Genomic DNA, 106,387 nt, shown 5'->3' with positions numbered 1-106,387 from the left:
TATTTTGTTACAGGACCAGTGTGCTCAACATTACAATACAAATACTTAAAAAGTGGAAAAGAGTTAACAATTAAAGATAAAATGAAAATGAAAAATAGTATATCAAATATAAACAATATACACAATTCTGGATAATTAAAATGTTCTTTAAAAAAAGGTCAAAAATACCGCAGTAGCAGACTTTAGGTGGATATTTCTTTTCCAATTTTAATGTGGAAAATAAAGAGGAGTGCGGTTTGTAACTTGACCTCTGACTGGCGAGCGATTAAAACTCGGCAGAAACATTGTAGCTGATAATATAGAGTCAGCCTTTGTTTTATGAGCTTTGCTCTTACTGCCGGAGTGCTTTAGCTGAAAGATATTTCTGTCAGTGACTCAGCCCAACTTGCTCTCACTGGGTCAGAGCGACCCTGCGGTGAAGACAGGGAAGATGAGGGAAAATGTCCGGCCTGCGCTTCACACATGGACCATTTATTTGAGTTTGAGTTACTCTACAGAGCTGTCTTATTACTCTACAATCGCCAATCTATTGCATCTTGACACCCACTTTCACAATAGGTGCCATGATTGTCATTACTCCCTTTTTAACATTGATTGCTCATCTTGATTTGCCGTCATGAATGTTGAGTATGAAAAGTAACAGCCAGGTGTGACTCTTTAACCCTCCTTTGTGTCGAAGCTGTGCTCGGATAATGAGCAAATCAGAATGTAGAAAGCGGAACAGGAAAAAGGAGGAAGGGACGTCACGCAGGACAAAGGTGGTGTAACCGAGAACAGAGGGTGAGATAAGGGATGGCGCATAAAAAACGGGAGAGATACCAGCGAGGTCTGGAGTGCCTCGAGAGCGAGTAGGTGTGAGAACGAGAGTCAAGAATCTTGAAGATGTGTGAGGAAGTATGTGAGGTGCGATGCTGCGTGACTAACACCGGTCTATGGAGCAGACAGTGAGGAGCTGAACTCTGCTGATGACTTTCTGCCGCCCTGCGGAGAGGGAGACCCACTCGGCTCATTAAAACTTGCAACATGTGGCTAATGCTCAGCAGTGTGTGTGTGTGTGTGTGTGTGGGCGGGTGTTTGTGTGGCTTCTTGCTACTGTATACTTGTGGGGTACTTTATTTTGTCTGGAGGTATGTGTACGTGTTGCTGTGTACGTGATCCACACCTGAATGCTCTGATACATATTTCCTCTGCTGTCAAAGGCTGATATATGTTCGCTCTGCCTTATGCGGTACATCTTTGCTATCAGAATGGGTGTGTGATGTATTTGGTTTAGAGAGCAGGCGACGTGCAAATCCATCAGTTTGCGAGATCTTTGCTGCCTGACACACTTTTCCAGGCATTTTTTTTCTGAAAGATTGTTGATCTGACATTAAATCATTTTCCTGCATTTGAGCAGTTTCAGTCAAAGATGGCTGAGAGATTCACAGCATCACACGTACACGATAATCTATGCGCCTTAAGTGCCACACTGTGTTCTCACCAAAGCAAACCTGCTTTTTTCCCTCCTGCTTCTACTGTACTTGTCCAACATTTGAGTCAGACGTTTTCTGTAAAGCGGCCTTCTGAAGAGATCAGCCCCGCCATTTTGACAAAGTTTAGATGCTGACCAACAGCTCTCCTAGTCTGTGGCTGCATTCCCAAAAACAGTAGGGAGCTCCTGGTTACAGGAAGCTGATTATTTTATAGTCACTGTTTTGGCATATATCCTAGCCTAAAACCTCTGCAAGTCATTAGAAGGCTATTTAAATAAACGTGAACCTCCAGCAAGCAGAGGGATAAGCCTTGAGGGTAGCTGTGAGTAGTAATCCCCATGCATCACCTAGCAGGCTTAGTGCAAACTCTTTCTTTCCATTCACACACGCACATAGGCAAAAAAAATGGTCCATACACACTCGCTGAGATACTGGGGCACACAACACCACTGGATATATGTTTGCTTTACAGTCATACACTGAAACTCAGGGATTTTGTGCAAGGAATGAATAAGACCTTTCAAGCAGCAACAGCAATAGCAATGAGGATGACTCTCTCACTCCAAATGCAGATTGTGATGTCCAGGGTCAAAAAGTGAAGCGTCGCACACGACACATGGCGGCTGTCGTGTCGTCAAAGCTTCGGGTGGGGACTGAAATAGCAGAGCAGAGGGGATCAACAGCTGAACAGCCGCTCTGCAGCATCCTGAGAAACAATGTCTGTATCTCCCTTTTAAACATGCATGTATGGGTGATGATGATATTAAAGTGTCTGGAGTTGATGAGAGAAGGCACTACATTTGAACTGAACTGATGTTACCCTAACATTACTTCTGTATAGCAGTAAGACTCCATTATTTCTAGGGTTAGACACACATTTTGTCCCCTTTTTACCTCTGAGGAGTGTGCACATTTTCGTTTTATTCACTTTTCAGTTAATCAAATTCAATAAAACTCAACAACGGTATATACTGTAGTTTTGTTTTAACCACAGTAATGGGATTTTTTCCCTTTTTGAGCTATTAAAAAGGGCTTAAAAATCAAATTAAACATACAATAAGCCGATACCACGCTCTATGATCTGTATATCCTCGCACTTTTCTTCCACTTCTTCTCTTCCCTGACCCTCAAACTCACACAAACACTCCATCACACATCTCCAGGTTACTCTCCAGATGCATGCACACTCTTTTGTGCACGTCTACACCCCCCCTGCCCTCACTTGCTGGCACTATAAAACTCCACCCGGCTTTTCTGCCCTGAGCCGTTCCCGTTCTGGAGCGGAATTGCAGCCTCCCCTCTAAATCCCACAGTGGCAGACAGTATAAATGAAGTTTGTTTCCCAGCCTACAGCGCTGAATAACACCCTCATAACTTCTGTTTGCGTTGCCTGAATTAGCTGCGATAGCTTGCCCGCGTCTCGTCGGTGGGTGAGTGCCAGCCGCGCAGGGCTAATGACGGCTAATGACTGTTTACGGTGACAGGATCGTTGTTATCCGCCCGCCACCCCCACCCCAGTCTCCAGCTGTTATTATTGTTATCATCATCACTGTACTGCTTTTGATAAGTCCCCACACACACCCGTTTACAGTAAGTGTTTGCTTGATGAAAGGCCCTCATGGTTCCAAGCAGTTATGCCAAGTGTGGTGTGATGGTTGGATTTTCTCAGGGAGTTTTGCCTCCCATTGTTTAACGGAGATAGAAGTCAGGAGCGTGTGTGTTCTTGTGTCCTCGCATGCTGGCCAGCCTCTCATATGTGTGTGTGAACAGGCCTCATGATGGAGAACAAATTGAAAATGAGATGGCTTGCACATCCTTTTTTTTTTTTTCTCCCTCTGTGTGTGTGTGTGTGTGTGTTTTGTGTGGGTCTAGCTAATTTATTCAGGTTATTTTCTCTTCCCCAGACCCATGCAAATGAGATTGAATGGGAAAGGATGACAAGCATTCAGGCACAAACAGACAGCCTCATCTCTCTCTCTCCAACACGACTCTGCTAACTGCTTTCTCCTTTTCTGTGTCACCCTTTTCTTCACTTCTCTCATCTCATTTTCCACGCTCCTCTCTCTCCCTCTAAACACACACCTGGCTTCACTCAGCGATACAGAAACACACAGCAACACATGCACGTGTTCCCTTAAAAGCCAGTGAACAGAGAGGGAGCTTAACTACAATGCACTGACCCTGAGAGGGTGGTTCTAGCAAAACAGCGCGCTCTCCCTCGTGGATTTTGCCGTGACAGTTTGCTCCCAAACGATAAGCTCTGCTAACCATGTTCCACTGAAGTAAAGGGGGTTTCTCTCCATTGTGTTTGGTAATAAGAGAACCAGCTCTGTGTTAGCGATGGCTGCTAATACCTCACTGTGATAGCATTGCCATCCTTTTGATGTATGTGCCTTTTTTTAATATATTCCACCGCCTGTTTTTTGTAGGTGTAAATGTGTTAGTCTGTGATGTTGATGAGTGTGTGTTCAAAAGAGCATTTTCCAGTATGAGAAATTGCATTTTTGTCGTTGCACATTTGCCTCCATGTGTTTGTTTCCCAAAAAACAGGCTGTTGGTGACAGTGGAGACAAAGGCTAATAGTTCTGGTGTAATTAGTTTCAGATTTAGCGTGAAGATGCCATGTGTTGTTCTTCAGGGGGAATTATCATAATGAAACATGCCCTGTCTCTGTTTATTTACACCCTTTGTCCTCTCTTTTTTTCCTTCCCTTTTTCCTCTTTGCTCCAGCGCTTCCTCTCTACCAATTTCCCCTCAGCCTCTTTTGTAACCTGTCATGTCCATTTCTTAATATGCTTCTTTCTCCCCTCCCCTCTCCTCCCTCCAGAGGTGCCGGTGTCATCGGTGCTTTGTCTCTCCTCCGTCAGAGAGCTTCCTGTTCAGGTCAGGGAGCTCTACGCTCAGGGTTTTGTCCTGGTCGCCGTCCACCCGTTTGTCCATCCCTGCGGACCTCGTAACGCACACATCCAGCGCCAGCTCCACCGGGCCGTGCTGGTCCGAGAGACGCCAAGGTACACAAACTAAACACACACTGTTTTTCAGCATGAGGGCCACCTTTTTATAGATGGATTTCTGTCACAAATTGATTAAGATAGATGATTTACAGCCACTTTACACAACGGTAAGAACAGCTTTTGCAACTTCATTGTTTTGACAAGGAAGCCAATTGAGACCCATTACCACGAGCTCAATTCTGCGCCTCACCTCGTTCCCTTGATGCAAAATTAATTGCAGATGAGTCAGCCACAAAAACCGGCTAACTTTAGCTCCTTGTCCCAATTCTTTCTCTTTTGACTATACATGATAATATACTGTACTGTGCGTCTGTGTTTGGTTTCTATAACCCAGTTATTTTCTGGAGAAAACATCAATATTCACGTCATATTTGAGCAGAGCATTATGTTCATACATCCCTGCTATCAGCTCTAGTACAGCATGCAAGCTGAGCTTTATTCTCTGCATCACGTCGTGGAAGTGAGTGACAGATTTGCTCAAAACAAAATCTATATTCGTTCATGCAGAGTTTCTGTTGTTGGATTTGTAGCTATGTTTCAATTTGAGTCCAAAATTATGGATCTTTTTTCCTGCTAATGGCTTTGGCAATGGCAACGTCTTTGGATGGCAATTTTGGGACATTTTTTGGGTCCAGGCGTAAAAATCTCAACAACTATTGGATGGATTTCCACATTCGTGTGTCCCTCAGGATGAATCCTAATTACTTTGGTGATCCCCTGACTTTTCATCTAGTGCCTCCAGGAGGTCAGAGTTTTCACTTATCCTGTGAACTATCTTGACATCTTCCAGATGGATTGTTACAAAATGTGCTACAGACATCCATTTTCCCCTCAGGATGAATTATAAAAACTTTAATGACCTTTTAAAACCTTTAACTTCTCTCATCTAGTGCCATCATCTGTTAAACATTTCAAATTGTCCAATTATTTTGGTATATGACCCAATACATCTTCCTAATGTGCCCCCAAACCTCAGCTTTACTTTTGATTTTAAAGGTCAGCATACTAACATGCTAATATTAAGTGGTAAAAACGATAAACGTACGTTTATGAGAGAGAATATAGATATTTGCAATTAATACTATTTGGCTACTCCCAGGCCTGGGAGTATGCTTATCCGGTCTACATGTGTTTTGTAGACTTGGAGAAGGCGTATGACCGAGTTACTGTGGGAGGTGCTGCAGGAGTATGGGGTGAGGGGGTCTCTACTCAGGTCCATCCTATCTCTGTACTCCCAAAGCGAGAGCTGTGTCCGGGTCCTCGGCAGTAAGGACCCATTTCCGGTGAGGGTTGGCCTCCGCCAGGGCTGCGCTTTGTCACCAATCCTGTTTGTAATATACATGGATAGGATTTTGAGGCGTAGTCGTGGGGGAGGGGGTCTGCAGTTCGGTGGACTAAGGATTGCACCACTGCTTTTTGCAGATGATGTGGTTCTAATGGCTTCATCGGTCTGCGACCTTCAGCATTCACTGGATCGGTTCGCAACCGAGTGTGAAGCGGCAGGGATGAGGATCAGCACCTCCAAATCTGAGGCCATGGTTCTCAGCAGGAAACCGATGGACTGTCCACTCCAAGTAGGGAATGAGTCCTTACCCCAAGTGAAGGAGTTCAAGTATCTCGGGGTCTTGTTCTCGAGTGAGGGAACAATGGAGCGTGAGATGGGCCGGAGAATCGGAGCAGCGGGAGCGGTACAGCAGTCGCTTTACCGCACCGTTGTGACGAAAAGAGAGCTGAGCCAGAAGGCAAAGCTCTCTGTCTTCCCGGCCATTTTCGTTCCTACCCTCACCTATGGTCATGAAGGATGGGTCATGACCGAAAGAACGAGATCGCGGATACAAGCGGCCGAGATGGGTTTTTTTCCGCAGGGTGGTTGGCGTCTCCCTCAGGGATAAGGTGAGAAGTTCAGTCATCCGGGAGGGACTCTGAGTTGAACCGCTCCTCCTTCGCGTCGAAAGGAGCCAGTTGAGGTGGTTCGGGCACCTAGTAAGGATGCCACCTGGGCGCCTCCCTAGGGAGGTGTTCCAGGCACGTCCAGCTGGGAGGAGACCGAGGGGTAGACCTAGGACCAGGTGGAGGGATTATATCTCTTCGCTGGCCTGGGAGCGCCTTGGGATCCCCCAGTCAGAGCTGGTTGATGTGGCCAGGGAAAGGAACGTTTGGGGCTCTCTGCTGGAACTGCTACCCCCGCGACCCGACCACGGATAAGCGGGAGAAGATGGATGGATGGATGGACTATTTGGCTAGTAACGTTTCTATAAATAACTAACAAAGATAATGTTCCATATAAATCATAGGTATCTTATACCCTAGTATTTATGTAGCAATTTCAATAGAATTTCCTAAAACAGACATTTCCGAAACATACCGTGTGCAAGTAATCTACATTACTTTAAATGATGCTATAGAGTGCCAGATTTAGCTTTGATACAAAAACTTTTCAATACAAAAGTGCCCCCCTGTGGATCAGTCTGTGGGTTTTCACAAAGAGAAACATAGTTACATATGTTCCCTCCATATGATATCAATTTATTTTCTTCGACTTCTTCGCAATTAAAGGAATTATTTAGCTAAGTATACAGTTTTTGGCACCCTCCTGTGTGCCTTTTATAATGTGAATCTAAGGAATAGCATATTGTAGACACACTCATTCACACACACACACACACACACACACACACACACACACACACGCACACGCACACGCACACGCACACGCACACGCACGCACACACAGGTGCCAGGCTGCTCCTTTGATGCCCCTCCTGCCAAGTGGTCCTGCTGCTTCCTGGCACCTGTCACCGTGGAGACGGCTGATTGCATCATCAGCACTCGCCAGAGGGGAACGGCGCGCTGAAAGAGAGAAACCATCTCTCCATCCTTTCATCTGCTTCCTTTAGCGATGGCTGATCCCCCTTTTCTTTTGTCCTCCTCGCCCCCCTCCGTCGCCTTTTAACTCCGCCTTTTATCTCCCCATCACCGCCATCCCCTTTCATCAAAAACCCTAAAAATGAAAGGAAAAAAATCTGACAGAAGTACTGTTTCAAATCTAGCTGCGAGTGTCACTCACGCCTGAGAGCACAAGATATTACCACGGCCTTCCCACTGACCTCAATCCAAATGTGAAGAGGCGTATCTGAATGCTGCTTTTATGATGGTCTCTTGCAGTGGGAGAAGAAGGAAATTAAGTCCCTTTTTCTATCTAATAAGTCTATTGTGATCATGGTGAATGTGTGCTCCCGTTTAATGGGAAAGTCAGCCTGTACCAGAATTGCCATTATATTTCTCCTGTGATCATTCTGGGTCAATGAGTAGTCGTGAACATGTGTGCCTGAATCTCATGTAGTCTGTAGGTGGTGGAACTGCTCTGGTGATAATGGACAGCCTGGAAATGTAATATAATAACAGTACAAGGACACTTTTGGTTAATGGGAGCAGAGATGAAGGGAACTAAATTACATATTAATGTTTTATACTGAATATTTGTTTAAATTCTCGAATTTTTCAACCTGTAGTTCAGAGAAGAGCCAACTGAGGTGGTCGAGACAGCGCCTGGAGACAGATGTGTGTGTGGCCAGTCACCAGGCTGCTGACCCAGAAGTCATCCAGAGCTATGTCAAGAGGGTGAGTTCATTATTTAGCATTCAATTAAGTATTTTTACTGTAATTACTAGGGAAGGTCAAATAGGATGTTTGCGCAACATGGTATTAACGATGAGGTAAACAGGGTAAAGGGCCTAACATCGCCACAATTACTTAGAGGAAAGGCCTTTTAGTGAAAACAGGTTTCAGGCAATACATGCTTCCTTTTAAAAGAAAAAAACTAGTTTAGATTCACTTTTGTATGTGAACATACTAGGGATGCTGTTTCCCTCAATATGTATTCCAAAACCTCAACTATGGCTATACCATATTCTCTAACTGCAATTGGAAACTGTTTTATAGTTATATGAGGCCAAATATATCTGTGGCACTAAAAATAGTTGCTGGCTAATGTCCATTGAGTCAGCTTCATTTGGTCATTTGGTCATTTGGTCAAGACAAATGACTGTAGTTATAAAACATGTAGGTAAGCAGAGAGACTTTATGAAGTCTACTCCTGGGTCTAGTTTCTCAATGCTACATTAGCTGCTGCTGCAGTAGTACAACACACTGAGTTTCCACTTGTTGTGTAGTATACGGTTGCAGGAATGTGGGAAGAACAGCCTCTCCTTGTAAACTGTTGTCTGACAATGTTCTTGGAGTACAATACTAAAGAAACAATGGTGAATAATTTGTATTTATTTTGTGTGACTATATGAACAAAATAGAGTTATGAGAGGTTGGGTGGTACACACCATGACATGGATTTGATGTACTGATGTTGCCATGTTTGCAGGAAAGTAAAAAAAACATGTGGAAAAAAACAATCTGTTTACACCCCGGGTCCCCCTTGGATTTTCTCTGTATTTGTTTTCCTGTGTGTCTCTCATGTTGTTGCAACACTGCTGCTGTGACAGTGGAGAAACATTATGGGGCTCAAAGGGCTACAGGCAACTGTCTGTAATTGCCTGTCTGTGCCATATGGTAACCCTGTCTCTAAAAAATAAATGGAGGAGGAAAAGAACAGTGATTTCCTTTCCTTCACATTTTTTTCAAATAATGGATCCCCACTAGTTGCATCTCATGTGACAATGCTCCATATCGTGTAACTAGGGAACAGAAGGAGGACCTTTATAATGAATGGAAGGTCACAGAGCTATGGTTTACTATAATGAGACGTAACCCTAAGATACCCCGCCAACCACAGCGTCATCACTGGCATTTATCAGCTGTAAAACTCAATTTTGGTCTCCATGCTCATGAATTCTCCAACAGTCACAATGGGAAATGAAAATGTGCTCTATTGAATAGATTTGCATCTGAACACCCATAGAGCACAAAGGGAAACCTGATTGGATGGAAATGCACATCACTGAATATAATGTGATAGGCTCCGGCAGCGTGACATGAATAACCAATCGGATCACAAGCTGCCAGAGAGAGTTCGAGATAAGAAACCAGGAGCGGCACCGGGCAGGCAGAGTGACAGGCTGGTGTGTGTGTGTGTGTGTGTGTGTGTGTGTGTGTGTGTGTGTGTGTGTGTGTGTGTGTGTGTGTGTGTGTGTGTGTGTGTGTGTGTGTGTGTGTGTGTGTGTGTGTGTGTGTGTGTGTGTGTGTGTGTGTGTGTGTGTGTGTGTGTGTGTGTGTGTGTGTGTGTGTGTGTGTGTGTGTGTGTGTGTGTGTGTGTGTGTGTGTGTGTGTGTGTGTGTGTGTGTGTGTGTGTGTGTGTGTGTGTGTGTGTGTGTGTGTGTGTTCAGTTTTGAAATTCTATACTTCAATTTCTCAAGCCCTCGCCATCCCACCCACTCTCAATCTGTCTCGGGACGTACTCATCAGATCAAAACTGTGTGACTTTGTGTAATTGCGAGGGTGTCGGCTGGTAATGGAGAGACTGTTAATATATGTGATTGCGTGTGTATGGTTGAGTGAAGTGTCAAGAGCAGTGGGGTAATGGGGGAAGATGTGTTTCGTTATTGTTTGGTGGTAGTTAGCAATTTGATTTCTCTCCCGTCGAGCCTGTCTAAAACTGTCAGCTCAAATATCAACTGACAATTAACCACCAGTGCTCCACGGGAGGGAGTGGCACACACACACACAACCCCCCCCCCACACACACACACACACAGGCAAAGTACGCGTACATACACGGATGCGTTGAGATAATGAGGTCCCTTTGTCATTTGAATATTTGATCTTTGCAGATGATTAGCTAGGTTGTTATTTAGCTGAATATCTACTGTGCGTACGTCAGCCTTTGTTTGTGTGTAAATGAGGCTTTGTTTGTCTGACTATAGAAGAAGAGACAGAGCACATGTATTTGTGCTGCTTTGAAAGACGCCTTTTTATTTAACCGTTTATTTGGCAGGGACAATGCACAGTAATGAACACTTAAAACATTCAAATGTGTCAAGCGTAACAGTGTCAGATTTAGCTTTGAGCTCATTTCCATCCGCAGTCCCTCACATAAAACATTTAAGAAGTTTACATTTTACAAACATAGCAAAAACAAAATACATGATATGCAAAAGGTGCAAAAGAGCAAGAGCAGCATACACGAGTATTTTTACATTTCCACATCTCTAAATGTATTCTAATGTGAGTTAATGTTGTGGTTATGCTAAACCCCTTACAGATCCAGGATGTAGCGGAGCAGGGGGTGATGTTTGTGGGCTTCCTCCAGCAGCCAGGCGGAGGACCCTGCTACTCAGGGAGCTGGGACCCTGAGAATCTGTCCTCCTTACATTCAAGCCCCTCACCTATTCACCGACATCCCTTCAGCGCCAAAAACAGCCCAACAGATCCAACAGAACCACATCATAATGAGCCCGGGTTAGATCATGAAGGTGTAGAAAATTACACACAGGACGACGAGACAAGAGACGTCATTCCTCTGAAACCCATCCAGAGTTTAGAGCTCGACCAAGAGGAGGCCAGTGAGCAAATCTTCAACGAGTCACTAGAATCAAGGAACCAACATCTCAGCGGTGTGGACACAGCTTTTAAGCGTTCAAATCAGAACCCAGCAGAAGCCCAGGTGAAGCCGCTGTGTCCCAGCCCTCCAGAAGCTGCAGGTATAATCAGACAGCAGAGAGGCCGTCTACCAGACCTCCAAGAGTCCACAGAGAAACATTTGGATCTTTCCAATCAGACAGACAGACAGAGCTCGAGCTCCTGCAGCTGGCCCAGCTCTCCTGAACTGGATCGAGGCACGGAGAGAAAGTCCTCCTGCACAGAGGGGCAGAGCAGAGCGACGACGCACAACAACAACCATATCCGGATCAAGGGTTCAGAGAAAGATGAGAATGCAGCTACACCGCCAGCGCAGGGTAGTAAGTTACCAGTTTCCTGTTTGCAGTGAGGGAATGTCACTAAAAATCAGAATCAGAATACCTTTATTAGTCCCATAGAGGGGACATTTGCATTTGTTATAGCAGAAAAAAGCCCAAAACAGCTTCATATTACCCAAAAGCATGCATTAAGAGTAAATGTACTCAAACACTTTTTGCATATATAATATTTCTATTTTAGGCCCCTTTTGAATTATATTCCACTTAATCTCAGCTGCACATAATGATACTTTTTACTCCACTACAATCATTTATATAACTTTGTAGATTTAGAATTATTACACATTTTGAAATCAACTGATAAATAATGAAGGATTATTATTGGTGAGCTCGACCATCACCAGCTTCAATGTAAAAGTGATAAACACATAAATAAATATGTATTCTGAAATTGTAAATCCTGCAGTGCACAATGAGTACTTTTACTTTTGGATTCAGAGTGTAACAGAGTATTTCTACACTGCAGTAATACTAATTTAGATCTTAGTACTTCTGCCACCACTACCTGTTTCTACTGGGGTTATTGAATAAAAAAGCCTCATTATGCAGAGTTAATTTTGGCTTTGTGTTTGTGCGCCTGTAGGGATGCAGCTCTTTGCCTTGTACAACCACACGGAGGAGCTGAACACTTCTCTGAGGTTCTACTCTCTCAGGGTGCCGCTGCAGGTGCAGAAGGAAGCAGGGCTGATCACAGATGTCGACACAAACTGGCTCGACCACATGACTCAGCATTTCACCAGCGGGGCGCACCTCATCGATGGGTTCTTCCAACTTGAAGACAATAACGGTGTGGTTTGTGGCCATAGCAATTAACTACTGCATATGTCGTCCGTTTTGAAGGGCTGTCACTCTAGAGTCATACATGTAGAGCATGAAACATCGAATCAGCAAATGTACCATTAAGTACTCAACTTTAATCTTTAATAGCACTTGATGGAATCTTGGTCATTGGTCTAATTCCCCCACAAAAACTGCTGAAAACAACGTTGATGAGAACAGACAGAAGACTGAACCAAGACAGTAAAGCTGAGGGTCGTATATCCAAAAAGAATACAGGCTTAAAGAAGCTACAAATCCTCCGGGAAGATAAGGTTACCTGCAGAGTTGGGGGACGATTACCTGTGGGTTCTCCAATATGGTGGGACCAATAAGGCGGACACCACATGAATTAAGAATTGTAATGTTTTATTTCCATAGCCCAGGGAAAGAGCTGTTCTGTAGACAATGAATGAGAGACTGATTTCAGTTTCCACAGAGTTTTTTCTTTTTACCCAAAAGAGCCTTTTTCCATTGTAGTATTCCTGGTTCTAAAACTTGAATTGTCCCAATTTAATCAGCATATTCCCCTTGGTATTCTCAGTGCATAACATATAGTACTTCCTGATGTATTATGGAGTCTATGGAGCAGTTTCAGACTCTATATTTAATGACATCACATTTTGAGTTTTAGCACATCTTGTTACGATTTGGGGGGGTAGAAAATAAAACCCTCTCTCTTTTCCTCCGTACCCAAATCTCTAAAAACGGGGGTACAACGGAGCTGATCCAGATTTGCGTCCGATATGACGTAATATCGGAAATGTGGACCCACGGCACTATCAGAAAGTTGCCATCAGAAACAATGCCCGACTGTTTTGGACGTAATATGGTCGGTGTTCACATTAGCATCGCTAACACTCAGAGCTAACCTGTACTGCACAGAGCATGTGTGTGAAGAAGCAGGAAATAAAAAGGAACTCACCTTGTGGTATAACCGGCAAGAGAGAAAGCCTTTGAGCTCCATACTGTTTCAGAAATAATCCTTGATAATCCATGATATGGCGTTTCATCACGGCAGTATCTGCCGGTAGAATCTCCCGCATGAGCTCAGCCCCCTCCTTTTTTTTTGTTATCAATTATTTATTTTTTAAAGCTTTTTACCCCAAATCAGCGCTTTTGAAACAGGAAGTGAAATAGAGCGATATGAGGCTTGGCTAGAATGGGTGATGTGTTTGGTATTTTGAGCAAAACACTTCATAGACATGTTTTTTATATATTTGTATATATCTGAGACCTATGCTATTGCCTAAAAATAGCATGATAGGTGACCTTTAACACATTTTTTTTTGTTGGACTGTCTTAGTCCATGGATGGGTGTAGTTACTCTTAAACACATTCACTTGATCTTATCAAATAAACATATGGATGGTTGCAGCTCAAACGTAACTTTTTCACCACACCGCCTCACCTTTCACAGCATTGACAAGATTAAGGAGCAGCTCGGGCTGTAGCCTCCGCTCCACTGCAGGGTAATGGATGATATCCATGGAGTGACGTGAGTTAAGTCCGCGGCTTATGCCATAAGTCACTGTTCAGTCACCCATGGAATAAGTAGGCTTAAGCCAGAGGGAACAGGGGGATCAATAGTGAGAGATTGGAGAGTGGAGATGAGCTTGTAACTCCTGTCTGACTCGCATACATCCTCCTCTCTTCATCTGACCCTGTCCCGTTTCTCCAGACAATGGCGTTTCATCAGTGGACAGTGTGTTCATCTTCCAGAGCTCCGCGGAGGACGCCACACACACCTCCTACGACGCCATCGTGGTGGAGCAGTGGACCGTTGTTGATGTGGGTCTTTTGAGTTTTTAATACTCTGTGCACTTTGAGGAATCCTTTGTGACTGAAGGCTTAAGCTGCTTTCTGTCAAACATGACTTGAAAGAGTGGAGATGAAGGAATGTAGCAAGTGAGCTTACGGCTGAGTTAAAATAGTGTGTGTGTGTGTGTGTGTGCGCAATGCCTTTTCCTCAGTGTTTTCTGTCTCTCATGTCCAGGGAGTTGTGGTGAAGACAGACTACATCCCCCTGCTCCAGTCTCTGGCTCCCTATGGATGGAGGCTGATGTGTGTGTTACCCACACCCATTGTGAAGACCAACAGGTACAGAACCACACGCCAACGTACCCCTGGTGGAAAGTATTTACTCAAGTACTGTATTTAAGTACACTTTTGAAGCACTGGTACATTTACTGTAAGAGGTAAACATTGTAGTCTCTACTCCTCTACATTTATTTGACAGCTTAGAATTCTAGTCACTTTTAGGATCATGGATAATAATACACATTTGTTGAAGTTCAACACATTCTACGGCACTAAACCAGTGTTTTTCAAACTTTTGAGATTCAGACATCTTACACAAAGCAAAAAGTGTATTTGGGACACATTTCAGATTCAGAGTTACTCCATTAAATATTTATAGTTCCCTCTAAACATTTCAAGAAATGTTCAAAAGCTCCAACTTTTCACCAAAAAGAAAAGACATAAGTCCAAAAAGGTTTTTCTTCTGTCCTCTCCCATTACACATCTCAAGCATGCTGCTTAAACATTTAGCTAATTACTTCATGTCATATATAATGTATCAGTTAGAGGGACCACATTTATATTTGAGCTTTAACTATGTTGTGCTGCTACTACTTACAAACTAGGATTCTTACGTTTATGCTGTATATTTGCATTTACTGAAGAAAGGATCTCTGAAAGATTCCACTTTAACAACCTTAACAACAACCTGTCCTTTCCTTTCTCTATATTCACACAACTAAGGACTAATTAGTGCTTTGTTGATTTTACAGCCTTTTCTCTTATGTCTTAGACTCTGCCTGTCTGGTTGTTTTTGGGATTAGGCCTGACAGCGTAGCTTAGATACACAGAACAGATGGTTTAAGATCTGACAAATAAAGATCATATCCTCGTCTCGACATGAAACCTCTTTTAATATCTGCCGCTGCTGCGAACAAAAGCGCTGTCGCTGACGTGCTGTTGTCTTGTAACCTGTCACTTTCCGAACAGCAGCGAACAGAATCTGGATTTCAAAAGTGACAGATTATAACAAAAACAGGTAAAAGTGCTGTTTCTTTTCTTTCTGCAGTGACGGGAGTTTGTCGACCAAGCAAATCCTCTTCCTTCAGAGACCCGTTCTGCAGCGCAAGAGAAAAGACTTCAAGGTTGGTTCCCCTTTGTCTTCCATCTCCGCCTCAAGTCTGTCACTTGTGTCTGTTTTGCCTTTAGGGTACAGGCTTTATGTCACAGAAGGTGCCATTGAAAAAGTTGTTACTAAATATGAGACATACAGCAAATAAAAACACTCAGTATAAATGTCTAATAATAGGCGAAGATATGACCTCAAACTGTACAGGAAAGAGGCATCAATGAGAAAGGCTTTGTTGTGGTTTGGCAGGTGTCTGGAGAGATGGAAAGAAAGAGAGTCGGCACAAAGAGCAAAACTATCTCAAACACATCTCTCTGGTTTCAGATGCGCAACCTCAGGGGTCGCAGCAAGGCGAAGAAGAAAACTACCGGGGAAACGGAAGAGGAGAGGGAGAACATGTCCCCTCTGATGGAGACGGAGATGGACAGGTTGAGGAGGAACTCAAAGGAGGAGGAAGAAGAAGAAGAAGAGGGGAGAAAGAGCAGGGGCAGCGTAAGGAGCGAAGGTGGAAAGGAGAGTAAAGAGGATACACACCATCAAAGGGGCTTCTGGTTCTTATCGGGGAGCAGGGCTTCTGTCGAGGAACAGGAAGAGGAAACCGACGTGGACGAGATCAAGCTGTCCGAGCTGGAGGAGAGATGGACAGATGTGTGCCGGAGAAGTGACGGGGGGGTCAAGGAGGAGGGGAAGACAGAGGAGAGGATCAAGCAGCAGCTGTTTTCAGGCGTCTGTTGACACATTGGGCACAAAGCAGGCGAGGGGGGGGGGGGGTCGGTGGGAGCTGAAGCCTGTTTAGAGGATCAAAAACAATGCCTTTTAAAATAACTTTTTGTTCATCTGGAGTTTCTTTTTGTTCCCCTGACAACCCAGATGTAGTCATACTGTTCCCGGTCCTGATGTACTGTTGCGAGTCTTTGAGGTTGTAGATCCCAGATTTGGGAAAGTGTTGTGCAGTTCTCTGCTTTGGGTCACTGTTGCTATTTGATGTGTCATTATATGAAATGAATCTGTGCAAGGCTGAGAGAGAACCACCTCCAGTCCACGCCTTAATTCTCTTGTTGTATTTTAATACTTTTCTTGTAATAGGAACGTTAAAAAGGGAGTTTCACTGGGCTCGCTGTATTTTTATATATGGAGTATATAATTAAAGATAGAAACAAGAAAGGGACAAGTCGACAGAGTATGACGTACACGGTTGGAGCACGACTGATACATCAATGATTTAGCTTATTATAGATTTGTATATATCTACCGGCCTAAGTAAATAACTACGAAATTGCAGACAGTTTTTAGGTCATTAAGAAACTTTTTCTTCAAGACACACTGTCGTTTCGTCAACAGTAAGTCTATTCTTCAATTCTAAAATATTTCACTCAATGAAGTATCTTCACCACAACTTTATATTCAAATATTTAAGGGATTTAACAATAAACCAAAAAACGTTGGTCAGAACAATGACATCGACCAACTTCATATTTATCCGACTTTTAAAATTCTCTGTATGTATCGGCCGGACTCTTTTCCAAAATGTAAATGGTGTTTGGTCTAAACAATAACGTTTAGTCAGTTCAAAATAATTATAAAAAAGTATTCTGTCACTGGAGGAATCTAGTTTTCTCTGGCCAGATATTGGGATAACTATCTCTGAGCTTTCATCACCTCAGTACAATGATGTTAAAAGCTTTCTGTGTATGGTGCACTGCTCACCACCTAAATAGAAATCACATCTCTTATCTGAAGCTGTGATCTAATAGTTTACATAACACACAGTTTCTTCTTTAGAAAGCTGTTCCTATGAAGACTGATTAGTTGTTGGTCTGTTTATTATCCAGAGTAACAGGGAAATGGCTTTCCAACTTTTTTAAATGCTGGAAGAGACAGACCATAAATGAGTTTACTTGATTAGACTACAAGATGAAAGGAAAAAAGCCTTTTGTAATTCAAGAAAACTGAACTTTTCCTTCTTTGAAAAACGTGTAAATTAACAATCAACTATTTATTTCTTATTTCCTGGACCACCTGTGTCGTGTCTGAGTAGTGTGACATGTGAGTCTTTATATAAAAGCGGAGGTCAATAAAGTGTTTGAAAACAGATTGACTCAATTTCCTTTATTTCCTCTAAATCTCACGTTACCGGCATAAACTGTTTTCTTCATACGAGGAAAAACAGCAAAAAACAACTCAAAAATGGGCCTCGGCAGCGTAACCCCCACTGAGACGCCGACAAGAAGCTCGCAAACATCTCTGAGGGATGTTCAGTGATCCAAGCCAATCAGAGACCACCTGGAGCTTCTATTACAGTGCACCATGGGAGACGCACTGCACCCTGGGACCAGAACCGTTCATGGCTACGTAGATGTGTGTGATTGAGTTCAAATGTATGTGAGATTGGCACACTGTATGCATGTAAGGGTGTGTGATGGAGTAAAACATGCAGGGACACGTGCCAATACGTGGGAAATTGTTGCTTTTCTTGAAAACTTGGTGTGAAGTTAGCATGCGGGTAAAATGTGAAAAACAACGCTCCAATGCAGTCAAAGTCATCAGCCAAACAACTCTTAAAATCTTCAGCTCTGCAAATAAATAGCTCTGAGTTATATACACACCACAACACTTCTTAAACACATGATAAAATCAGCAGAGGTATTTTGATAGAGGTAAATCAGTCGTTCCAACACGTATGTAACGTGTAAAATAACAGAACAGATTGCTTGCACTAACCCTCTTTACCTTAGAGACTTTGAAGACATCTGTATGGGTATAGCGCTTATTTAATGAATTGCCAAGAGACATAAGATTGTGAAATATGCAGCTCAGTCTGTAGGGTCTTGGCTTGGAAACTGAAGGTCGCCGGTTCAAATCCCGCCCGGTCGGACAGAAAAATTCAAAGTGCATGGACTAGTAGCTGTAGACAGAGTTGCCAGTTTACCTCCTTGGCACTGCCGAGGCATCCTTGAGCAAGGCACCAAACCTGCACAGCAGCCTATTTGCTCTGGCACCTTTATAATGCATGTGTTTGTACATAACTGTGTTCAGATGCAATCTGTATAGGCCCTGAGAGAGAGAGAGAGAGAGAGAGAGAGAGAGAGAGAGAGAGAGAGAGAGAGAGAGAGATGAAGAGGAAGATAGAGAGAGAGAAGGAGATAGAGAGAGAGAGAGAGGAGAGAGAGAGCGAGACTAGAAGAGAGAGGGAGATAGAGAGAGAGAGAGAGAGAGAGAGAGAGAGAGAGAGAGAGAGAGAATGTGTACAATAAGAGAGTGGAAAACTGGATTAGGATTAATAAAGCTTCATCTGTCTTTTTCTTAAATTATTGTTCCATGACAAGCTTGAATAAATAAATTGTTGCCTTAACATTAATGTGAACAATTTGGGTCAGACTAAACATTATAATCTATTCAAGTAGAACCTCAGTCAAGCAATTATAGGCTGGAAATGAGATCAGATATGAAGATGTGTAACAGCTGTGTGACAGTGTGTCTTTGTTGTTAGAATATTCAGCAAAACGGTGAGCTATAAAATGTATTTTCTAGACACCAAAGTAGAGATTTTATTGTCTGTTAGTCAGTCCTCCTTTGTCGATGATATGAAATAAAACTCATTGTGTTTGTGAGTCGGCTTGTAGTTGAAGAGTGGGTGGTCCCAGTGGTATAGCAGATCAGGCACAGGTTGAGGTAGCTCGGGATCCGTGAGTGAATTTCCTCCAGCGCTCATAAATGTTTTCATTCTCGACACACACGGAACATCCTCCCCCTGAAGGGTTCTACCACCACTTCTCAAAGAGGATTCTGTCTTTCGGGAGTCCGAAGTCTAGGAGGGTTTTGGAAAGTGTTTCTATCATGGGCGGGGGTCCACACAGGAAGCACAAAGTCCTCTGCAGGTCCACGTGAGAACGCAGCTCCTCTTCTGTGATTCTCCCACCTGAGGAGACACAAGGGAAGTCAAACAATGAATCGAGGCTCAGCGCGGCGGCGGCACCTATTCCTCCCTCGTCTGCCATGTGGAGCTTTGATAGAGTCGTTCTACATGAAGAACAGATCCATCAACAGAGAGAGAAACGGTGGTAGAACGTGACAGTCAGTAAATCATCCCTGCTAACAAATAAAAGATATGCGTGTAGATATGTGCGGTTCGAGCATTACTTACGGTTGATAAAAGGCTGGAGGTGTGAGTCAACATCTGTGATCTGCTGCGTGACGTGGAGGTCACAGGAGAGCTTGTCGGGGAACTCCAGACACGCAGCGATGATGGAGCTCTGGGACCAACACAGGTCGTAGTTAGGGTAGAGTTTCTCTTATATAATGCATACTGGGCACACCTGCCCACGGATACAAGACAAACGCGTAGACACTGTTGTGTTTGTCTAGCTATATCGAAAGCTTACAAATAAATCCTCAAATTACTCACAAATATATTAGGAATATTAGTAATATAACTAGGAATAGGTAGTATATTGATACAACTGCATATTGTTCTACTTGAGATATAGTTAGTGAGAATATTGCAAACAACACATTTTTAAAGCCGCCGGCACAAAGGTTGCTTTGAGTTTTCTTCTCTAGATCTCTCCCTCACAGACACAAAATATAGATACTAAATAATAAATATAACAAACCATTAAAACAAACAAAATACTGCCTGAAGACTGTATTTCAGATGAAACAGAATATATATATTGTATGAAATCAAACTTAAAAAACTAGCATACTTATATAATAAACAGCTGTGTTCCCCTTTAAATTCAGCTACGTTTAATAGGATGATCCCACTTGTATAACCATATGCATCATAGAGTTAAATTAAACCGTATTTAAATTAAGAGAATACTTTATACATGTATGTTCCTGCATAGGTTAAAATATAATATATTATAATAGCCATGTCACCTAGACTTAATTCCAACAGTGAAAACCAACACACCTTGAAGAGCAGCTCCTGGGTGTTCTTGGCACTGTAGCAGAGGTGGGCGGAGCCTATGTTGAAGTCCCGCCCCCCAGAGGCCTGGTTGCGATGTAGCAGATCTGAGGTGTGCAGCAGGATGGAGTACAAGGGGTTGATCCCCACACCGCCCGCCACCAGCAGCAAATCAACAGAGGGGTCAGAGGGCGAGGGGTCGAAGAAGAAGTCCCCGCCGACACGCATGACAACCTGGGAGCCCACTGTACACTGAGGGGGGGGGGGGGGGGGGGGGGGAGAAGAGAGGCTGATAAGGAGAGAGCAGCAGACTGTGTTGACTGGTTAATTAAGTCCAAATATGTCTCTTTCTCAGCAGCTGAAATATAACTTTTGACTTAAATAAATACAGCATCGCTTCACCTACACTGAACACAAGCCTCAAGAAACAGACACTTTCAGTTCAGCGTGCAAACACACAACAAACCTCAGCTCAGTGTGGGGAAGAGAGATTTCACAAGTTGCGCAGAGAAAGCCCTTTGAAGTCAAAAAGAGCAGTAAATACGCCTTCATCTGCTTTTGTACACATGTGAGCACACACACACACATAATGATAATGCTTGCATTCTTAATCTGCTGCTGTGGTCCCTACACTATCCCTGCTCAGTGAGAGGAGTCAGAGCGCAGTATCAAACAAATGGATCATCAAACGATCCCGGAGCAGAGAGCTGTACGTCTCAGGATGCTCAAACACATCACTTCGCTTTCTGAGACTTATTAACACGAGGCGAAGAAGCTCAAAGCTATTTATTAGTCCCGTCATCAAACACAGAAGCTGCAAACAAACAGGCAGAAAAGTAGGAAAAGGCATTGTTCAAATTCAAACTACCCACTATTACTTTTTGAAGCCCAAATACAGTTAAGCACAAAGGACGTTTCTATATCTGTATTCCTTTTATCTATGTATTCACACAACCTGTATTTACCCTGTTTATTCACCATCTTTCCTAAGTTTGTAGCCACACTATGACTATTATTCTTCTGAACTTCTACGCAGGCAGTTTTCAAATTCGCTGACTCACTTTAAAGTGGACCTATCATGCTATATTTGAATAATATAGTGTAGGACCATACCTATATAAGGCATATTTATACTTTTTTTTTTTTTTCAAAATACCAAACAGATCATGCATTTTAGCCATGCCTCATTTCGCTCAATTTGCACTTTTTTAGCTCTGTTTTTGCAAGGGCTGATTCTGTGAGAACAGCACCACCTACAGGCCTGGCATATGTACTACAGCGTCTCCAGCGCTTTCGAATGGCAATGGCCGTGGCTGTCTCATCCTGATTGGTGGAGTTGGCCCAATAGCCGTAGCTCCACTGTCCTGACGTCAGGACAGTGTTCAAATCTGGATCAGTTTTTATCAGATCCGTTGCAGCCCCTTTTTTAGAGATTTGGGTATGGAGGAAAATAGAGAGGGTTGTGTTTTCTGACACTTGGTGAGTTCCCTGGAACACCGGGGACACATGTTCATGTATAAAAGACGTACAAAAGTGCATTTTGCATGATAGGTCCTCTTTAAGTAACCCTAGACAGCTGTTACGCGTGATGGAAAAACATTAGGGGTGATTTGGCTAACAGCACCTCAACAAAAAGGATGAAGCTGATTATGATTTATGTGAGTAAATGAACAATTGGGAGAGTATTGCAAGTTTTTAATGTAACTTTTTAGAACCGGCAAGGGCCGATTGCTTCTGCACGTCAGTACAATTAAATCATCTGACATTATCCTTTACAAAAATCACATTTCTAGAAATACCAGTGCTGCGAATGTGTGGCTGGAGTCTTCATTTCGCAACTCTATAACATTTTTAGCATTTCCAAACACCCACTCCTTCTCTTCTGCATCTCACTTTGACACTTTGTCCCTCATGCATACACAAAATAATCTTCCAAACCATTAGATAGCAATCTGACCAAATGTACTTTACTGAAATATTTTAACTTATAGGAAGCAATCTTTTCCCTGGAAAATGACCACTTACTCTATTTCTGATACACAATATCATATCCTGCTTTCTGCCCACTCACCATGGTGTGGACCCAGTGTGCGGGGGGGTGTTTTGCGTATTTGATGGCCAGCTCCACGATGCCCTCCCTCTGCAGCAGACCCGGGCCGGAGCACATGGAGAAACCTCCCACCTTCTCCACGCCGGGGATGAAGAGATCCACCCTGCACACACCACCACAAAACACACACATGAACCCACCCATTTGTTCCATAATTGGCTGTTTAAACACATGCTTATCCATGTATAGACTAAAACCATGTATTCTCAGGGGTTAGAAATTTGCTCTTGTTCTTGTAACATGGCAATTCTGAGTCTGACCATGTGTGGTACCTGTAATGCAGTATAGTAGATAGTTATAGCTGTTAAAGTGAAATGTATATACTGTATATTTAACCTTAATACATAAAATATCTGTATACATGTTCATTCAACTGTTCAGATTTTAACTTGTGTCATTTTTATTATTTCTATTCACACTGTTACTACATGTTTAATCTTAATTTGTTTTTTAATATTCATTTTTATATTCTTATTATCCCATGTCTACTATCTGTCCGTCTGTCTTATTCTGTTTCCGACACCTACATTTCCCTACAGGGATCAATAAAGGTCAATCTTATCTTATCTTGGAACATAACATCAATTGTTTTATTTCAGCCATTTTTGTCATTTCTGTGTTCCTAGACAAAGACATTCTTATAGGAAATATAGTTGGCTTTTCAGATTATTACAAAGGTTAATTGAAGAGTAGAAAACAAGTTGGACTGAGGGTCAAAGTGTGAATGAAGTTAAGGTGGTGCCCTTTGACCTCAGTGAAGAGGGCAGCGTGTTTCAGAAACCAAAGCAGAACAAAACCAGACCAGATGCAGAGTTGCCTTTTAGTCTTTTCAAAATGAAACGTCCCAGTCTCTCACACAACGTGGTCGCATCTGTCCGTCAGCGAGCGGTCAGCATTGCTGTTCTCCACTCCCAGAGGAAAACAGCAATGCTTAACAGTCAGGCTAATGTTCCAACAACACAAAGAGCCACTGTTACACATGAGAGAGAGACTCCACAGCCCTCGGAGGCATCATAAATATGGATCTGCCGCACACATATGTTCCACCCACCTCCTTCTCCTCATCCTCCTCCTCTCCCACCTGGAGACGAGCAACTAAACAGTCTCTTTTCCTCAGAAACATTGAAACCCAATTATTTCCATACTTTAACATTCATTGTGAGTTGCTACGGAGCAACTGGCTGCTGGTTTAATGTCTCACCACCGCCCACCTACAGTATGGGTGCATGTACATATACTGCATGTGGAGGGTCCTAATTAACATTGGCAACACTGACTGACAAGACATAGAAAAAAAAGCTATGCCTTCAAGATGAAGTACTTAACTTGCTATTAGGGATAATGAGAGTCAATGAAGATTATCTTGAAAACTAAACCATTTTCAAATGTTTTGCAGAAGTCAAAAACAAGACACTGTGCCTCAAATATCTTTCAAGTGCATAAACTATTACCTACATACAGTATTATTTATGAGCAAACTTGTTAATTAAGTCCCCAACTATATTTGGTTGCTTATTTGAGTTAAAGCTTTAAATAATTCATGAACTTTCATCCTTCCTTTAGCTGATGAAATATATATCCTGAAAACACATTTTTCTTATAGACAGTGACCTAGAACTGGTTTACAGGTATGCTGTCATGTAGAATTGTAAATTCCTATTAACTGTAAAAGTTTTGGAAGGACTAATCCAACACAATGCCGCCACCTTGTGGTTACCATGAGCGCTACAGGCGAAATCCAGAAGGATGTTTCATAACGTTTTTAAAATGTTGGTTTGAATTTAGATTCTGATTTGAAGTGAACAGAGACTCTGATAACAGAGGCTTATGTAGATCATCGAGCATGTGTCGCTTGAAGGTATCATTAATGATATTTTTTTAAATATCAGGTGAAGGTGCATGTGGTATTATGGTACTGTTCTCTGGAAAAATAATAGTCTGATGACCTGATATAACTGTATTTTCTTTTAAAACATAGATTTTCTCTCGAGTCTACTCACCACTGTCCTGCTTTGAAGCTGAAGTCTGGGGGAACAGCTATTCTCAAACGTTTCACCGTCTCCGACTCGTTAATGATGCCACGTACTTCAGCAGGATACATAGCCTAAGTAAGGCAACACACAGAACAGAGCAGAGTTTATAAACCTAGGATGGGATTTCTCATCAAATTCTACTGCTAAAAAGTGGCACAAGTAAAAGATAGTGAATATCAATCGGAAAAAAAATTAAAATATGAACTTACATTTTGTCTGTTGTTGCCCGCTGTTCTCTCTAGATGGTCCATCTTTCTTTTTGAGGACATGTTTCTTTTAAAACAAAGGAAGTAGTTTAAAGTCAAACATTACACAGTGAGTGAAGAGCCACATGACATCACATTCAGAAACTGCAAGTGGAATTTGCCCTTTCTGCCAGAGAGCAACAATAAACCTAAAAGGGCCAGTGCACCTAAATTACAACTCACAACTAGCTGTGTCTAGCCATGGAGATAGTTTTAGTTTCATGTGCTTGAGTTTAGACATGATTCACACTTATGCTGTTTCCCTGATATAACAAAAGCAAATAGCCTTTTGTTTGTGGGGCTCTTAGCATTAAAACATACAATTGATTTTCTTCTAACTATATGGGGTGGAGACAAATGTCTGAGTAGACGATATCTAAAACCTCAACACATAAAATCCAAAAGCAACATACATTGTAATAATTCTATATGTTTAATTACTTATACAATTTTATAAATATACGCTTGCCTCTTTAATTAATATTTTACTCTACTTGTTCTTATTTTTCCATTACACTGTCCCCTTTGCTGTAAGAATGTAAATGTTAGAATAAAGACTTCTGATTCTGATGTTTGACAATATAGTCCTTAAAGTAAGTAACCCTTTAAGTAAAAACACACTTTTACAATAACTAACAAGCATTCTCCTGGATAAAGACGCACTATAGCTACCTTGTTGTCAGTCCCCACAGTGCTTCAGGAGTGAGTAGCCTTAGTAGTAGAACACAATGAAGCCCCAACAAACACAGCTGGTACCTTCCAGAGTAAACTCACCTTGTGGCCTGGCTGGGGCCCAGCAGCCGGCAGCAGAGCGGCCCGGCGGCGGGAAACTGGAGGCTGAAGCTCCGGGCTGCGAAGGACCAGAACCCGGGGACTCGCATCTCTACCTGGGCTGACATAAACGAAGAGAATTTAGCAAAAACTTTTTAATTCGCACTTGGAAAAAACACAATCATTCTCAGTTCATTTTCCTTCCGTATGATCAATAATTAAGTCTTTTTAAGTTACAGCAGCTGTCATCCAACTTAACCCCCGAACAATGCGGTGTGAAAACGTCACCAAACTCACAGAATAATCTAGTATTCAAGTCAGGTAAACGCCCAGAAACCTTTCTCATTATTTCACTTATTTAAGTTACTTGAAAAGACCCTTTCTCTGTTGTAGATTATTGTTGTTGTTTTTTGTAATTTCTATCTTTGTAAACCGTTGATTTTTTCTATACTGTGTATGTGTAGGCCTAGACTATTCAATGTTCAAAAATACTTGCTTTAAATGTTGTACATTGTCAGTACATACAGCTAAACTGACTAATTTAAGATGACTAAAGACTTAAGTGTTACTCATAATTTCATAATCTAAACTGATGTTTTTTTACATGACGAGAATGACAGGAATAAGAAGTCAAAATGGTGACATATTGATAAAAAGCCAAAAGGTATAATAGTGATTTATTTGTGTGTGACTTGACCTCCCTCGTCACTTTGATGGTTAGCTCACATGCTAAACCTGTTAGCATTCCGAAGCCGGTTTGTATTTTCACACAGACACATAACTCTATAGGAAACAACAAGCGGCAGAGAGGCTTTATATCTTACCGAGATAAGACGATGTCAAATGGTATTCATATTTATCTTCGTTATAACCTTGTATAATAAGCTTACTGTTACATGACTATACAGTAGTAACTTCTTCTTCGTCTTCTTCTTTGAGGTTGTACTACAGCTGGCGTCTTCTTCTACTAGATGAGTCGATTTGCATTCAGTTTGTCGCAGTAGCGCCATCTTTTGGAGCATGGACCACCCCACCAGACTGCCCACTCTTTCTTATCATTTGCAATATCTTTCAAATATAAGTGTATTCCTTAAAACCCATTCACAGTATTACACATTAAGTTGAAAGTAGAAACAACTACTAGAATTCCATTAAAACATTTTCAATTCATGCCATTTTAGACATTAATCTAGGATGTCCCCTCTCTTTCATTGATCAACAGTCATTTTTCTTTTGGGGGAATTGTATGCCTTGTTTGTTAAGAGAGATTCAAAGCCACAGAAATCCTCAACATGCTGTAAAATGAGCTGCTAAAACCAAGCCTAGATATGAGGCTCCATAAAGAAATGCAATGTTAGTGTTGATTCTTCCCTATTGACACCAGGATTGACCTAAAAAAGAAACATTAACAGTGTAAGAGAGGCACAGATATAATAACAATAATACATTATATTCTTTCCAAAATTCAATGTCACCTTACAAATAAAATATGAGTGGCAATACAATACACAAATGTGTTGCGTAGGAAACCACAGAGGAAAATAACAGTCAAAGGAGCAATTCAAGTGAGTAAAGCCAGTTAGAACATATTCGTTTAGGCTTGATTTCAAATAACACATTGTCAGACTGTGTGACTATATGTTATATCATTACTTATCATTTTTTAATGAATTTTGTATTCGTGATTATAATATATCAGACACTGAACTGAAGTAATGATATCACATATGATATATCAGACACTGTGTTATTTCAAATCAAGCCTAACAAATAAATAGTTCAAACTGGCTTTACTCACTTGAATTGCTCCTTAGAATGTAATTTTCCTCTGTGGTTTTCTATGCAACCATTTTTTTATTTTAATGCCGCTCGTAATTTATTTATTTGTGTATTGTAAGGTGACATTGAATGTTTTGAAAGGTGCCCTCAAATAAAATGTATTATTGGTACTTAACTGTGCCTCTCTCACACTTAATAGGGAAGATCTGCATGGTTCTCTACAGCCCATGTTCAGCAGAAAAAAAAACCCCCACTATAACTTTGTCCAAGATAGTCGTACTGTCACCAAAATCACACTGGTGTTTGCTGTCCCCCTCTAGTTTGTGCACATTAAAGCATTTTACTCTGGGCCCAGCAGGTGAAAAACTAAAGAGGGGCTTCCACATGTGGCAGACCAGGCGTTGGTGCTGCCGGATTTGGAAACCCCACTATAACTTTGTCCAAGATAGTCGTACTGTCACCAAAATCACACTGGTGTTTGCTGTCCCCCTCTAGGTTGTGCACACAAAAGCATTTTACTCTGGGCTCAGCAGGTTAAGAACTAAAGAGGTTTTTTTTTTTAAAGTGATGTATTTCATTCTTATTTTCATCACTTTTTTTTGGTTTTAGTATAAAAAAATTATCATATTAAATATCATCATATCTTTTTTTTCCAGGTTAGTTTTTAAGATTGTATTACGTATTATGTTATTGTTTTTATTTAATTAATTTTATTATCATTTTATTTTTGTTTTATTTGTATTTTACTTTTTTGGGCCACATCTTTTTTCAAGCCTCGGTAACTTTCCAACTTTACCAAACTTCAATATTTTTTTTCCCGTTTGAAAAAACCCTTTTTCTTGTGTTTATTTATTCCTGTATTTACTTCCACATTTATTTATTTATTTCCACATTTATTTGCACATTTATTTATTCTTGTATTTTTGTATTCCTGTATTTATGCATTTATTTATTTTTTACTTATGTCTTGTTCTGTCCTCCATAAATGTGTGCTCATCGTGTGCATAAAGGTAAAAATTCACTCAAAAATCATAACAAAACCTATAGGGCGTTCATTATTTAAAAACACATTGGTGGTCCAGAGGTCTATGCATTGGTTTTTCATGCAGGTGCTCGAGGTTCAACACCCAGGGGATGGACATATTTTATCTCCTGCTATGCTGATGTTAAATCTGGAAAAATTGTACCCACCACTTTTTCTAACCAAGTGACTGATACCAATACATTCTTGTTAGCTTAAAATATTAGCATGTATGTATAACCCCTCCAAAAAGTGTATTTTATGATACCCTGAAGTGATTATCAAGATGTAATCTGTCTCCATCTGCTGGTCAAATAACAACTTGCTATATTGGGATGAAGATGTGAGAACTCTGCTCAGGATTCTAATGTACTTTGGTGAAGCTGGTAAACAAGTTGTAAAAATGGTCAGATCTTGCACTCAGACCCTCCTAATTTAGCCCAGTTTTTATATCCAGCTTGATATTCTAAATGTTATAGTGAGCACTTTTTTATGTGATAAAAGTTTAGTCATTGATCAAATATTGCTTCACTATTAGTTGTTGGGAAACAGGTTTGTAGATTAGTTCAACGTTTGTAACTTACACCTGGTGTGGCTCTGTAACTATGTGAACATAAATAAGTAAATGTTGCATAAAAAGTTCAAGGTTTCTCACTCTACTAGTTTCAGTTGGAGGGTCAATCAGTAACATTAGGTGGCATGTTTCCAGGTTGCACTAAAATTGGTTAAATAATGTCCTTTTTGAAAAATATTTCACGACAAAGGCTACTTAAGACACTTTAGACAGCATGTATTTATAAAAATCTTCAACTATGTATCGGAACATGATTAGTTGTCATGCTATATATTGGACAATGCTTTATCTAACTTTAAAACGGTTTACAATGTGTTTGTTGTTAAATGTGGGTATTTCGGAAGTACAAAAAAGGTGAGGCCTGAGTACTTGATGCAAGCCTTTGTGCTTGTGTTTCTTAACTTCTGCAGTAACAAGGAAATGTTAGCTTTAAAAAATAGAAGAATCACAATGACAAGCCTCCAACGTTAAGGCGTAACTTACTAGTTTATGTTAGGGGAGTTTTGGTTTAAAGGTAAGTAATATTGGATAATGCAGTTTCACATAAGTCACGCAATTGTGTGGGTCAAGGTTAAGTGTTTATTAATCAATAAGGCTCCTTATAAGAAGAATAGTACACCAAATGCGTGTGTGTGTGTGTGTGTGTGTGTGTGTGTGTGTGTGTGTGTGTGTGTGTGTGTGTGTGAGTGCGTGCGTGAGTGAGTGCGTGCGTGCGTGCGTGAGTGCGTGCGTGCGTGCGTGCGTGCGTGCGTGCGTGTGCGTGTGTGTTTGTGTGTGTGTGTTTGTGTGTGCATAGCTGCATGTTTATGTGCTCTTTAGTTTGTCAGTCTGGTATGAAAATTGTATGAGAGAGACACAAAAACACAAAGGAAATGGCCAGTAAATTGAGATTCCTTTCTGCATTCCTGAAGGTTTCATCTTAAGTGTCTGTGGTTAGGCTCCGGTGAGTTTCAGAGGCTTTACTCACCGTTTAATAACTCAACAAATCAAACCAACACATAACTCGGCCTGCTCCACCCAAATTATTGGGAAGAGACAACAGTCTATTTGTTTAGTAGGTACCATTCCTTCTATCTTTTGACCTCTAAACCATCAGCTTTTGTCTGTAATACATGCATTGTTGACCTGCATGGTAACCAGTGTTTGAAGAGGCCTTTAGTGTTTGTGCTTTGAGAGAAGGCCAGTAAACCAGGTCTGGCCTTATTGTTTTCCTTAGATACAGTAGCCGCTCACTTCCTCTGAGAGGTTTTTGTAAGCTGACTCAACCAGTCCAACTGGCTGCCTTCCTGTCCCTTTTCCCATGGTTAGCACGCCTCGGCTCAACCTGTTGTTCAATGCTGCACAATGACAGATATGTTCAGGTTTATCATGTCCCAAGGACTTAGCCAACTAGTCTCATACGCACATGGCACATGTTTGATGCAAGCACACTAGCGTCATCGCACACCAAATCACGACCGTAGACAGGCGCACGTATTTTGAAGTGTGCGCACCTGACTCAACATACGTTTTTATGCATGGTTCAGTGAGTCATTTTGGGTTTAGCTTGCTTCTAATTTTGTCTCAGCTTAAGAACCTGTAAATAGCAACTGAAATGATGCAGCCATTTTGAGATTTTTAAACAATTATTGACGTCTATTGCATGTTGGTAATAACTGATATCCAGTTACAAACAATGAATAAAAGTGTGCCAGTACCCATCAGGCTCCAGAATCAAGGATTGACCCCTCATTACAACTTTTTGCAACCAGCACCACTGGTACATGACTTGTACCATATGTACCTACTTGGCCTCGCACGTGCACACTTGCACATAGACGTTATCAAGGGTGTAACTTTGGTTTGAGAAGTGGGGGGGACACAAAACAGGGGGTCCTCCGCAATGAAATATTTTCTCAATTTAATTCCATTTCCTGCCTTTCTACAAATATATTAGGGACTATAGTGTTAACAAATCCAAGAAAAATGTGTAGTGTATATAATGAGTGTGCACACTTATCTAGTATCCTATCCATGTGAACCTGTTTTATTTGTGATTACCTGACATCCTCTAGGGGGGTCCGGGGGCATGCACCACGGGAAGATTTGTTTCTTTAAATTGAAGTTGAATGCATCAATCTGGTGCACTTTGAGGGCAACATTAAGAGATTTATGGATACAGTTCTCAACACTCATATGAAACAGAACTGTATATATTTCAATAATCAAAAGCCATTAGAATATGCTCACAACCAATAACAAATCATTGATAAACTCCTCTCTCCTATCTTTATCTTACCTAGTCTGCATTTTTTTCTTTTTATTTATGCATATTTGACTAATCACTCCCCTTTCAAACTGTGTTTTTTATTTGTGTACTGACCTATAGTACACATTGGAAGGATTTCTTAACTTATTTTATATACAACTATATATTACATAGATGGAAATATTTGTTTACATAGATGACCAAACCGTTTGAGACCCACTGAGATAACTAGACTAAAGTTTACAACCTAATCACTCAGAGAGTCCTTTACCTCCCTGAGCTGACGTTATCTCTCTCAGTCCGACAGGAGAGGACTCTCCCTCTCCTTATTGTTGAAACAGCTTCTAATCTCCGTTAGCTCCGAGCTAGCACCAGATGCTAACAACAACCCACGTAACTCTCTCAGTCTCTCTCTCTCTCTCTCTCTCTCTCTCTCTCTCTCTCTCTCTCTCTCTCTCTCTCTCTGTCTCTCTCTCTCTCTCTCTCTCTCTCTCTCTCTCTCTCTCTCTCTCTGTCTCTCTCTCTCTTCTATTTCTCTCTCTCTCTCAGTCTCTCAAAGTCCGACAGGAAAGAGCTCTCCCTCTCCTTATTGTTGAAACAGCTACTAATCTCCATTAGCTCCGAGCTAGCACCAAATGCTAACAACAACCCCCGTAACTCTCTATGTCTCTCTCTCTCTGTCTCTCTCTCTTTCTATCTCTCTCTCACAAGATGCGCTCGTGCCACACACACACACACAGACGCTCCTCCGTGACGATGACCGCTTGCGTAAAAAAAAAAAAAAAAAATGTTTTAAAGTGGGGGGGGGGGACACAAATGGGATTTTGAAAAGTGGGGGGGACATGTCCCCCCTGTCCCCAGTGGAAATTACGCCCATGGACGTTATATATATTTATTATCATATTGATAATTATTCACATCTGTCAATATGTTAACAGAATGGCTCCTAATTATATTGTTGTCATTTTATTTCATGCTGTTACTTGTTTTTTTTAAATATTTTATTATTATTGTCCCTTTGTGTACTCTTACCTGCCCAATCCTGTGTTTTATGATCCTTTGCTGTTGCTATGACACCTGAACTTCTCCACGGGTATCAATAAAGACTTATCTTATCTTATCTTATCTTACAGTTTTGGTTCTTGTATCTACTATTGATGTGATATTATCCTTGACACCTCCAAATGTTTGTTATTGACTCAGTTCATAGCATCTTGAGCACATGAGAGTAACATTGCCTTTGTTTGTTGTGCTGGTTCACCATCAAAGCTGGGAGAACAAACGGTGCAATCAGAAACGGATACAGCTGGAGGGTATCCCCTTATACAACCTCTGCTTCAATATCTCTCTACAACGTCACTTTGCTTTCTACACACATTCTCAACATGCCTCTCAGTCTCACTGGGCAAATGCTCAAATGTCACACTGAGGAAACCCTTGTGTCAAAACTGGAACATGTTCAATGAGAAATATAGTCTTGGGGGTGAAAGGATTGATGTTATTGTAATTGTGCAACTGTATCTGAAAGATCTTTGTATGGATGTTTTTCTCTACCTCGCCTGGTTGAAGTTAATGATCAACTTTCAGTGAGACTACCTGGGGATTGTGGAAGGAGACGCAGATTCGGAGATATGGGACCGAGAGTTAAAGAGGAAATGCAAAAGTGAGACTTGTTATGATAAGATGACATCCTGAGATTGCGATTCTGTTTAGTCCAGAAGAAGTTTTATCCATGTGGGTTGATGGTAAGTGTTAAAGCAGGTTTCACTTTAATTTTGTCTTAATTGTTCTTGGGCTTTGGGAAACACTTTATGGGCATATATTTGCTATTTTTATAACTTTTAGGACCAATATATTGATCCAGATAAAAAATAAATGTAATAATTGACATTGAACATAAACATTAGTTGCAGCCCCATAATGTTAGTATTAAGCATCTTCTGTGTCCTCTCATGTGGAAATGTGTTGAAATGTGTAATTGAGTGTTCATTGCATTCATGCTTACCTGTATGTGTGTAGAGTGAGGAGTGACTCTGCAGAGTTTCGACTGGGATGGGAGATGGAGAGGGTGTCCCCCAGGTATGCAGGCCACCAGATGCTGAAGGAGAAACAGCGCACATTCCTTCATCAACTTTCACTCTAAACTTTAGTGGAGCGAGATAAAAGGCATTCCCTGATTCCTCCCTCCTCTCTCTGTTTCTGTCTTCCTCCGTTTCGATGATGAGACTCAGACCGGGTCTCGTGTTGGCACTGATCCACACAGAAACCACTTGGGATTCCAAAGGCACACCAAGAAAAAGAGCATACTGTCATATAGGAGATACCATTTAAACAAACTCTTTGACACGTGGCTTTTAAAGAATAGAACGTTTCAAAATGAAAGATAGTACTAGTTGTGATGCGTTTTAACACTAATATGAATGTCTGAAAGCCCAAGGCGCATGTACGTATATTGTAAACATGTGATTGTGTTTGAAGGGTGGACTTTGCTTGAGAAAGTTCCTATTTTAAGGAGGTTTGTATTACTGAGACGTTGCAGCTTTCCATTATAGCTATGTGTTGTGTTTTCTTGTTTTTTTATGATAGGGCATGGACAAAGTTCTTTGTTATAACATTTTATATTGTGTTTTATGCAATAGGACTTTTGTTCATTTTAATACAAACACAGACTTAAACTGTTACAATGATTTAACTGGCTTCCGCTTTTTCATAAAGCAACTTTTTGAATATCCATCCATCAAAAGGAATAGTGGAAAGTAAACTGCAGCTTGTCATCACCAGCCTCCAGCATGAGGGATGCTTTGTCTCTATAGCTTTGGAGTTCATCAGAAAGACAGCTCAATAGGCCATGGTGGAAAATAGCTGAAGGGCAGGTGTACAAAAAGTATTTATATAGATGTTGTGGTGGAAGAAATGTTCAAACCGTTTACTTAAGTAAAAGTGTCAATGCACAGTTTCGACAGCTAATTAGCAGAAAATGCTAATAATGGCCCGTAGGATCATATGAAATATTGTTTTATTTCCTAATTAATATTGATGCACTAATGTGAAAGTAGCATTTTAATTAATAAATAATATGGTCTAGGTTGATCTAAGTATAGCACTTTCCACAACTATCATTATTATAATCACCATAGTGAGTAATTAATAGCCTATGACTGTATGCCAGCTTATGAGAGAGTGAGAAACTTATGACCTTCATAATACAGGTCATATGTTTCTCAATCTTGCAAACAGGCTGTATTCATGTAAGGACTATTGCTACTTCAAACATAAAAAGGTACGAAAAAAGGTGAGTAGACGTGTTTTTTCTCAACATTGCAACCCAGAAGTTCTATGTAACATTTGTACATGATCTTTTAACAGTTAATGTGTTAGATAATGGTACTTCATGATGTAAATGTAATATACAACCAGTTCAGCATTTTCAGTCATTAAGGATATTCAAAACTGAGGATTGGCTTCTTTCAAAGATTGAGGCCACAGTATATGTCTATATTTCTGGATGTAACTAAGTATATACTTGGCTGTAGAGGACGCAGCATGTTGAAATGTCCTGGTTATTACTTCTAACAGACAGGAAGTCAGACAGACAGGCATGAGGACTACATACAGTACAGCTGACATGGACTTGAATGAAGGCCGGATGTGCGACCAGCAGAAGCTTCCAGAAGAATCATGCAGGACAAGGAGCCTGGAAGGTGAAACCGGCACCAGGCTAAACTGCTTCCCCTCACTTAACGTGAATTTACAAAAGCAACAATTGCACGTTTGGTGCAGTAATGCAACTTCAAGAAACTCCTGACTTCTTCCTGTTGCACACCCCCTCTATGTCAACACAGGTTCTCATTTAAACCATGTAACCTACCTGCTGCTGAGTAACCTACAACAGTGGTGTTAAGTAACTAAGTACATTTACTTAAGTACTGTACTTAAGTATAATTTTGAGGTACATATTTCTATTTTATGCTACTTTGTACTCCTACTCCACTACAATTCAAAGGGGCATATTATACTTTTATTCCACTACATTTTCGTAGTAGCTACCTTTAGTAACTTTGCAGATATAGATTAATGATAAACATTAGGATCAACAATTGAAAAATACTTAAGATACACCTGGATTCAATTCACATTCTGCCCAGGAGTAAATAAAGTAGATTACATTATTTCCATCAATACATCAATATATAACCAAAACATGATATATATCATTCTGAAAGGGGCCGAATCTGCTTAATGAGTACTTTTGGTACTTTAAGTATATTTAGATGCCAATACATTTGTACTTAAGTAACAGTTTGAATACAAGACTTTTAACAGAGTATTCCTACACTCTTGTACTTCTACTTTGACGTAGAATACACGATCTGAGTTTCTTCCCCTCCTGCATTTAAACCATGTAGTTTACAGCTGCTGAGTAACCTGCAACGTATTTAGATCGGTCGCTATTAATACCATTAATTGAGTGAACATCACTGTCCCATTCCATTCCTTTGTGTGTACAGCGTAGGCCGACACTACACGCCATTGTGGCCTAAACTGCTGGGCGTCCAAAGTTGGAGCATGATTTGGCTCCCTTTCTTGGGTTGGGTTCTGGTGATACAAAGGGCTCTTTTTTTAATCTGTCACTGAAGAAGAGCACGCTCCCATGGGGTATGTTGCCTCGCAACGACAGGCCCCGCCTACCATCGCAGTGTATTCACCTGAGCTGGGTCACACGTGACACAACCTGCAGGCTCATCCAATCAGGAGTGAGGACAGGTGCTCCGCGAGAAGAGTTTCGGAGGCGGAAACCTGCTGGGTCAGTGAAAGAGAGCCTCTCCTTATAAATGTGTCAATTCATGTGTACTATTCTCAAGAAACAGCAGAAGTAGAAGAGTATTTGACGAGAGCAGCTAAAGAAAATGAAATGTTTTGGAGGTGGCGTTGAAATGGATACTGCTGCGACCCCTTGAAGGACTGCTGTCACACAGTTGTTGTCCACCACTGAAAAAGAAGACGACACTGACCTGTCCTGTGGATTTATATCTCAGAACAATCATAAGTGTAACATTTACACTTTGCCTCGGGTCGTTTTGAGTGTCCACACACTTTACTGCACTCCTGTAGCTCAGGTGAGTTTTCATGAGAGCTTTTTTTGCGCATTGTCCATCTGTGAATCACGGCTTGGGTTTGTTTATCTGTCCCTACCACTCATTAAACCAGTTATACAGAGAAGGTGAACATGGTTACACTGGTTATTCTGAGGAGTAGCTGGTGAGAAGTTGTGTCAGCTGTGGAAAATGTTACAAGATAGCAGGTCATATTTAATCATATTCAAATTGAGCAAAGGGCCAAATTATGATGTCCAAACAGATAATATGAGTTTTGTATATCATAGGATCAAGATGTATGATGATGTGTGAGTTATATTTTATAACATCAAAGACATGCCAGTTTTGCGGAGTTTTTAAGTAATAATTAGATATATGGATTGGCAATATGGCCAAGATCTTCTAATACAAAACAGGTATCACAATATATCATGTTTCTCTGGTTATTTGATAAAAAAATTGTCTATTTGAAATAAGCACAGGGTAAAGCTTATTTATGTATACTTCTGTCTGACTAAATACTTGACAAATGAAAAGTACTGAATATTTTCTCATGAGGAGAACTTTAGTGCACAATAAGCAACAACGGTGAAGCTATACCTAGTTGAACCCACAATGGAAACCAAATAGAGAAATATTTACAATACACATATTTGTACAGTTTTGACTATATAAATCGTCATATAGCTCAGTCCTATTTGATGTTTTATGGGAAATTAGGATATTTAGAAGCCAGTTTAGAGCATGAAGATCAAATGACCTCAAAATAAAATGACAGCTCTTAAAATAAAACTGATGCAGAGGAGAAGATCTCAACTAAAATACTGATGGCATCTGTTCCCCATTCCAGCATCCTCCCTCCAGTCCAAGATGACAGAGAGGATCCCATGGTGGAAGGCATTCCTGCCCAAGAAGAAGAGTGGAGGCCCCAAGGACACACCCCACTCCCTTGACCAGGACTTTGACCCCTTTGCACAGCAGCCCGAGAAGCAGAAAGACCCAGCAGCCTCCAAGCCTGCAGGAGACAACCTCCAAGGGTCCAACAAGGGCTCCAGCCTCCTCAGCGATGACACCTACGATGACTCCCACCTGGAGTCGGTCTTCAACGAGCAGACATGTCGCAGGAATATGAATGTGTCACGCTCGGGTCGATTTAAGGAGAAGCGGAGGGTGCGCTCCAGCCTTCCTATACAGGACAATGAGACATAGAAAGTGTCATCAAGGAGAGAGGTGATGGTGAGGAAGGAATCAAAGACTGCTGTATAAAAGATACCTGAAGGAAAGGAGAGGGCTTTGAGTTTCATGAAGATGCTTTCTTCTCTTGAAGCAGCCAACCAAGAGGTCTGCTGTATGTTGGTTACCGGGCGAGGAGCATTCAACTTTTAGCCCCAAACTGCAGAAATGAAGTTATTTGGTATATGACATATTGGAAATGTGGACATTTTCGTCGACTGACTTATGCCAGCAGGCCACAGAAACTATGAAAGGTGACTTGAAGAGGATCATATTTGTGTTTCATGATGGTTATGGAACCATAATAATAATAACCGCCAATAATATTGAATAATCAAAGCCCAAAAAAGGAAATATTATGAAATTGATGTAGGCACTTGTGACCTTAATATGTAGTTTATGTCCCACAGTGTCACATTTCCAGTCATGGACAATGTAATCATTGAAAGAATCTTTAAAAAACCTACAAACTTCTAAGAAAACACATTCCTCAAATCCAATTGTCTGTCAATACTGAAGTGTAAGTGTGATATGCTCAAGAAAAAAAATACTGTTTATAAGATGTTAACATTATTTCTATGATGCAAATAATATATGTTTGATAATGAAGGATAAGTATAATGTTCCTTTTACAAAAAATGTTGATTCAAAAGGGTTAGAAGGATATTTATGAGGGTGTAAAATGATTTTATAATTATGTTTGACACACAATATCACTGTGGAAGAAATTAAACATAAAAAATGTTGAATGAAGGATGAAATCCAGCATGTTGTTTGACATCATGGGTCCAAAACAAACTACAGACTATGAAGTAAGAAGCTAGCGTTGTGATATCCATGTGAATGAGATATATGGCCGTGTAGCTGAAGAAGTATGGTCCAGGTGTAGTTTGCTTTGCAGGATTACTGTATCTTGGACCAACTGTGAAAACTTAAATGAAGGCAAAAATATGAGAAATAAATCTGATAACTGCGTGCATGTGTGCTTCATTATCCTATTCAACCACAATCTAATTAGTAAACTTGGACAGGGCAAATATAGCTTTGTGTTGTGTTGGAAAAGGTGTCTTGATATTGCTGCTAAATCTAAAAAAGGTAACTTATTTTACAGTTTAAGGATAACATAAAAATCACCCAAAAACATGAAATAACCTCAAAGTAAAACAGATTGTAAACAGATTTCGTATCACATCTTGTCAGTCGTGTTAGTGCCACGTCACTATTTGACTTGAGACGAGGAGGGTGGGGGTTAAAGTGTATTTATAACATAGTCTGAAAAATGCAATTGCACAGGATTAGTGCCATTTAAATGTGGCGTCTGCAGTGTGTGTCAAACCAAAGTTCAAAGGGAGCCTGTGTCACTGCATTCCTCTTGAGGTGTGTGTGTGTGTGACCAGGGCATTTATGCAAAATGTTATGACGCATCATGCACCATGCGTCAATCATTTCACATGTAATGCATTAATACCATTTCATTATCATATTTTAATGAATTTGCCTTGAGTGAAAGACATACTTTGATATTAGTTAATGCACACCCTTGAAAGGATGACTTGTAATGTCATATTGTAACACAAGGGGGCAAAAATGTGCAATGAAACAGTCGAAAAATAGAGTTTAGTAGAACTAAAATCTACTTAAATGTCATTTAAAAAAATCCATAAAGGAATACGTTGTTACTGGACAGCCATGTGTTTAGCTTATCAATACAAGCAGTTATCATGATCTTGATAATGCCTACTTAATTTTTATTGGTGTAAAGTAACTAAGTAATGTAGTTAAGTACAATTCTGAGGGATTTGTACTTTACTTAAATATTTCAACGTTTTGCTACTTTGTACTTCTTCACTTCAATTTAGAGGTAAATCCTGTACTTTCACTCCACTTAATTTATTTATTATCTTTAGTTACTTTGCAGGTTTGGATTAATAATGATAATTTAGACAACACTTAAGACTTAGCTTACACCTACAGTAACATTCACAAGTTATCCTGCAGTAAACAAAACCAGATGCACCTTTACTATACATTAGATTAATGCATCAATAATTGTATTCATAAGCTTTATATTATTCTGCATAATGAGTACTTTTGGTATTTTAAGTTTATTTGGATGCTTATACTTTTGTACTTTTACTTGAGTAACCTTTGATTGCAGGACTTTTACTTGTACAGAGTATACCTACACTCTGGTACTTCTACAAGATCTTCTCCCATCTCTATATTTCACACAGGTGTAGGGAAAGTTTCTTGGGAGCATGAATTGAGTCGATGACACGGTCCTCCCTCTGCCTCCTCATTGGTCCCGTGCTGAGTGGGGGGGTCGGTGAGGTGTGGCCGCGCGCTGCTCGCCTCCTGCAGCGCGCTCACAGTTTTTCAAATAGAGCCAGAAAGAGACCATCGTGCACGACCACTTTCACTTGTTTTCTCTCAGTGTGAAGTAAAAATAAAACGTTCTGTTAGTTTTGAAACGCTTCCTCAAGGTTTAGCGCAACGGCCGGATCAGTGGTGTCCTCATTGGACTATAAATAACTGAGGGGGGTGCACTATGAGGACACTGTGCTGTGGTCCACCTCACTGAAGCTGTCCCTGCAAACAGGTGGATTTGGGATATTTCAAGAAGGTAAGACAATCCTGGTGATCTTGTGTCTGACTGTCTGGGGTTTTTTTCTTCTGCAAAACTGTCTGATGACATGTGTAAACGTAGGACATACCATGACATCACAATGAACTGTTTATCTTAACTCCTTGTTTTGTTATTGTCTCTCCAAAGACATGGTTCATCAAGTTCATCTTACTGTCAAGGCATTCTTGTTTTAGTGGAAAGGTATTCAAGCTGCATATCATTCCCACAGTGCAGTTTAAACTATAAAACAATGCTTAATATTTATACACTATTTATTTAGCTATTTTCAAGTTTCAAAAGAAAAAGGTTTTAGAAAGAAAAAAAAGACAAACATGTGCAGGATTGTTTTTGAGACATTGGCTTTTCTCCCTCACTGTTAGTCTTGAAGACCCACTAGTGTATGTGTTTAAAATGTCAAAATCAACTATTCTTACAATTTGCACATTTAGTGAATGGGACACATATAGAAATGAGGTTATGCAGTCCTTCATAGTTTTATTTTCTATGTTTCAATATATTTCCCCTGTTGACAACTGTAAGAAACGCAAATAATACAAATGAAATGTATGTATTTAAATGTGACTGTAATGCAGCATAAAAAAGTACTGACACCAACGCTGATGAAAATCCATCGTATTCACGTTAAGAAAACATGATTTACAGGTGGCCTATCTTAGACCCCAAACAGAAATGTATAGAAACACTCTCCTCATTGATTCATACATAACGATATTTATCCTTTAGTCAATAAAAAAGCCGGTACTGGGGCTTCATGTTCTCAATCTTCTTTGCATAATTACATATAAAAGTGTAGAAATCCCTTGTTAAGTCTGCCACTTCCTGCTGCGTGTGTGTGGTGTGTGTCATCTGACTTCCCTTGCTCCAGGAAGAATGATATGTAATACAGGTCAAAGAGAAACAGCTGGTGAGAGGTGCATTAACACTCAGCGTACCAACTGGTCCTCCATAGAGCCAAACAGTGTCCAGCTTTTCCCCCTTTAAAGACGAGACGTGTCACAGAGGCCGCCTGACACAGATATGGAGATAGAAATAGCAGTGAAGGACAGTCTGATGACACACACGGACACACACACACACACATAGACAAAGACAAGTGGGACTTATACTAAATTCAACAAAAACAGGTTCTGTTCTGTTTGATTAAATTGCTCAGCATGTGCAAATTCCCCAGAGAATTAAATGTTCACAAAACTCAAGCTGTTTTCAGACTTTCACAGCTATGCAAGACAGCTCGTCAAGAATTTATGATGTCAACTAAGTTGTGTGTGGGTCTCAGTGACTGTCGCTGTGGATCATTACCCAACAAAGTCGCCAACGACACAAGAAAATTGAAAGACGGTGATGTAATCCTTAGTTAGTTTATTTTATTTGATATGGACAACACAGTAGCACAAGGGCCAGATGCTATGTGGTAATGGTTTGTTGTGAAATGCAAATGTACACATTGTTTCCTCTTCTTTCAAAAACATATAAAGTCAAAAAAGAAAACACATCCACAAATACATACAAAGATACATCACAAAAACTCAAAATACAGTTGTGTCTATCTGTTCCTGGAAAGTTGCTGTTTGGCCACTTTAGCTTATCACTTTTATTACTGAATCACGAGACATCCTGTAACATGTTCATTTGGAAAAAGAATCAGGAGAAAGTAGAGAACAATGTGTTTGCAGGCTGTAGCGCTTTCCTGTGGAGTTTCCTCAACGTGTTTTCCAATTCTGACTGAAGGGTAGGGGTCTATTACTTTTCACACAACACTCTCCATTGTCCCTCTCCCAAGTCCCGCCACTGGGCATTGTGGGAAGAAGAGGAGGACAGGGGGGTGTTGTGTCTGATTTTTCTAGAGAGGATGGAGCGCTTGCTGTTTCCTGTTTTGCGCTCTACGCTGGTGAAAGCTCTTCCTGTTCAGGGGAGAGGGTCAGAGGTCATCGAGAATCCCCCTTTACACAGGAGCAGCGCATGAATAGGATGGTGACTGTTTTTGCTTTTGCATTGTCTTCTGTAGGTATCTGAGGCCTCAGCATGCCAGTTCCCCCCCCTCCCCCGCCTCCTCCCCTGGCTCCCCCCCCACCACCTCCACCCAGCGCTGCCCTGCCACAGGTAAGAGTCCTTCTTATGCAATTTTGCAAATGCTCGCTAGTGTCCTTCTCAATGACCATCAACCATCACCTGTAGGTTGTTTGCATTATTGATTGAGGTAATACAACACACACACACACACACACACACACACACACACACACACACACACACACACACACACACACACACACACACACACACACACACACACACACACACAGTAGGGCAGACAGCAGTCTCTCAGTAGCAGAGGAGTGTTATGTTTCCGCAGCAGGCGCTCAGTGTCCTCATGTTAAATGAGAAGCCGCTGCCAGCGAACACGAACACACAGCGGAGACACATCAATACACTGAAGTCATCTCATCTCTCTATGAATTTCTCAACATTACTTAAAGAATTCTCCTTCTCCCTGCTTCTCTTCTTCTTCCCTAGCTTTAAATGTGTTTATATTCCCTCTTGTAAAACCCTTAACTGAATAATCTTACTGAATCTTAGTTTCTTTTACGTTTTTTTGGGTTGGCTGTCCGTCTGTTTAGCCATTGTCATGAACACAATATCTCACAAACGCTTTGAGAGAATTTCTTTATATTTGAAACAAATGTCCACTTGAAATCAAAGCTGAACTGATTACAATGTCAGGGTCTACGGTTAATTGTTATATGTGCTATACATGCCATTTCACTTTTTTCTCACCCAACTCTTAATGTCAAATAATTACATCAAATACATCTTGAAAATACACTAAGCAGGGCTGAAAGTCTTTATTTCTGCGGTTGATTTGTTGTGGTTTTTTGGAAACCTTTTAAATATATATCAGAAATGCTTAAAAAGAGAAGAAAAAGTTTAATTTAATTAACTTGAGTCTAAAATTATGTCTTCACACATCCTGCTTTGTCTGCTCCCGATTCCAACATCCAAAAGATATCCAATAATCAAAAATATAAAACAGAAATGCACGATTGGAGCTTGCATGAAGTATAAGTATTAAGAATAAACCTTTGTCGGTTTATTCTTAATACAGTAAATGTCATAAATTATTAATTGATTTTCAAATGGTCTTTTCTTTATTTAGTGTCCTGAAGTCGACCCTCAAGACAGAACAAATATGGGGCAATTCACTGTTAGATGAAAGCTGTTTTCTGTCTCTGTGTGGCAGTGTCCGTCGGAGCCCCCTAAGCTCCAGTGTGCAGGAGCAGGTGGAAGGAATGCCCTGCTGGCCGACATCCAGAACGGAGCCAGACTCAGGAAAGTAGCACAAGTCAACGACCGCAGTGCTCCGGCCGTGGAGAGTAAGAGCAACAACCTAACAGAGCTACTAATGTACACATGGACACACTCACCTAATTCTCACAGTGGAGCTCAAAGGAAGGAGAATGATGTGTGTTTATGTGTTAGGATGCCATAGTGTGAGATATAAATGTAAAACAAGACTTTGGGAAAAGGGAGGGCAGTGTGTGTGGTTGATCTGGAGTGCTGCTTCTCTTTGACCTATATACACACAACAAGTGGACACTTCAGGAAGGAATGCCCTGAAGGAGATAAGGATGCAGGAAGAATAGGAAACAACTACAGTGGCACACACAGTAGACAAGACATACAATGTATCCCCAGTATACAATAAGATTTATAAAATGGTTAAATATGTTGTATAAACAGTATTTTTCAAGTATGTGTGCATTCAACGGTATGTTTTGCCCGGTTGCGAGACACATTTCAAATGTTTTTATGACCATAAAGTAACACTATATGGACAGTGGTGCCATTATTATGATCACTTGTGATGTAATGTATGTGTACACATGTGTTGTTCCACAGATCCCAAGACTAGCCCTGGAGATGTGTCCAGTGTGGGCTCAGCAGGAGGGACACCCGTGGGACCCTCTTTGGGGGGGCTTTTTGCTGGAGGTTTCCCCACCCTCAGGCCTGTAGGACAAACAAGCAAGACCCCAGGTTGGTGAAAACATGTCTTGCTATGAATAAATCTATAAATGATATAGATATGCAGTAGTTGCAATATTTAGTCAACCAATGGACGAGTTGTTCAACAGAAAAATAATCGGCCAACTCTTTTGAGTATCGTAATTTTACATAAAAACATGTCACATAATGATGTTTCAGCATCTCAAATATGGATCATGCTTTTTTGATGTTTCATATGATATTAAACTGAATATCACTTGGTTTTAGGCTGACTGAAGAAATTACCTTGATATTTGACTGGGACGTTTTTCATTGTTTTCTGACATTTTGTAGTCCAAAAAATGCATCGATGAATCTAGAAGTTAATTTGTAGTTTTTCTTGATAATGACAATAATCACTATTATCAGCCCTAACATTGATTATCGAATTGACTCCCTTTCTCAAAGTGTCCCGGTCGAGCTCCTCCGCCTCCCTGAAGCCCCTGTGGAACCCCCCCCCTCCTCCTCCTCCAGCCGACAGCAGCAGCGTCTCGGAGCATCAGAGGACAGCGGAGCACCGTCGCTCCGTCCACCGCCCTCTCCCCCCCCTCGTCCTCCGCTCCCACCTCCCCCTCGCACAGCAGCAGGCACCCACCTTCATTCCCCACTTACTCTCCCCCTCCTCCTCCTCCACCTGCTCCTCCCTCTGCCCCTCCTCCACCGCCTCCTCCACCTCAGGACCGACCCGCCAACAGACACCCTCCCCTCCCCACCTGCCCACCTCCCCCACCTCCATCCCAGGTCACCAAGCCCACCTGGCTCCCCCTCCAGCACTCCCACCACAGCCCCATCTCCCAGCCCTCTACTCCTCCTCCCCCTCCTCCACCTTTCCAGTCTCACTCTGCTGTACCAGGGGATCGCTCCTCAGGGGGCTTCTACCCTCCACCTCTAGTCTCCTCTGAACCCTCGAGGTTCCCCATCCTGCGGGACAGCCCCCTGGGACCTCCTCCCCCACCTCCGCCTCCTCCTCTCCCATCTTCTTACACCCCCACCTGCCCATCCACTCTCCCCCCTCCACCACCCAAGCTGGCCGCAGTACCCTCACCAGCCATGCGCTCTCTGCCCCCCTCGTACCCCTGCAACGCCCCCACCCGACGGCCGCCTGCTGTGCCCAGAAGTGCAGGTGAGTGGACGCCATGATGAGGAAGGGTCTTTTTTTTTCTCACCTGTGATTTCCGGTTAATTTGAAATGCAAAGAAGTTGGACGCTGGATTAAATAATTAACCTTCTGTCTTATTTTTTAGAGTGAGCATCCCAAGGCAGTGGATATTGAGATGTTTTCACTCTACCACTTGTAGAAAAGCAAAGTATAGCCATAACCGACACAGGAAGATGGAGCCGGATATGGAATTATTCATAGGGCTCTTTAGTTTAAGCTCTGATCATTTTAGCTTTTACCTCTCCTGTCATCCTCTCTTTCCAAGCACAGACAAACAGCCTTGGGAGAGCTGTTTCTCCTAATGTGATAAGGCAGGCCCTTTCTTTCCGTTTGGGCTTCAACCACAGCTGTCTCGTAGATATGACCAAAAACAGCTTTTCTTCAGACAATAACAGGACAGTTTGACTCTGCCAGGGACAGGGCTTGCAGAGTCTTTTTGTATAATGTTGATTATATTCTTAGGTGTGGTTAAGTATGAGGGAAGAGAGCTTCAGAGTTGGTTTTGGCAGAGGCTGTGTCACTACTGCGTCCGGCCGTAACTTCCAATAAATCTTCAGTGTCTGATTAATTTGAAGCTCTCCAGTGTACTTCTTGTGTTCTAGTTCTTCGCTCCAAGATCTTATAACACATCCAACCTAAGAAAAGGATGAAGGTGATGTAAAATAGGGCAACAGAAAGTATTAGATGTACAAGACAAAGTTTGTATATTTCAGGGCAATGGTTTTTCTCCCTGACTTTTGCCTTGATTTTGTAAAAATACTGTTGTCTGTATAAACTGATGAAAATAACTCTTTAGAGGAACCGTTTTCACAACTCGTAGATGTAGTGTAACCTGCCATGGGGAAATCACAAATGTTGAAATACAATGTAGGTGTACATCTTACAACAACATGTTTACGGGAGAAAAACAATCCCAGTCGAAGTATTTGTGCTGTCAGTTGTGCGTCTGAAGTATAGTTTGTAAACTGCTGCAGCTGTTGCAAATAGTTATTAAAGTCAACAGGGAACATTTTAGTCTGTTTTTACAAATCAATGATCTTCCCTCGAGTAACCATATGGCCTTGCTGTCTCAGTTATCCCAAATAAACATTTCAGTTTTGGATGTTTTTCCTTTTTTGGTAGATCTTATTGCTTATGTCCGACACCCCACTGACTCCTCTGCTCTTGTCTCCCATGGCGACAGGTGGCGGTCGGCTGGCTCCTCCTCCGGCTCCCCCGGCACGCTCCCCCTCGACCGAGCTGTCCACCCGCATTCCTCCCCCCCCGCCTCCCCCCCTGCCTCCGTCAAGCCTCAGGAATGGACACCTGCACAGCCTGGGTGAGTGTAACTATATATCTGACAGTATTCATCTGACATTTTTATGGAGACGATTAAGGTTTTTAGTGTTTTTAGTGTGAGTTTCTTATGAAGAGTGCTTTCAAATTAGGGAATACGATTTTATTAAATGTAACTTATTTAATGAATTCAAATGTCCTTATCTCTTCTCTACATCCTCATTACAATTATACTGTATCAGAGCTTTTGTGTCTTCCAAAAATAAAAATAAACCTGGTGAGGATGAGAGACATCTCTGCTTGTGGAGAATGTCTGCTGTAATTGTATAGAGGTATTCATTTAACACTTTTTAAAGTACCTCACAGCAGTTTTCATTGCTTGTGGAATATACCTGATTGTTTTTAAAACTACTTATATTACAACTTGTCGTAACATCTGTTTAAAATTATTTTTGATCTGTTCATTTTATGTACCTAGTGATGCAACACAGGGTGTCCGCGGGTCTTAAAAAGTATTAAAAGTTGATCAATTAATTTAGCGAAAATGAAGGCTATTAAAAAGTATTTAACGGCATTTTCCAAGGTATTACATTTTGTAGCTTGTTTTCAATAAGTATATAAATTGTCCAAAGAGGTTGTATTCTACAGTTTGCCTGAATGTAATCATTGCGTAGGTGTGTAGTGTGATTCTGTGTAGTTTATTTATGGCATCCCGTTGGATTTGACGTCATCTGAACAGGACATCGCACGCTCCCTGCTTGATAGCGCGCGAAGGCCCGTTTACGCCGGTTGTTAAACAACATCGTTATGGGGAAATGCAAGTTTGCGTCCAAATGGTTGGAAGATAAGGAGGAAGGACAATCAATACCGTATATAGTAAATGTGAGGTAAAGTGTGTCGCCAATGTAACCGGTTAAAACTCGAAGTGGCGATGAGGTCTTAAAATGTATGGACAGGGTCTTAAAAAAGGTCTTAAAAGGTATTACATTTGACTTCAGGATTCCTGCATATACCCTGAAACAGTATAAAGAAAATAACATAAAAAATATTTGTAAAGACTTGTTTTGCCTTTAATCGATCGAACAGCTGTAGAGAGACCAGTAAACGGAAGACAGCTGGGAATGACATGCAGCATGGAGACCTTGTATTTGAAATTAGCACAACATATCACCCTTTTAATGTTATCTTTACTGTATATGTACTTCCAGCAGATGATTTTGAATCCAAGTTCCAGTTCCACCCCGTAGAGGACTTCCCTCCTCCAGAAGAATTCAAACCTTTCCCTCGGACTTACCCCAGCAAAGAAAACAGAGGTAGAGCCTCCCCAATATTTGTCATCCTAATCCATGACGTCATCATCATCACCTATTGAGTTGTCTTCCTCTTTCCTCTCCATACAGTGAACCCCAACCCCCCTGGGATAAGGACACACCTCAGATGAGTCATAGCCACATCCTGATCTTCATCCCCCCACTCACATATCAGGCAGTTATCCTCCTCTTCCTCCTTCTCGTGACAATTACATAACTGTCATGGACTTATTTGGATGAAAACTGTGTGTGTGTTCATGTTTAGTGTATGTGTGTGTGTGTGTGTATGTTGGTGTCAAACAGGGTCCCGCCTTATTCTGACTATGTGACCTCTGACCTTTTCCAGTGTGGAATGTTTTGAATGTGTGAGGAGGAGGGCGACTCTCCCTCCTCAGACTCACACGTTACATACAGACCGTACACACACAAGAGACAGTGTCTTTCAGCAGCTGAATTTAGTATGACAATTGATACATTTTATAAGCATTTCAAAATCTACGTACAGATTATTATATTTTCATTTCATGTCAGGATCTGTCCCTTTTACAGAAGCACTTGTAAAGTGAGTGGTTAATGCAGAAACAATGTTCAGCACACAGAAAGTAAAGCTCTTTTAAATATACAAACTGTGGTCCAGCAATGACTACTGCCCTAGAATAAGCTCTTTTAAAAAGGTTTAAGCAGAACAATCCATTTAAAATGTCATCTGTTTTTCTTTGTTTTGAGATTGTAATTACCTATATGTCCACCAAAAGCATGTAAGCAGAAAACTTAAAGCGGCCCTACTATGCTTTTTAGAGTTTACCTTTTCATGAAGTGTGTTAAATAGGTTTATATGCATGTAAAGGGTCTGCAAAGGCTTACATCTCAAAGATCATCATCCAGAGGGAGTTTCTCTCTCACACACTCCCCCCCCACCACCCCTGCTTGGACCACCCATATTGTAGTCCTTTGTTTACTTCTGTAACATGACATCACTATGTATCACTTGAGCTTCTATTGGCTAGCTCTCCAATACATTGTACGTGATAGGCTAAGGGGCGGGACATCTCTAAGCGGTTGACCAATCACAACAGAGCCGGCCAGCTAACCAATCAGAGCAGACTGGGCTCTGGTTTCAGACAGAGGGTGAAAGAGGTGCTGCAGCACAGACAGTATGAGCAAAATAAAGAGCTTTTTGAACATTAAAGCATGGAGACATGTCACAGTAGAGGCATAACATACAAATATGAACCTGAAATAGGGCCCCTTTAACCTCAATGAGAACAACAAAATTGCAGGTGACTACTTGGCTATGCAATTTCATCTATCGTTGTACATATGGTGGTGCTCTCCTTTGTGTTTAATTTTAATAAGTAACTAATGCATCGAGACATTTAATAATCATGGGAATGCATCTGGTTTCTCTGTTGTGAATACATAATGAATGAGGTGTAGTGTTACCTTCCTCCCTGTGTTAACCAATACTAACACCTGTGAAGACAGTGCCACCTGCTGGTTCAATGTGTAAAGTGTTACAAGGTGTGAAAACCAAATAAACCACAGTATTTTGTTTTAGAAAGTTCACTTTTATTGATCTCATTGGTTGTAAAAACTGAAAATTGTAATATGCCTTGACTAGAAGATACATTTTCATAATGAGTTTAGTCTTGACATGTTTAAAAAAAAAAAAACTGGACAGTCTAGATTAAAGTCGACACTGTGGAAACATTCGGTGGTTTGAGACGTGTGTGCAATATTGGAAAACAGCCTCCAGCGTGTTGGTAAAAACAACAAAGTACAGTTTATCTCACTTTGTCATTTCAGACGATTTACCTTGGATAGTAGCGTGCAGAGATAATTGTATGTTTCAGAATTTTAAATATTGATTCTTTCAGCATTGACACTGCAGTGTATGCATGTGCACTTTCCCACAGCGACTGTCACCTGTCAAACAGGTGTCTCTTATAACAACAACGATGGCTGCTTTGTGCCAGGACCTGAGTATTGTGTATACTGGCTCGCTGGGAACACGCAGAGAAAATGAAACTGAGCCATTATGTTCTCGGTTACACCTGCTTTTCCTGCTATGTCAAGTCATCACGGTTGCCATGGAAAACTCATGATCATCAGTGCCCTATACACAATACATTTCACTGCTCCTTAGACACAACAAATACCAAAGTTCACATTTTCCTGCCCCTTGAACCTAAACACAATTCAATCAATATCATACGACTGATTTTAATGACATTTACTCCAATTCTTCTATAAAGTGGACGCATTTATTTGCCAAATGTATACAGGTATAAAAACAGTCCCTTTACTTATGAACCCACAAAGGGTGAAATTAAATTGATGTAATTTTTTTTAGGAAAGGAAATAAATACAATTTCTCCCCCAAAATTGAATTTTACAGCCAAATTTAGCAACTGTTATCTACATACTTTGGATACACTGTTAAAGGCATTTACTTCCTGCTTTTCCTCAGATATTTGGTGACACTGATAAGCATATATCATTTGAACACATTCTTAAAAAGTGTGTAATGGACTATTGTAAACACATTAACAAAACATACAAAATAAAAAAGACATCAATTAAACACACCCATTGGCTCACACAACGCTCCTATACATACTTTCATGCTGGAAATAAAGCTCTGCATCAAAGTATTTCAACCACAAATCACTTTAAACTCCATGACACTGAGCGAGTGTGTGAGAATTTAAAGTTCATCGTGTTTGTAAGTAAACTCTCGGGAGGATATAAAGCCGTCTTTGTTCGCATCCTCTTTGTTGAAGATGTCCTTCACCATGTTCTCATGCAGGGTGTCGTTGGGAGGGTAGCCGTGGCGCTCAAACTCTTTCCTCAGATACACGCTCACCTGGTGGATGAAGGTGAGAGCAGGACGATTAGTGAGGATGAGACAGGTTGAGATTTAAAATTAAAATAAAGCCCTTGTGTGGAGTCAGATACATAAATCCAATTCCTTCATTTCTATACGTTTTTGACGCAATAATGCCAATGTTGTATTAGGATGATTCACGGGAGGGCTACTTCCCATAAGCTATGCTTCAGCCCTCCCGCTTCTACTGATTTTGTTTATCTTTGTGTGTATGAATTATACTTTTTTTCTTCTTTGGATGATTTAGTAGAATAAAATACTAATTAAAAAATTTAAAAAAGTTACATCCAAGATTAACAATACACTGTTAAAACAGATACTGCAGTTTATTTTTGACAAACAAATAAAGATATGGAATAATAAAATGGACACTACTTAATAGTCCAAATTGCTTTACCTGCACAGCACTTATGTTTTGGGATATTCATTTTAATGTGCATCCACATCTTAATTATTAGCCATTTCCAATAATTGACACTTGGCCGTGCTGGTCTGTTTCAACTCCAATTAGCAATTGTTTTGGGATATCAACATATATCAGGTCAGTGCTTCCCCTAGGTTTACTGCTTTGGGGGGGTGGGGTGGGTGGCATTGGGATATATTTATTTTAAATCCTCTGGAGCAGAGAGGAGCTGTGGATTATTGTTATTGATTAATGCATCAGTGTTTCTTAGGGTCAAAAACACTAAACTCACAACTTAAAATGAAAGCGTTTAGTTTATTTAATAAAAGAGCACATGTTCAATGTGAAAAGTGACAGTAGATATAGATTAGTTGCAATTTGGTGCTATATATATATATTAAAAAAAAGAAAATTATATATATATATTTTAAACATCTTGAATTTCAGGGGGGGCACGGGGCTCCGTTGGCGGGGCGCAGCGCCCCTCCAAGACAATGGTAGGGGAAACACTGCAGGTAGAAGTAGCACAGTGAATGATTTGTTTATAGCAGTGTTCAAATCTGATAGGTGATTTACTAGTTAGAAAAGAAAAATGAAATAACAGAGAGAATGTCCCCCTTCTGGCCTCTTAAACTGTCAGAAGACCACAATCTGAGAAGGTAACTGCTCATAAATGCTTAGTGTTGTGTCAAATTATCATATAATCATTTAAAACATATAGTCTTATACTCTGATTGTCTTTTACTCTGTTCAATTATATTTTTAGTCTTGTATGTGTTTAACAGAGACATATGTTTAGGATTAACATTTCAGGAGGGCAAAAGGAAATATAAAGGTGGATTTGCAAATGGTTAAGGGTAAGGGGGTTTTATGGTTTAATGATGGGATGTAGGACCAGTTGGCCGTTTCCTTTCATGAATATATAGTGGGACTGTCAGCTGTGTTCGGGGTGCAGAATTATCTTTATCCTCTGAGGATGAAGTTGATCTGTTCCTGCATTTCAGATCGATTTCAATTGTATATTGAATTGATATTTAGTTATATTTAATGTCTTTATTAAATATAACAAAAGACACATTTTGTCCATTCATTATTTATGAGTTTCTCTTAAGAATTTCCTCCACACTTATCTCTTTAGACCATTAGCCGCAAGGGTTTTTTATTAGTATATCATAGGAAGAAAACGCATTTTTATCTACTCCAAGTCAGAGAGTTTTCTGAAGGCAGTGTGCGTTTGTGTATACCTCCTGCATGGAGAGCCTCCAGTCATCGTTGATGTCCATCTCCTGGAAGGACTCGTGAGACCTCGGTCCATTTTTGATGTTAAGCAGCTCGACGACAAAGGTCAGCGTGCTTTCAGGAGGGATCTTACCTGAGCAGAGAACAGCACAGAGCAAGAGGTCAGATAGAACTGAGACTGTATCAACTGGGGTTTATATGAGAGTGCTTCAGTTTAAAGAAAGCATTTGGTCTGGCATCCCTTAAGAATCACAAATATTAGAAAAGTCTTATCAGGAAAGAAATGAGTGATCAAGATTTTTCTTCATCCTTCATCTCAAGAACAATGTTTAAGTTCAACTTTCAGTAAATGAGAAAAGCTAGTTGTTCAGTATAATCTTAACATTACACATTAAAATAATAATCAACAAATCAGATGGAAAAAATGTAACTATATATTTTTTATAATTACTGCTGGCACTAATACTGAAAGTAAAAAAAAAAAAATCTTTCATTTTCCTTTTCGATTTTTTCCCTTTAGTCTGGCCCTAATATTTGTCCTTATAGCAACACATTGTACATTAATTAAAGTAAACATAAGTTCGAAAACATGTTGAAAGTGTTACTAAGAAGTCAAATTATTATTGCATTATTAGTCATGTTTAGTCATTCAGGTTATTATTGTCAAGGCAAAAGTTAGTCAGGAACAGAAGAGATAGATGTTAGGGGTTAAAGCGGTGTGTGCTTACCAGGAAAAAGCATAACATTGTTCACATGCTCCATGTAGAGAAAAAGTGGACTAATACTGCTGAATGAAATCTTCATTCAGTTTGGGAGTCCTGGAGAGCAATTCAAAACAAGACAGACAAGTATAATATGCATACATGCAAAATTAATGTACAGGAATATTACACATTTTCTAAAAACCTCAACCACTTTTATAAAGACAGTCCCATGTTTCTGCATAGCAGCATGCACAGCAGTTTGCATGAATATGGTCAAAGCTGCAGTACCTTTCCCTTCCTTCCCGTAGGCCAGGGCAGGAGGGACGACCAGTTTCCTCTTCTCTCCAGAGCACATGTCCTGCAGGCCTTTATCCCAGCCTTTAAGCACTTCCATGATGCCCAGAGTAAACCACATGGCGTGCCGGTCACCATCAGTTCGACTGGAAAGCAAACACAGACAGAGAGTGTGGGGTTACAGGTCTGAAAAGGAAGGACTGCAAGAAGACCCCCTTTAGAGACAACAGCAGGTAACAATAGTGGAAATTAGAGTAAACATCCCTCACTTAAATCACAAAAGAACACAACATTTCCTCAATTACAGTCCCTACTGAGAAATGCTGCATAATATCACGCCTGTTTGCCCTCTGACCTCAGCTCTAACTATTACCACCTTTTGTACATGGTAAGATCTATGTATGATTTTTTTTAAAGTATATTCAGTTTTCATAAGCTGTGTGTGGGTTTAAGCATGTGTGTATATGCATGTATATATTTGCATAAGGTGATATGTATGAATAAGAACATGTAATATATGTTTACAGAATGGTTTTGTTAGATAAACCTTTTTGAATTAAATATCACATTGTTGTCTTTTTAAGTAAGTGCCTTATCTGTTGTCATGTTATGTTTGGCTTTTATGGTCAACTTAATAAAATGTGTCTTGTAACTTGGCTGAACTGACCCTTTACATGTTTTATCACGTGATCCTAACAGATGGAGGATTGACCAATGAGATTTGACACGTGAACACCTGGCATGGAGTAGCCATAGCAACCCGGCGAAAGAAAAATCGGATTTAAAGTTTAAACAACAAATGTCAAACCCGTATGAGCAGTTTATTTAAATGAAGAAAAAGAAATACACCAAATGGCTTCCACTTAACGTCTTGAGAAAGTTAGTTTCGTTACTTTTAATCTCGTAACAACTCCTGCTCTCTTGAAACTCACCGCGGGAGTTTTTCAAAGACAGTTTGCCGACATGAAACATACCTGGTGTACAACATGGTCCCATTCTCGAAGTACAGCTCATGATGCACCAGCAGCATGTCTCCGTACTTAGTTTTCCGGTGACAGAGGAAGGGTCTGTGCAGGACATCTATCTCCACCTCGGCTTCAGGGAGCTTCCCCCCGCTGACGGAGAGCAGCATGGAGGAGCATAGCCAGGCGAGCACCGTCAGCATGCTGCCACACTGTCACCTCACTGAGGAACAAAACAGGTAAGTGAAATGTTGGGAAAAGTTTGGAGAAGCTGCAGCGACACGCGTGCAGTTTATTTTCTACGTGGCAGTGACGTTTCATCCTGCATGTTGTTGCAGGAAGTATTTTCCTGATTGGTTGGTTTTGACCAGTAAACCCGCCCACAGACGCTCCCTTACAGATGTGAAGTTTAAAAAAAAAAAGGGCAATTTTTTTGCATAAGGCACATATAAAAAACACAAAACAGGGCATTCATATAAAAAGATGGCAAGGATAAAATTAAATAATGGTGGAAATTATACTACAACACAATCTGTCTCAAATAATAAACAATTCAAGAATCCTTATTATATTATCATGACTAAAAATCAAATATTATTTTTAAAACTAAAGAACAAAAAAGAAGGTAAACAGACGAGGAAGTGAGAGACAGTAAGACTGAGATAAAGATTCAAATTATACATGAACACTGTGAAAAAGGGATTACTTTTTCCACTTACAAGTACAGTATACGTCTGGAATGTGTTCTTGCAATTTGTCCATGAAATACAATTATATTTCAATAAATATCAGAATGTTATCCTTTTGACAAAAGCAAACTATATAAATTCAGTTTCTGAAGAACAACGTTAATATATATTTTTTAATTATTCATTCATCTTTTTTGAAGAAAATCACTAACAAGCGAAATCACTGATACTATCCTAAAAGTGTTTCCTTGAAGAAGCAATATGACATGATGGATAAGAAGAAATGCACTCTGAATTGTTGGCCTCACCTTTATTAGTGTACAGTGTGAACTTTACAGTCATGCAGGCAGATTAAAATACACTTATTACATTTGGCTGAATTAAGGTTGAATTTCCTTTGATGTAACTGAGCAGTTTCTTCATGCTGCTGCGATGATCACAGTTTTTCTTGTTAGAGTACGACATTCATTTCCCTCCCGTCGGTATTTGAACATTCACATCGAGAGGGCTATACTTTGGATATTACATTTATAGCACTAGTTAAACAGTCCAATGTGCACTTGTACACAATTACATGCATTTTCACAGTATTGCACTTCATAAATACATGTTTCCTAAGGAATAAACACATTTACACACCCCTGATTTGCATACTACAGTATATATAGTATCAATAATATAATTGCCTCATTTGAAAGGCTCTTTTTTCTGTCTCTCTTTACAAAATAATTTCACAATACAGCTTATTTTTGCATTAACAGTCAGCAAGTCATACACATTGTAACTATTTCATATGATACAATCATTAAAACGTGTCCCACCACCACCGGTGTCCATAACAGTGCTGCAGCCGATGACTATAACAGGAAGTGGCTCCCTGAGGCCAGACAAAGATTGAAACCTGCAGGGGAGACGGTCGATTCACATGGCTCAGAGCAGGCGCAAGAGCTTCCTTTAGTCTCTTTCAGTCCATCATTTATTTTAAAGGGGTGAGACTTCAGTAGAAATCTGAAATATAGACCCCAGTGATCAGAAAGAGGAACTGTGAAGTTGCAATCAGGCAATTTGTCTCACTTTCCAGTTCAGGTGAAATACTTGCAACCTGTGGAGTCAATGAGGCAAGAGTCGGTGCATCTGAGCTGCCCAAAGGACCTGCGGAAGATGGGGAGATATTTTAGGGAAACATTTTCTTAAAAAGTGCAACTGATTTAAAGGGGGCTGTTGTGTAGTGGAAGCTTAGAATAATGAACAAAGCGGGTCTAGTCCAAACTGAACATTTTGATATATTTGAATGCAGCAGTTTACATCAAGAACGGTAGTTGTAGTGGAAACGTGCACTCGACATCTGGTATTCATTTCAATATCAACTAACCGGAAAAACACAGAGCAGGAGACTTCATTGTACTTCAAAATAAAAGCACTTCCTGTCAAACATTTTAAACAGAATTATTATCCTCATATTTAGAAGTAAATCAGGTAAAAATATGCTTCAGCATTTCTCCTGTAACGTATGTCAGTAAGCAAATAAACAATCAAACAAGTTTCAACGGGAGCGAAGGGGGGACGCCATTTCCCTGATTGGCAAAATGACCAAAAGACATCCCCTTTGTTTACCTGCTCACCCCCTATCCATCCCAGAGTAACATAAACTGTGCTTTGTGGTAGACATAATATATGGCCCTTACTCTTGATAAATCCATGGAGATGTCCTTGGTGTTGAAGGAGCAGACATGTTTGTAATTGTGAAGTTTTCTCTGAGTGTTTTGTCACTTTTGTCTTAAATCCATAATATTCTCTAAACTACATAACAGCCAGACAGACTACCTGATTACCCTGCTTCGAGTCTTAATGCTAAGCTAAACTAACTGCGCTATAAATCTTCTCAACTGTCAGCAAGAAACGGAAATGTGCGTTTACCCAAAATGCTGAACTTTTCCTTTAAGCATAATAATAAAGCATGCGTAAGGCAGCTAACTCATGGTGGTGCCAGGGTAATGCACCATCATCTCTGCAGGGTTTGAGAGACCTCCCACTATACAGTAAGTACGGTATTTCATTCCAATGACCGTTTACTGTCCTGAGTTGGTGCAGTATAAAAGTGCTGCGGTCTAAACTGCAGAAAGTCTTATTGTAGTATTTCTACACCAATAAATGGACACTTAGTGATTGTTTATGCACACTGTCAGTGAACATACCCGGGGAGATAGGATTTGCAGGTCTGATAACCAAAGTCCTTTCCATCACACTCCTCAATGCCGTCATGTCGGTAGCCATCGCCACAGTAGGCCCACTTACAGTCTGAAGTGAGGTGAGGAAATCGTATCGGTGGTGGCAGGGTATTGAGAGAGAGAGGAAGGGAGGGAAGGGAGAGAGAAGACGTTACTGATTGTTTTGGCACTCCTCCTGCGTGTTTTACAGTGATGCCAATACAGCATTTTGCTGCTAGTTTAATTGAACAGAGGAGAAGTGAGAGGATGGCAGGAAAAGAGAGGGGGAGATTAATGAACGATCAAGGAAAGGTTTCACAGTGTGTGTGTTCTGCTTTTATCCTCCGTCAGGTGGTTCAGACTCACTGCAGCTCTGCAGGAAGCTGGCTCCGCAACAGCAGGGCGGCGTTTCTGCAGCAACAGCCTAACCTTCTGTTTTGTTTCTAACATATACATTTGTTTATCTTAATTCTAGTTACACTGTATTACATAACATGAAGGGAATTGGTTTCCATATTATTTTTTTTTGTTGCACTTTTTTGCATATAGTACAGGTACTATGTAACGACATGGTTTCACTGCATTTGACCCATCCTAGTGTTAGGAGTTTTATAGCACATTTCAACCCAATTACAAGAAAATTAACAAACAAGTAAGCTAATGAATGCTTGTCTTTATCCATTACAGTTTGAATTGTTTTGAGCTAGTTCATTGAAATAAATATTAGGTGCCGCCAATTCATTCATGTTCCGAAAACCATTATCCCATTGCAGAGCAAGAATATACAACGAGATGATATGAGAGCGTTAGTATTTCTTTTAACAGTGACATACAATATTCAAAATATGACATTTCAGTTGTTGAGGTGACATCAGATCTGTTAGGAGCTTCAATGGACATTAAAGTCACATGCTTCATGTACATCATCTTTTGTGCGTAGAATCTTAATCCATAGCACTTTGTAGCATTTTGCTTTTAACAATACACAAACTTTTCCACTTCAGCCAAGCTTAAATCTGTAAATGAATACAATAAACTGCCTACTGTCTGTAGATCATTGTTCACCTCCACATTACCGGACGTGTGTTCAAATGAGCAACAGATGCTTGTAACTCACTGAGACAGGCATCGGTGACAATCTGGTTTCCATCATCACACTCCTCTCCGTGCTGGGCCTGCACCTTCCCGTCTCCACACACACCAACTCTGTCCGGGACTTTCTCTGTGGACTGGAACGGCTGGAAGGGCTGAACACGCAGGACAACAAACGCTAACTTGACATTTCAGGCAGTGAGAAAATCGTAACTTTAATTGTTAAGGCATTACGCTGAAACTGGACTTTATTAGGGGGAAAGTGAGCCCCTTACTTAAAATGATGCATGTAGTAGTTATATACATTTTCCCATCAAATCTAGACCAGTTTGGACGAATAAATCCTAAGTCAAAGTCCATTTATTAGTTTTTCTACAGCTTTTCAATTGTGTCTCATGGTCTTCCTTAGCTCCTGAAAAAGCCAGTAAGTGGACCTTGAGTTGAGATATCAAAAATGAACATTCACTCTTAAATACTGCTCAGTTTTAGCCTTGATGTGAGCTGTAAATGAACACTTACGTGCTCATTGGCATCAGTTTGAAAAAATACAGCACTGGTTATTTGAAGATCTTTAGTTTCATCCTAGCGAGTAAAAACACTAGTAGTGTGTACAGTACATAATAGTTGTTACCTGAATGGGCTTCCATCCATCTTTATCTTTGAAGTACAGCACCCTCTGGTCCTTCCTGAATGCTATTGAGTGGTCTAAACGCAGACGCTCCATCTCCTCCTCATTGTTTACCACAAATATCTGCACAGATACACAGTCAGCGCATTATGAGTCATGATTGTTTCAGTGGGAACAAATATTCAGTTTGGATAGATGAATAATATGGATGTGGTTTTATGTGAGGGATCTTACTGCAGGGACTTTATTGAGGCCCCCCCGCTGTGTGTAGCTTCCAAAAGGAGCATTATTGGCTCCAACAGTTGAATCACAGTCACAGCGACCCGCTGGACCAGGAAGACCCTTCTCCCCCTTTTCCCCTACTACATAGAGACCTGTAAAAGAAAAAATCCCATACAAAATAGGATGATAATAAGATCACCTTTAATGTCTGTCACATAGCAAATAAATTAAACATGAATTCTACTTTGACATGGCTCAACAACAAACGAAACAAAGCACATTTAATGACTAAAACACATACGTAAAATAGGACTAAAACTGTTAAAGCTACAGTTGATAAGGATAATAAATTGAAGAGAATAGTTTCAACAGGTCAGTGTAGTGCCTATTTTCATTTGTTAAGGGTTATGTTTTCCGGGTTAATGGGACGTAATGATAGCAGTAACTTAAATATGTGTTTGAGAGGAGTCCTGCTTTATCAGAGAGGCTTTCCTCATCATTGACCCACTGACCCGGAGTATAGTTTATAGTTCAGATGGGGCAGTTTGGGGCGAACTAATCATTTTGCTGGCTTTATAACTTATGCTGTAAATAATATAGGTTGTAGTAATTTCAGGCTGATTGAGCACCAGTGTGTGAGTTGCTGTACCTGAGGCAGGTGGACCAGGTGGTCCTGGATGGCCATTTGGTCCTGAAGGTCCATGGGGGCCCATGACTCCTGGGGTGCCAGAGTGACCCTTCATGCCCTATGCAAACCAGGAAGCATCCCAATATTAGGAAATACACAAACATACTGGAGGTACTCACATTCCACTGCCACCTGTGCATAGCTGCCATTTGTGTTAATGTATACAATGTAATGTAACAGAAAATGTGTGTGTTTACATGCATAGACTGTACATGTGTAGGCTGAGAAGATGCAACAGACCCCCCCTCCCTACAGAAGTCTTTGCTAAGGATATCTTGAGTTATTTAATTAGCCGAAGAGAAGACGCAGCTCTCACTTGAGCATCTTTCTTCCTCGTCTTCCTCACCTGTTTGCCTCTCTTCCCTGGCCGTCCAGTGGGTCCTCTCTTCCCTGCCACTCCCGACCCTCCCTTTGTTCCCTGCTCACCCTGGGAAAAGAGTAGTGGAATAATCAGTTTGAATCAGACTCCTAACTGTCCTTATACTACCTACAGTATAATACTTACCTTCTGTCCAAGCATCCCAGGCAAACCAATGGAGCCCTGCATGAAGACAAAATGAGAGCTTGGTGTCAGAAAAGTCATTATTTCAGCAGAGCAGAGATCCATAACATCTTTAAATTGAATCTTTCACTGAGGCTCAAGTGAGCTTGAAATGTCGGGACCTGAGAGAAAGAGTAAAGTCATCTACTTTTTATTCTAACCAGCATTTTACATTTTCAAGTCCATTATAACACAGCATGAGGTGCTTATAATGCTCAAAGCCTGGGCTGTAAGAGTTACACAACACAGTACATTCAAATACAATTTTAGGATCTGCTATTAAGAGAAAAATGACAACTGTCCACCAACCTTATCTCCTTTTGGTCCTGATGCTCCAGGGTCACCATGACGCCCCTTGAAAAAATAAAAGAGTAAAATAAATCAAGGAAGGATTTAATAATTCTGTTGTGACATGTGGCAGACATGTGTAGTGAGAGAAGTGATTCTGAACCTACCTTATCTCCTTTGTAACCAGGCAAACCCTGAAAAAACACACAGGGAATATAACAGCAGATAACGAAAGACTGTTTCTCTTTTCTTCCCTATCATTAACATAATTGTGTGTATGCCTGTGTAAAGATATGACTTGCCTTTGTCCCTGATGGTCCCCTTAGTCCTGGTAATCCCATGAGTCCTGGATCCCCTTTCTCAGCCTAAAAAACCCATACAGGTTCATGTTCTTATATAGCAAAGTGTAAGACCACAACACATTGTGATATAACAGTTACCTGGGGTCCCTCTGGTCCAAGCCATCCTTGTAGTCCTAGTTTCCCTGGGAGGCCTGGAGCCCCTGTACGACCCTAAGGCACACACAGGATCAGAGAATGCACTTATTGAATCTGTTGATGCTTTTTCAACCTCTTCTTGTTGGAAATGACGACTCAGTTGCTTTAAATGGCACTAAACAGTTTGCAGTTCTTTCCTCTTTGAGTGTTAATAGTCTTATCCTCAACAGCAGAATGTGTTAACCTTGTTCTCCAAAACAAATTGAATAATTGAATTCATGACGTAAAGAATGAGTTCAACATTCTTTGATTTGTTGCCAGAAGCTTTGAGGAAATTATATTAGATGAGGTAAGTGTAGCATACATTCTGGAAACAGGGGAACAGCAAGCCTTTTTTTTAACCAAATGTACAATAATCAGCCTATCAGAAACTCTTCAAAGATATTATAATTTGTTTTAAATATATTGTCTAATCAGTACATAATCTGTGGTGCAAAAATGACAAGATATAGTTTCACAGTGGGGTTTATCTGACTCTTGGGATGAATCAATAAGCATCTTTTCTAAAACGTCAGGCTTTCCTTTTAAACTTGGACTGATTTCTGCTTCTGATATGCTGATGAGCTGCAGCATTTTACGTTTGCCAAGATGCTTCTTTAATGGCCCTGTTTCCCCCTGAAAAAAGAGCCACTGATATCCTTAGAGTGTAACCAGGTTAAATAAGGGTCATAAACAAATTAGCATGTTACACGGACCTCGTATGATTTCCTAATGGGACATGACAGAGGACAAAACCCCGCATGCCAACTGCTTTTACAATGCCACTAAGATTCAATAATTAGCAGACAGGAATAAAAGCCTAATCAATGTTGCGCTATCGCCAGCTCCCTTCAAGCAAGAAAAGCCAAATGCATTACAAATCAGCCTCGCATCTCAATGGGACAAGTATCCCAGAGCGGCCGCCATGCTACCAGCGTGCTCTCATTTAGCTGGCCGTCATTAAAACAGCAGCCTGTAGAGACACCGTGGACCTGCTGCTGCTGTGTGCAGTGATTTATCACGGAGAGCAAAAGCACTTAGGGAGATTAAAGTGCAGAAGTGGAGTGCTGGAGAGCCTGGATCAGCAGGACTGGAGTCCAGTACGAAGAGTAATGGATCCGGGCCCAAGGAAAGGGAGAGGGGAGGAAGAAGGAAGCAGAGGAAAAGGATAGAGGGGAGAAAGAGAGGTGAGACATCCTGGGATGTGATCGAGCTTTGCTACATGGAAAGAGCGGGACTAATGTAGCGTGACCCATTTAGCAGCAGCAGAGGATATTCTGAGCACATCAATAGACAAATCACATCACAGAGATGGAGGATGCATAAGGGGGGGGGACGGAGAGAGAAATTCAGATCCCATTATACCAAGGACATGCGAGATGGACCAGAGAGAGACGAGCGAGGCGAGGCGACATGCGGGAGGAGAGGCTCACCTTTGACCCGGGACGTCCAATTTCTCCCTGGAGGAGGACAAATGAGGAGAGAGGAGATGCAGCAGTCATTAGAGCAGAGAGGAACACAAGGACACACGCACAGATACTTCAACAGCAAAGTACATTTTCAAGACTAACAAAACCCAAACACACACCTTCTCGCCTTGTGGTCCTCGGATGCCGGGTAATCCACCTTGACCCTGAAAAATAAGACTACATTTATATCCAGCTCACATCATTTAACAGAGCTTGGTCCATTTGTAAATAAATCAATAATATTGAGGTCATTTTGTTTCATTTAAATTCAACAATATTCTATCTAAATGGCTCCAGTGTCATGGATGCACATTAGCTGAAAAGTGGTGCAGGCCGTGATGAGAGTATATACATTGTGTTGTATTTATATAAGGGTCTTGCCTCTGGGCCCTGGGGTCCTGGGGGTCCTGGAGGTCCAGCTGAACACCCGGGTGTGACAGGTTTTTCCTTTTCCTTTACCTCTCCTCCAAACACGCTTGGCTCCAACACGCTAACACCACCCTTCAGTCAAACACACAACATCCAACCTGTTTCAATCCTATACTCTTAGCATGCAAATGTGTGTAAATGAGGTGTAATAAGGCATCAGGTGTGTGTTTGTGAACACCTACGGGGCTGCCATGCTTCCACAGCTGAGGCGGCGGGGGGAAGAGAGGTGGGGGGGGGCGGGGACATCAGACAGCAGGGGTCAAACGTCAGCGGCTCATCCAGAAACCTGAGAACTGAGAGGGAGCCAGAGTTTAAAAGATGCATGCAATATGTGTTATTTGCCTTATATGACAAGTTAAATATTCAACTTACCTGAGCGGGGGGAGAAGATGCTGTCCATGTAAGAGTGGCGGGCCCACGCAGAGCACAGCAGGAAGTGGAAGGACACGGCAAGTTTGATCAGATCCATCCTTATGGTTTACTCTCCCTGAAGCGGACAACACAAGCTGTCAAACACACACTCTATTTCTGCTGAGCTTAATGCAGTAACTGGCAGCTGTCACTTTTTCCTTACTCCCTCTAAAGGGTGTCACTTTTTCATCAACCACTTAACCCCCCTCCCTCTCCCTCCCTCCCTCTCTCTCTCGCTCTCTCTCTCTCTTTCCTCATAGCATAATAAACTTGTTGCAGCTCCACACTGCAGCAGATGCAGCACCGCTGTAATACCAGTTGTGCACCAAACCCCCTTCAGCCAGAATTAGACAGAGGGTGTGTGGGGGGGTGCTGTCACTCAGGCTAATTATGACTTCTAACACTTCATGTTAGAAGTCATAAGGCTTCTTCATTTACACAAACATTTCATTTCCAGTATGCTCATATTTCGTCTGGTAGTGGATGATATTAGAAGTCAATGCAGAACGAATGCATGCAGTAGTCTTTATTAATAAGCCTCAACATTCCCGTCTTATACTATCTAATTTAACGTACACAATGCCTCAATGCACAGATGATATAGTTAAATGATAGCAATGTCATCTAACATCCATGCTTTCCAATGCACAAGACCCCCCTTACCTTCCACTTGAGATTGTGCCGCACTTGTGTACACGTTGCTGGATCCCCTCTCACTTAATGCGCGGTGTGCAGACCCTCAGACTGGGGCTCCTCTGGCATCTGGCGAGCTGTAGACCGCTAATAAATCTGATCCACTTATCGACCCACTTCTGCTGTTCAATACCAACACAGATGCAGAAGGAGGATGGTTTTTATTTGTTCTCCCCGGGGGCTGAATGTCCCAGCAGAGGCCACTGAGTGGAGGCAGCACAGCGGTGGCGGCTCACTGTCAGCGGGTCCGGGTGGTCCAGTCTATGGTCCGGGTCGTTCGGTCTATGGTCTGGATGACACAGTCTGTGGTCTGGATGACACAGTCTATGGTCCGGATCAGAGGCTCGTTAGCTGCTGTGTCTTCTTGATCGACTTCACAGCAGCTGGATGAATATATGGGTTGGCGGCACCAACATTTTATGTCGGCATGCATACAGTACACTCGTTTGGCACGTTTTAAGTCTACTGATGGTTTCTGCAGCAGGGAACTGGCGCCCTCTGCTGGGTGTTTTAGTGAATGGCAGAAATAATAGGAAAAGTCAATATCCCTTAACTTTGCCCTACATTATTGACTTATTCTTATACAACTCTTAAAATAGATGAGTGAAACTGACATAGGGTAGGGCTCTTTTTGAACTACACAATCTCTGTCCGGTATGTTTTCTCTATTTTTTGGTAACAATAACTGGATTATTTTTATTAACTGTAAATTTGTATTTCAACATGTATATTTTCTGCATTTTTAATGCTATTTTATTTATTTTAGAGATGTTTACATTTTGAATTGTATATTTCTAGTCTTTTAATTTCTCTAATGTACAATGCCTTATCTTTTTATGCTGCTGCAACGCAAATAAGTACATATTATTATCTTATGTTATTTATAATAGGTTTATGTCTTTGTAATTATTTTTCTGACATTGGACCACCTTTATGTTATGGTGTCAATAGTGTGTGGTTAAACCAAGTACATCACAGACAACCAAAAGTCTAAATAACTAACTTAATACATCAAAAACAAAATAATTCTCAGTAAGAAAAGTGCTTTCTAAGTGGAAGGAAACAATAACTGGATCATTTATTTCCCCCTGGAATCACTGACTCAAGTAGAAATATTTTATTGCCACATTAATTTATTCAAGTCAAGGTCAAGGTATTGTCTAGAAAAGTAAAAATAGAGTAACAAAAAGCAACTTTATATAAATGACAAATCAGTTTGACATTCCAGTTCTTAAGTCAGAAACACATTCATTCATAAATGAATGAATACAAAACACACTCATATTAAAGTGCCGCTCTCGTGAAAGTAATCACACCAAGTAGCTTAAAAAGAGGAAATATAATACAATCCAGCACCGTCAAACAGTTTTTCAAAGTATTGAGACTTTAGAGAAAAGCTCTACGAGTAGTAAACAAAATATAATAGAAAAATAGACCTGAACATGAGCTGTGCAGCGAGAGTTAAAGTAGCAAACATGCAGAGTTTGTGCGAGCAGTAGTAAATGGTAAACAACTGTTTTTCGAAAGTCCCAAAGGAAGGCTGCCTCTTTAAGAAGCCTCGACTGAGAAATGTCTGGAAAACACACGAAGGCTGACTCATACGATAATTAAAAACAGTCTCACACAAAAGCTGTGTGGGAGCAATGCTGTAATGTAACAAAATGCAGAAAGAGAACTTTAACTCTACTTTAAAACAAAGAATACACTCTATTGTTTTTCCTAAATGTACAGTGCTTCTGTCCACAGCTGTGTGTGTGTGTGTGTGTTTTGTTTGTCAGTTTATTCAGAGGTGGAGTCCTTTAGATACGCTATAATATCCACTCTTTCCCTTTTCTTTCTGATCCCACTGAAGATCATCTTGGTACCAGGAATGTACTTCTTAGGGTTTTGAAGGTAGACGATCAGGGTTTCCTCATCCCATATGATGCCTACAAAACAAACACACACATTAAACAACATGTTTTGCATGAGTATGAAAAATCTGCCTTCTCACACATCTGATAACTGTTTTTAGGTTTTATGACCTAGTGTTAGAGCAGTTTTTAGAGCGAGAGAGTCTGCCTGTTCAGACTTGCTGCTCTTATCGTCAGGTAGAGAAAGGACCAAGCTGCTTCTCAGCTAGAGCTGTAACGATTAGTCGATTGACAGGAAAATACTTGCAAACTATTTCACTAATCCATTTATTGTTAAAATATACTTTACAAAATATACTGACAAAATGTAAATACATTCACAATTGTCTTACATTTGATAGGTTAATCAAATAATCCAGAAAAACATTTGATATTGAATATTTGACAACGAAGATAATTGTTTGTTCAGCTCTGTAGAATAACTTTGTGAGATAATTTCTACACATATAAAACATGCAGATGCATATTGATATGTTGTATTCATGGGACAAAGGAGAGACAGAATTTGATACCATGTTTAAACCAAATTATAATTCTGAGTTAAAGTAAAACGATCAGATGATTACACTATGATCGCTGATGTAAGACTTATGAAGGCTTGTCAAAAGGGCTAGACAGCTAACTTGTGGAATCTGGGCCAATGAATGAACTTGAAGGGCCCTCAGTTAGGTGCATGGGTTTTTGGCAATTACAGGAAGTTGTACTGACAATGCAACTTTATATAGATACAATATAAAGTATTGGACACTGGATGAGTTAAAGCATTAAAGAAATCATCAGAAACTGTGCTAAATAGTACAGTTGATATGCTTTCTCTGTCTTTCCTTTAACAACTTTTAGAGAACAGTTTGGCAGGTTACCATGGTGGTGTTTGATTGGAAAAAGTGGACCAGTTTTAACATCATGACATAGACCTGGTTAAATAAAACATTATTGAAGTGCAAAACAACCCTTTTGTTAGAATGTATGCATTCACTGGTAAACATGTTTAATGTAATGTTTTATGGTTTAAGATTAACAACCATACATCCTAAAATGTAGCCTACTTTTGTCAAAGATATACAAACAAGTAAACACTGGATTAACATGTTTGGGTAAACTTTATAGTAAAAATGTGGGGTGGTTAGAAACGTTGCTTAATGCTTGCTATACTGGGGTGCATTGTTATATAGATAATTCCTCTTTGGCTGGTTGGAGTTTGGTTGTCTGTATGAACTTTTGATCCTTACCTTTGTCGATGTTGGCCTGTGTGTACTTGTAGCCAGATGCCTGTCCTGTCTTCCTCCCAAACAGACCCCACAGGTTGGGTCCCGTCTTGTGACGCCCCCCCTCTGTCACTGTGTGACACTGGGAGCATTTCTGAACAAATACCTTCTTCCCTTTGTTGATGTCCCCCATGACCAGGAGCTGGGAGGAGAGGAAATGGTGGCAAACAATGAGAGTTACAGTCAGGAGCACTGAAAAATACTAGTGATTCAAAATGTGAGAGTGGAATTAATATGGAGTCCGAAATTATTTATGACACAATGTTTTCTGGGGCATATTGGTAGTTTAATAACCCTCACACTTACGGGTTGTTTTAGAAATCCAGTACATTATTATTATTATGTTATTATGTCGAAAAAGACAGACCTATGCTGTAGAAAGTAGGTCAAGCTACAACTGCGTGTTAGCCTGACTGAAAAAGATCGCTTACACATAGCCTATCTTTTTTTTCATTTTAACTATTGAAATCATGAAACTGCGTGGTAAAACGCGACTACAACATAATTCAGCACAGACATGTTGTTTTTACCGGAGGAAGAAGTGAAAATACAACAAACAAGACAACGTAACAAAAAGTTAGAGATTTTAGTTTACCGTAGTCTACCAAATAATGCTGTGTGTAGTTCAAGGACCTCCAGGTAAAAGTGTCCTCCCCTTTCCAAAGAATGTGATTGTTGTTGTTGTTTGCTAAAGTTTCTAGCTGTTTTCCCTTTTAAACTACTCGAACAAGTACACGACCGGATCTGCTCCCAAATGTAGGAAGGAAGGGGTTGGGTCGGATTGAATAAGCAGTGATAAAACTTTCGGATAAACTCGTTGCGCAACTCAGTGAAGAGGCAGCTTCAGAATGTCGGTCACACCCATTTGAAGGCAGGTGAGGTGTGTCGTTTGCAATGTATGGGAACACATACCTGTTGTGAAAAAGGCGTTATTGATATCAATGTAAATTAGAGTGAATATTTACTTTTAAGTGCATTACAGAGATTATGAGGTACGTGATAATTTGATTTAGGACTTTACTGTGGTTTAAACCACAATAATGCACTAAAAAAGTAAACCAGTAGAACTAGACCGGGGTGAAGTAAGTTTCATGTTGGAGATTTGATCAAAATGTCTTCTAGTCATCTGCCATGGTAAATTGCCCATATTAGATAACTGACGTGTCATGATTTGATTTTACAAAGATATATTTTTTTAGAGATAATTTTTTTGGTGACAATTCTGCATTTTTTTATTGAAAAGTCATGATTTCTTTTCAAAACTCTCACGTCACGTTACAGTACCTTGTGATTCAAATCAATGCAGAACTGTATTACTTTGACAATTAGAACAAACCTCTTTTTTATGTAATGGATTTTAGTGAGTGTTTTACTTTACATGGATACTGTTATGAAATTCAACAGTTTCTTTGTTGAAAAGTCTCAATACTTAACAAAATGTCATATATTTCATGTGACCCATTGACTCAAAATGTATGCAGCATTGTATAACACTCATGGACAAGTAGTACATACCTCTTTTCTCTAATAGAATGTAGTACTTTTTATATTTTATACAAATATTGTTGTCAATATTCAACAGTTTCCATTTGGATGTCAAAGGACAATGACTGTTACAAAATACAAAAATGTCATATTCATATATATCTCCAAGCAGTATACAAAGTCTAATAGTGACTCACATACCGTATAACAAACCTGTTGTATAAGAGCAAGGCTTATTGAACACGTTCCTTCACAATGAACATGGGCGCTGATTTAATGCCTTTTTCACATTCATATTTTGACATATCACAGTAATAATGGATTAGCAACAACGTGATTTTCCTGCTGAAATGAGTCTCAATATCTGCTGTTATGCGTATAGACATATTCTCGATAATGATGCCTTTGATCCATAGAGAACCGCAGTGAATCTATCGATTAGATTTATGATTAGAAAATTATAAAAGTAGGGTAGACATGTGGAGATTACCCGGCTGAACAAAACGTGATCTGTCTCTTAAATGTGTGTCAACCACAGACCTTATTTCAAGCTATTTTCCAAAATCCTATGGAGAAATTGCATTGCATTTTTGTCGAAGGAACCGGAAGAAGTTTACTTCCGGGTTTTAGGACGCGTCACTGCGGTTTTCTATTCAGGTGTCTTATAGGCGCAGCCATATTAATGAGCCAGAATAATTACCAGGGTGTTAGAACTGACACACCTAAGAAGAATGCAGCCATTGTCAATGTCAATACACTGGTGCTCTTCCTGTCCTGACACGTGTCTGCTGTGAAGAAGATTTACATTCAGATCCAGTTATTTTGTCAAAGAAAGAGTAGGGATTCAGAAAGAGCAGGAATTCAGAAAGAGGTGATGTTTGGATGCTGACAGGAACATAGCATAAAGATAAGGGACTGAAAGGGGTGTCATCTGGGAACTGGCCCCTTTATTTGGTAAAAAATAAAAGGCTATATTTTCCAAATCCTACCATTTGGTCCTTTGAAGAGCTGTTTAAACGCTATGTATGTGTTGGTTTGTTTGTTTGTAACCCCTTGAGTTAATATAATTATCTGTTGAGACACTAAACTAATGTGTGTCTCCCTCTAGTGGTCAGTCACTGCGGACACACACACACACACACACACACACACACACACACACGCGCACACACACACACACACACACACACACACACACACACTGTTTTGAAGGTGATCTTCAGAAGGCTTCAAACTTTTAAGTCCCACCTGAAGACCCACCTCTTTTCTCTCGCTTTCGAGTCAGTTTGAGCTATGTTTTATCGATTTGTATGCTTGGATTGTCTGTCCATAGCCTTTATGTGCCTTTTATCTATTCTTATGTATGCCTTTTATCTATTCTTGTGTGCCTTTTATCTATTATTGTAATATTATATTTTATTATAATGTTATGTTTGCTGTGAAGCACTTCGGTAAACCCTCTGTTTTTAATATGTGCTATATAAATAAAGTGGATTGGATTGGATTGGCTTGTTATGATCACATCATTTAAAAGCCACTTCAAATACGTCTGCAGCCTGCTTGATTAAAAATATGAAAACAAATTTTAATGAATATGTATAACATCATTTAAAAAATAAATCCTCTATGTTTTAAATCTTTTGAAAGAAATTAAAATAATGTTCGTTTTGATTTCCATTAGAAGCATCCCCCCATCAATCTGATTTCCCAAATAATTATAAACCCAATAAAACCCAAACCACTCGCTTGAAACTTTTATTATGATGTCACAGTAATATAACTTTAGAATGACTCGTACATTGGAATATTTCAACATACTTATCTATTCTTTAACCTTTGATATTTATCATTCTGACTGTACAAAAAAACACTCTAGTGATATTTACAAGTTATATAGACCCTGGTGTTGGCTTGTCAAAACCTCTTTCATCCCTTTAAAGGTCTTTCCTTGCATTTCCAACTCTTCTGAGCTGGTTGTAAAGTCAAACACTGCAGCCCTGTGGGAAGAGAACACAACGTTGTTAGCAAACAAAAGTCACAGTCATGGTACATTTATTTGGAAATAAAGGGGTTAAAAGTTGCACCCACCATTGCAAGCCAGCGTTTAATATCTGTGCTTTGGTCATTGTCCTCAGAAGGCTCCAGAAGGGACTGCGTCTCCCAAACCTCTGGGGCAGCTGTGCTTCTCGGTCCTCACGGCACTCGGCACACAGGTCCCAGGAGCGCCCAAACCTCTGGGGCAGTTGTGTTTCTCGGACCTCACGGCACTCGGCACACAGGTCCCAGGAGCGCCCAAACCTCTGGGGCAGTTGGGTAATATCATCACCAGGCAAATTCTCCCTGCCGAAACGCATGGGTACGTTGGCGTGCAGGTAGAGAGGTTTGGCCGTGGGGGGGTGGAGCTTGATGATGGTCGGGCCGCTGATTCTGCTGGTGGTCGGGTTCACGTGCACTTTGTAGCTCTCCAGATCCAAACTCTTGCGAATGTCACTTTTTGTCTGGAAGCAAAAACATGTGGAAGTCAGAATCAGTCTGATTTAAAGGTCCCATGTCATGGCCATTTCTACTGATCATAATTCCATTGTTGAGGTATCCTAAAATAGATTTATATTGTGCAATTTTCCAAAATCACATTGGTTTCTCATACAGCATCTCTGTATAGTATGTGTATTCACTCTCTGTCCTAAACAGCTTGTTGGAGCTCCTGCCCCCCCCTCCCTATGAGCCCAGTGGCCGTCTGCGAGACAGCGAGACACAGCGAAACCCAGCCCGAACACACACACACACACACACACACACACACACACACACACACACACACACACACACACACACACACACACACCCGCAGCCTGGCTGGGAGTTTGTGTGTGTGCTCACACACCGACTCACAGCCTCGCCGCGTCCCGCCGTCTCAGGGAGGAGAAATCGGCGGAGCTGCAGCCGAGAAAAGATTGTGTGTGTGTGTGTAACGTAACGGCTCCGCGGACGTAACGTAATGGCTCCACTGATTGGTCCATTTGGACCAATGGGTCCATTTGGGTATGGGCACGTCACTGTACCCAGGAAGAAAAAGAGAAATCTCCAATGAGGCGTTCTGGGGCAGCATAGACACGTCTTTTCTGTGTTAGAGTTTTACTCGCTACAGGGTGTACTTTGAGCGTTTGTGACTCTGCAGACCGTTTACATGCATTAAAAGCTACATAACACACAAGGGGACGGGTAATAACCAGAAAAGCATGACATGGGACCTTTAAAGAATATTTTCATGAATGTTGTCGATTACTAGCTTATTAGTCAACTAGTTTTATGATAATTTCATCTTTTTCTGTAAAGTTTTAAACAAATATGACACATTGCTGGTTCCATCTTCTCATATGATGAGGATTTGTTGCTTTTTTGTCATATAAATAATGATCACGGCAATATCTTAGGTGTTTAGACAGTTGGTTGGAGACATACATATTTTAAATAAGTCATCTTAGGTTCATCTTTGACATAAGACAACAGTATAATTTATTACCACAATTATTTGTTTCAGAATTAGTTTTGACCACTCATATTTTCTCTAGGTTGGATCACATAATTTCCCATTATTATTTCATACACAGTACAATCAAAAGCAACACCATCATGTACGTGAACATGAGTGACCCATTTACATATTTTCTTGTAAAAGATATGTGACAATTGCTTTAAATAGTTGGAATCAATTGTAATTTTGCGATCTTGAAAGTTGTAGTACAGAATACTAGGAAAGTGGAGCTGTCCAAAACACATAAATACTCAATTTATAATCATATATGACAAATGAAAGTAGGAAATCCTTACATTTGATAAGCTTAATAACATATAATATGTGGCATATTTGTTTGAAAAATGACAAGTGCCAATTAAAAATTAATGAATCTACTTACATTTGAACTGTAAAGGACTAATTGAATAAGCATCATTGGATAGTCCTTACCTGTTGCTGTTTCCTCACACTGTGTCTTCCATAGTCGCTGCTCAGCAAAGTTTTATCCCTGTTGATAAATGTCCCGTGTACCTGCAAGTCAGACGCCCCGAGCATCAGGAGCAGCACTACAGTCAGCATGTTAACAGCAGGAGACATGTTGTCTGAGGACCCCTCTGACCACAGTTATTAAAGACCCCTGAAACGTACGTCACCTGTCACATATTGTAGACACACACACACACACACACACACACACACACACACACACACACACACACACACACACACACACACACACACACACACACACACACACACACACACACTTACGCACATACACTAATTCAAACTGAGCAAATTCCTGCTTTAATAATCTTCCAGCTCTGAAGAATAGATTTGGAAAGGCATTTATGTCCTCATTAGGCTGCTGAATGAACCTGTTGGCAGAGGGGAAGGAAACTAAACACAGGCATCTTATGGAAATGGCCAATTCACATTCAATACACGTGATACAGGATGTGTTGTTCGATATAAAGGCTCTATTTTCCCCTTTACTACAAGCTCTGCTCATTATGTGGCAACGTCAATTAGAGACTAAGCAAGCTGCTTTGAAGGACACAGGTTCACAAGTGGATGTGTTTGAGTTTTCTTTTATGTCTGGAGAAATTTGAGCTCTGTTTTTGATTCATTCAGTTATTTCCTCTTTTATTAGAATATAACAATTGTAATCTAACATTTCCTTTAACCCTTTTTTTTGCCATAATTTAATTTGTGGAAATAAGAGTAAAGGTTGAAGACTCTTTACAATGCTCTGGCCCGTACGCCAGTGTTAGAGTCCAGTGTTTTTCCATAATGACCCATAAGATATAATAATACTTATATGATAAAGCTGGTGATATTTCCGCTATTTCCGACACACAGAAGAGCAAAAATAAATACATAAATAAATAAAACGATAAAGAAGCCCATCCCTCAATAATATACCAGCCTGTGTCCCTCAGCCCAGAGCGCACTTGCCACTACTGAAGACATACATCTTGCAAGCTCATCATACATTTTAAATTGTGAATAACTCTTAAAGGTAAGGTAGGTAAGAATGGAGAAACCAGCTCGAGTGCGCTAGAATTTGAAAGTACACAACCGAAAAAAATCTGCCCCTTCCTTCAGACTTCCTTACAGAGCCCCTCTTCCAACACACGAACGCACACATGACCAATGAGGGCACGAGATAAGATTGTGTACGAGATGGAAGGCTATTTTAGCCGGGCCGGCTCAGATGATTGGTCGCGCCACGGCTTCCACAGATGAATTTTTTTAATGTATTTATTGTCAAAGCATTTCATATATTCATTGCTATCGGGATGTTAAGAGCATTTAATATAACAAAAAGTGTTTCTGAAGTGAATTACCTACCCCACCTTTAATGATACCTCCTTTTGCACAACCATATATTACAATACATAAACATTACTTAACCATTTTTACTATTAATAATACATATTGATGATTCGCTTCAAAGACGTGTGCATGGGGGTCGAAAGTATAGAGAGATAGACTCAATGTACGATTGTAGGATTTGTAGTCAATATCAAAAATATACAATATCACCAGCTTTCTCCTTCAAATAAATGATGTCTTATACGTCATACTGGATAAACACTAGAAAATACCCAAAATGCATGTGTGTCACATTACACATTGTTCACAAAATGCAGCTTAAGCCTCTATGGAAACGTAAGTATCTAGCAACCGTTGGACAACAGCTTTCGACAAGTATCTGCAACAGGCGTGGGGTCGACGTCACTCACCATTCCTGTTCCTGAGTGTGACAATAAGTGACTCACCGGAGCTGTGTTCCCATCCTTGGCAGACAGAATGTGAGGAATGCTTGGTGTGAACACACAGGTTGATAATGACAGCGCACAGGGAACTTTCATTTGATCCATGCGTCATGACCCTGACATTGTTTTCATGTGCCTTGTTGCCATGTCCTGTCTCACCTTTAGCACAGCGGGCCAGTGGAAGAGTATCCCAGTCACATCTGGTTTCAGTGATTCAGTATCATCCTTAAGATGTTTTTTTATGGCTATGGTTTCAGTCTATCTTTCCGTATTATCATTTACCTCCCACCTCTCCCCAGCCTCTCTCTTTGTGCTCTCCCTCCATGACCCCCGGCCCCAGCTTGCAGACTATGGGGTTCTGGATTTACGATCCTGTCTCTGACACTTATCCAGAGTCTTATCCGCAGAAGGCTTCCCTATACCGCGAGCCCTCCCTTTGTTCTTTCACCGAGCACTCCCTCAAAGACCTTGTTCTCGGACACTGTAATTCTCTCTTCTTAATGTTTTTAATGTGCATCCCTCGCCACCCCGGCGGCCTTTTCATCTTTCCATTTTCGTCCTTTTGGGCCTCCTCTCCCTCCCCTCCTCTTTGCTTCTATGCTGTCCACTTGCTTGAAAACAGACGCCGCTTATTTGGAAGAAATACTGCCCTGCAGGTTTGATTTAAAACGCCTTGAACCTCCCACATATAACATGCTTTTGACTCATTGTGCACCCGTGGTTGAGGTGGCGTACGGTTTCCTGAAATGTCTAAAACAATAATGAATTATTTTGTTAACTTCAGGAAAACTAATCGGGCATACAGATGAAAACTATAGGGAAAAGGTACAAATAGGTAGATTCAAAGAAGAAGCAGAAACAGGAAGTAGAATAAACCAATGTTGATCCCCACCTCTCTCCCTCTCTCTCTCTCTCTCTGTCTGACTGGGATCTGGCAGCCTTCCCAGAATTCCTCTCTAGGACCAGGACACCCTCGGATTCCTGGGATGATTTGTGGGAATGTGCTGTTACCCCCCTGCTGAGCTGATTTATGTTCGGTTTTATCTTCCCCCTCACTTAGACATCAGCCGGGTCATCATCACAACGCTTTACATGCCCGTACACTCAGCGAGGAGACACATTCATCAAGCTCTTGTGACGGGTTATAGTTTTATCAATGATCAAATCCATTTCTGCGGAATCACAGCATTATGATGTATGTGAAGACACACTGACGCCAGGCAGACAGACACACACACTCGCACATGTGGTCGGCTGTGTTGCGTTGTTGTGATTGTGGGGAGAGGTGATGGATTCGTGTCTCTCACATCCAGGAGTGACAGAAGGAAAACTTTGGGCATATTGGAGGTTAAGGAGAAAGACAGTAAGTGTTACTGTATCTTTCTGTCCTCACAAAGACAGAAGGTTTTATGTTAAAGCATTTAACCTGCTGCACATGCAGAGGCCCGGGCGTTTTGGGGGCCGTACGCAGAATTTGAACCCCTCCACCCCATTGAAAGCATCTCAGGAAAAGACAATAAATTATCCTGATTAGTTTCCTTTTTACGACAGGTAGTAAAACTCCACCAAAAACCCGGATAAGACAGAATATTCCTTAAAGGACAATGTTTTATATTTGTGTTTCTGTCACCAAGTCTCAAAAAAAGGACCAAAGACAAGAATATTTGAGTCTGTCTCTCTTAGTGATTGGTTACTACTGAAGGCATACATCTTGTAAAATAGGTCAGAAATAAAAGCAAAAGGCCAAAAAATGTAATATATGTGGACAACGTCTTGTGAAACATGTGAACTGGTGCAATAATGTGTCTCATTGAAGTGTTTCCACATACTATTAGGACACAAATGCAGCTCTTATAAGGTACTGTGTGAGGCTTTGGCTACACAGACCATTCTTGTAAATAGGATTGATGTTTTTGGTGTTTTCTTAGGATTTGTTGACGAACATAAAATATCGCAAGACCTTTAAAGAACCTAAATGAACACAGGCTTCACATGTTGTCACTGTTTGGAGAAAAACATGTATTGTGTCTTCAAATAATGTGAATATCTTTATGATTTTTGAGTTCCTGCAAGTTAATAATCCCTTGAGTGGTTTGAGTATAAGCCTGAATCACAAAAGGACATAAATAACTTTTTTTTAACCTGACACCAGCAGTTTCTAACTTGCTGATTTGTGGTCCCCCGAAGCACCTGAACAGCTGCTCTGTTCACCTCTGCTTTTGTAAAGCTCTGCATGCAGACAACAGAGAAATGCACATATTTCTTAATTTTAATCAATGGGGCCTTTAGTCAGTTTATCGATCTGCAAAGCATATGTATCTGTCGTGCTCAGGTTTTGAGTCTAATTCACGGTTGAAGTCTTGTTTCAAAATGTTTAATTACATTAGCACATGGGCATGTTTGCAGGTCAAGAGGTATAAAAGTATTACTATATACTGTACCTGATGATGAGCCTATTTGGACTTGAAGAATACTAATACTTCTATTTAATTTAATAAAGAAATGGAACTTTAAATGGAACAGTCTGGCATGTTCTCAAAAAGAGTGAAATCTTTCCAAGGCTCTGATTCACTCACCTTTTAAATCAGTGCAAGCTTTGTTCAATATTAAATACCAAAGAATCAATCCGTAGTTAATGTAAAATCACATTTGAGTTTTTCTGATATTTGTCACATTTACATAGACCACTAGATGGCACTCTAGGTTTGGATGATCAAATCTATAATTTACATATTTGTTTATAAGAGTCTCTAATCGGTTTTAAATCCAAAAATATGTTGTTTCTGTTGAGCTGTTACTCAAATGTCAGATCAGTTGTATGCCTTTTGTTGAGGAAATCAAACTAGTGTTGATTTTAGTGCATCATTGGACACATTGTAAAACATGTCGTCCACCAGGGGGCGCCTGAACACCCTTACTTCTGTGTTTGTAGAGGAGGAGGAGGAGGAGAAGCAACATTAGGGGTGGAGAGTCAGAGGCTGTCCTCAGAGAAAGAGGAGTGTCTCCAAAAAGGGGAGGTGTTCTCACGGTAATTGACAAGGGGAGGCGCTGAAAACACTGACCAATCAGAGGCGTGTAGAAATCCACCAATCGGAGAAGGAGAGGAAGGCAGGAAACTGAGCAAATTACCCTTGATGAGAGAGTGGGAGGATGGGAAAGATGAGGGGCCCTCGGATAGGGGTGTGTGTGCGAGTGTGTGTGGGTGAGAGTGTAGAATTGATGGAAAAATCTGCCATTATATCTTATAATTTAATTTGATTTATTTTTATTTTATTTTATGGTATTTTCCTTTTTCCCAATCATAAATGCTTAAGGTTCGTTCAAGTGTAGAGAGATAAATAATGAGTGGACAGTGGAGATGAGCGATTGAGCCGCAGCAATAAAATACAGCTTAACTACTGTGATGAAAGAAATAGAGATGTATAATGTGGGGGGGGGGGGGAAGGACATTTGTAAAAAATAATGGAAGAGAATTTGATAGATTTACATCGGAAAGCAGAGAACAAACTGGTAGATAAAATGAAAAATTCCTGATGGCAAAATAGTCCCCGTCATGTTGTTGTTTTCCTTTCTCCTTCTGTATTTGAATGTTTACGCAGTCGTTTATCTGTTGAGTGAGTTTCATGATCCTTGGGCCTTGGAAACCTTTTAAAACCCGGGTCCATAAATCCTAAAGACACTGGTGTCAACGAGAAAATAAGTATTTTTCCTCCTCTCTTATTCCTAAATGAAAGGCTTTTTTTTGTACACATAATACTAATTACATTGAGTGGGAAAATAACAAACTGAAAATGAAGTTGTAGGAAAAGAAAGGAGATGAAAATGCTTCCCTCAGTGTTTCTCCTGACCTCTGGGTCTTCTCTCTGCTCCCAGTTGGATGTTCAGTTCGGCTGCTGTTCAGCGGGTCAGAGGAGGTCAAAGGTCATTCCAGACACCCACACTGCGACCTCCAACCTCTCGTCACCGTGCAGCTGAACCCTGCACAGCACATAAAGCAAAGCGTAGAGGGAGAGGGGAACACTGAATGTTTTAACACACAAAATCGGATTTGTTTGACTATGTTTTCAAGCCAGTTGTAATTTGGGACACTGGGAAAGACAGACTGACGTGAAAACAAAAAATCCAAGGAATCAAAAAGAGTTGTGTTTACTCTAATCACAGCGATGGAGATGGGACTGCTCAACATTATCGCTAATTGAATACACGAGACTTTCATACGCAGAGTCAGAGACAGGAAGCATGCGCTGCCTTGATTCATTTACTGCTCACTTTGTGTTGCGTGCTAAAGCGGGCAGGGGGCGGGGGGGGGGGGGCTTAGGCAAAACATGAGAGGAAAAATACCAGACCTTTTGATTTAAAATGAGTATTTCTTTTCTTAATTATGGCTATTTGGAACATTTCTCAATGTGTCTTTGTGCTGTGTTTGCCTGGAAACACTGAGTTTGGCAGGCCGAAAAAAAGGGCTTGCTCGAAAATAAGGAGCCTTAGTGCAATGAAGAATTTTAATGCCAAATAAGGGTCTTTGATTAAGATTTGGAACTGTAGCATAATGTTGTTGTTATAAGAATACAATGTATGGTAGTTTGTCAAATTTAACTTTATTTACATAGCATTTTTCATACATAAAAGGTAATGTAAAGTGCTTTACAACCCTGAAAAAACTATAAACAACACTTTTAACTTCATGATTAAAATCACTTGGTACCAAAATAATTCATGAACACAGGACTGAATACATTAACGAAATAAAAATAAATGAAATGAAATGATTTGGAAATTGGAAAAACATCTTGCACAATTCACCTAATGTGGACATAATGAGCCTTGGTTTGTTGACTAAATAAGGTTAAGTAAGACTTTAAGTTATCCCTAATATGTGTCTAGTTTGCATTACGCTATACTCAAGTGTTACCATGTGGACTTACACATTGTTGTGGGAATATCACACAAAACCCTTAATTAAATCACGAAATAACTGCCCTCTGAAAGTCCTCCATTCAAACAAAAGGCCTCAGCAGAAGTATCGAAGTGCATGCACTTAGCAGTATTCACTTACAGTACCAACTCTCATGTTTCACTTCCAGGAAGCTTTCAACCTCTGATGCGTTAACCTTCATAAATTAAGAGCATACAGTAGTTATGCTATATTAAGTGTGCTGTTATTCTGCTGCGTTAGTGAACGTACTTATATATGTACAAGGTATATATGGGGCTTTGTTGTTTGTGCATTCATAACAAAATAAAAGCTTTGGTAATTAAAATAGCTTCATTTAAAATACATTAAATCTTATCTGCAATAATGGGTATGGTTTAGATACTTTCAAATCATAAATCCGGCCCACAGGCTTTAATACAAATATCTACATTAAGAGCTCATCAGGTTGATTACAGAGGATTCTACACTCTCTTCTAAAAACGTAGGCCCTAAAATATGTATATAAAAGTTAATTGAATATACCATTAACTATTTCTTGTTACAACACCATTATCAGAAAGAAAACGATTTATCTCAGCTGTAAGAAATGACTTGACAATATTTCCAATTTTTTAAACTTTGTAGATGTTCCTTTTACCATTGATTCAATAGGAAACATATTGATTTGCTTTATTTATAGTAAATATGCAATAGTTTCCATCCAGCCATCTATCATTATTTGTTATGTCTACAGAATCATGAGACATCTTTTTCCAATGAATACAATTGCAAAACAACTAGTGTGTGTGTGTGTGTGTGTGTGTGTGTGTGTGTGTGTGTGTGTGTGTGTGTGTGTGTGTGTGTGTGTGTGTGTGTGTGTGTGTGTGTGTGTGTGTGTGTGTGTGTGTGTGTGTGTGTGTGTGTGTGTGTGTGTGTGTGTGGTCAGTAATATTTGAATACAACACTGTTATCCTCTGATGGTTTGTGATGGTTCTCCTGTGAAAGCATCCCCACTCTCCCCTCATTTCCCCTCCCTTTCCCACTCTCTCCCCATGCGTTTCCCGGCAGCACATGCGTGTGCGGGTTTGTGTGTGTGTGTGTGTGTGTGTGTGTGTGTGTGTGTGTGTGTGTGTGTGTGTGTCTGTGTCTGTGTGTGTGTGTGTGTGTGTGTGTGTGTGTGTGTGTGTGTGTGTGTGTGTGTGTGTGGGAACTTGATGCGGACCATAGCTTTCAGCACAGTATGTAGGATCCCTAGAGTTATGGAAGAAGACAGAATTAAAGAGCGCGAGATATGGGAGAGTCCAATTTGACCTGTGCAGAGCTTTTCGCACGCACGCACAAACCACACACAGACACACACACACACACCACACACACACACAGTGTAGTCTAGCACTGATTGGTGGGGACAGCTGTGGGATAGTGACATCATCTTAAGTTGCCGGCTGGTTTACTTGATCTGAGCTGAGGGGAAGATTGAAACTGAAACACCAGACTGCTCTCTGGACCCACATCCTCTGCCAGAAACCCCCCCTGAGTGTGTCCGTGTGTGTGTGCTTAAATGCATGCAGTGGGGTGTGTGAAGGTTTAAGAGCACCAATAAAACCCCAGCATCGAACCGGTCTCCACTTTCTTCCTCTCTCTTTCTGTCTCTGGTTGTCTCTCTCCCTCCCTGGCTCCCTGCTGATTGATGCGTTGTATATATTCCTCGCGGTTAATCGGATCCTTTTCTTCCAGAGGTTTCTGTTTCTGTAAATACAGTCTGCTGAAGGCAGGCAGCCAGGCTGACTGTCTCTGAGGGGGATTTAGCCACCGCTCTGAAGCCTGGCTCTGTGCTGGGGAGGCCCCAGAGGACAGGAAGGAGCACATGATGCCTCCTGTGACGGGGCTGCCGCACGCTAGCTGTTATTTGTGAGTGTGTGTGTGTGTGTGTGTGTGTGTGTGTGTGTGTGTGTGTGTGTGTGTGTGTGTGTGTGTGTGTGTGTGTGTGTGTGTGTGTGTGTGTGTGTGTGTGTGTGTGTGTGTGTGTGTGTGTGTGAGAAAGGGGGAAAGGGGTCATCCGAGTTTGGTGTTAGCAAAGTTGTGTGGATTCATTAGACATCTGACTTGATCTGAGCAGTAAATTAGCTGTTACATGGAAATGAGCGAGCAACGAGGTGGTGCACTGATGTGACTTTTTGCGGTTCAGTGAGGATGACACAGGAGGGGGCACACACACACGCACACACACGCACACACGCACACACACACACACACACACACACACACACACACACACACACACATGCATGTCACACAATATGTGTGGCATCTATGTCTCTCTTTGCTGTCAGATATCCACATAATCAGCTCATCACAAAAATGATCTTCTATTTAAAACAGACAGCCAAACCAGCAAGAATGTGTGTGTGTGTGTGTGTGTGTGTGTGTGTGTGTGTGTGTGTGTGTGTGTGTGTGTGTGTGTGTGTGTGTGTGTGTGTGTGTGTGTGTGTGTGTGTGTGTGTGTGTGTGTGTGTGTGTGTGTGTGTGTGTGTGTGTGTGTGTGTGTGTGTGTGTGTGTGTGTGTGTGTGTGTGTGAACGTGTGGTTTAAGATATTTAGCCTGAGCATGGGAAAAAGCTCAGTTTTAGACTGCAACCACTACTACCCCAAGTAACAAATTCCAAAAAATCCCTTAAACAAAACAACATGTTTGCACAAACTGAAGTGCACATACTCACGCACAGATGGGGGATGCTATTAGTTTCTTCTCATAAATAACATGACGACATGTTTTAGGTTTGGAGACAGTGAAGAGAAGACCATTATTACCAGTGGAATAATGAAGTCATCATAATGAGGATAAAACCACCTTTCTAGGTTTGCCCAAGTTTTATGTTCCTCTCCATTACTGCTGATTGGACACACTCTACTCAAGGTGCACTTAATAGCTTTTTCTTGAGCTTTCAACTGCCTCACATGTTCTTAATCAGTAGCACTTTTTGTTAAAAAACACTTAAAGTGCTACGGTTGAAATCATAACTGCCACTGAGCTCACATGTCAACAGATCAATCTCCAGGACAATTGAATACACTGTGGTTATACGGTTGAAAGCTCCAGACAAACAGGAGGTGTAATATGAGTGAAGATTGTTTTGTCAAACGTTTTCATCTTTAGTTTAGTTAGTTTTAGGTTGATACTAATATTGATATCTTCAAATATAAAAAATATGATAATTATATGACACATTTTGTATTTTAATATTAATACGCAATATATTTTATAATTTAAGATATTTTATAAGGGACATTTTACAGTTGAAATGTTTTATTTTTTTCACTGGATATGGCAACAAATAAAACAAATCTATACTTAATTTTTTATTAAAAAAACAAATATTGAATTTGAATATAATCCTTGCAACCAGGTTCCAACATCTTAAAAAAGCATTGACCAAAGGTAAGGTGTAGGCACTTTGAAATGTAAAAACAAAGTAACAAAGAGGACAGAATTATTAAAAAATGCTTTATTATAGGCCACAAATTAGTATAAATTGAGCTCATCTGTCAAAATACAGTTTTATGTTTAGAGTCCTTCTAAAAGTCCATGCCTATAAAGCCCAATTTAAAGGGATCTGAATGGACACATTGAGAAAACAAGAGAGTGGGGGACAAAGAGACAGAGAGCGAGAAGCTAATGAAAGCGAGCAGAGGGCTACCACCCACTGGAGCAGACACATTCACTGTCTCACTATGCAGAAAGTCAGCAGAGACACAAAAGGTATAAATGCCATCTGGGCTAGGAGGCTACGCTACATCCAGGGACAATAGGGGCTCATTCACGCTGCCCAGCCCAACCAGGGCCATCTGCTCCTGGTGAGAGTGAGTGGGAGAGGGGACCCCCTGTACCTCCAGGACCCCCACAGGTCCAATCATGCAGCAGGATGCTAGACTGAAATCAGCATAATATTTGAATCAGGCTATGAAACTATAAATAAAGATGATCTGAATATGTTTTGACACAATAGGCGACTGAATGTGCGGCTGTGTAAGATTCCTACACTGGGAATGAGAACATGTGTGGTGTATTTTTTTTAGCAACAATGGTGAGAGGAGAGCAACTGTTACACTAGCGGGGGGCATGACGGTGAAAGGGAGAGTGGTGCATGCAAACATGTATACATACAGCACGCAAAGCACAGATGCACCCAATGTGCTACATAACAGCGGCCATTCATCACGCAGTGGAAAAATGAAGGAAAGACACTGAGAGCAAAAGCCTATGACTCTAGTTCTAACTTGTGACTAACTGTAAAAAAATGTAATCTTTTAAAAGCTCAAAAGTGTGGTAGATGATTGGAGATACAGATCTGTTTCCAGCTAGTCTATACTTTGGAATGGGGAATATTCATGCCACGAAGGCATGTCACACCATAGCATGACAGTGAAGCAGCCAGAAAGAGAGAGCATCTCGAGAATCTAAATTTGGGATTTGCAACTGGGGCATTGAACCCACACGGAGGCAAACCCACACAGACACACACACACACGAAGATACGTGTATATATATATAGAGGGAGAGTACATGCCACATGTGCACATTACAAACATGCAATCATGCAACCCATGAACACATGTACCATCAATCACCTAGCATCAAACTAGGGAATTTCCCTTTTACATATCATATCTCGCACACTTATTACTCAAAGACCCTCTTTGAGTTTTCATGATCATGAACGCAGATACTGAGCTTTAAGCTTGTATTTAAGTCCAAAGCAGGCTGGACATGCCAGTGCTGACATAACTCTAAAGTTTGTGTGTCGTTCATCATTCAGTGATCACTATTATTGGATAACTGTTTCATTCTTAGCAGGTTTTATTTCTGTGACAGTGGCAAAAAGGTTTTTCTTAAACCTGCAATTACTGCTTTCACGAGACACCGGGCCAGCATAATGAGATTACTCAACATTTCTAAACTGATATGATGAATTTGTTAGTAAAAAGATGCTTATTTACACATCCTGCAGACACAATCATTCATTTAGAGCCATGTTCCTTACACACCGGTGTCCCATTGCCATTTTAACATTATTGTTATGTTAAAATATTGATAATCTTATTCAATATAATTATATTAGCAAAGGATAACACAAGGTGAACATGTGCCCCTTATAGTGATAAACCTGATGCTGAAGCAGTCCTTAGCTTTATGGAGCTTTTTAGTGTCTTTTAGCTTCTCGTTTTGGTGGTACATCCCTTAACTTAACATTAAGTGTTTTGTGCCAGCCTTACTGTTTTATCTTTGCCATTTCCAGCAGCGACAAGCATCTATTTGAGGAGCAATTCTCTGTTAACCCCACTGTATGCTACATCAGCAACCAGAATCAAACAAAAGACAACGTGAGTGATGGTGGAGACCAAAACAGAGCAAAAATCAGAGTGATTTTGAGGCCTGAAGTGAAGTCCCAGTGAATCGTAATGTTGTGTCTGCTCGATGTGTAACTATGCTACTCTCTGCCAACACGACATATTTACTTTGTTAGGTGATAACATGTCAATGTTGTGTTTACAGCTTGTTGCTCTGACCACAAGTGGTTAAGAAAACAATTACAAAAAGGGTGTTACAGAATCTTGTCATTTTAATGTGTATTTTTATGTGCTTTCCAATAAAAGTCAACAGACACACCAATCACGCTCTAGTTAAACATGTACACTAACATCAACAGTTGCCTGCCGTCAACAGCTATTGTTAAACGGTATCGGACGCGATGACAACATGTCAGCATTTGCTCTTTGCAGATTCTTCTACGTCAACATCTACAGCTTAACGCTTTTGTGTATCGTCTCTTTTGTGTGTCCTCACCAATGTCACCGTCACTGACTGTTTACACTCTGTGGATTGCGCAGACAGATTAGCAAATGTTTGAGGCTTGGGTTTAAAATTGATTTTCAGTGAGGGTTATACTACTTAAAGTGTGACAGCCTGCAACTGAGCAGCCCCTCTGGCTTCATTTTACTTGTGCAGTTTAAAGGGAAACACCTACATTTGCTCGAAGATGCTCAACGTCAGGCCAGTCACCAGGATTTATGCCCTGTATTAATGACCGGTTTTGTTCTGCAACACACCCAGACACAGAGAGTGTGGAAATCCCCTTCAACTGCTGACAGACAGTTGTCAGAGGCCTCAGATAAATGAAGGAGTTTCTCAGTCAGCCGGTTCCTAAAAGGCAGACACAGCTCACCCCGAGGCTGAGGCGGCGGTTGTTAGAAGTTGGAAAACAGGAATTGTTATTGCTAACAAATACATTTGCATTAGCAAACAAGCTTCGATACCTAGAAATATAATATACATATAAAGAAAGAACTTCTATCAGTCAGCACTGATGTTCGTTGATCTCCGGATGCAATAGAGGTTTCGCAATACAATATAGAAGGAGGATTGTGTCATATTATCTTGGGTGGAAAGCTCAGTCGAGTTATTTCACTTATTAAATATTTTCCTGGTACACCCAGAAAAGCAGGCGAAGAAGGCAGCAGTAGAATAAGTGTTCACTAATAGATCTTGAAGTAAAAGTGACAACAGGTGTCAGATGAAAGATAGGAGTTGTAATTGAACTTTTTTAGAGATTTCAAATAACTAAAGGACATCTTGGTTAAAGAACTTCCTGGTGAAAAAAGGTTACAGCTGTCAACTCACAGACCTGGTTTCAAGTTAATTCATACAGCTAAATGCAATCAATGTGTGTACTGCACATGTTTATCACAATGACATCACTCAGAATAACCCCCTCATTAATATGTGCCTTGTTTATTTGGTGCTGACCTAATTAGAAGTTTTAAATTCATAACGATAACCATATATGCAGCTGTTCCACAACATGCGTGTGTTGCTGGGACTCTTCAAAGTTCATATATGCTGCTTTGGGACTCATTGCCTAACAACCTATTCTGGCATTTAGCTATTAGGGTGTGTTGAAAAAAATCCTGTCCCATCTGAAGAGGCAATATCTGTGTTTCAAATCAAGTGCAGGTGATTTACATTGTATGATCTTATTGCCAGTGAGTCTGGAATTTCATTTCTGCTTGTGAAAGTGAAGAGCGGTTAACATGGAAGTTTTAGAGGAGATCCTTTCCAACGTAACCAGTAGAAACCTTCTAACAACTCTACAATAAACTCCTCTTTTGGAGGCCGGTCGGGACAGTTAAATCCAGCAAGTCACTGTGTGTGTCCATTATGATGAAAGTTGGTCGTACATATTAAATCTGCAGGATAAAAGGCTTGAGTTTGCAGAATATATCTAAAACCAACGCTCTATGGACTGACTGAAATCAACAGTTGTTTTGCGAGCAGTTTATCAAATGTAAATGTTTAACATTCATTCTAAAATGTCTTATCCTTGAACTCTCTTTTCTCTGTCTGTCATGGCCTTTGCATGTATGAGTGTGTGTGTGCACCAAGAGGTTTGTGACAGGCTTTGACAGGTACCGCGTGATGGCAGACCTCCCTGCTGTCAAACAAACAGACAAACTAAAGGAACGAGAGATAAAGAGCGCCGATAGGAGGAGAGTGACTGACTGATAGCAGAGCAGATGATAGGACGGGAACATACAAATGACTGAAAGGCGAAACATTATAATAATAAATTACCTTCAGTCACTGCCCATACTTCTTTCCCCTCCACATTTCCTTTCATTTCCTCACCTCTCTCTGACATATGATTTCTCACTTACCTCTCTCATCTCTCAACACCCCGCCCTCACCTGGACGAATTGCCCAGGTTTCAGCGCCCCACTTCTGTGCTCAGGCAAATCTAAATACACCTCAAATGCTCTGAGTGGTGCAAACTTGCCTGAGCACGAGGGAAGGCGATCTGTGTGCAGAGAGCTGCTGCCAAGTATGAACTTGCAGTCGAAGGAAAATATACAGAGACAGAAGGAAAATCGCTTTTGAGTAAAAGACTGGAGAGAGTTGCAAGAAAGAGAGAGAGGGAGATCTGCGTGTGTTTATGTGTATTTCCTTGGCAAATGGCTGTTGATGTTTTAGTTGTAGTGTGCTGTCAAGGCCTGTCACCTTGACGACAAAGCCTGTATTTCACTCTCTCGCTAAAGAGAAGGACTGAGTGAGGGCCCCTGGCTTCTAACCCCCTGTCAAATGCATGTATTCACTCACACACTCACACACTCACACACACACACACACACACACAACTCTCTCACACACACGGCAGATTCGTCCTCCCTATTCATTTAGTTCACTCGGCTCTGGATCCATTTCACAGAAGTTACACAACCTGTTTACGTTCCACAGAAACTCTCCACTGTGTGTGTGTGTGTGTGTGTGTGTGTGTGTGTGTGTGTGTGTGTGTGTGTGTGTGTGTGTGTGTGTGTGTGTGTGTGTGTGTGTGTGTGTGTGTGTGTGTGTGTGTGTGTGTGTGTGTGTGTGTGTGTGTGTGTGTGTGTGTGTGTGTGTGTGTGTGTGGTGTTTGGTTGACATCTCATTCAAGAGCTCACCTGGCATGTAAGGTGAAAACAACAGGTACATCAGGTCATGGGAAGTGGCGTGTTCCTGTGTGTGTTTGCGTGTTTTGAGGTGCACAGGTGTGTTTGGCCTTGTCTGTGTAAAAGCACGTGCCGGCCGAGCCTTTTCCTACTTCAAATCTGTCACCATAACTCGGGGCAGAAAGAAATCGAGATCACAGCGGCCGCCACAACAACGTCACGGCGCACAATAGACAGGATGGACAGATGAATGAATAAGGGACGCACCGAAAAGTAGACGAGTGCGTGGCTTGAAAGATTGATGGCCTAATGGACGGATGATTTATGTGACAAGAGAAATGACAGATGCTGTCGGATAAATGGACGGATTGACAGATCGATGGAAGGGCAGACCGATGAATAGAGACGCAAAGTGACAAAAAAGGAAGACAGAAGCAACAGATAGAGGATCTTTTAGGTAACAATAGAAAGAAGACATCATGTTTAGCCAGTGAGTGATGAAAACCAAATCTGCTGAATTATGTTTTGATCAGTTTACGGCTAAACTTGAAGTGTTGACAGCTTCCGCAGTTAGTGAGAACCAGCATCTAAACTAGTCCCGGCTCTCTGTCGGGCTTCCGATTGTTTCCGCATGACTGGATGGGGCAGAAAGGAGGGGTGGGATGTTGAAGGGGGGGGGGGGGGGGGGGGGAGGGATGGGGGGGGGGGGGACTGGCATTCCCCTGCTTCTTCTCAATAGAGGCGTCTGATGCTGAAAAGGGTAGATCCCCTCACTCCCTGCCTCGCCCCGTCACATCTATCAATGCTGCGGCTGAAAGGCAAACGAAGAGCTCTCAGAGACACACACTTCCCATCAAACACACACACACACACACACACAAACACTCACACACACACACAGGGGATGGAAAGGAGGGGTGGGGAAGTTTGACTAATACATCTCTACTTCATAATTACGTTGCGTGCTTCCAACCCTCATAAGGCTTTTGTTAGTGTCTTGCTGTGAGTGTTGACGTCTTGCTATTTATGTCTCCGGTGTTGCCCATTAGGTTTTGCTCTTGTCGTGGTTTATTGTCTTTTGTCACTTAAGACAAACTGTCTTGTAGAGGCAGTGATATTAATCAGTAGCAGGGGATATTTGTTGTGTATCCAGCACATAACACAGGCATCAAGCAGTACTTTATTTTGGGCTTGTAACTGTCAAAACTTATGATCGTTAAATGTAATCTATCTAATTCTCTGTCTGTCTGAACAACCGTTCATCTGAAGTGATTCACACTTGGCGGGTTATTGCTGAGGAGTTTAATGTTGAGTGGAAGCAACACAAAGAATGAAAACGACTTTATGTGTTGCGTTCAAAAACATATAACTGCATAGGGCAATAGTTTTATATCAAGGAAAACTGCAAAATTGGACATGCAATGAACTAGCAGCTGTGTTTGCCTTTAACGGAACATTTGGACATTTTGGGATAGACTTACATTCTTTCTTGCCAAGAATTAGATGAGAATTTAATATCACTCTTATGTTGGTCTGGGAAAAAGCTGGGTAGGATCGGTCCAAAAGTAACAAAATCGAAAACCAGATCAGTGACTTCCTCATCACCGTGATGTTGCCAAGCAACCTGGCAACATCACGGTGAAATTGTCATTTTTACATCTGTTTTGTACAGATAAAACAAACAACATGTAATGTGTTCACCGGCTGCTTGCTGCAGATTGATGGGAAAGAGAGTGGTATCAATCTTCTCATCTTACTGTCTTCAAAAAAGCTACAGTAATAAGCTTATTTCCCAAATGGTAAATGGACTGTACTTATATAAAGCTTTATCCAGTCTTTACGACCCCTCAAAGCGCTTTACATGTTACGAGCCATTCACCCATTCATACAGAGCAGTGCACCTTGCTCTAGGAACTCACAGGGGCTGGGATCGAACCTACAACCTTCAGATTGAAAGACGACCGCACTGCCTCCTAGCTACAGTCGTCCAAAGTATCGAAACATTCCTTTAATCAAAATCTAAGCGAGCAGTTCATCAAATGTCGTGTGATTCAAAATGTCAATGTTTGATATTGGCACTGTACATCATCAGCCTGATTAATACTTTACTAACTAAATAAGCATCTTCAGCAATTGTCATCTGCATAAAGTCATGAGTTTCTTATGACTTTCTTGTCTTTTAGTATTCATGATTGAGCCTGCATATCTTGGGAAAGCTCTTTTTTTTGTGAAAAAAAGCCATCCCAATGCAGTACTTTTGTAGTGGATGAAGAGGCAACAGTATAGCGCCGTAGCATTAGCAATAGTCCATGAATTCAGCAGCAGCCATCATTGAACCTAAAGGAGAATGGTGATGAAAATGTTCATCATATCCAAAAAAAAACGATTTGCTAATTTGTTATTTTGCCATACAAAAACAATACAAACTGTACCTATAAAGATAACATTTTTCTACACACACGGGTAATGCCTTTTTTTTTTATACAGCAGTGACTTTACTTTGTTTCAGGGTTTCACGTGGCGTAATTCTGATTAAGCGTTTGTTTAGTATGACATCTGCCAACGTTATAAAACAAGCATAGCTGTAATTCTCTTTTGATGCAGGGGCTGATTCATTCCTCGCAAAGTGTGCATCAATGTTATCATTTTTAATCTGAAGACAGAGAAACATATTTGTTTCTGTCTGCTTGTTGATTGATGTCATGCAGCAACAACTTTTCACTTGTCAGTTAGTGAGTTTTAAAATTGTTACAAATGTTCACAACCAAATATTCAACACACAAACACACACACAGAAGAAAAGTAGACTTGTTGAATCGTGTGGTTATAGTGAAGCTTTGTGAGTCTCTCCCATGTCACTCTGCACATCACAGCTGTGGGACAAGGAGTGTTGAAAACTTAGAAAATACAGCATGACCTTAGGCACACACGCACACACACACACCTTAAAAATCAGCACACACACGCATACTGTAGGTAAACACAGGCTCAAGTTTGTGCACTCTTTGACATGCGTCCACTGACCCTCCCGTCTCGTCCACACACACGCACTCAGGTCTCTGATTCATTAATCTTCATTTCAACACACACTCTGGCCGCCGTCAGCACATATGCTCCCAACAATCACTTGGCACTGTGCACTCTCTCTCTCTCCCTCCCACACACACACACACACACACACACACACACACACACACACACACACACACACACACACACACACACACACACACACACACACACACACACACACACACACACACACAGACGAGCTCTCGGAGGGTGAGATCTGATTGCTGACACGGATATCAGGTCCCCTCCTGCTGCTGAGCTGTCCATCTGGCTGCCCGATCAGAAGACAGAGTGGGGTCCTCGCAGCGGGGCTCCTGTCACTGTGCATTAGGAGAAAGCTGACAGCGGATCCGAGCTGACATTGAGGATAATATTGGCATCAACAGAATCCTTTGGCGCCAGTATCGCATCAGGGTTAGGGTGGAACACGATGACATTCGAGGTGGTCGAGTCGAGTCGTTTCGAGGGCATAGCATTCCCAGATGATCCGATGGATCTTATTCGGGAATTTGAAAGAGTTTGGATCACTTCCAGGGGACAAATCCACGTGGCTGTGTGTGAGCTACTTGCGGATCAACTTTTAGAAGCTGGGGCGCCCTACTTTGAATCCAGAACTACATCTATATATATATCCTTTATTTAACCAGGTAAAAGTCATTGGGTTTAAAATATATTTTTCTAAAGCGACCTGAACAAGAGGGCAGCATAAACAATGCTATCACAAATGAACACAAAACATTACAGGCAGACGAATACAGCTGTCATAAAACACAAATGAAATGGCACATTAACCAGTCGATATGCAAATATAAGAAACTGTTATAAAACATAAAATACTGGCACAATTCTAAAACGACTTCAATTACGGTATATAAGAGCAATCACATCGACCTATGGTTTCTTGTCCTCTGGCCTTTAAGATGGACCTGAAGTCCCCCATAGTGATCTCCTTCTGTACATTATTCCAGGCAGAAGGGGCAGCATATTTAAAAGCGTTTTTCCCTAGTTCTGTTTTCACTTTAGGAATCTGAATAATATCTTGGGAGCGCAGGCCATATAGACTTTTTTTTTTTACACATATATGTGCAAATATAAGACGGGGCTACTTTATTATTTTCCTTCTTATTTCTGTGGTTTGATCCCCACTTAATCAAATCCAGAACCATGAATAATGTCCCTTGAAAATCAAAAACCACAAAGATGTAAAGTGCCAATCCACTCCATTTTTACAATGTTGTTTATAAAGATCCCCAAATTATGGGAGCCATATGTTTTCTTTGAACTCTTTTTTTGAAACACGGATGACTAAATCTAGTCCTTTCGTAGCCTCTGATTCACTACAACAGAGACAAATAAACTCCAAGCTTGTGTTTGGCCAAGCAAATCAGTACTGTTGAATGATTCAATCCCAACGTTTATTATGTTTTTTACGCCATGCATTCCGAATGAAGCCCTGAGCACGAACAGGCAAGTAGGAAAAACCAGGCACTTATGTTTTGTATATTTCTCTCTGTGTCTGCAGCCCTCTGAATACGCCTCTTGTTCTGAAAGATACGTTCTTCGCCCTAGTACTGTGATAAATGCAAGCAATACTTGAACATTTTTGAAAAACTGTACCCCCCGTTTTCACATCATGGCCTGCTCATTCACAAATTGCACTGAACAGAGGCCTGTAGTATTTTATGCCGCTGTCCCCAGCTGTGACTTGGCTGTCAGTGAGACATTTGGGGTGCTTGCCGGGGGCGACAGGAAGGTTTAGGTGTTGTAATCAAACTCCCCTTATTCCCACCAGGCTCGTTACAATGCTCAAATTCTGCACTAATTGGCCGGCGAGTCACATGCCAGCCTGGGACCCTGTCTGCCCGGAAACCCCGAGAGAGACGAGAGGAGGGAAGTTTTATTATCTTCAATGTGTAACAATATATAACCTTTAAGTTGATTTCCTGCATTGTGAAGGGTAGCTGAGGAAGCAGCTCATATAACAAACTTCTATTTTAGAGGTTTAGAGTGGCAAAGTTTAGTTTACACGTATAATTAAGAAGTGTTGATTTCACGATAGTTTCACTATGAGCCTCACGTTCACAATGGACAATGTCTCTGGAAAATGAAGGCACGATTTCTAGCACAAAACAAGTCAGTCAACAATTGTTCAACCGAAACAGGAAGAGGATACCGCTGTTATTCTGATAGATGATCAGCGATCAATGATCTATTTAGTTACTATCCCCGTTAGTGTGAAGGGCGGATAGCAGGACAAGCAAAGTCACCTCGGAAAGCAAAATTCGATGTCTTGTTTGCCGTGCTGGAAACTCTTTTCCAATTAAATTAGCTAGCTAGCTCCAAAAGTCACCAGATGACGGCATACACTCGTTTGCTGATTGGTAACAAATTATAATAAAATATATTTGAATACATTTCTTGCTTCTCCGAGATATTCAGAATAAGTCTTTTTACGTCTATATTTGTTGCTAGTCGGCTCTGAATAAACAGAAAGTGCTCCCATTGTTTTTGTGACAGTGGTGCCAAAATAATACTATTTGAGATGCCAACAGCATGTTGAGGTTGTCTATTGCCGCTTTAACTGTAAAAAAGACCCAGTCATATTCACTTAAAAGGATAATGTGTGTTTTTATAGAGATTTCTCGAGGGTTATTGCAGATGTATTTTAAATCTTAATGGATTTCGATGTGGCTAGATACTAAAGATAATGAAGTGTAACACATAAAACTGTGTAATGCAACAATGGTTTTTCAGTAATTGGCATTGAAAGATAAAAATCTTCTATTGTCTGCTCTTCTATAACTCCTTCGTCTGGCCCCCTCCACTTTCAATCTTTCTGGTTCCCCTGCTGCCTGCCGTTCTGAGGTTTATGGCTCGCAGTTCTTTGACTGCTGAACCATTACCCCAAAGAGCAACAAACTGATCTGCGGTCACACTTTATAAGCTGTCAGCTGAACCGTGTTCCTCCGCCGACAGGTGAGGGATGTTTTCCTTCACCTCTCTGCCTGGCTGTGGGTGTCTCACTCGCTCACACACACAGTTAAACGCATCTCGTCTCTGCACCTGGGCGCAGCACTTTAAAGATGAAAGGACGGGGACAGAAGAAGACAGAAGATGAGAGGCAGAGGCGAGCGGGAAACGTGATCCATCATCACACAGGTCTTTCTTTCAGTTAGCTACAAACCCCCCCACCCTTTCCTCCTTGTTCCAGTGGTGTGTACCTGAATTGAAGAGCATGCGTGAGGCCTTATACCCAAGAATTCCTCAACATTTTACGATGATTTCCTCTGTGTCTTCCAAAACCGTACCAAATGACTGTTGGAAAAAAAACATCACTATGGTCAAACCTATTGAGGCGCAACTGTTGCAACAGCATTGCTTGGATTACAAATATTCAAATTTGAATGCAGACCAAGTCTTTTTTAAAGTTTGCAAAACAATCCTAAATTCACTGTGCCATTCTTATGGCTTTTTCTTTGATGCCTACATGAGGCCTGGCACCTGGTTGCACTTTTTTTTGTCCCCAAAACACGGCAAAATCCGAAAATGCAGAGGGTTGCAGGGCCTTAGCAGACACACACAGACCCTTCTGGGTCATAGATGATGATTGAGGGGGATTGTGTTCTGCATGAGTCTAAATATTGTTTTACAGTCTTACTGCCGTTAAGGTTAGTGGCCCTTTGTTGTCCAACAACCACTTGGTTAAGGTTAGGGAACCACTGCATTTATAGGCTAAATGAACATCCATCCGTCGGTAGGGATAATGGCAGAAACAGCATATTACAGTATGTGATGTTTTGTAGTCCCATCCATTGACACTGACATCCCCCTTCTCTGGACACTCCCCCTTTTCCTTGGACAGAGAAAAGTCATGATTACTACATCTGCTAGAGAAATTTGACACTTGAATGTGAACATATATATTGGGAAACCATTTATCTTAGGAGGACTTCTTTCACCACACCAAAACTACAGAAGCACTATAACTGTTTATGAAACAAGAAACTTGGCCTAAAATATACTTCCTTCCATGATTTTGGCTTGCAAGACAGCTATTGGCCATTTGATCTCGGTGTTGATCCACATTAGCTGTGAACTTGTTTGTGCCTGTGTGGCTGATTAGTGTGCGTTTGATGACGGCTAAAGTTTCTCTCTCTGACTCGTGCCCACCCAGCAGCCATCATGGATAGCTGCTAACGGAAAAGAGGGATTGTGGGAAAACACGGAGGCCTGGGGTTGTCGTGTCACCATCGCTCAGCATCCTTTGGCCCCATTGCCAGTTCGCACACACACACACACACACACCCACACACACACACACACACACACACACACACACACACACACACACACACACACATATATAAAAATGTCCCAGCCATCGTCTTATATGTGACATCAGAAGTCTGACAAAGACAAGCTGGCCCAGCAGTCTCGATTTTAACAAGCTCCAGCTGAGGGTGGACACAGGCCACGGTGATCGTGTGTGTGTGTGTGTGTGTGTGTGTGTGTGTGTGTGTGTGTGTGTGTGTGTGTGTGTGTGTGTGTGTGTGTGTGTGTGTGTGTGTGTGTGTGTGTGTGTGTGTGTGTGTGTGTGTGTGTGTGTGTCTGCTGGTACCCATGGTGACACAAGGCAGCCTGTGTATGTGTCTACTCCTTCATTTCCTGTTCCTGTGAGGCAGACTTTCCTCTCAAAGTAACATGGCAGCTCACCGTCGGGGGGCCAATGGGCCTGTTGTGAGTATGTGACAGTGTGTGTGTGTGTGTGTGTGTGTGTGTGTGTGTGTGTGTGTGTGTGTGTGTGTGTGTGTGTGTGTGTGTGTGTGTGTGCGTGTGCGTGTGCGTGTGCGTGTGTTCTCTCACTATTGGGAATGAAAAGACGTGTACTCAAAAATAAATCAATCGAACTTGTTGCTGATTGAGCCAGGACTCCACCTCTTGGCTCTCCTGGTACCTCTGCCTCTTCTCCCTCTTCCTCCTCTAGCTCTCCTCAGCTGTGAGTGATTAAGTCCAGCCAGGGGGGCGGGGGGAGGAAAGGTTGGAAGGGTGAGAGGAGGGGACAGGGTACTCACTCACTGGCTGAGTAATGGCTTCCAGAGACCCCCGACTCCCTGGCTCTGTGCAGCACGAGGGCTAATCAGGAGTGACGGCTCGGCCCGTTTGGACAGTGTAAAGGCAGCCCCGCTCCTGTCAGCCACAGACATGGACAGCCACCCCCCCCCCCTCCTTTCTCCCTTAACCACAGGACCCCCACCGTTCGGCTGCTAGTCCCTGCCACAACCATCTGACAGGGTAATGTAAGAAGGAGGAGGGAAAGGACACAGAGAGAAGGAAAAGCCAAAAAGAATGAGAGAATAATTCAAGCAGATTTGAGGTTGAGACAGAGAAAAGGCAGCCAGAGAAAAGCGCACTGGGAGACATATGTAAGGCCTCTGAACAGTGGAGTGGTTTCTGTGGCGACTGTTTGTGCGTGCTTGTGTATCAGATTGACTGTGTGTGTTTGATGAAACATTAGAGCAGCTGGGGAAACCCATCATGTTCATTTAACAGTACACATCTCAGGCAAAAGCAATACTGAGGTTACTGTACCTATGTGTGTGCGTCGAGGCCTTTGCATCAACTGTGTGTTTGCGATGGTTACGATGTGGTCTGCTGATTCGTGCTGTTTCCACGGTGATTGGTTTCCATCACGCGTCCGAGGGCTAAACCATCGACAGTGCTCCCTCCTTCCCTGCAACCTGACTTCTTTTCATTTTTCAATTTCACTTTCATCAACCGCTGCCGCCTGTTTTTTCATTTTTCTATTTCCAACCGATGACAGAAAGCGTGTGAAGTGTGAAATTAGAAAGAGCGTGTGTAAATAATGGCGTGTAACACAGAGAACACACACTTGAAAAAACGTGTATGAACACACACACCTACTATTGCATAAGCACGAGACAAAACTCATTACCTTCAAACTGAGCGATGGGAAAAAGTGAACCGAATGCAGAGTCCTGCCTCCAAATGACATAATTACATACATAAGATGATAATGGGAATTGTTATTTTTTCATTTCATCGAGTCGGAATTCAGAATATTGTGCAAAAAGAGGCCTGTGTTACTTAATGGCACAGCCTAAGAAATTTAGTCTGGAGTTTAAGTGTGTTTTTCCATCCTTTTGGGGGTCTCGATGTAAAGAAGCCCCTGTTCTATGTCACTCTTTGGCACATTCTCACACACACACACACACACACACACACACACACACACACACACACACACACACACACACACACACACACACACACACACACACACACACTCACACACCACACACACACACACTCACCCCACCTGGGTTTAACCGTCTGACAGAGTGAGATGTTGGCGCAGTGGAAAGCTAGAGAAGGAGGTCAGGGGCGCAAGGGCAGTCAGGTCCCTCAGACGTCCATCAAAATGACAGGTACCCCAGCCTTAAAACTCCCCAACCCACCCCTAAACCTAGTTTCCCTCCATTTGCAGACACATGCACACACACACACAGTGAAATGCCAGGCCTAAAAAGTAGCCCCGCAGCGAAGGAGACCAGCTCTCTGCAATTAGCACATTCTGCGGCCATGAAATCATTCTGAAAATTAGCTCCAGGAAGTAAGAGGTGGGAGACAGAGTCCTAAAGAGAAACAAAAAGAAAGGGGAAAAGGAGTGAGAGAAAAAGAAAAAGGGTGAAGTTTGGGGAGAACGAAAGAGTTCTGGATCTCCTCAGCAGTCAATCGGACGGGCCACATGTGCTTGCAAGGCGAGAATGAAGGAATTTAGAATTATCCCAGATAATGACGGCTGTTAAGATTAACAATTAATCCTCTGGCCTCATGACATGTTAGATTTGGATCTGGGGAAACAGCTCTAAGAGGTGCGAAAGGGCTCCAACAAGGACTCAGTCAGCTAAAATACTGTGTGTGTGTGTGTGTGTGTGTGTGTGTGTGTGTGTGTGTGTGTGTGTGTGTGTGTGTGTGTGTTTGTGTAAGCACGCAACGTAATTATGAAGTAGAGATGTATTAGTCAAACTTCCCCACCCCTCCTTTCCATCCCCTGTGTGAGTGTTTGTGTGTGCGTGTGCGTGTGCGTGTGCGTGCGTGCGTGCGTGCGTGCGTGCGTGCGTGTGTGTGTGTGTGTGCCTTCGACGGCTGACGGTGTCCAGGCCCCAGGTCCTGACAAGAGAGGGAACCAGGGTTCGGATCTCCTGACCGAAGAGACCTGCTCTATGTTCTTCATTCGTCCCGGACATGGCTACAACAACGTCTGTTCTATTTTCTCCAGGTCTGCAGCACTCCTGTCGCCCAAGGTTTACCCTGCTGTGACCTTCTGCCATTACACAAACAGCATCTGCCAGCGATCAGCCTCCAACAAGCCCTAAGTAACGCTGGGACAACATCACCCATGTACCACCCCAACCCTCAGGCCGGGCTGTCTCTTAGGCTAAGCATTTGAGAGATAGATTTGGGAATCCCTTGCAGCTGGCCATTTCTACTAACTTTAGAATAAATGGATGTGTGTGAGCCCAGCTGTGGGTTGTTAGTAGCAAACTCAGCTCAGCGGGGAAGGGGCACCAGATGGTTGGATGAAACGATTGAGAGTTGAAAGGAAGAGGTGTAAATCGCAATTAGAGAAGACGTAGAAAAGCCTTTCGGAATGGGAAAATGAGGAGAAATTGCAGAGCGCAGCACAGACTTGATACCAAGCTGAACTTTTCCATTGTCTTAATCCAACAGTATCCCGCATAGAAACACAAATGATCCCATCAAAATAGACACACAGTTGCTACCAATTCAATAAATGGCAGTTTCATAAACTGACGTAATGTCTATGCCGATGAGTCTGCATTATATGTGTGAGTTGCGTGCCCGCCTGTTATGCATCAGTGATAGTGACCATTTCTACCTCAACATGTTATTTTCCCATGTACCTCTGCTCTTCTTGGAGAGAAAATTGGAGGACATGTGGTTCCATGATCTGTAATTCAGATCTTGTATCGTTACAACAACATGTGTTTTTTCTTGACATGAGGAGAGTGTGTCAGTGTGTCAAGTCAAGCGAAGATCACGCGATCGGCTGAGCTACTAATCATGAGATGGGAGGGGTTGGGAATTACTGGGGAGTCAGACAATGGAGGCAGCAGGGTTTTTTTGTGGTATCCGGTGGAGCAGCAGGCATTGGGAAATCAAGCTCAGCTGAGCAGTCCCACACACACACACACCATTATTGGACAAACAGTTGGCAAGAGAAGTAGCCATCTTGATTAAAGGCTGTATGCTTGTGTGATGTACATTTATGTTGATGACGTGTTTCTCTCACAGCATGTATAGACAACTTTTCCTCGAACTTGCTTTCATGTGTTGTGCCTGCATGTCTCCTGTCTGATTAGCTGCTGTTGCTTTCAGGTGTCCCTCGTCCTCCTGTTCTTTAATCAGAGCTGAGGCCCCTGTCGTAGCCGGAAGGAAAAAACCCTGTTCCAGGAAGTGCCTGCCTGATACTGAGCAGCTGGCCCCGCTGTGCCCTCAGTGCCAATCAGACATCTATTCATCTGAGGAAAAGGAAAACCGCCATTCCCATCCTAAGTCATTCCCAAATCCAGTTCCTGTAGAATCCTGTCCTAAATAGGAGGTGTGGTGTGTTTGTTTTCGGGCTTAGTGATTGACCTCTTGTTGATGTGTGTGACAGAAATACACACCGGCTACAGTCCTCGACTCAACACCCATGTATAAAATGTACAGGAATGTTTTTTTTCCCCAAACAAGTCAAAGTCAAGTTGCATCTTAAGTGCACCGTGGGTCATCGAGCCCTCACTCTATAGGCTCTGAGTGATGATGTCATTGTTAGGAAACCACCATTGGAACAGCAGGAAGGAAAATAAGAGTTGCATGAAAAGAGGGGAAAAGACACAGATTGGAGGCGACGGTTGTGATGTGAATGAATGTTTCTGGGCGCCTTGGCTGAGAGTGTGCCGTGCGGTTGCTGGCAGGCTGAGGGCTTTTAATAAACAGCCTGTTGAAACATGACAGGAATATTGGGTGAAATCATGGTTGTTTTACTGTGATGACTGCAGTGACTCTCTGGACCTGGGAGACAAAGCAGATGCGGACAGGGTAGGGGCACGAATGTCGGTTTTTATGATTGTCAGTGGTGACACGTTTGGTTCCACCACATTTCGACAAATACCCAATGGTTAAACCACCAAATAGAAGTGCAGCTTGTTTACCAGTCAGGAATCCTTCTGCTTCAAGCAAAGCATCTAAAACCCTCTTATCCCCCCACTTTTCCAAAGTCTGACATCCAACTAGCGTCCCCACCTCAAGCAGCAATTATCCAGGGGCTCAAAAGTAGGGTGTAGGCAGGATTAGAACTTTTTTATTCTTTACACAACTACTTTTATCAGTATTTCTTTATAAAAACAAGAAAAAAGCTGCTACAAGAGACTGTAAAAAAGGTTGCTCTACTATCCATATTTGCACAATTTCTGTATGTAAGCCAACTTCTGGATGGCAAGTTTCTTACAGCTTTGAGTTTAATGTAAAATCTGTAAACTTCTACCTTCAGACGGGTTCAAGCCCACCTGGCCTTTAATCATACTAAAAAGTAATTGTTGAAACATCGAGTTGGATGAAGTGTGCTGACATTGACCAAGAAGCAGCTTTTTTGCATAGATTTATTTGCACACATTTGACTGCTACATGTTTTTTGTAGTTTATACGCCCCAAACAGCCATGTCCTGCCTATACAGATTTTAGCTTCAATGATCTAGCAACACGCGTACCTTACTGATTGTGGCCATCAAAAACAAATCCATCTGTTTTGAGTCTACTCACATTTTTTCAATGACATTGTGTGCAATCACCACCAATAAAATGGTCTTTCTGTTTACTCTGACCCACACCTTCAGGCTCTCAGCTTCTACAATGTATGTAGTCACTCATTGTAGGTGTCTCCGCCATGCAAAGGCTTAAGCCATGCAAAATAGAACAAAACAGGCTTTACCAACCAATCCCCCCATGGCACTAAATGCTTTCAAAGGCAATTTGGAGGACAGAGAGGATGCTGATGTGAGCAGAAAGTAACCTTGCCTACCCTGATCCTTCAACAGACGTATTATGCTGCTGTTAGGGTGAGGGGTGAGAGGTTAGAGGTGAGAGGCAAGGGGGAGGATGCAGTGCTGCATGGGAGGGGGCTTGACTCTGGATGACGGCTCTTTCCCTCATCCGTAGACCAGCTGCCCCTGACGCGTACACACACACACACACACACACACACACACACACACACACACACACACACACACACACATATGCTGACATTCATGCATAAGCACACTCTACACATTAACCCACTCAACCTCTTTCCCCCCCAAGCTCCAATCACTGCCTTTTTTTCAACAAACACTTTTTCAACATTTGATGCCAGCATTATTCATCGTTTTCTTCACGCAGGTGCTTAATGTCTTTGCTACATCTGTCCCGCAGTCTCAGTTTGACATTTACCGAGTCTGATGCGGCCTGTGTGATGGCTGACAGGTTGTATTGTACAAGCACAAGTCTCTGTTCAAAGGTGACAAACGGCACTTGAGGTGAAGCTCGTACTGGCTGTTTTCGGTGCGACTACAGAGCGTCATGGCTCTGCGACGTTGAGCGAGCAACAACGGGTGCTGAAAGGCTGTGAGAGGTACAGGCCTATACGGGGCAGATGTTAAACACACTGTGACTGAGGGGAGACAGGGCGAGAGACGGGGCTACTGTCAGAGCCTGACCGCAGCACAAAACTGAATAAAAAAACAACCTTCCAGCACCTGCCATGGAGAACAAAATATGCTTGAATAATCTGTTTCATTGTGTTAAAGAAAGCAAGTTTACTTTCAAGATCAGGCCTCAAAGTGTGAAACATCTGCACACTGAGTCAAGTCTAATCAGCGTGTGATCAAAGTTCGCACATCTCTGATTGCCAGGATTGCATTTCGTTGGCGAAAAGACTACTCCTTCCCACCGGTGCGATGTAGGTCTGAGCCGTCAAGGTGATGGAAATAAGCTCAGGCGCTGATCCGTCAGCCCGATCGACACGTGTGCTGGCCCGTGAGCGAAGATCTCTCCTCCTCTGTCATCTCTCCGTCTCTCCCATGGTTTCCTTCCATGGTTTATTATTACGATATAATCGCTTCCATCTGCCTGTCAAGCCACCGGGTAGACCGAAATCAGGAACAAAAGACAGTGAGAAAAAAAAGGGCAGGAGGGATTTTTCTCTCCAATACAAACACATCTCCTCCCTCCCCTCTCCTCCTCTCAAAGTCCCTCGTCAGACCAAATCAAAATGCTGCAGAGTCACTTTTCTCTTTCTGTCCGGGATATTATAATTCAGCATGACTTCTGGACAGCTTCATGCACAATTAGGAATTCAGCGGCTCTGGGCAGGAAAATGTGATTCAAATTAGTGCTGTATTACATTACTGTTTACTTATGATCTCTCCTGCCTCTCAGTTTCTCTTTGAGGCCGCTCTCTGTGTGTGTATGTGAATGTGTTTGGATGCATGCATGCACTTACACGTATGATGTGTACACATACCCAGCGGGAATTTATTTATACAGGGAAGTAGTTTGCAATTCCTTTAAACTCACAGCATTGTCAAGGAAGTTGTAGCTAGCAACATAAACACATAAAAACTTGCGATGTAGTTCTACTCCCAAATCACATGGCAATGACCGGTAGCAATCAGCTGTGTTACAAACAAGCGTTTGATGTGAACATCTTGGGTCAGCAGAGGGGCGACGGGATACTCACTCACAAACCACACAGGACCCCCAGTCCTCTGATCTCCAATCAGATTAGCCCATCGTCGCAATTACAGCCAATCAAAGCCAATTAAATCCAATTATGACCAATTATGGATAATTAGAATGCCCCGGAGATTGATAGCTCAGAGAGATGGGGCAGCAGGCTGTCACATTCAAGAAACCATGACACTCAGCGTTTTTTTTTTTTTTTGCTGAAGTCGTTCACTCCATCTCTGTCCAAGGCAAAGTGCTGGAACTTTTCAAAGGATGCCTGCAGACTTCAAAAAGACTTCACGATAAGTCAAACTAAAAATACACTTTAAATAAAACAGGACTGAGCCTTATTCTTGCTGGCCCATCTGCGTTCTCTCCTCCATTACTTGCAAATTAGGGAGGTTCCCACTGAAAACTGGAACACTGAAATGACTGACCACCAATCTGCAGTGCACTGTTAGTACTGCCAGTTCGAGATGGTTTTCCTTGCTGCTTTTTTAAGATGTTTGACCACTTTGATTGTCAGCCATTTAGCACAAAATAATCTACTCTTTCGACAGTTGGGTATTTTGGTAATGTGGTTTGCAAGCTTCTGGTAAAAGGAGGCAAAGACCTGCTTTCATTCCCACTTCCAGATCATTTTAAGAGTGAGGTTTTAAAAATATATCAAATGCAGTACCTGTGTGTTTTTTGGGGCTTCCCTGTATGTTGAATGTTTTCGCAGTAGTTCAAGCCCTCTCACTGGGTGCTATGGAATGTCTATGGGTTGTGTTATTGTATGGCTTTGAGTTTCGGACTGCCAGGGTGTTGATGTTTTGCTTGGATTGATACGAGATTTATGGATACAAATCTCCATCATTTAGACATTGTGCAGACATGGAGAAATGTGGAAATTTAAACAGGTCTTCAGTTTAAAGTCCTGTTGGCATTCTCGAGCTCAACAGGTCCGTCGCGTTTGTCCATCAAACCGCGTGGCTCCTGTCAGTCAAAAGTTCAAACTCTGACTACGTCCTGTCCCACCTCTTGTTATCATTCATTCCACTCGAGGTAGTTACAGCACAGCCTTTCATTTCAACAATTCTGTTTTCCATTGAGCAATTGATGTTATCGTTTTGATTCAAATCGCTGCTCAGATTTTGGCTCTAATTGCTGACAAAGAATAATGAGGCCTGTTCCAGAAAGAAAAAAAGTTCAGCCAAGATAAAGTGCGGGCCCTATTCTTTTGCTGTTTTGAGCATTTGGAAGATTGAAATAATTACTACAACATACTCACGTAATGTAAAAGCTTTCTTCTGTTTCACTTCGTCCGATTTCAGATAGTGCCTGCAGGGTTTTCTCTTTGCATGGGAGTTGAGCATGACTGAAAGAACTCAATGCTACGTGGTGACCAAACTTTGGATGAACCCCATCAGTGTTCATTAGGTCTTTTTTATATTAATCCGTCTTTCTCTGCATTTCTTTCTTCCATCGTCACACTTACACTTAGTTCCACTTCTGTTTCCTTTTTTTCTGTTGGGTTATATAAGTTCATATATGTGTGTTTGGGGTGGGGTGGGGGGGTTCAAAGGAAACATGGAGGATAAACAAACAGACTTTGCAGAACCATAGAAGGCTCTGCACTGACTGCCTGGCTCAGATTGACTCTGCCCTGGTTTATTTGTCTATGTCACTGAGATAAACATCACAGTAACCCTTCGACAAGAAAAATGAACCCACCAGAGGATAGGCACTCACACTGGTGTGCAGAAAACACTCACACATGTATCCTTGTACATGCTCAGATGTTGCACCAACAAACAACACACACTCTCTATTTTACATACACTCACACATTCCTTCATGCCTTCCCTGGCCCCTGCCATGAAGAGACCTCTGTAAGAGCTGTCAGTCAATGCCGGTCACCATGGAAGTGACTCGAGCTCGTGACAAAGACCCTTAAGAGTTTCTCACAACGCAAAGAGAAGGCACACTGAGAAACATAACAAAGAAGAAGACAGAAACAGACAGTGAGAGACTCACCGGGAGACACATAAATGCTTGCGAGGCACAGAGATTGACTGACTGAGCGAGTGAGACGCCATGCAGATGAAGATGGATTGAAAGGACGTGATGGACAAATGAGACAGAAACATATTGAGATAAAGAGGTTGGAAGGCAGAGTTGAAGTTGGCTAATAGTAGAGAGAAGCTGGAGAGACAGGGGAAGCAGACTTTCCTCTATTGCTTGACATCCATACCAAGCCTCATTAAACACTGCTGGAAACCCCTTCCCCAATAACACACACATACATGTATGCAGCGCACATGTACAAACAACAATGTTTCAGAAAAAAAATTCTGTACATTTTAGAGGTTGAAGGCCAGTGTGGGTGGTGGGCTGAGGTGGCAAAATCAGCCAGAGGGAGCGTGAGACAGTGGGTCAGGAGGTGAGGGGTCAACGGGTGCAAAGGGGGCCGGGGCAATGGGCCTGTGGCTACGGGGTCAGATGGGTGTGTAGGCCGCGGGCAGAGTGCCAGGCTGAAAGGCACTTGGGTGGGCTTACTTTGGGTCCGATGGGTGAGAGGGGTATGGAGTGGAGTGCAGAGGCCCAGAGGGTAAGGGTGGGGATGCACACTGGGAGAATTCCTAAAGCAAACGGAGCATCAAAGTAACTCACCCGTGTAATGTTTCAAAAATGCAGAAACTCTAATAAAATCTCACCCAGCAGCTTTTGCAGGAATTTGGGTGGACCAACTTTACAATGAGCAAAACTCATATTAGGAAATGTATCCACGGAGAGAGGAAGATAAGGGGTCACAGAAGGATTTAGTATGCCCAGTACAAACAACCCTCAAACTGTCAGTCTCTCTTCCGCTCAAACACAAACTGAAGTCCTTCTCACACAACCCTGTCCCTATTTTGACCCAGTTTACACAACTTTTCCTTGACTCTGAGAGACAGAACTGAGAAGCAGTCAAGCTGCTCCTTTAGACCCTGTAACACCGTGATAGAAAACAGTGCAGAGCGGTGACAGACAGAGTGAAAGGGAGAAAGAGAGGGGAGGAGAGTGAAAAAAGGCAGAGGCCTTCAGTGGAAGAAAAAAATACCCCCAGAGAAAGAAAGAAATAAAGAGACTTTTTTTGAAAAGGGGCTGATGACGGAGAGCCAAAGCGAGGAAGAGGAAGGGGAGGCAAAGAAGAAGGAGAAAGAGCGAAGAGCATTGCAGAAAAGGAGAAAGAGGGAGAGTTAAAGAGATTACTTTCAGGTTCAGAGACACTCTTTCTGGCTCCTTACTGGCTGTCACTCAGTGCCTGGCTCCTAGGGGGAGGGACGGCTGGCTCTCATTGGTGTCATTCACCTGTCAATCGGCCTGACAGGCGGACCATAGGGCCCCATGTTGTGGTGCGGAAACTGTCTGTCAGCTACGCAGCAGCTGCGTATGACTTCATCCAAGATCAGGTTTTTCAACACGCATACACAAACTGTGTGTGTGACAAAGAACATACATGTTGAATTTGGAAATTCTAACTATGGGAAT

General features: G+C 41.4%; 8 protein-coding genes across 10 annotated transcripts in view; 3 read left to right on the top strand and 5 right to left on the bottom strand.

Moving 5' to 3' along the window:
- Window positions 1-16,153, top strand: part of rftn1a (raftlin, lipid raft linker 1a) — a 26,482-nt gene extending 10,329 nt beyond the window's left edge. The window contains exons 3-10 of the mRNA XM_034124334.1: window positions 4,300-4,483; window positions 7,999-8,107; window positions 10,698-11,394; window positions 11,996-12,199; window positions 13,910-14,019; window positions 14,225-14,328; window positions 15,317-15,392; window positions 15,701-16,153. Coding sequence (XP_033980225.1) covers window positions 4,300-4,483; window positions 7,999-8,107; window positions 10,698-11,394; window positions 11,996-12,199; window positions 13,910-14,019; window positions 14,225-14,328; window positions 15,317-15,392; window positions 15,701-16,111 — 1,895 coding nt within the window. The 3' untranslated portion in view covers window positions 16,112-16,153. The remainder of the gene's footprint in view (window positions 1-4,299; window positions 4,484-7,998; window positions 8,108-10,697; window positions 11,395-11,995; window positions 12,200-13,909; window positions 14,020-14,224; window positions 14,329-15,316; window positions 15,393-15,700) is intronic.
- Window positions 16,154-18,573: 2,420 nt separating this feature from the next.
- oxnad1 (oxidoreductase NAD-binding domain containing 1) lies at window positions 18,574-26,397 on the bottom strand. 3 transcript variants are annotated; one of them, XM_034124288.1, is made up of 8 exons: window positions 26,272-26,397; window positions 25,451-25,568; window positions 24,641-24,704; window positions 24,399-24,502; window positions 22,360-22,501; window positions 20,295-20,540; window positions 19,521-19,629; window positions 18,574-19,295 (listed from the first exon to the last, which is right to left on the bottom strand). In XM_034124288.1, exons 2-8 carry the CDS (start codon window positions 25,555-25,557, stop codon window positions 19,138-19,140), a joined length of 930 nt encoding a protein of 309 aa, XP_033980179.1. In that variant the 5' UTR covers window positions 25,558-25,568; window positions 26,272-26,397; the 3' UTR covers window positions 18,574-19,137. The 3 variants fall into 3 exon arrangements, with proteins under 3 accessions (XP_033980179.1, XP_033980178.1, XP_033980180.1); XM_034124287.1 differs by having other exon boundaries at window positions 25,451-25,563; XM_034124289.1 differs by having other exon boundaries at window positions 26,338-26,384.
- A 9,470-nt stretch (window positions 26,398-35,867) lies between these two features.
- LOC117477511 (proline-rich protein 15-like protein) lies at window positions 35,868-38,373 on the top strand. The gene is made up of 2 exons (XM_034124178.1): window positions 35,868-36,186; window positions 37,016-38,373. Exon 2 carries the CDS (start codon window positions 37,036-37,038, stop codon window positions 37,372-37,374), a length of 339 nt encoding a protein of 112 aa, XP_033980069.1. The 5' UTR covers window positions 35,868-36,186; window positions 37,016-37,035; the 3' UTR covers window positions 37,375-38,373.
- Window positions 38,374-39,791: 1,418 nt separating this feature from the next.
- LOC117478404 (WAS/WASL-interacting protein family member 3-like) lies at window positions 39,792-48,740 on the top strand. The gene is given in 9 exon segments (XM_034125449.1): window positions 39,792-40,021; window positions 42,051-42,145; window positions 43,284-43,416; window positions 43,943-44,077; window positions 44,495-44,573; window positions 44,575-45,209; window positions 46,429-46,563; window positions 47,732-47,833; window positions 47,921-48,740. Coding segments are annotated over 8 exon segments (1,338 nt in total). The 5' UTR covers window positions 39,792-40,021; window positions 42,051-42,067; the 3' UTR covers window positions 47,962-48,740.
- Window positions 48,741-49,002: 262 nt separating this feature from the next.
- Window positions 49,003-54,633, bottom strand: LOC117478403 (peptidyl-prolyl cis-trans isomerase FKBP14-like). The gene is made up of 4 exons (XM_034125448.1): window positions 54,332-54,633; window positions 53,352-53,503; window positions 52,365-52,492; window positions 49,003-50,696 (listed from the first exon to the last, which is right to left on the bottom strand). Exons 1-4 carry the CDS (start codon window positions 54,520-54,522, stop codon window positions 50,538-50,540), a joined length of 630 nt encoding a protein of 209 aa, XP_033981339.1. The 5' UTR covers window positions 54,523-54,633; the 3' UTR covers window positions 49,003-50,537.
- Window positions 54,634-55,315: 682 nt separating this feature from the next.
- Window positions 55,316-64,540, bottom strand: wu:fc38h03 (acetylcholinesterase collagenic tail peptide). Its single transcript, XM_034125159.1, is given in 19 exon segments — window positions 55,316-56,160; window positions 57,204-57,306; window positions 58,333-58,462; window positions 58,939-59,058; window positions 59,170-59,309; window positions 59,807-59,903; window positions 60,192-60,272; window positions 60,351-60,386; window positions 60,696-60,740; window positions 60,842-60,868; window positions 60,977-61,039; window positions 61,115-61,186; window positions 62,584-62,610; window positions 62,739-62,783; window positions 63,001-63,120; window positions 63,231-63,284; window positions 63,286-63,341; window positions 63,421-63,535; window positions 64,123-64,540. Coding segments are annotated over 18 exon segments (1,383 nt in total). The 5' UTR covers window positions 63,518-63,535; window positions 64,123-64,540; the 3' UTR covers window positions 55,316-56,090.
- Window positions 64,541-65,254: 714 nt separating this feature from the next.
- LOC117478423 (cytochrome c-a) lies at window positions 65,255-68,147 on the bottom strand. Its single transcript, XM_034125468.1, has 3 exons — window positions 67,926-68,147; window positions 67,295-67,472; window positions 65,255-66,080 (listed from the first exon to the last, which is right to left on the bottom strand). Exons 2-3 carry the CDS (start codon window positions 67,461-67,463, stop codon window positions 65,932-65,934), a joined length of 318 nt encoding a protein of 105 aa, XP_033981359.1. The 5' UTR covers window positions 67,464-67,472; window positions 67,926-68,147; the 3' UTR covers window positions 65,255-65,931.
- Window positions 68,148-70,697: 2,550 nt separating this feature from the next.
- Window positions 70,698-72,929, bottom strand: npvf (neuropeptide VF precursor). The gene is made up of 4 exons (XM_034124489.1): window positions 72,783-72,929; window positions 71,074-71,313; window positions 70,904-71,016; window positions 70,698-70,812 (listed from the first exon to the last, which is right to left on the bottom strand). Exons 1-4 carry the CDS (start codon window positions 72,927-72,929, stop codon window positions 70,698-70,700), a joined length of 615 nt encoding a protein of 204 aa, XP_033980380.1.
- Window positions 72,930-106,387: the final 33,458 nt, after the last annotated feature.

The sequence above is a fragment of the Trematomus bernacchii genome, unplaced genomic scaffold (genome assembly GCF_902827165.1).
Source record: "Trematomus bernacchii unplaced genomic scaffold, fTreBer1.1, whole genome shotgun sequence".
NCBI classification, from domain to species: Eukaryota; Metazoa; Chordata; class Actinopteri; order Perciformes; family Nototheniidae; genus Trematomus; species Trematomus bernacchii.
Note: the sequence above shows the minus strand (reverse complement) of the source record. Positions and strands in the feature narration are given on the sequence as shown.

Excerpts from the sequence above, each read along its gene's own strand:
- oxnad1 (XM_034124288.1), bottom strand. The coding sequence starts at position 25,557 with ATGCGAGTCCCCGGGTTCTGGTCCTTCGCAGCCCGGAGCTTCAGCCTC. Across the intron at positions 22,502-24,398 it reads AGCTTCAAAGCAGGACAGTG|GGTGGATCTCTTCATCCCCG; the intron begins GTGAGTAGACTC and ends TGGTGTGTGCAG. Across the intron at positions 20,541-22,359 it reads CACACTGGGTCCACACCATG|TGTACAGTGGGCTCCCAGGT; the intron begins GTGAGTGGGCAG and ends CCCCCCCCTCAG.
- LOC117477511 (XM_034124178.1), top strand. The coding sequence starts at position 37,036 with ATGACAGAGAGGATCCCATGGTGGAAGGCATTCCTGCCCAAGAAGAAG.
- LOC117478403 (XM_034125448.1), bottom strand. The coding sequence starts at position 54,522 with ATGCTGACGGTGCTCGCCTGGCTATGCTCCTCCATGCTGCTCTCCGTC. Across the intron at positions 52,493-53,351 it reads CTACGGGAAGGAAGGGAAAG|GTAAGATCCCTCCTGAAAGC; the intron begins GTACTGCAGCTT and ends TTCTCTGCTCAG. Across the intron at positions 50,697-52,364 it reads GGAGGCTCTCCATGCAGGAG|GTGAGCGTGTATCTGAGGAA; the intron begins GTATACACAAAC and ends TTCATCCACCAG.
- LOC117478423 (XM_034125468.1), bottom strand. The coding sequence starts at position 67,463 with ATGGGGGACATCAACAAAGGGAAGAAGGTATTTGTTCAGAAATGCTCC. Across the intron at positions 66,081-67,294 it reads ACAGGCCAACATCGACAAAG|GCATCATATGGGATGAGGAA; the intron begins GTAAGGATCAAA and ends TTTGTTTTGTAG.
- npvf (XM_034124489.1), bottom strand. The coding sequence starts at position 72,929 with ATGTCTCCTGCTGTTAACATGCTGACTGTAGTGCTGCTCCTGATGCTC. Across the intron at positions 71,017-71,073 it reads TGTGTGCCGAGTGCCGTGAG|TGCCGTGAGGACCGAGAAGC; the intron begins GTCCGAGAAACA and ends CTGTGTGCCGAG. Across the intron at positions 70,813-70,903 it reads TTAAACGCTGGCTTGCAATG|GGCTGCAGTGTTTGACTTTA; the intron begins GTGGGTGCAACT and ends CTCTTCCCACAG.